The sequence below is a fragment of the Procambarus clarkii genome, chromosome 58, assembly GCF_040958095.1.
Source record: "Procambarus clarkii isolate CNS0578487 chromosome 58, FALCON_Pclarkii_2.0, whole genome shotgun sequence".
In the NCBI taxonomy this organism is placed as follows: Eukaryota; Metazoa; Arthropoda; class Malacostraca; order Decapoda; family Cambaridae; genus Procambarus; species Procambarus clarkii.
In genome coordinates this window covers 17,502,774-17,646,952 of record NC_091207.1, presented here as the reverse complement: position 1 = coordinate 17,646,952, position 144,179 = coordinate 17,502,774, and the positions used below count along the sequence as shown (strand labels likewise).

The following is a 144,179-nucleotide window of genomic DNA, read 5'->3' as shown; positions in this document are numbered from 1 at the left end:
ACCATTCTGGGAGCGTCGACGACCATTCTGGGAGCGTCGATGACCATTCTGAGGCGTCGACGACCATTCTGGGAGCGTCGACGACCATTCTGGGAGCGTCGACGACCATTCTGAGGCGCCGACGACCATTCTGGGGGTACCTACGACCAGTCTCAAAGTCGAGAGCCAATCGGTTCCTCTACAAAATTTAATTTGCAGACGCAGGCAGTCGTGACCAACGAGAAGTGACCTCTTGTAGACCCGACCTGCGGCGCCTTGAGCGCAAGCCACTGCACGGAACAAGGACCTCGAACCAGGACCAGAAAGCATGCAAGAGACTCCCGGCTCACAGCATTGTCTGCTCCAACGACAGCCTCGTGGGCACCCACCATGGCATCATTCTCCAACAGTAATCAAGTTAACATTAAGTGGCTCTGTTGGCAGCATTTGTGGTGACCTGTAGCATTGTGGTGACCTGTAGCATTGTGGTGACCTGTAGCATTATGGTGACCTGTAGCATTGTGGTGACCTGTAGCATTATGGTGACCTGTAGCATTGTGGTGACCTGTAGCATTGTGGTGACCTGTAGCATTATAGTGACCTGTAGCATTATGGTGACCTGTAGCATTGTGGTGAGCTGTAGCATTGTGGTGACCTGTAGCATTATGGTGACCTGTAGCATTGTGGTGACCTGTAGCATTATGGTGACCTGTAGCATTGTGGTGACCTGTAGCATTGTGGTGACCTGTAGCATTATAGTGACCCTGTAGCATTATAGTGACCCCCAACTTTATGGTGGAGGCGCAGCATTAACTAGCAAGCATGCAGCAGCATTACGGGTAAGCAGTGTGGTCATGCTGTAGCGACACGTTGGTGGTGCTGATTATTGATCTATTACCACAGGGAGTTGTGACCGCTCAATACCATCAATTATTCACTAGTTTGGGAGTGGGGCAATGGTGGGGAGGGTGGGGGAGGTGTTGGGGAGGTGTTGGGGAGGGTGAGGTGGTGGGGAGGGTGAGGTGTTGGGGAGGGTGAGGGGGAGGTGTTGGGGAGGGTGGGGGGAGGTGTTGGGGAGGGTGAGGTGTTGGGGAGGGTGAGGTGTTGGGGAGGGTGAGGTGTTGGGGAGGGTGAGGGGAGGTGTTGGGGAGGGTGAGGTGTTGGGGAGGGTGAGGGTAGGTGTTGGGGAGGGTGGGGGGAGGTGTTGGGGAGGGTGAGGTGGTGGGGAGGGTGAGGGTAGGTGTTGGGGAGGGTGGGGGAGGTGTTGGGGAGGGTGGGGGGAGGTGTTGGGGAGGTGTTGGGGAGGGTGAGGTGTTGGGGAGGGTGAGGTGTTGGGGAGGGTGAGGGTAGGTGTTGGGGAGGGTGGGGGGAGGTGTTGGGGAGGTGTTGGGGAGGTGTTGGGGAGGGTGAGGTGGTGGGGAGGGTGAGGTGTTGGGGAGGGTGAGGTGTTGGGGAGGGAGAGGAAAGGTGTTGGGGAGGGTGAGGTGTTGGGGAGGGTGAGGGGAGGTGTTGGGGAGGGTGAGGGGAGGTGTTGGGGAGGGTGAGGGGAGGTGTTGGGGAGGGTGAGGGGAGGTGTTGGGGAGGGTGAGGGGAGGTGTTGGGGAGAGGGAGAGAGCTTGGTGGGAGGGAATATGGAATGTCTCATTGATATCGTTTATGAATAAGTGAGTATCTGAGTGTCTGTGTGAGTGAATACTCGAGTGCGTGAATGAGGGTTTGTTTACGTGAGTAAATATCTGAGGGGGTGAGTAAATATTTGTGGGAGTGCGTATATATATCTGAATAGTGAATATCTCTATGAATAGATGCCAGAGTGACCGAGTACCACCACCACCATCCCCTCATCCACCCTCACCATCACTACCACTAATATTACCACCACCACCATCAACTTCTGTCACCATCAATGCCGTCGCCACAGCCACCACCACCATCACCATCCACGGGGCCCAGAACCAGGCCACACTCGGGGAGCAGTGTCCTCACTGCCAGCAAGGTCAACAAGACGACAGTGACACATGACGCCAGAACAAAGCACGGTAGCACTGAACAAGCAGCAGTGTGCAGGGAACGCACACAGCGAGTCCAAACAGCCTGAGCAGCACCTGAAGTACACACCCGCAGCATAACCACACAGGGAGCAACACACCCCAGCATAAGACCACCGAGTCACCACACTACAGGGAGAAGAAGGAACAACTATAGAGAACGATAAAGAAGTGTGTGTGACGAACTCAACAAGCTAGCCTAGCAGGTCAAGAAGCTAGAAGAATAAGTTGGGGAAGTCACCTCCATGCACAATTTTAAGCCGAAATTCAACCACAAATTTGAACGTCAGGAAATGCACCTTACACTAAAAGGACTAAAAGGTAGTTACTGAGGATACAGAACAACCTCATTCCCCCCCCCCCCCCAGTAACTGTTAGATAAGGCCCGCCCCCACTACCACCCCAACCACAACCACCACTACCACCACAACCACCACAACTATACCGCCAATTCGTACCAATAACCATCAACCTCGATACCTAAACGTGTACGCTTCTGGTTAGACCAAAACTACTTCATATTTAGACGATGAGTCACAACAACGGGGTTAAAGATATAATGACCCAACCACTCACCAGAAGACGAGGAGACGACGACGTTTCGGTCCGTCGTGGACCATTCTCAAGTCGGTGACGAAACGTTGTCGTCTCCTGGGTCGTTTGGTGTTTGGTCTGGTCATCAATTCACATTTGACGGTTGTGAGGTAGTGGGAAGAGGCTGCCTCCAGTACCCATTGTCAGTGGTTATCACTCCACCGTGTACTGGAGTTCGTCAGTGTACTGTGATGTACTAGCTGTGCCCAGTGTACACTGTTCTACTATACTGTACAGTACTGCTCTACGTCGCTACAATCTATTCTTCTTTGGCGAACTGTATCGCACTATTATGTCTACTGTCTACTTGGCATATATGTCTACTGTCTACTTGGCATATATGTCTACTGTCTACTTGGCATATATGTCTACTGTCTACTTGGCATATATGTCTACTGTCTACTTGGCATATATGTCTACTGTCTACTTGGCATATATGTCTACTGTCTACTTGGCATATATGTCTACTGTCTACTTGGCATATATGTCTACTGTCTACTTGGCATATATGTCTACTGTCTACTTGGCATATATGTCTACTGTCTACTTGGCATATATGTCTACTGTCTGCTTGGCATATATGTCTACTGTCTGCTTGGCATATATGTCTACTGTCTACTTGGCATATATGTCTACTGTCTACTTGGCATATATGTCTACTGTCTACTTGGCATATATGTCTACTGTCTACTTGGCATATATGTCTACTGTCTACTTGGCATATATGTCTACTGTCTGCTTGGCATATATGTCTACTGTCTACTTGGCATATATGTCTACTGTCTACTTGGCATATATGTCTACTGTCTACTTGGCATATATGTCTACTGTCTACTTGGCATATATGTCTACTGTCTACTCTGGCGAATCCTCCTGTATTCTGGTAAGAAGGAAGAAAGAAAGAAAGAAAGAAAGAAAGAAAGAAAGAAAGAAAGAAAGAAAGAAAGAAAGAAAGAAAGGAATGAAGGAAGGAAGGAAGGAAGAAAGGAAGTACTAGATTGACTAACATCTGGGTACAGAGTAGGGTGAAGTGGATGAATTGTGACAGAGTGCTATTGTATGGTACTGCCCCCCCCACCTCCCCTCCCTCACTTCTCCCCCCTCACTTCTCCCCCCTCCTCCCCTCACTTCCTCCCCCCCGCCCCCCTCCCTCCATCGTCCCCCCCCTCCCTCCATCGCCCCCCCCCCCGGTCACACCGCCCCCAGCCCCCCCTACACAGGTAGATAATTGACCGCCCAGCTCAGGTATCGACTTCACTCTTGCATAATTGAGTGAGTGAACTCGCCGGTGCTCTCTGGATTATTCCCCGCCTCCACCTTCATTCCTTTCACTCTGACTGCTGGCCGGTTTTTTTTTGTTCACTCTGTGATTTACTTCCTGTTAGACTGGGCGTTCACTCTCTGCTTAGGGTTCACTCTGTGTTCCCATTCTCTGTTTTGAACTTTCACTCAACTGAACTTTGACTGTATTCACTCTTTATTATATCTTTAATACACACGCTGGGTAGCTATGTATATGCTACTGCACTTTGGTGTATTTTGCTATGATTATACACCTTATATTTCACTCTAGTTACATGCTGTATGTTTCACTCTGGGTACATACTATATGTATATATATTTCACTCTAGTTACATGCTGTATGTTTCACTCTGGGTACATACTATATGTATATATATTTCACTCTAGTTACATGCTGTATGTTTCACTCTGGGTACATACTATATGTATATATATTTCACTCTAGTTACATGCTGTATGTTTCACTCTGGGTACATACTATATGTATATATATTTCACTCTAGTTACATGCTGTATGTTTCACTCTGGGTACATACTATATGTATATATATTTCACTCTAGTTACATGCCTGCCTTCTGTTCAACAACGTAATTTACTTCAATTTGACTCTAAGCATTTGAGTTCACACTTATATTACACTTAATTATTCACTCTGGTCACATGTTCTGTGTTTCACTCTGACAACGAATTTTCTTTCAATCTGTTTATTCACTTTTTTCACTCTCTTTGTGTCACTTAGAGTACACATTCGATATAATTTCACTCAGGATTGATATTTTGTTTCACTCGGGTGAGAAATTCGTTTCACTCACACTTGAACTTCGCAATGCACTCAAATATACACCCTTTTTTTTACTCTGCCACACACACGTGTAAGAGTTCACTCCTTGCACTCAACATATATACATACTATCTATATATAACCCTGCATTACACGCACTATTGAGTGTAGCCGCACTAGAAGGTGCTGGTGCACTCTGGCCGTCACTCTAAGCACACGCTGAAACCAGTGTCCCTGGGTGGTGGTGGTGGGGGGGGGAGGTACTCAGAAGTCCCCACTCAGACATTGTCAAGATGTTTTCAAGAAGCACAAGTTGGTGATACGTCACGGGCCACGTCCTTCCCTCACCTGTCTCCTCGGTCACGAGCAGCCAGGCCAGGAGGAGACGAAGAGGAGAAGGAAGAGAAGGAGAAGGAGAAGGAAGAGGAGAAAGAGAATGAGTAGGAGACAGCGCGCGAGGAAGCGCCATGGAGGATCAAACCCCCATAAACAGAGTAGGACCCAAGAAGGAGCCATACAAGCCTTTAGGGAGCACAGTAGAATGATATATATATATATATATATATATATATATATATATATATATATATATATATATATATATATATATATATATATAATCATACTACCATCATAAACAATTTGGCTTCAAATAGGAAAAAAGGGATGAGTGTTTAAGACCAAATAAAATTATTCAGGAGAGAAATTGAGGCGCGGATTCACTTATTGGGATTATAAAAAAGCTCTTCACAAAAAAAAGATTAATTTGGAATTTTAATTAAAAATGTAGGAGGTATATAGAGTAACTCTGGTGCAGTGAACGGCAGCCTTCTCGCCAGAAAGGAAAATTCAAACATTTTGGGTCGTTGTTAGCACTGCGAGAGATTGTTAGCACATAGGAAGTTATCAGCACAGCATGAAGGAATGGAACTAGCATAAACAGGTGTAAGGGGAACCAGCCCCCACAACAACAGGTGTAAGGTGAACCAGCCCCCATAACAACAGGTGTAAGGGGAACCAGCCCCCATAACAACAGGTGTAAGGGGAACCAGCCCCCATAACAACAGGTGTAAGGGGAACCAGCCCCCATAACAACAGGTGTAAGGGGAACCAGCCCCATAACAACAGGTGTAAGGGGAACCAGCCCCACAACAACAGGTGTAAGGTGAACCAGCCCCCATAACAACAGGTGTAAGGGGAACCAGCCCCATAACAACAGGTGTAAGGGGAACCAGCCCCACAACAACAGGTGTAAGGTGAACCAGCCCCCATAACAACAGGTGTAAGGTGAACCAGCCCCCATAACAACAGGTGTAAGGGGAACCAGCCCCATAACAACAGGTGTAAGGGGAACCAGCCCCACAACAACAGGTGTAAGGTGAACCAGCCCCCATAACAACAGGTGTAAGGGGAACCAGCCCCACAACAACAGGTGTAAGGGGAACCAGCCCCACAACAACAGGTGTAAGGGGAACCAGCCCCACAACAACAGGTGTAAGGGGAACCAGCCCCACAACAACAGGTGTAAGGGGAACCAGCCCCACAACAACAGGTGTAAGGTGAACCAGCCCCCATAACAACAGGTAGCCGAGCAGGACTCCGAGGATACGTGAGCAGGTGAAGGACTCGAGGGAAAGACCTCAAGTGATATCTTATCGTCAGAAAACACCTTAAACTTGAAGGTTAAGAGTGTCAGGCATCGCTGGTAACTTTTACCACACGTGACCTAATTGTAAATACCGTTTACTGTGTCAGAGCAAAATTGTAGCACGTGGTTCGTTGTCCATAGGTGTGGTTTTGCAACCCGTTCTCGCACTTTCTTACAGTCAATATTGACTTATTAAATACATGCATAAGTGACATACTAAACATACTAGTTTACCTTGAAAAGCTTCATAGAAAACGCCGACCTTACCTAACCTTCTTAGTATGTTAAGATAAGCATCTTATTGCTTCGTAATTACAATTATTACTTAACCTATTATAGTTATAGGTTAAGTAATAATAGTAATTACGAAGCAATAAGATGCTTATCTTAACATACTAAGAAGGTTAGGTAAGGTCGGTGTTTTCTATGAAGCTTTTCAAAGTAAACTAGTATGTTTAGTATGTCACTTATGCACGAATATAATAAGTCAATATTGACTGTAAGAAAGTGCGAGAACGGGTTGGGTATTGTGTCCACTCTCCCATTCTCATTCTCTCTCTCTCTCTCTCTCCCACAACCTAGTGTTGTTATAATTAACGAAGTCTATACCAATAATGTAATAAACCAGGAGTAAAAGTGAGTATAACTTGAAGTTTAGCTAAACTTCCCATAATAAGAAGTCGGGTTGGCTTGAGGAAACACCAGAGATCATTATATATATTATATATATATATATATATATATATATATATATATATATATATATATATATATATACATACATATATATATATATATATATATATGCCAGCCTTCTCTCCCCCCCCCCACCGATTTGATATCACGATGCGCTATATCTGAACAAGTCTATGGAAAAAAAAACATTTCAGATGTCTTTAAGAAAATCCCATGCTGGTGTCTCCATAAATGGCGATATTTCTTTTAAAGTATTTCACTTGGGCCGACTGGCCTATCACTCCCCGACCCATCGCGAGTCATCTTGCAAAGTTGGGTGAGGCTTGCCCTAAACATCTGTTCTCTCACCTCGGCCACACAGACATATTTTGGGGGGGGGGGGGGTACGGTGGGGGTACCCGGCCCTGTCTGTCTCCCATCTATCCATCTATCCAGGGGTGTGGCGCAGGCTAGGCGACACCAGGGTACACAGTAAACAATATCCACACCTGGCAACACACACCCTCCCTCTGCACTCTGAGTTTCACTTTATTTCGTTCATTTATTGCCACCTGGAATATTATTCGCAACTGTTCATATATCTCACAGTGAACGCCATCTAACTTGTCATTGTATTTCATTACAATACAAACTTATTTCACGAAACCTTTCGTGATAATGACATTATTAACATTATCGTGGTTCTGAATAAATTGTATACGAATGGTTTCGCAACAGACGAAAATTACATAGCAATCAATGGAAGTTTAATTTTCCTTGTTTGCTGCCAACCTTCCCTCCATCCCTCCCTTGCCCCCCCTTCTCTAAGCTCCCTCCACCCCTCCCTTGCCCCCTCTAAGTTCCTTCCACCCCTCCCTTAGGTTCCCTCCACACAAGTAAGGTCCTCCAGTGTGACTCTAGACTTGATTAGTTAGGTTACACAGTGAATATATATATAGTAATCATCACAAATATTTTGACTGATATTAGGTAGCGTAATACGTTGAAGGTCAGGTTAATTCAGTGTTAATTTGGTTCATTCACTGTTTTGCTAATTCTGGTATATATTTAACACAGTCCTGTAGTACAAGCCTCTTCCTGCCTACTCAGGTAATCTCCTAACTATTGTAGGATATTATGTATAACTTCTTTAACAGTTAACCTATCTAGCAATGTTAAAAAAGTACTCAAGATTGTTAAATTTCCCTTTGTTAGTATGTTAATTTTCGATACCTTATAAGCTTGTTAATTATCGATGCCCTTGTTATTGATAATTAAACAGTAATTAACCTAATATTTCTGGGTCAACCAAATATGTCTTATATTACATAACAAATAATAGATGCACATAACACAGATAGATACACATACACATATAGATAGATACACCATAACAAAAAATAGATAATGATAGATACACAAGATATTACACAGCAAATGACACACTTTGAGGTTGATAAGGTGAGTCGCTATATCTGATAGATATTATATAATGACCGACACACACACATATGTCATGGAGACAACCTCAAATATTGACCACAGACGCCTCAGATATTGACCACAGACGCCTGCAAATGCTGCGCCGCTGCTGAAAACCAATCACATAAAGCCTCAAGGAATTCGCACGTTGTTCCGTCTAGCAAGAATCCGATGAGAAGTGCTCCGGTTGGTCACTTAAGGATTGATCGAGCGGCCGGTTGAATAACAACCTTCTCTTATGTTATTTGCAACCATTTGTCTCCATTTTTACGTGGTAAATATTATTTATTGCCATTCGCTATTCAACAATAACAGAAGACAATATTTTTCAATTATTTTGGCCTGTTTGGCTAATTTTTTTTAACTTTCTGGGCCATGACCAAGGAAAATTCCCATACATACCAAGTATTTACATCCTTCATTACATGTATAAAATGTTTCTTTTGTTAAACACAAAATCATTATTGGTTATAAAAATAAATGAGGAAGAGCTATAGAGGTTTGCAGAAGTAGCCAGTATTGCATAGCCTAACCTAACCTAACTCACAATAATTCTACTTATCAAATTTGGACACTTTTTAAGTTGATATTTTCGACATTTTCTCAAGTCTTCAATAATGTCTGAGTCTATATACTTGAAGGAAACCCATCTTAGGGCTGTGCTCGTCCACAATGCCACCACACAAACACGTATCTAATAATTTTAACTTTGCAACTAAAGCTATTTTCACAAATATAAATATACATTATTATGGATTACAGGTTTGTGGATGGTTAGGCCTAGGGTCGATAAGGTTTGATGTTTTAGTTGTGTTGGCAATATTTTGATTTACCAGACGTTTGTGAACAATTTAGGAGCAACGTGTCTTCAAAATTATCCAAACTCATCAGTTTGGATAATTTTGAAGACTTGAGCTTTACTTGAAAAGTGTGTCATTCATCTGTGATCAAAGCACACCTCTCAAAATACTTATCATCAGAGCCAAAAACCTCCTTATAGCACCTAAGCCTAACTATACATTATTTCTTAATACGTAATAATATTTATTTTTATTTGAGAAAATATAGATTTTTGTTCTACATTGTACAATAAAATTTTTATATATGGGCCCTTCGTCCCCAGAAGCGTTACAACGCAATACTAATATTTCTCAGGAAAGCTTGGAGGTATTATTTGCCCATCTTCAACCAAAATGTAAACTAGGAGCTAGGAAAGTAGTGTTGGTGGTCAGTGCCTGTAGTGGTGTGGTCGTGGTGTGGGATGGTACCCTGACCTGTGCCACAGACAGCGTCACAGCCTCTTCCCACCGTAACCAATAGCGCTCCTCGCCTCACTTACCGCTGATTCGTTCAACTTTTATCGAACGGGGCTTTGATCGCTTCCAAAGGGCGAGGTGCACCTCTCTAAATGCTTCACGCAAGTACTGCCATTCTGCAATTACAAATAATGACCCCATCATTATCAACATTAGCCAAATGGTCGTTAATCTAGACACAGCACCCCCCCCCCCCTCCCCCCCAATTTGTCTATGAATGAAATCCACTTGACTCACAACTGATGACGTTCGAACATTTCTCGATCAGTGCTTCGCTGGCGACCTCTGTTGAAACCCAACCCGTCCTCGACTCAAGTCCATTACATCCAGCGGTCAACACCACAGACGCATTCATAAATTTTAACTTGCTGTTCATTCTAAACGGGAATTTTCTCAAGTATAAATTAATATTATAATATATTAGCATATTGTGCATATATAGGCATAGGATAGGTTAGGTTAGGTGTTTAGATTCTGTTGGCGATTATTTGTATTTGTAGTACGTGGGTGAAGCATTTATAGCGTTGTGATTCGAACAAAATTCGTCAGTGAAGCACTTGTTCCGGATATGTTCGAACTTCAGCAGTTGTGAGTCGTGCGTAAACCGCTTTTCATTCATAAACAGGGGGTTTGGCGGGTGCATGGAATCACTTTTGGATCTTTGTTTGGAGGACGGGCTGTGAAACCACAGCTCGTCCTCCAAACAAAGACCCAAAAGTGATTCCATGCACCCGCCAAACCCCCAGGTGTTTATGAATAAAAAAACGGTTTACACACGACTCACAACTGATTTCGTTCGAACACTTCCCGAGCAAGTGCTTCACTGACGAATTTTGTTCGAACCACAACGCTATAAATGCTTCACCCACGTACTACAAATATAAATAATCACCAACACAACTTATACACTTAACCTAACCTACGACTAACTATTCATAGATTATTAATGAATAATAATATTACTTTACATATGAGAACAAACCAATTTTTAATACAATGTTTAAATTGATGACTGTGTCTGGGGAGGACGGCCGCTGCTTGAACGAGCCTGGCCTGAGGACGAGTTGTGCCTACATACACCTAACCTAATTTATCCTAGACCTAACTATACTCAAAATTGTAATATATAATAATAAATTATATTTTACCAAATAAGTACAGTTCAGGTATTAGAAGTATCTATCTATCTATCTATCTATCTACATAAAAAATAATTTATCGAACAATACCGTATGGATAATTAAAAAAGGGGAAGATGCACACACACGCAGAGAGAGAGAGAGAGAGAGAGAGAGAGAGAGAGAGAGAGAGAGAGAGAGAGAGAGAGAGAGAGAGAGAGAGAGATAGAGATAGAGAGAGAGAGAGAGAGATATAGATAGAGATAGAGAGAGAGAGAGAGAGAGAGAGAGAGAGAGAGAGAGAGAGATAGAGAGATAGAGAGAGATAGAGATAGAGATAGAGAGAGAGAGAGATAGAGATAGAGATAGAGATAGAGATAGAGAGAGAGAGAGAGAGAGAGAGAGAGAGAGAGAGAGAGAGAGAGAGATAGAGAGATAGAGAGAGAGATAGAGATAGAGAGAGAGAGATAGAGAGATAGAGATAGAGAGAGAGAGAGAGAGAGAGAGAGAGAGAGAGAGAGAGACACGGCAGGCCTTTTAATAATAAAATAGTTAATAGCAATAATTAGACAATGGGGTTTAACAGGAACACTTAATATAAAATACATAATACCACCTTGTAACAATATACATGGCAGACATTTAAATCCTTGTCATACACAATACTGGGCCCGGGTCCTTGCGTTACCATGGCAACCAGAGCACACAGCTGTAAACAAGTATACTTTATTTGTTTGTTCGTGATTTATGCGTGCCATTTAAATTTTTTCTTTTGTTTAGTACTCATGCACGTGGGAGAACAAGGACATTACCACTGTTGTTGTTGTTGTTTGTTATAATTATCATTGTTAGCATTATTGTGGTTATTAATACCATGATAATTAAGTGCTGTCATTTGTACTTTGTTAATGTTTTAGTTGGAAAATTACATCATGGTGCTCCTGATCAGCCTGTAACATTGCCTTGTCGTAATTGTCATGCTAACACGGTAGTAAACTTTGTAATGTGTAAGCTTGTAAGCTTCTTGACCAGAAAGTTCCACACCTAAACTTTCTGGATTATAAGTGTCGACGACGGGACTTTCACAGTTGCAACTTTCCAATGCAAGATGCCTGGGTCAACACTTTCCTTAAGAAGACGGACAGGTCTACCTGGATAACTGATAAGACAGTGAACTAGGCTACAGACTCCCTGACAGTCAGGAAACAGTCGGTCACTGTAAGATATTAGGCAGGACAATTTTACACATGGGGTTCCCCAGGGAAGAGTCCTGCACTTGTTCCTGTTCCTAATCTATGTCAATTATATATATATATATATATATATATATATATATATATATATATATATATATATATATATATATATATATATATATATATATATATATATATGGTCAATATTGCAGACGACGCCAAACTATAGAGTAACGTATAGAATGTGTAGGACTCTAGTGTTGGAAGATATTGACTAACTCCAAATGACTCCCACACACACTGTCTCCTACCTTCACTGCCTCTTTCTCCTACACTGTCCCCTTCCCCACAATGCCCCCTCCCCACACACTGCCCCCTCCCCACACACTGCCCCCTCCCCACACACTGCCCCCTGCCCCACACACTTCCTCCCCCCCACACACTACCCCATCCCCCAGAGTAAGGTGCGGGGAACGCACTCTTTGTGCTGGTGGCTGACGGAGTGACAGTGCTAGGTAATTCATGGGTGGGTGCAGGCTGCCTCTTATCCCAGGCTGGGAGGGGGGAGGAGGACCTCCAGGCCCTCACCCGCTCACTAAGTTTGGATAAGGGGTGGAGTGGCACTCCACCACCCGGCCCCCACCCCCTCCACCTGGCCCACACCTCCAGGTTGAAGGGTGGGCATCAAAATTTGCTAAAAAATAAATTGAGGTCTCCTTTTCTACCCAGTGTGTGTGTGTGTGTGTGTGTGTGTACTCACCTAGTTGTACTCACCTAGTTGTGTTTGCGGGGGTTGAGCTCTGGCTCTTTGGTCCCGCCTCTCAACCGTCAATCAACAGGTGTACAGATTCCTGAGAAAATGTGTGTGTGTGTGTGTGTGTGTGTGTGTGTGTGTGTGTGTGTGTGTGTGTGTGTGTGTGTGTGTGTGTGTGTGTGTGTGTGTGTGAGAGAAATACCAGCACACGGACGCTCATCAGCAATAAGTGCTTACTAATGAACATAAAAGAGCTTTGGTGTGGACTCATTAACTCAGTGTACGACAATAGAGGTTGACAGCGACAGCAGGTGGGAGGGAGTCTGGGTTACCTGCACCAATTCACCTGTCCACACATTACGACCACAACCTTTATCACAAACACCACCTTAAAAAATAAAATAAATAAATAAATAAACAATATTATATTATATATATATACATATATGTTGTTAAATATGACCTAAAAATTACGAAACGCGTTCAAGCGTCGCGTCAGACTAGAAATAAAAATGAATTTTGGAGAATTGATTTTTCAACTACCATCGACAGTAAAAAGAAACATAAGAAATATTGAGAAAATTCGTGTTAGAATTATTAATCTTACCTTTTCTGTCATATTTAACAACATATGTTTACAAGAAAGACTGCTACCAATATATATATATATATATATATATATATATATATATATATATATATATATATATATATATATATATATATATATATATATATTGTGACGATAATCTCCTTCAAGAGATTGAGCCTGCTCTTCCCTTCATAATTACGTCTTCACAACTATATAAAAGACTATGGAAGAAATGTCCAACAACGACAACAAACACCAGCAAGGCTTGCAAGGGTGAGCAGAAACGTATGCAGCCCGCCACCTGTTCGGACCCAAATCACCAAACTACCCGTTGATCGCTACGGCTCCGCTGATTGGTCGCCGGTCTGGCTGCACCTGCACTCGCCCCCCAATACTACCCGATGTCTGGGGTCGCCCCAACATCAGTCCTCAGAATGTTCCGTGCTTTCGTAGCCAGCACACCTCCCAGCTAGACTCTAGAGTGTACTGAGAGAGGTGGTGGCTTTAAGCCAATATTCCAGCACCTCCCACTTACTGTTGTATTGCACTTCTTATTATTTTGCCTTAACGTAACTTTCATTGTGTCATTTAAGTATTCTTATTATTTTGATTCATTGATTTTATTATACATATTTGTTTGTCCATATTTTCATGTTTTGATTTATTTAACGTAATTAAAATTTCATTGTTAAAGTTTTACTTGTGTTTTGTGTGTCTTCTCCTTACCTTACCACAGACGAAGTTCCAGTTTTTCTATTTTTTTTTATAACTATGTGACGAGGCCATACCCCTAGCATTAAACAGCCAAACACCAACGCGTTACCGTCACAATATATATATATATAATATCCTATCTGGTGGTGATATATATATAATATTCCTATCTGGTGGTGATAGTCTTCAAGGGCTCTATAGTCACATTGACTAATAACTGTCCTATGGCATTCACCTCACCAATAATTACCACCTTAATATTCCAGTGACTTGAAGACCGTTTACAAACAATTATTTTATCAGAATATATATAAAGAGTTAACTGGCCGCTATATCCTGTTGCCTCCTCTACACACAGGTTAATGACTCTTATTATTTCTAACATAATCATCGGCGTAAATTTTATAAACGCTTATACTTAAATAATTTACAAATTACTTGAATGCTTGCAGCCTAATCCAAGTTGATTTGTATTTTTTATGAAAATAGATTATTATCATTATTGCTAATGATATTATTGCTTCGAAAGCAGTTATTTAAGAGAAAAGCAGCAAAACATCAAATATATAATATTAACATATTCCAATATCACATATATATTTGTTTTAAGATATTTTAGCGAGGCTTTCCTCTGGGAAATTTATCCAAACGGTCTAGAGAGCTGAACAAAGTTTTACACTCACCAGTTTACGGAATATTGATATATTACTGAAACTCTTTTACTTAACTTATTTGACGTGTTGCATATTACTGTACACTGATTGTTGCCGGAGCCTATGATTAGCCCCCGCCACGTGTCTCACTGCAACGTAAACTGTGATTACTTTAATGGTTGACAAAATTATACCAAGTTTAATACTGAATAGGTTTGAGTAATTTGTGTAAGTATTTGTTTGGTATCTAGGACAACATTCAACATGGAGACCCCCAACCAACACCTTCCCTCACAGGCAGCAAGCAACCTCCCCCGCCAACACCCCCACCCACCCCATACACTCATGTGCCCCCCAAAAAAGTGTCTTCCCCCCTCCCCACTCCCACCATCACTCCCCCCATTCACTTATGTCCCCCCCAAACAGTGCCCTATCTCCCCTCCTCCCTCCCCCCAACAAACTTTACGAAATTGAGACCAATTTCTCGAGTGGGTGACAGCGCTGCGGCCATAAATACATGAAATTAACTCTTGATTGTGTACAAAAACACACCGGAATACGGGACTCGCCGCGTGCAGCTCTACGCGCCAAATTTGAGCTTCCTCGGCGAATAATTATTTTAGCTGCGATTAAAGTATAAATACCAAATATGCACAAAAACCCGGGAAAACTTGTTGCTTTGGTCTTGGGTGCCACATGAATGCCACGTCAAGATGACGCCTTGAGCATGACAGGTTCCCTGAAGCACGAACCCGAGGCACGACCCCAGGCACGACCTCGAAGCACGACCTCGAAGCACGACCCCGAAGCACGACCCGGATTAAGTGGGGAGAAAGGCTACACGAATATACTTCAATAAATGGAAAATAAATTTAATTGTAAAATAATTGAAATATGATTTGTTATTTTTAAGTGTTCTAAAGAGCATACTTTACTGAAATGAAGCGACCTTTGTAGATATCGTGTAGATCCGTCACAAGGAATATGATAACTTAGGGTATAATTCTAGGGCATGATAATACCAAAGTATAATAACACCATGGGTATGATAACATCGGGCATGATAACAACACGGAACAACACAACACTAAGGTGTGATAACATTAGAGTATGATAACGCCAGGCCAGTATCTCCCCGGGGTATTTACTGAAGTTGCTGACCAAAGTGTGACCACAATAAACGTCTGGGGTTTACAAAGTTGATAACCACAGCCGCTGTTGAGTTAGTGTTGAGTGAGCGGGAAGCCAGAGGTGCCACGCGGGCTTAGATAAAGTGCCGGGGGGTCTTGGATGGCTTTGGAAATAATCGATACGTGGACCTGTGAGGAGACAGTGTCGTGTGTGACCAGGGGGCCGCTGCTCCTTGGATGTTCCAGCGCCCGGCCGGCTACCTGCACCATACCTAATGCTCCAGCGCCCGGCCGGCTACCTGGACCATACCTAATGTTCCAGCGCCCGGCCGGCTACCTGGACCATACCTAATGCTCCAGCGCCCGGCCGGCTACCTGGACCATACCTAATGCTCCAGCGCCCGGCCGGCTACCTGGACCATACCTAATGCTCCAGCGCCCGGCCGGCTACCTGGACCATACCTAATGCTCCAGTGGCTGGCCGGTTACCTGTGAATTTCGACTTGAGAATGGTCCAGGACGGACTGAAACGTCGTCGTCCCTTCACCTTCTAGTGTGTGGTCTGGTCAACATACTTAATGCTCCAGTGGCTGGCCGGTTACCTGTATTTACCTGAGGGCCATTAACACCCTAGTTACCTCGACGAGGGCAAGAAGCCGGCGGCTTGTCGAACGTCCCCCATTTGTCCTGATGATTTTTTAAAGTTGGATTTTAAAGTTCAACAGAGATTTGGCATTTACGGCTTCGGCGGGTAGGCGGTTCCATGGGTTTATAACCTTGTGGGTGTATAAGAATCTCCTGGTTTTCAGTCCTATATTGTGACTTGTTGAGCTTGAAACCGTTGTTCCTTGTTTGTGATATATCTGACCTTTTGAAGAAGTTGCCTGAACAAATATCTTCCAAACTGTTCAGTATTTTAAACGTTTCGATGAGATCAGCCTTGTCATGTCTGGTTTGCAGCGTTGTTAGCCCTGTGGCCCTCAACCTGTCCTGGTATGAGAGTTTGCAGCGTTGTCAGCCCTGTGGCCCTCAACCTGTCCTGGTATGAGAGTTTGCAGCGTTGTCAGCCCTGTGGCCCTCAACCTGTCCTGGTATGAGAGTTTGCAGCGTTGTTAGCCCTGTGGCCCTCAACCTGTCCTGGTATGAGAGTTTGCAGCGTTGTCAGCCCTGTGGCCCTCAACCTGTCCTGGTATGAGAGTTTGCAGCGTTGTCAGCCCTGTGGCCCTCAACCTGTCCTGGTATGAGAGTTTGCAGCGTTGTCAGCCCTGTGGCCCTCAACCTGTCCTGGTATGAGAGTTTGCAGCGTTGTCAGCCCTGTGGCCCTCAACCTGTCCTGGTATGAGAGTTTGCAGCGTTGTCAGCCCTGTGGCCCTCAACCTGTCCTGGTATGAGAGTTTGCAGCGTTGTCAGCCCTGTGGCCCTCAACCTGTCCTGGTATGAGAGTTTGCAGCGTTGTTAGCCCTGTGGCCCTCAACCTGTCCTGGTATGAGAGTTTGCAGCGTTGTTAGCCCTGTGGCCCTCAACCTGTCCTGGTATGAGAATTTACTTAGTTTTGGAATGATTTTTGTTGTCCGGTGTTGCACTCATCTATGCCCTCATGAACAGGGGCTCTCCATGCCTGGTGTCCGGTGTTGCCCTCATCTATGCCCTCATGAACAGGGGCTCTCCATGCCTGGTGTCCGGTGTTGCACTCATCTATGCCCTCATGAACAGGGGCTCTCCGTGCCTGGTGTCCGGTGTTGCACTCATCTATGCCCTCATGAACAGGGGCTCTCCGTGCCTGGATACTATACCCCAAGAGCGCACCAAAGATTTATACAGTTGAATAACTTTCCCTGGATGTTCCTTAATGCTCCAGAGGCCGGCCGGGTCCCTGGATGTTCCTTCATGCTACAGAGGCCCGCCGGGTCCCTCTGGATGTTCCTTAATGCTCCAGAGGCCGGCCGGGTCCCTCTGGATGTTCCTTAATGCTCCAGAGGCCGGCCGGGTCCCTCTGGATGTTCCTTAATGCTCCAGAGGCCGGCCGGGTCCCTGGATGTTCCTTAATGCTCCAGCGGCCGGCCGGGTCCCTGGATGTTCCTTAATGCTCCAGAGGCCGGCCGGGTCCCTGGATGTTCCTTAATGCTCCAGAGGCCGGCCGGGTCCCCTTGGATGTTCCTTAATGCTCCAGAGGCCGGTCGGGTCCCCCTGGATGTTCCTCAATGCTCCAGAGGCCGGCCGGGTCCCCTTGGATGTTCCTTAATGCTCCAGAGGCCGGCCTGGTCCCCCTGGATGTTCCTTAATGCTCCAGAGGCCGGCCTGGTGCCTGGATGCTGGTGGGATGTTGAAAGCGACGTTGCTTACATAACCTGCGCAGTTGTGGAGTTGAGGGTTGACATAAGGAGTGGAAGGGTGTGTTCTACGAACTACTGCCGATACGTACCATGGATGCTGGTCCAACTCTCCTGAATAGTTGAAAAATGTCACCCCTAAATATTTCAAGACTGGCCCGCCATCACAATGGATTAGCGCTCGATAAATCATTAAACCTGACCTCTAGCGAGTCTGGAAAATGCCATGCGATACTACCCCTTCTACTCCCGATAATCCGGCCTCCACTAGCCCCCCTCAGGCCACTTTATTACCAGCACGAGTACATAACACTATAATATGCATTACTTGATATATAAAAGTATGCCTAAACCAACACTTAAGTTTCCATTCTCTTAGTTCCAGGCGCTGAGTCACAGAAAACGGTGTTTAGCGGCCAGACTGTGAAGCGGCGCCAGGCGAGCCCGGAGAGAGCCAGAATGGGCCTCACACACCTATCAACTCACCTGGCATATACCACTCTGCATCACACCCTATCAATCAGAGCCTGATCACAGATGCTTCGTGACATTTAGCTGTGCAGACAATAGCAGCGAAAGAAAGCAAAAAAAGTGGCTGAGGTGACGTAATATGCCTTCGTTCTTCATGAAGATATCCTGTGCCTCAGTCCGGGGCGCCATCATCTGCCCTGTGGACTATATTGGGTTGAGTCTCAGTTCTTGGGTCTCGACTTGTCGTACTTGTGTACATGTTACTGAGAACTGTAGGTTGTAATGTCTACATGTGATGAGCTGGACTCAGTCTGCCACCACTATTTCGCTTCTTAGTGCTGTTCATTTGTTTCATATTCTGATGTTAAAATCTTATCTTTTGTTTTTTTTAGCTCATTTGCGTCTCCTAATTCGTATATCAGACATACGAAATAGTCCGTCATTATCTACCCTGTTTATTCTGAGTATCTTGTATGAGGTGATCATGTCTTTATTTTCTATAACAGTAACGAGATGTTTAGTACCTTTAGTCTTGCGTTATTATTCATATTTTAGTTTTGGGGTAAGTCTAGGGCGTTATGTCTCAAAGTTATTCTGCTACGTTGGTCAGGGCGACCACAGCTGCACGATGGCACTGCATATTTCATAACTGGTCTGACGTATGTGATACAAAAGGTCTTCATCGATTTCTTTTTCCAAGTGTTGTCTAACCTTGCACATGCTGCTGATGATAGGCACCAACAGGCTCAGGAATCTGTATACCAGTTGATTGACAGTTGAGAGGCGGGACCAGAGAGCCAGAGCTCAACCCCCGCAAGCACAACTAGGTGAGTACACACACACACTACTCTAGGGTGTAAGTGAAGGAGTAGCGTGTACAAGGTAATAAGGGAGTGGGCGGGCCCATGATAAGAGTGAGAGAGAGTGATCAGTGTACTGTGGTGCCCTCAGGCGCCCCGCTGGCTCCTTACCACCACTTTTGGCGCCACTGACCACTTTGTTACGTCATTATTACCGTCATGATGTTGGTGACGTGTGTGGCCTTGCCTCACGCTGCTCCAGAGTGTTCCCCTTGTCTACCTTACTGCATGTCTCAAGCTTAAGTGTACCCCTTGTCTACCTTACTGCTTGTCTCAAGCTTAAGTGTACCCCTTGTCTACCTTACTGCATGTCTCAAGCTTAAGTGTACCCCTTGTCTACCTTACTGCATGTCTCAAGCTTAAGTGTACTCCTTGTCTACCTTACTGCATGTCTCAAGCTTAAGTGTTCCCCTTGTCTACCTTACTGCATGTCTCAAGCTTAAGTGTACCCCTTGTCTACCTTACTGCATGTCTCAAGCTTAAGTGTACTCCTTGTCTACCTTACTGCATGTCTCAAGCTTAAGTGTACTCCTTGTCTACCTTACTGCATGTCTCAAGCTTAAGTGTTCCCCTTGTCTACCTTACTGCATGTCTCAAGCTTAAGTGTTCCCCTTGTCTACCTTACTGCATGTCTCAAGCTTAAGTGTTCCCCTTGTCTACCTTACTGCATGTCTCAAGCGTGAGGTGGGGCCGCGGGAGTGTGTGTGGAGTGTCTACATAATACAGAACCAACCTCTCCTGGGAACACTCCACAGTCAACCATGTTTGTACACAACTCACAACGCCTCACTCCGCACACAAGGTGTGGCCAGAGCTACAGTATTGCCCGCACCAATAAAGCAGCCCTCAGCCCTCAGTCTCGCGGGGCTGACCTGATCTGAAAACCATTGGATATGAATAGCGCCCTGCCAGTTTGGCCATATTGGTGCCATATTGGGGCCAAATGTGAGAGAAATCCATGCTGCTGCCTCATGTCGTGGCTCTTGGCACGCAAGAAGCGGTTGTGCCACTTTTGTAAACTGACAGATATTGGGAAGCAATATTGGCGCTGCGTTTTATAATGGTCCATCAGTCTTGTGAGCGTGGCGGGGCTCGTGTACCGTCCAGGACGCTGTTATCCTCTGATAACACCACTGTATAATTTCCCCTTTTTAGGTAAGAAACAATAGCAGCCTTCAGGATAAAATAAGAGGCAAAGCGGTCATTACCTGTCAGTACCGGACTCAAGAGAAGGTAATCCGCCCCAACACCTCTGCCCCCATCGATATATTTAAGATACACTGCGCAAACAGGAAGGCACAGCTCCTGTGCCAGGTAAGTCCACTACGGGCTCACCATAGCCCGTGCTACTTGGAACTTGTTCAGAGTAGCTGAATCTATAACAACAACAACAGCAAACAGGAACACAAGCGCAGCAGCCCTCCCATAGACACATACAAAACACGGTGAATGAGTTTGGGTCGTCATAAGAACTGCCTCGTATGGGCCAGTAGATCTACTGCAGTATATGTCATTCTGGCGTTCTTGTATACGGAACACCTTTTTGTATCTGAAGGTAGAAGGAACAGAGGGTGATCTTGGCCGGGAACGCAGATGACCCAGAAAGATTCGCCCTGACACAGCATTCAGACCAGTGACAGCATTCAGACCAGTGACACAGCATTCAGAGCAGTGACACAGCATTCAGACCAGTGACACAGCATTCAGACCAGTGACACAGCATTCAGACCAGTGACACAGCATTCAGAGCCCTGTACATAGCATTCAGATCCCTGTACACAGCCTTCAGAGCTCTGACATCCCTCAGAGCCCTGAACACAACCCTCAGAGCCCTGTACACATCCCTCAGAGCCCTGAACACAACCCTCTGAGCCCTGAACACATCCCTCAGAGCCCTGAACACAGCCCCCAGAGCCTTGTACACATCCCTCAGAGCCCTGAACACAGCCCTCAGAGCCCTGAACACAGCCCTCAGAGCACCAGTAGTGATCCTTGTGACACCAGTCACAGTTCTCATCAACTACTGAACACAAAGTATACTATATGTTGAGAGCGGTGCTCCCTCACTCATCACACCACTCTTCTGTCCCCGACTGACGCTGCGCCCTAGCATCTATTCCTGCTGTTCACTCTCAATGATTTGTAAAGTGTTTACACCTTTTCAGGGAGGTTAGCCATCTTCCCCTTTCCCGCCTGACTACAGTCACCTTGTCCAGGTTCTCATGACCCAGGTGAGTGTGTGCGCACGCGCGTGTGTGTCGTCTTGATGTGTGGTGGGGGAGGAACGACCAAGATAGACTCACGACTCCACACTAATTCAGATAAATTACACAAATGGTCCGATTACCTGTTAATTCCTGCCTCTTGTTGATTATCTGTTGATTATTCCTGTTGATTATCTGTTGATTATTATCCGTTGATTATTACCTGTTGATGATTTCGAGAGTTCTTCCCTTCCCATAGCCTGGTCTGTGGCCAGCCTTCCTTGGTGATCGTATGCTGTAACCTTCAGTACCACATACACTACGTATGTCAGACTAGTGCTTAAATATGCAGCTCCATTTAATGCAGCTCCATGCAGATTTAGACACCATTTAAGCGGTTGATATAAAAATTACAGAGGAATGCCAAACAAAATAAGGAATAAAAGGGACATGATCACGACATATAATATTGTCCGATAAACTGATAAGAGAAGATATATTAAGGAACGTTTAGAAGGGTAAATTGAAGAAGGAGAAGACATGGGTGAATGACAGCACTGGTGAATGAGAGGTGAGTAAGTTTGGTGAGTCAAAACAGGGGGGGAGATGGAGGCAGCTCAACTACTCGATTTGTTAACAGCAGAATCGCGAGGCTCCACTTTAACTGACCCACAACTGGGGCCCAGGAGCTAAGGCTAGTACACGCACACTCCTTCACACGCACACACATAAACTCTTGATTATCTTGTGTCACCAGTTGATTAACAGTTGGGAAGTGGGACCAAAGAGCCAGAGCTCAAACCCCCCCCCCCCCCCACGCACAACTAGGTGAGTACACCTAGGCTTGTACAGACGCACACGCATGGAAACCCACGCACACACACACACACACACACACACACACACACACACACACACACACACACACACACACACACACACACACACACACACACACACACACACACACACACACACACACACACACACACACACACACAAACACACACACACACACACACACACACACACACACACACACACACACACACACACACATTCATACACATGCGCTTGTATACATAAAACAAAAAAGAACTTTGGTGTATATTAGTATACAAGTCATCAGAAGTTGTATACATCCTCCACCTGTATTACCCGTCGTGGTTCATCACACTGTATTATACTTTACGTCTATTTAACACGTTAATACATGCACAGAACAGTTAATACACAGTGAAGTAATATAACAATTAATACGTATAAAAGTATACTATATAACCACAGCTCGTAAATATAAATAAACAAAATACAAGCACACACAACTGTGTATACATGTATATTAACAAATACATTCATACAACCCATTATACATGACCCACAATATATTATGCTCAGTACCGGGTCACCAGGGCCCCACACTCCCAAACCCCCCCATTTATGCTTCTTCCAGGGCGCAGCCGCGACACGTTGTCATGACAACCAGGTTTGTGTTCGCGTAAATGTCAATCCACAGCAATCTATTATTGATACTTAAAGAATATCAATATCCCTCACTGCTTACTTCACGTTGCCTCTAGCTGCAAGCTTTTTAGCAGCTCACTCTGAGGCGAGAATTGCAGCCTAATGCTAGCGGGACACGAAGACCTGGAGCCCCTGGTCAGTCAATACTCTCTCATCTATGCACAGGTTTTGTGGTCATGGCGTCCTTATATGTGATGGTGTATCATTATGGAAATAAATAAAGAATGATTGAGTTTGTATTCCTGGTACAGCAACGGCGCACTTATTGTCTCAGAATACACATATGATATACATATCTATATATATTCAATAAAAGCAACGCAAGTCAATTTTAACAACAAAATGAATTAATAATAATAATAATAATAATAATAATAATAATAATAATGGAGAAACTTACTACAATGCCCTAGTGATTGAATGAAGGTGAATGAAACACCCAAATATATGTGTATTAAAATGTTTTTTTCGAAAGTAGCCTATAACCTTTCTCAAGTTGCTATATACAGTGTTCTGACACAACACTGTATACACCACTTTGGGAAAGCTTGTACTTTACATCCGAAAATTAGTTTTTAATACACTTACACATATATTGGATCTTTCCTTCACCTTCAATTAAAATAATTATAATAATTTGAGGCGAGATATTTAGATAGAGAGAGAGGAGAGCTTGGGAGAAGCCTCAGACGGCGAGGGACAGTGAATTAGATGGTTCAAATGTTAAGTTATACTAGTCGCCAGGGTTATCATACTACAAAACACCCACATTAGTGTATGATACGTATATGTGGTGTATATCAAATGAAAGAAGAACGTGCACGTCTTGTAAACTACAATTATACTACTATACACATGTATCTCATAAAGTTATGTTGACGTATGTGGGAGAACAGCATTAAACAATGGTCACACAAGTAATGCTGGAGAGAGAGAGAAGGAAACTTTGTTTACCTTTGGTGTACACACCAATATATATTAGTGTTCCACCAGGTTACACACCTGGGCTTTGAAACTGATAGCAAGTGGGCTTTGTGGATGAGAGTTGACGAGTATAGTGTGGGTGAGGGATGCTGCGACGAGAGATACGGTCAACAACACCTAAGATAGCAAGGTGTAGCCAGACCACAGCAACAAGGCGTCATAAGATAGCAAGGTGTATAGCCAGACCACAGCAACAAGGCATCATAAGATAGCAAGGTGTATAGCCAGACCACGGCAACAAGGCGTCATAAGATAGCAAGGTGTAGCCAGACCACAGCAACAAGGCATCATAAGATAGCAAGGTGTATAGCCAGACCACAGCAACAAGGCATCATAAGATAGAAAGGTGTAGCCAGACCACAGCAACAAGGCATCATAAGATAGCAAGGTGTATAGCCAGACCACAGCAACAAGGAATCATAAGATAGCAAGGTGTATAGCCAGACCACAGCAACAAGGCAACATAAGATAGCAAGGTGTAGCCAGACCACAGCAACAAGGCATCATAAGATAGCAAGGTGTATAGCCAGACCACAGCAACAAGGCATCATAAGATAGCAAGGTGTATAGCCAGACCACAGCAACAAGGCATCATAAGATAGCAAGGTGTAGCCAGACCACAGCAACAAGGCATCATAAGATAGCAAGGTGTATAGCCAGACCACAGCAACAAGGCATCATAAGATAGCAAGGTGTATAGCCAGACCACAGCAACAAGGCATCATAAGATAGCAAGGTGTATAGCCAGACCACAGCAACAAGGCATCATAAGATAGCAAGGTGTATAGCCAGACCACAGCAACAAGGCATCATAAGATAGCAAGGTGTATAGCCAGACCACAGCAACAAGGCGTCATAAGATAGCAAGGTGTATAGCCAGACCACAGCAACAAGGCATCATAAGATAGCAAGGTGTATAGCCAGACCACAGCAACAAGGCATCATAAGATAGCAAGGTGTATAGCCAGACCACGGCAACAAGGCGTCATAAGATAGCAAGGTGTATAGCCAGACCACAGCAACAAGGCATCATAAGATAGCAAGGTGTATAGCCAGACCACAGCAACAAGGCATCATAAGATAGCAAGGTGTATAGCCAGACCACAGCAACAAGGCATCATAAGATAGCAAGGTGTATAGCCAGACCACAGCAACAAGGCATCATAAGATAGCAAGGTGTATAGCCAGACCACAGCAACAAGGCGTCATAAGATAGCAAGGTGTATAGCCAGACCACAGCAACAAGGCATCATAAGATAGCAAGGTGTATAGCCAGACCACAGCAACAAGGCATCATAAGATAGCAAGGTGTATAGCCAGACCACGGCAACAAGGCGTCATAAGATAGCAAGGTGTATAGCCAGACCACGGCAACAAGGCGTCATAAGATAGCAAGGTGTAGCCACAGGACAGCAACAAGGAATCATGCTGACGACCTTCATATGCTGATGCCAGGCAATGCTGTGGTGTGAGCATGTTTAACGCACCATCTTATGCCAACAACAACAGCTCTGTTTAACCAGCAAATAGACTTGACCTTCTAACAACAACAACAGCTCTCTTTAACTAACTATACCTGAACTTACAACACGTTATGCTGGCTGCGAAATTTTCTCTAAAAGTCAAATTTTAAAACTGAAAAAGTACAGTAATTGGATTTACTTATGACATAACTCTGAGAGCAGAACAGACAAATGTATGCAGATGTGTAAGTAGTAAGTAATTATCAAAAGAAGGCACCAAACCGGGAAGGCTATATAATGCAGATGTGTAGCTGTTGTTGCAGATGTGCAACTGATGTTGCAGATGTGCAACTGTTGTTTGCAGGTGTACATCTGTAACAGCAGATGTGCAACTGTTGCTGCAGATGTGCAACTGTTGTTTGCAGGTGTACATCTGTAACAGCAGATGTGCAACTGTTGCTGCAGATGTGCATCTGTTGTTATAAAGCTTGACGTAAACCTGATCTAACCCCGACTACTATTTACCTCAATAATTTACTGAAGTAAGTTAAATAGTTGCTGTTATTTCTATTTATTTTTATAATTACTATTTTTATTCTTATTAACAATAATAATAATAATAATAATAATAATAATAATAATAATAATAATAATAATAACAATCATAATATTATTACATATATTTCACAGGCGACTGGTTAAAGTTGACCCTGGAGTCAGGAGGTGCAGTAACTAAGTACTGTGCAGTAACTAAGTCACTGCATAGTTACTGCACAGTATTGCTGGTAAACTTCATTGACTATTGACTATTATTAGCTTTTCATCTATAAGGTTGTTAAATTGTTCAAAATACAGTAACGTTTGGTCGTCCTGCTATCAAAATACCTCCCATAATTTTGCGTATTTTGAGTAGTGAGTGGAAAATGCTTTCTTCATGCAGCGGGAAAAATTGTCTGGCGTGATTCGAAGAGAACAGAACGCTGTTCCAGAAAATGTCGAATATTATCAGTTATGAGTCGTGTGTAAAGTGCTTTTCACTCATAAACAGTGGGCTTAGCGGCCGGAATAATGGGAATTGAGAGTAGTTTAAATGACAGCGGCTGGCTTTACACGCTAGCCTCATTCCAAGACATAAAATTTGTGCGTTGGAGTAAAGGCACATCAGGCTACAGCAGCCCGTCCTCGTGAACAATGGCCAAAATGCTCGCTAATCCGGCCGCCGCCTTCCCTGTTTATGAATGAAAAACAAATAGATAAATACAGGATGTGTGGTTTGAGTAGTGACGTGACGGGAGGACATTCATGGAAGCCCAGCACGCACACGACCGCCAGGGATGTGAGCACACACTTTCCCAGTGTCGCCCATGTAAACAAATGGATCGAACAAGAAGGGGAAATTGAACACACTACCGGTCCCACCTATTAAGTATTGGTAAGTACACACACACACACACACACACACACTCACAATATAAGTATGAGACAGAGCCCAGAAGGCTCAGGAATCTGTACACCAGTTGAGAGGCGGGACCAAAGAGACAAAGCTCAACCCCTGCAAGCACAACTAGGTGAGTACACACACACACACACACACACATTAGGCAGTAATGTGGTGGAGGCTGACTCCATACACAGTTTCAAATGTAGATATAATAGAAAGCCCAGTAGGCTCAGGAATCTGTACTAGTAAATACACACATATGCTTGTAGTACTATGCAGCTCTTCACGGTGAATGGCAAAATAATAATTGCCAGAGGTATAGAAAACAGATATGTGACATTTTGAGGAAGGCAAGACCCACAGACAGATGTCACGGACATAAACTTGGTACAAAGAATCAGAGACATCAACCATAAGACTCATGGAGCACTTAAAAAAATATAGTAATAACCATAATCCTAATAATAATAGAATTATTTGAAAATTTACTATAGTTTGCCTAGATACGTTCTCTTTGAAGCAAATGCTTTACTCGTTTTCTTTCATGCAGTTTGCGGGGTAACTATAGGAATACCTATTGCACTATTTTTAAATTGTAGTATAAAACTTAATTAAGTTGCTTTATAGTCATTACATTTATTAAAATATTTCCTTTTTTTATATGATCAGTTCCTATCATTATATTTAAAGTTTTGCAAAAATTCAGAAAATATTATTAATATCAAAATGTCGTTTGAAAAAAAAATCCTCGTGAGTACGAATTTCTTTCAATTGCAACTTGGAATGAAAACGTTCCGTTTGTACCGGGAAACACTTCAAAACGCACCGTTTGTACCGGGAAGTACTTCAAAACGTACCGTTTGTACCGCGAAATACCTCAAAAAGCACCGTTTGTACCGCGAAATACCTCAAAACGTACCATTTGTACCGGGAAACACTTCAAAACGTACCGTTTGTACCACGAAACACTTCAAAACGCACCGTTTGTACCACGAAGTACATCAAAACGTACCCATAATTTTATTTACCTAAAATAAATAAAGGAACAGTAATATTTTTCCCGCCAGCAGCCATAACCATCCCATTAGGCTGTAGACTTGAGATGAATTCACTTCCCATCAGAGCCACTTAATGAACATTATCCTTCTTGACCTTACTTATCTCCTTCTGAGAAAGATAAGATTATGTGTGGGATCATGTGTAACTAAGATATCACAGTATGATCTTATATGTATAGAATAAATCATATCTGTATTGCTTATCAGGAACAAATTTGAACAAACTTGGTTGCTTGATCGTTAATATTCTTTAATTAGAAATATCTGTCTGATATCCAGATGGTGTTTGAAGTATATTTCATAGATGGCAGCCATTCATATTCTAAAACATTCTAACCATTCTAACACCACCATTCACCAACAATCACCATTCTAACAACATTCATTATTGTTAGAATGTTCCCATTCATAGACTCCTAATCTAGATGATTTCTGCCGTCCGTCTTAATCATTTGAACTTGAAGAAAGTATTCTCTCTACAGCCGCTGATGACTGAGGGTCAACACCCGAATATAATGTACATTCTCTCAAGTGATGTTGTTGAATTAGATTTAGCTACTTAGAACGAAATGTCCATGTAGCACGGGCTATGGTGAGCCCGTAAGGGACCTGGCCCTTTTATACCGTGAGGTAATGACTCTGTTTCAAGTTAGCCAACACATTTGTGTTCTACAGTCTTGGTAAAATCGTTCTGGAGAAGTATCAATGAAATTCACTCCCTGAACAATATGACTAAACGCCAGGCAATTAGAAGTCTTGTGAATATATGTGAGGGAGCGACTCTCTCTACGTTAGTGAGAGCAACGGCCGGAGGCTCGCCTCTTTATCAGCCCGCGGCCTCCTCCTCCTCCACTAATTGCCTGCGTTTTATTTTATCTACAACTATATGGAGAGAGAGAGAGAGAGAGAGAGAGAGAGAGAGAGAGAGAGAGAGAGAGAGAGAGAGAGAGAGAGAGAGAGAGAGAGAGAGAGAGAGAGAGACAGAGACAGAGAGAGACAGACAGAGACAGAGGTAGGTAAAGACTTCGGTCTCTTTCAGCAATATGGCGAGACACAGCACAATGTCTGGATCATATTTCAAGTTAATTAAATCTTCCTTAATACTTTGAGTAAGGAAAACTTTTGTATTTAAGGACGGGGGGAAGGGGAGGGGGAGGGAGGGTTAAAATTCGAATAGAAGAAAATGAAGTTAAGAATAAGGATATGGGATGGGAGGAGGAAAATGAGAAAATAGACAAAATGCGACAGAGAGGGGATAGAGATGAGGGAAGGCTCGAGGTGTGAATGTTCCCTTCGAAATCGCACGTCTAAGGCCTGTTTCCACCTTGAAAACGTTCTTGAAGGTAAAACTGAGCGCGTCACACACCTTCTTATCATTCTCTGACTGTCCTCTCTTTTTCTTAAAGAGAATGATCACTTGAGCAATCGTTGAAATCTTCCTGTTTACATGGCAGTTAAGATTAGTCTCTGGACAAGGATGGTACGTCCTTATGCAGCTTCTCCGTAGCTTTCTACTCCCCTTTCTGGATCCCGTTTCCCAGTCATATTGTCTATTTGAAGTCTAGCATTACTAGTAGCATCGCATTTAATCTAAGGCGTGTTTACAGTCAAGCCTCTGGATGATACTCTTGCACGCTGTGTTTATACTCGTGTGTGTGTGTGTGTGTGTGTGTGTGTGTGTGTGTGTGTGTGTGTGTGTGTGTGTGTGTGTGTGTGTGTGTGTGTGCTCACCTAGTTGTGTTTGCGGGGGGGATGAGCTCTGGCTCATTGGTCTCGCCTCTCAACTGTCAATCAACCGGTGTACAGATTCCTGAGCCTACTGGGCTCTATCATATCTACACTTGAAACTGTGTATGGAGTCAGCCTCCACCACATCACTGCCTAATGCATTCCACCTGTTAACTACTCTGACACTGAAAAAGTTCTTTCTAACTTCCCTGTGACTCATTTGGGTACTCAAGTTTCCACCTGTGTTCCCTTGTGTGTGTGTGTGTGTGTGTGTGTGTGTGTGTGTGTGTGTGTGTGTGTGTGTGTGTGTGTGTGTGTGTGTGTGTGTGTGTGTGTGTGAGAGAGAGAGAGAGCGTACGCGCGCGCACAAAAGCCAAGAAACATAAATATTAATATTCAGTTCTTAATGGATTAATCCCGGAAATGTTATGCGTGGCGCTGTTCACTTTAAGGAGTGAGGAAGACGGACGTAGAGGGGGGGGGAAGGGGGGTGTTACGTATTAGATTTTAAGTCTTTTTAGGAGTTTGCATTTAAGGGACTTAAAGGCGGTATTAAGTGTCTCGTGGAGGCGAGCACCCGAGAAGACTTGTATGTTAGGCTTAAAGGCGAATTGCCACCTCTCTCTCTCTCTCTCTCTCTCTCTCTCTCTCTCTCTCTCTCTCTCTCTCTCACCTTCCCTCACCAGCATATCATCTCTCTCTCTCTCACGTTCCCTCACTGGCATATCAAGTCAGTTTCAAATACAACATTTGCAAAATTGAACAACTTTAATTCCCTTAATGTTTAAAGGTACGGTCGACACTTTTTTAATCGTGGTCTTCGTATCCCTTGTCCTTGTACCCCTGGTACTGGTATCCCTTGTTCTGGCACCCCTGGTTCCCCTGGCACTCTGGACAGTGCCAGGGGTGGTACCTAGTGTGCAGCTAATCCTGGCCTGATGTCTTGCCTCACGGAACTAACAACCCAATAAATTCACTCTGCTCCTCCTCCTCCTTTATATCAGTGAGACAATGCTCTCTCTCTCTCTCTCTCTCTCTCTCTCTCTCTCTCTCTCTCTCTCTCTCTCTCTCTCTCTCTCTCTCTCTCTCCTACGTGACACATTCATTATACAACTCCAACGCTTATTACAAGATATTAAACTCATAACATCACAAATTACATTTTCCTTTGATTTTATGTGTGATGGGGGAGGCATTATTTCCGTGCAGCATAGCGGGGATGTCGAGGCGCTCTGTGGCTGCGACGGGCAAGTCCGAGGTCTCCTTGATGCATGACTCTAATCCCTTGGGCAAGATGTGCTCCTTCCCCGGGGCTCTACACCCTCTCACTCATGCACGCACGCACGCCGAGGTGCAGAGTTAAGGAAGTGCGTGTGGAGGACCCCAGAGCAGCGTGCCACAAAAATACAACAATTGGTTATTTGCGGTGTAAAGAAAACTTAGTTTGAAATCTAATTAAAACGCCGCCAGCGTCTGGGTTTCCGCCTCCGCCCTGATGAGGCCTCCGGACCTGCCACAACCTCTCGGTAAATGTCACAAGATTAATATTTTTAATGAATTTTCAACCTCCTCTTTAATCCTGCTACTCTCTCGCTCACCATCCATTCATCCACACACCAAAACACATCCATCAACCCTTTAACAACATTATTTCTGAAAATATATTACACATACACACACACCCAGGCAGTGATGTGGTGGAGGTAGATCAAACACGGAAATTTGTGAAGAAGGATATTTGGTTAAGTTAATAAAATATGAACAAAAATTAGATGGCAATATATTGTTTGCATTTGTTTGTGAAGGGGTAGTGGTGGGCCTGATAGGCCGGCCCACACAGTTGGCCACAATGCAGGTGGTGGTGGGCCTGATGGGCCGGCCCACACAGGTGGCCACAGTGCAGGTGCAGGTGGTGGGTCTCCTAATGATCTCACCGACAGTAGGCCACAGATTAACACCACTGCAGGAAGCGTATATAACCAAGCACACAGATGGCTACACACACGTGCTGTCTCCTCCTTGGTGTGGCAGCAGCTGGGACCCAGACTGGGGGAGGTACTCGGGGTCCTTCATCACACACACACACGGACACGGGCACACACTCCCCACACGTACCAAACACGAACAACACGTCCCTCTCATTCAATGCGTGCAGACACGAACACGGGCACCACCCCTCATCCGCCGTACTCAGACACAAACAAGAACACTAACATGTGTAAATGTAAAACTCCGTATCATATATATACTGAAGATATAGCTCTGTATTTGTATGTTAGCCACCCTGTGTGTGTATAAGTATATTTCTTGTGTTAATGAGCCCTGCTGGAGATAACCGAGCCATCCCCTGTGTTCGTAAAGTATTAGTATTATACGCTCTACAATATGGTGTAGCATCTGAAGACAATTGTTATAAACTGATTTGAGAATAAGATATACACAGTCCCTCTCCTTCTCTCCGTTACTCTTATTCGCCACTCTCTACCACCCTCCTTCCCTTCCACAGTCCCTCGTCATCCCTCCCTCATGCCTCGTAAGAAACCATCCTGGAGGACTTCAGGACTCGTGTCGCAGAAAGTTGGAATGAAGTAGAGGAAGGCCCGCGTTGTGTTGGAGGACGGCCTCCTCCCTATCTTCTGCCTCTCTCTACTTCTCTTCCTCCCTCCCCTGCCTCCCACCAGCCAGGAGCACCGGTGAGAGCTGTGATTGTGTGGCGGGGATTGTCACAGTCATCACCATCACCACAGGGACCTTGCTGATGAGACCTCGGTACACTGTGAACAGTGAAGTGCGGCGCCACCACCACCACTCTACGGGTCCTACACCTCATATTTCATTTACTTTGAAAATATCATGTGTTGATAGCTTAGTCGATTAAGGCAGTGTCTGGGATGCTCCCGGACGCAGGTTCGAATCCTCGTCACGGCCCTTGTGGATTTACTCATGTGTTGATAGTCTAAATGCCTTCTTAAACAGACTACCTCACTAAGGTAGTACGGCTCTAAACTACCACAATCATACCTTCGATTACTGCTGAGGGTTGAATAGTGACTATTTATACAAACACAGATGCCGCAATAATCGCTTTCTCTGTACCCTTAACTAGCCAATGATAACTAGTCATTAGAGAGCAAACCAGAACTGTGGCGACGCACTTCTCTAAGCCATTGATACTAACAAGCGTACCACCCACTTTGCGTTGGTTCCCTTGTTTCTTCACATAAACCCGAGTCGTCCAAGTCCTTCTCCATATTGTTCTTCTCTCGGATTATACTAATTATACTAAATACAAGTTTGGAAACAAAGTTGTTGATTTAAGGAACAAATTACCGGCTAAAATAATAGACGAGGGATCGCTAGTGTTTCAAGCGAAGGTTAGAGGTATATTATATATATATGTGTAAATTTAGTTGGATATAAATAGGAGCTCCATCCAACACACACACCACAAACACACACACCACACCCACACACACACAAACCCCCCCCCACACACACACACCCACACACACACACACACACACACACACACCCACACCCACACACACACACAACTAGGTGAGTACAACTAGGTGAGAACACACCACCAACGACCCTCTCATTACCCTCAATAACCTTCCTCACAACTTTCTTAATTAGCTGATGCATCTCACGGCAACCTCTCGCCTCCCCACCACAGCACTACACAAAGCCACACTCAACACAGTTGTATTCACAACACCCTCACATTCAACACAACACAGCCACACGCAACACTCTCATAAGTAACCCCCACCAAGACACAGCTGTCTACAAGTAGCAAGGAACAAAGCTTTCTCCATTATATCAATACTTAATACTATCACTCAGCCGCCAACATTACCAGGTCTCATCCCAGCTACACAGGTCGCGACCAACCCCAGCTCATAAAAGCAAGATACACAATGTATCACATTGCAGAAAATGACCTACGCTAATTAAAACACTCTACAAACACGCACAATAGTGTAGATCTTCACAATCTCTCAACTCCATAAAGGAACGTGTCTGGGAACCTATTTATAGATTCATTTACATCCCAGCAAAGCGTGGGACTACAGAGATACCAGAAACAATTATTGAAAAATGTGCCTGAATGGCTTAAGTAAATCTAGTAAATTACATTTTCAGGGCAGTCAATTACGGGACGCCGCTTGTTCCACAGTGTCCTCTGTGTTGTGGGCCCTCAACACCGGACACTCATTGGCTCACTGACTTATGATACCAAATGGTTTTGTATCCCTCGTTATTCTCCTCCCAGAGAGAGAGAGAGAGAGAGAGAGAGAGAGAGAGAGAGAGAGAGAGAGAGAGAGAGAGAGAGAGAGAGAGAGAGAGAGAGAGAGAGAGAGAGAGAGAGAGAGTGAGTTCAGCTTACAGACTTCACCACACTAAACTCCCCCCCTCCCCTGGCGTCCCCTCCACAGACGAGCGCCATACAGGTATACCCAATCAGCAATCAACGCTTAAACAAACCTTCAGGGGAAATTGAAAGTCTACACAGAAGAACAAAGAACCAGTAACACTATATGTTTTCCCAGAAGTGAGGTTGAGAAAATGAATAAATGGCAACTGCTGGGGAGAGCGAGATGTGTGTCAAGGTTCTGTCCTCTGTGACGGAGAGAGAGAGAAGAAGGGGAGAGAGAGAGAGAGGAAGGGAGAAAGAGAGACAAAGTGAGAGAGTGACACTACTAACCCATGTTATCAAAATATTTCGTGAGCGTGCAGATCCTTGCGTGTCCCCCGGGTATTGAGCGAAGCAACCTTCAGGCATCATGGCATTGTTCAGCCCAAGCAACCCGCGAGACCTCAACCCGCGAGACCTCAACCCACGAGACCTCAACCCGCGAGACCTCAACCCGCGAGACCTCAACCCGCGAGACCTCAACCCGCGAGACCTCAACCCACGAGACCTCAACCCGCGAGACCTCAACCCGCGAGACCTCAACCCGCGAGACCTCAACCCACGAGACCTCAACCCGCGAGACCTCAACCCACGAGACCTCAACCCACGAGACCTCAACCAGCGATGAGGGGGGAGGGGGGAAGGAGGGGAAGGGGAAGAATGAAGAGGAGGCATTATTCAGGATCTGGGTCATATATTAACACACTCCACCATGACTTATCACATTATGCATACCATATATTTCCCATCAGTAAAAGCGAATGTATCCCAGGCGTGAAAAGATGGCGGCCAGTTGTACCATGACGTTCCCCCTTGTCGTTGCATCACGTCACGTGACACAACATCACCCAATAAGAAGGGACATTGTGTGCGAGAGCTCGCGTTACCGATTGAATGCTCATTTGACTTGTGATAAGGGTGAAGAGCAGCTATTTGTAACTACGCTCTCCTGGAACCAATTGAGGTTGTTACTCTGATGACGGTTCATGGGTCTATGTTTGATGAAGAGGCTGAATGAAGGTTCAGAAGCTGATCTTAACAAACACCTCATGTGACCCGTGCAGATCCGCGCGCAATTATGGGAATTTGGCTAGGTGTCGAGAGGAGTGATTTTCAAGTTAATAGTTGAGACAGCAAAAGCCTACCGCCACTGTGGAACCAAATCGTCCAGGACGAAAGGGAGACGGGGATGTTGTATAAGCAAGTCTTGATGCTTGGTGAACCAGGAACTACATTATACCTACAGACAAGTAACTATCACAAGAAGGGGGCCAAGAATACCTACAGACCAGTACAAGAAGGGACCAAGCACACACAGACAAGTAATTATCAGCAGAAGGAGGTCAAGTGTATCTACAGACAAATGTTCGAGCCGAAGGAATTGGTGCTGCAATACATGCGAAGGTCAAAACACCGAACAAATTGTAGTGTTAACCTAATTAAGAAGTGGCACCGTGACGATCAGATCAAGATGAAAATCAGAGGAACCATCTCTCTGCCTTCATCAACGGAGACATCTGCCTGCAGGTCCCTGCATTCCAATATGCAATAATGCACCGTTTGCTGCATTTGCAATGTCAAGGAACGCACTTGTCCAACCACCGTAAGTGCAATTAGGTGTACACACACACACACGATAACTGCGCTATGTCTTGGCCATAAATATTTAAATAAGGGATTGTATACACTTCGTCTTAGGAGGCAGAAACCTAAATACATGGGAGCCCTTGAGACACTCTTGGCCTATTAAACATATGTCTCTGTAAACTTTTGTCGAGAAAGCGCAAAATTTGAATGGAAATATTTGCTGATAAATCAAGATCTGATTAATGAACGGTTTTGTGGGGGCCACTATCTGGTGAGGGGTAACAATCTAGTCCCTAGCACAAGCTAGCCTCGGATCTGTTCTCAGACTTAGTCTCAAGAGGCTACTTGACATGCAAGCCCGTCCCATCCAAAATCCTTATCCTGACCCCTTCCCAGCGCTATACAGTCGTAATAGCTTGGCGCTTTCCCTCTGACAATTCCCTTCCCTCCCTCACACGAGGTACTGTTTGTAAAGTTGGTGCAGCTTCAATATCAGGTAGAGACGAAGGCTGCGAACCCGGATCTCAGGTGTGCATATCCTACCCTAAATCCTGGGTGCAAGGGAAGGGTGGACAATACCCACAGGTGGACACGGCGTCCATCACCCACACCGGTATTGAGGGCGGGACGTCTGCCTGCCTGTGTACTAGGCTCTCCCGCCCGGCCCTAATATTATCACTGGACACTGTGCACGATACAGCAGCCTCGTGAAGTAACTAATTTGTGAATCAGGAAAATGTCGCTTTACTTATGACTGGGGACGGAAAGAAGGATAATAACATGAAGCTCGAGGAAGAAGGAGAGATACATTACCATGGCAGCTAGACAAAGCTTTACCAGATATCTAGGATTAAATATACAAGAGAAAACTGGAAACAGGAGGCATGGCGCTGATCATGTAGCCACAAGTTGCTGCACAAACACACGCACGCTAACGACCTCTCTTCAAACAACATGCAATTATTCCTTTGGCCAATACTAGTCTTATTCTGACTTATGACCGTCATGGTTTAACAATTTGTTGATGCATGGCGTGTTCTTCCGAGTGAGGCGGGTCCCATGCGCCCTCCCTCTCTTTCTCTCTATTTATCTGTCTCTGGAAGGTCTGAAGACTTACCGGAAGATCTAAAGATTTACAGGAAAGCCTTGGGAGTTTCTTGGAGGTTAGGAACCATGGTGGAGGAGTGGAGGTTCCCGCAGCTATCTGTCATAGCCAGTAAGTTTTACTACGAGTCACTGAGTTTGGTCCCGTGACCCTTGATCCTTCCAGTCATGCCCACGCCTCCCTCCAGCCTCCACTCCCTCCCTCCCATCTCACACACTACCTCCCTCCCTTCTCACACACTCCCTCCCTCCGTCCCCTCTCACACACTCCGTCACCACACAAAAGTGACATAACAATACGCAATATCCAGCAAAAATATTGCGCCGTCAGGTTATTAGTCCATGAAAACTTTACTAGTGTGTGAAAGTGTGTGTGTGTGTGTGTGTGTGTGTGTGTGTGTGTGTGTGTGTGTGTGTGTGTGTGTGTGTGTGTGTGTGTGTGTGTGTGTGTGTGTGTGTATGTTTACTATCTGTGCCTGTAGGATCAAGCTGTTAGCTCTTGAACCCTTCCTTTCTAACCGTTGGTTGTTTAATGCATTGACACTCAACCTCTTTCCCCTCATCCTATCTGCCACAGCGCCACACCTACGCCAGCTCTGTCACAGTGCCTCATGTAATGGTTATACATTTGAATTAATGAATAATATAATTTATTGTTGTTATTATAGCTTGCCATGGTGACGTTTAAATTAATTGGTAAACTATTTCCAGATATAAAAACAAAGAGAGAGAGAGAGAGAGAGAGAGAGAGAGAGAGAGAGAGAGAGAGAGAGAGAGAGAGAGAGAGAGAGAGAGAGAGAGAGAGAGAGAGAGAGAGAGACTCATATTATTTAGGTCTAGTGAGGCTTGATAATGGAATATATATATATATATATATATATATATATATATATATATATATATATATATATATATATATATATATATATATATATATATATATATATATATATACAAAGAACTGTATCTAGTTTCTCCGTGAAAATACACCGAAAGGTATATGCTTATCCTGGATGTGTATAAACTGAATTTACATTATCCTGGAAAATGTTCAGACATAAAACACACACGTTAGCTGGCCAGTAAAGTGCTGTAGAGGATTAATAACCTCCCGGTGTTGTCAGCCCTCCAACACGGCATCAATCTCATGCGCATACGCTTATATTTTCATATATTTCTGAAATATATTTGAAAATAACGGATGTGCGCCGGAGGCTACTGTGGCGGCCGGATGAAACCACCCGCGGAGTTTGAGATGTATTTATTGCTTATCTCAATAAACATACTTGAACCACCCGCGGACCACAGCTCTTAATAAGCCCAACACCAGACCCAGGGAACACTGTACATCAGAGACGAGTGAAGACAAACGTCAAGGTTCTTCTTGGCTGTCTTAGCAAGTGGCTTTCCCAATATTTAGGTTCAGTACACGAGTGGATGTTTACAGACGGCAGCTGCCACGCATGGTATGATAAACTTTGTGCAGATTCCTTTACTTCTAATGTTCTTATGGTGCTAGCAGATCACCACATACAATTCTAGTGAATTAAGACACACACACACACAACTAAATGTGTTTCGGGTACGGGTGTCGGCAAAACAGTGTTGTTTCAAGTCAGTGTTGCGGCACCTTCTCCCCGCGCTCCCCTTAAATTCATTAAGTTAACACGTGGCCCCGCTCTTCGAAAAAGCCTAGCATTATATTGCAAGTCATCTCCGCTTAATTTCACATTATCAGCCTGTCTATTGCACCGACATGAGCAAAACTCTCAAACTCAGTCTTCCGCATAACTGACTTTCCCCACAACTGAGTTCTTTAGTTTGAAATAAAAAATGAGAACTGCATCAAAATTTCCGTGCAAGGTACAACAGCTCGAGCGGGTTCAATAAGCCCCAACAAAGGTACGATGTCCATCAAGCAGACACCAGGTGCCACTGAATACTCAAATTTCGCAACAACGTATGCAACACTACGGAAAAAATTGGCATCAAGTGTCTGGGATGCGCGGGTGTCTGATGATTGGCCCTCGGCATAAAAGATGAAAATATATCACCTCGCTCATTTGGGCTAATGTGACTGTTAGCAACGATCCCCACACGGCCAGTCGTCGCAGCTTGAAACAGAGGTATTAAAAAATATTGTCTGGCCCATATTTCATTTAGTATTGCTTTACATGCTATTACTTCCGGTTGCAAGCATAATGAAAGCTGTTAATTCGCACTGCTAAAGGGTGCCGCCATTTACTGCCATCACATTAGCGCTTCGACGACTTGCTGGTCCCTTTGGAAATGTAATGTGTAGCCGTGGTGGTCGAGGTCATGGTATATATACCACAGCTGAGGAGGAGACGACTAATACACGGGAGGCGACAAATTCTGCGGATAACGACAGGATCCATAGGGGCAATAGGTTCCACTGGGAGAGTTAGTTTCCAAGAAGGGGGGTTACCGGGTTCACGTTAATGAACTCTTTATCTCCCACAGGGCCCTTAGATATAGGCATTTCGTTTCCTCTAATTTTGACCCATTTTTTATTCCCACCTTATTCTATTTTGATCCCCCTCTTCCCTCTCATTTCCATCCCTCACTTCCACTTCTACTCTTTCCTAATGCTTCACCCTGGTACTTCCATTCTCTTTCCATTCCTACCCGTTCTTACAATGTCAACTTTTATAGCATCAGTCTTTGTCAGATGGCTACGGTGTAGTTGTCAAGAGACGGTTATACATGCTACATTGTGCCAATATTATTCTTAGCTATGTCATTGGTGACTTGTGCTGCTAATCAGTACCTTCACATTGTCATGTTAAGAAATATGAAATATTTTTGTCGCAGGAAATAATAATTTGAGTTTGGTGTTCAGGTGTGCCTAGCCTAACCCAAATATCTGAAGGTTTAAATTTATGCCGCTTGTAATACTGAGCTTTTTAGGGCTATTTATATGTATTTTACTAGTATCACATCTCTTCTCTTTCTACTATTTTCTTAATTCTTATTCTCAGTGTGACCTAATATCTTTACTAATATGAGCAATTGTTAATTAATTTCTTGTTGACATGCTAAAAATTAAAAATTTACACACTCTTTCATAGTAAAGAGGTTTACTAATTTATCTGTGGTGCAAGCCGATAATTTTGTTGTATTCAATATCCTACATTACAAGCATTATTCCACCTGACTTACGGGAAATGTTGGCGGAATACTTGACTGACCGAGTACCTAAGATGGTTGCCAAATGATAGAATTTAAAATATTTTGTGGTAGAGAGCTATTACTAATGTACCGCTAATATTACTCAGAGTTTGCATAAGTAAGACTGAGATACAAGTGACAGTACATAAGACGGTTCGCAAAACATGCTTCACCTTAGCCTACCCAAAGACTTACACACTTACACAGCTTAAGGCAATACAGCCTATCCTAAAGCAATACAGCCTATCCTGAAGCAATACAGCCTATCCTAAACCAATACAACCTATCCTAAAACAATACAACCTATCCTAAAACAATACAACCTATCCTAAGGCAATACAGCCTATCCTAAGGCAATACAGCCTATCCCCAGCTATGTATACAGTGTTTACAATCGCTGGAGATCGTTTGCAACAGATTATTCCTAGGCAGTTTAGGCTTCTGGGAGAACTAATGTATGGGCAATGTATCGTTACCACAGTGTTGAGAGGTGGTGGTTCCCGACCCAGAGAGTGTTATATTGATTCATGCTCCGGTGGGTTACTTCAGGGTTATTAAAGCCTCTCACATTGGTTTATATAATGGGTTTATCCACCTTATATCAGTCAACCGAAGAAAATGACTTCGTACAGTTGAACTGTTAAAAATTATTCCATTGACAAGTATTACCGGCGTTGTGAAAGATGTATATATATCCTCTTCCAATAAATGACTATACAGATGTATTATGCATAACTATCCGATTAGTAAAGGAATATCACTATATTGCATAAGCAGAGTTCATTTTATATGCGTTTGTATCTCAGTCATATACATACATACATACATACCAGTCTACACAATTTGGCCACATTAATAAAAAGGAGAACTGGGTTAATGATACCTGAATGTTGGTAGATCAATCGTCAACGTGGCCTGTAATTATAGGTGACGGGAACTGAGGATGGACGGGTTATAACGCGAGGTGACGCATCCCTTCCTCGTGACGGACGACACCACACTGAGGAAGCACTGACCACGCACCTTGAGGAAGCACTCACCCCGCACCTTGAGGAAGCACTCACCCCGCACCTTGAGGAAGCACTCACCCCGCACCTTGAGGAAGCACTTACCCCGCACCTTGCGGGAGGTAAACAAAAGATCACGTTCGCCACCTAGTGACAACTATCGGAACTACCCGAATTACTCTTTTTAGTATTTATTACGGGGGGAAGTGTTTTGTTATAATAAATTGCTTATTGACCAACTAGTAAGTATACTTTAGTCCTGAACATAGGTATAGGGGCTTAAATAAACTGGGTATATACACCGAGAAGTGAGCCACATTTGTATAAACAACTCTGGTATTATATTTTAGACAAAAATATCCAGCAAAATGTAATACATGAAAGAGTAACTTATTATATACCTATCCATTTCAACTTAGTTACATGGAAAACTTGCAAGCTTTGGTTTATGCGAGTTAATTTCATTAAGGATTTTATAGTTATTACATGGATAATTCTAAATAATATATGAAGGCATACGCTTGGTTAGATTAGGCTCGGTGAGATAATTGCAGCATTGCAATTAGGGTTGCAATTGCAATCTAGGGTTGGTTTACCTAGGTAAGCATCATTAAATTTAGGTAGGCTTGGGTTATATTAGACAAGAGCTCTGTTAAGTATGCTTTATTTCATTATTTTTACAAAAGACTCTGTAGCTGAGTTAGGCTAGGATAAGTTAGGCAAGGTTAGGTTAAGCTGGATTAGATTAGATTATACAGAGAATGTTGCAAAAAGAGGGGGGGGACTGAAACAATTAACACCCCAACACACACACATTAGGTCAGGCTAGCCTAGGATGGGGTAAACATATGATGTTAGTTTCCCTAAACTTTGGTATGCTTTCTGAACATTAAACATTTTGGGCTGACGAAATACCTCTGTAAAACGTTAGCCGAGGCTTCAGCTGGCGTAACTGCCAGTGTAGCCAGAACTCGCCTAGTCTCTCACACAGTGTAGCCAGAACTCTACGAGCTTGAAACCTCTCAGGGTCGGTGGGGTGAGGAGTGTTGGTACCAGTGTGGCGAGACCAGACCTCAACACAACATATCAATCAATCACTTGTTTAATGCCTTCCCAATTTGTTGTCATTGTTTATATTCACAGCGTAATTTAACTTTTTTTAACTGAACTGAACAAGCTGAACTTATTCACTTGTTACAAACTTCTTTGAGTTACAAAAAGCAGAACAAAAAGTTACAAAACTTCTTATTGATGTGTTATTTCGTAGAAGCTTCATTAGTTACTGCTCTAAAATGCTTTTGTAAAGTATTGCGAAATTTAAGATTGTATCAATAAAAATACAAAATAATTGCATTTTAATATTCTGAAAGTTTTTTCTTTAATTTTACACATGAGGAGTTCCTCTGATGTTTTCATTTCAGTCGCAATTTATTTTTTTTATTTTTAATATGCGCACTTTTAATATACAAATATTGGAGAGATAGTCGTCAAGAACTCTACATATTCCTGTGAGATGTCTGTTAACGAGGAGAGTCTCAAACAGGACTCTTACATACAACAGTTTCTGTGAACAGAATACACTTTAAACAATGACCAACTGCTCGTTAGCCAATCCACCAAACCCGCTGTTTATAAACGTAAAACACTTTACACATGTGTCTCACCTAATTATATTCTAGCTTTACTTCAACAGTGATTCACTCTCCTTGTGTATTTCAATCGCCTTAAATGCTTCAACCATGTACTACAAATACAGCTAATTGCCAACAGAACCCAAACGCCTAACCTAGGGCTAAATGTGCACAAAATTATAGTTTATTATAATGTTAATTTATATTTGAGAAAATGTTGCTTTTAATTACACAGAATGTTAAAATCTGTGAAAGCGTCTGTGGGATCGGTCGCAACGTGGACACCCAGACAAAGAATGGGGTCAGAGTGTAAAATTATCGTCAATAAAACCAATACACCTAAATTAGCGTAACCTTGGACTATATACAATAAATCATTTATATATGAAAAAGTATTTATTTGTTTATCATTTATAAATTATTATAACTAAATTATTTATTATTTATTTAAAATTATTATTTATTGCACAATATGGAAATATTAAGAAAATTCGAAGTAGGTCCCGCCACAGGGTTGATGACTTTGGCTTGAGAATGTGGTGAGTCATGCGTATATCACCAACCAGGACCCGAGTCATCAAGCACTTACGAAACCTGTACATCTTACTCAATCACCACTACTTTGTTTACATTTACTAAGCAGTTTATGAGCATCGAAACACTACGAGGATGCAATCGAGGAGTCACAATAACGTGGCTGAAATATGTTGAGCAAAACATACACTAGAAAGTGAAGGGACTTAGACGTTTCGGTCCGTCCTGGACCGAAACGACTCAAGTCCTCAACTGACTTGAGAACGGTCCAGGACGGACCGAAATGTCATCGTCCCTTCACTTTCTAGTGTGTGGTTTGGTCAACTACGAGGTTGTCTGTACCATGGGTTGTGAAGTTTCCAAGCTCGCAAACTGTTTAATAAATGTGAATCCTGACTCAGCTGACTTGCAAACAACGGGAATAAATCCATTCTAAGCAACAACCGTTCCTCCTCGTACGAATTAAATGAATTTTGTAATCATTCACAACGTTGGCAATTATATGTATTTTCAGTATGTGGTGATCGTTGTATTCAGGATAGGCTGTTGCTAACATGTGTATTTTGAGTTAAGTCTAGATCTGTTTGGTGATTCAGAAGAATGTGTGTTAGCAAAGATCTTGTGGCTCTGTGTTTTTCACAGCTCCCGGATGACTGATGAATGTAAACACACCGTTAGTTTTGTTGGTAAGGTCACTGGGGACAGTTTTCAAAGGGGTAAAGTCACTGGTCATTATGAACACTGAGTCATCCTCGTCGTTCGTGTAAACATCGAGGTACGGATCGGGACAGAACTCTGGAAGACGGGTGTAGTAGGAGACGGAGTGCTCCTGGAGGTGACGTGGGGCGCCTTGGTTTCGTTGGTGGTCGTGGCTGCGGGAGTTGTCTTCAGTTGTATGCTGCTGGGAGTAGTCATGGTTGTGGTAGTGGTTGCCACAGGCATCAGTGGTGGGTGGTCTGCCCCTGTCTGTGAAGGTCTGGGTGCTCTGGGTGCGGTAGCGCTTAGCGGTGCTCGCGTCCTGGACACAACCCCAAGAGTGTCTCCTACACAGTACAACAGGTGACGCCGGTGTGGCTCGGCCTCCACCTGCGAGAAAAGAAGGGAGTACTAATGCAAACGAAGATCAATTTCGCATGATTTTACGATGTTCGATTACATTGTGTAACAACTCTTTTCCCTGGTAATATTATTTTATGATATTTCCAGGGAAAATATGCCATCAATATATATATATTTATGTAAAATACTGTACAACTTAGGGAAGCAGCCTTGAAGCTATCAGAAGACTGGCGACTTACGAAACAATGTCACAGCCCTAGATAAGGAGTCGACAGCCGTCTAGTACCTTCAAGGCGTCTTCCCTAAGCTGTCTGAGGTAAATATCAGCGCAATGTTTGAGGAGGACTCTGAGTCATTTTCAATACTGTGCAGGCATGAACAATGAGAAAATAACACTACCCAGGGTCAACAAATGTGCACCATTGTGCTATTGGAATACTGGATTTCCTGACTATTGGACTACTAAACAACTGCATTGTTTGCAATGAACTGATCAATCAGCCTAAGTGCTATGCTTCAGGCCTAAATTCTATCATGCCAACAAGTCTAGCAGAACGTCTCGACCCACTCAACACGCTATGCTGGCTTCCCTGCCCTATAATGAGCAAACTTGCATTAGTTAAGGTTACAGTCAGTATACAAGTGTGTGAAAGTAATGTTATTCAACAGGAGAATAACGTCCGAACCCACCGAGGTAGTGTTTATGGGTCTTGGTGGGACCTGAGTCACCACAGTGGGACGTCGGAGTGTTCTTGGAAGCAGTGCCAGAATCTGTGAAGATCTCCACGACCTCCTTGGCCTGCAGCACCCTGGTGAGAGTGTCCTTGGAGCGTGGTGGTGATGGAGGTGGCGTGGCCAGCTCGTCAACGCCTTCGTCTCCAACACCAAGTTCGATCACGACTGGGACTCCTCGTCGACCAATATTTCCCAAGTCGTCCTCACCTGAAGGGTGTTCAAATACATCTGTCTTTAAAAGTTATTTGTTGTCTACGTCTAAGTGTCTCTCCTTTCCTCCCAACATATACACACAGACTACTACTTTTCAAGTCTTCAATTGGCTGAAAACAACACGTATAGGGAACTATCAAAACTCTACCTCTCAGATTTAAACATGTCTAATCAGTGGGCCATCTGAAGGTCAGGTACGACTAGCCATCACCATGCTCACCTTTGAGAGGCATCTGGTACCGTATCATCTTGAAAGAAGGTCTGGTAGGAAGGGGGAGAGCCACCTTCGTATTGAAAGCCAGCTTGGTGTCCGGAGCCAGCTTGGTGTGAGAGGGTGTGTGGAGGTTTGAGTTTCCCCGACCTGCCACAAGTCGAGAACCGAAGAACGACACCCGCAGCCACCTCCATGTCCGCATCATAAACACCTGGGATGAGTACCAGTGGACACGAGGAAGAGAAATGTAGGGAGGGTGATGTAAGGAAGAAAGAAAATGGGAAGGTAAAGAGCAAAGTTATTATTTAGGAAGGTGAAACTTCCATAGGAGAAGGCGGACATCGAAGGTGTAACCTACTTTCACCAAAACTCTCATCTGGTGCCTAAATTTCAGCCACAAACTACAGAGTAAGTGACCTCTGGGGCGTTGCGTTCCATGAAAGTGATCTCTGGGGCGTTGCGTCCCATGAAAGTGACCTCTGGGGCGTTGCGTCCCATGAAAGTAACCTCTGGGGCGTTACGTCCCATGAAAGTGACCTCTGGAGCATTGCGTCCCAAAGTTCTGAAGTTCAGTTGGATGTGGCCCTCCAGTGTGTCAGGTCTAACATAAAGCTGGGACAAATTATATTAAATTTTCAAATGCTGTTATGGATGCGGTGCATTTATCTAAGACAGAGGTGGAAATATTGGCGGGCATTAGTGGAGAGGATATTTGAAACAACTACACGGACTTAACTGCTAAGGATTGTGTGTGTGTTGGGAGTGGAAAGCTTAAACCTGTCAACAGAGCTGGGACTTTATAATGAAAATATACGCTGTATTACAAATACAATGAACCAATTATGTGTACTTGTTCACAGCAATAGCAGGTGTTTTTGAGATCACAAGAATATGAATAAGTGTTGACTTCCGGATTAGCAGAATGTTAAACTGGGAGATATCAGTTTTGTCATGTAGACAGACATATTAAATGAAGAGATAGAAAAGAAGTATCTTTTCAGAAATATATTAAAATGTAGTGTCAAACCTGGAAAAAAAATAAAAACACAATACTGTAATTTTAAATCAGATTTCAACATTATTCTTTCAGCAGAATGACTGAGCATTAAAAATACAATGTTCATTATTTGGTTTAATTATTTGAATGATAAAGATAAATAAAATTATGGTTATGGTTTATTCATGCAAAACTGAAAGACAAATTACTGAAGAATTTTTTGACAAATAAGAAACCAAACTTGTCACCAAAGTTGTGTAATTGCGTTTTATTTAAAATAAAATTACAAATTACAAATATATAGAGAATGGTGATTGAAGACAATATGTGAGAGTACATGGGAGCCCTCAAGGCTTCCCCAGATGCTACATATCCTCTTCGAGGCCGAGGGTCCCAACCAACACCAGAGGTGGATACCCCTAAAAAAACACAAATGTGCAAAATAAAACTAGAAGGAAATGTTAATGTTGTTTCTAAAGCGAAGTTTAATGAGACTGTTGATGTTGGCGTGAAGATCAAGTGGAGCTGGAGAGGTGTAGTGGGTAAGTTGACACGCCTGGAGGGTAAGATAACAGAAGACTAAGCAACAGTGACAGACAACAAGAGAGTCAATAGGATAACGAGAGAGAGAAAGACAACAAGAGAGTCAATAGGATAACGAGAGAGAGAGACAGACAACAAGAGAGTCAGTAGGATAACGAGAGAGAGAGACAGACAACAAGAGAGTCAGTAGGATAACGAGAGAGAGACAGACAGACAGACGTACCTTCCTACAGATGATATAGACCCAGGGGTCGACGATCTGGTTGAATGAGGTGAGTCTGACAGCTACCAGGTCCTGGTAGTGGTCCTCCCTGGTTGTGTGAGGCCACACCTGGTTGACGAACAGCCGCACCTGAGGGTGACCAGGTGAGTGAGATCCCCTGGGGGCAGCAGGGGGAAGGTAGTGGGGTTCAAGGGAGATAAGGGAAAAGGGGGGAAGAACTAGATACAGGACTTCAGGAAATGGCAACTTATAACAAGAGACATCTACATACAAGACGGACAACATCGCCTGGCGAGAGAGGGGGAGGACGAGTACTCACGTCAATGGGGGTCCAGGAGAGGACGAAGACGACAGTGATGACCACGAGGACGACTACCATCTGCATCTCCAGCTCCCGCTGCCGGGAGGAACGGTGCGGGGCACAGCGGCTGTGGTTGCAGCACCCTCCTCTACACAGCCGCAGGCACAGCAGCGTGGCTGTGGGGGGAAATGTCGTTACCTCATCACTCACATCACAGTCTGTTGAGTCAGCTTGCTGGGGACAGCTGCCACCCATCACAGTCTGTTGGGTCCTCACATTATGACACTGAGCTATTTAATAATAAACAGGACTGCAGGTGATCTTTCACATTAGATTCAAACATTCATTAAAGCTTCAAAACACAAATATTATTTAATTTTAAGAGAGAGAGAGAGAGAGAGAGAGAGAGAGAGAGAGAGAGAGAGAGAGAGAGAGAGAGAGAGAGAGAGAGAGAGAGAGAGAGAGACGGGGGGGGAACAACCACCACAAGAACAACCACCACAAGAACAACCACCACAAGAACAACCACATCAACTACCCAAGCCCCCGCGCTGTGATCTTGAAGCACAAACACATAAAGCACACATTTTCCCTCCATTATCACCAATCACTTTCAAAAACACAAACCCATAAACTTCCCAAATAATTTCGCCAAATCCATTTCCAAGCCACGCAAATAATTGAAATCAGAAATTTATGTTTCAATTAGCCTTCAATTTCGTCTAATCACAGCACAGTTGAAAGTGAATTCTAAGCATGTGAAGCACCTAGTTACTCCAAGGTAGTTCTGTGCTTACTTACCGAGGCAGACGCCGCGATCAACGCTATCCTGCGCTTTATCCAGCAAGGCGACTGCATGGTAAACATTGACATCGTTAGCAAGTTCATTACAGGACTGCAAAGTTCATTTATAAATGTTATTTATCAAGATCGTGTGCTGAGGAAGCAATTACGTCATCATGTGTGATGTCTCTGTTTAATTATTGCCATAATTTACTGGTAGTTAATGTGGTAATTGCACCCCTGAGGAGTTGTTATGCTGTTCAAGGAACATTGTGGTCTTAGGTAGTTACTTTACCTCTTGATGTGGCTGGTAACACAGCTGAGAGAAGTGAGAGTGTGTGAGAGAGAGAGAGAGAGAGAGAGAGAGAGAGAGAGAGAGAGAGAGAGAGAGAGAGAGAGAGAGAGAGAGAGAGAGAGAGAGAGAGAGAGAGAGAGAAAGAGAGAGAGAGAGAAAGAGAGAGAGAGAGAGAGAGAGAGAGAGAGAGAGAGAGAGAGAGAGAGAGAGAGAGAGAGAGAGAGAGAGAGAGAGAGAGAGAGAGAGACAGACAGACAGACAGAGATAGAGAGAGTTACTCACTAATAACAACAACGTTGCAGGTGACCATAACCAGGAGACTGAGGAGAGTGAAGGCGCCGAAGAGGTTGGTATAGAGGCGGTGAAGAAGAGGGTCAGCAGCGGTGACGTGGATGTTGACGTAGCACCACGACCCGGGGTACTGCAGGGCGTACTGGCCCACACCGAACAGTGGCAGGGCGCAGAACACCACCGAGAACACCCACATACACAGCAACACCAGCCTGTGGGTGCAAGCATAGGGACTAATTGACAGCCAGTTATCTACAACTTCACCCACCGACTATGGGTGAACTTGCAGACTTCACTACAACTTAGATAATACAACACTACTTCACTACAACACTACAACTAATGCCTCGCGTACTGATTAAGATTAAGCCAACCGGGGCACGGGCACGAATAGCCCGTAAACCTCGCGTACGAATATTCATTAACAATAAGACAGAAACTGACGTAGAGATACTTGGTCAGGTCCGGATGAGGTGTATTACATGAAGGGTGAAGCACTCACTTGGTCCTGGAGGTGGTGATGTTCTTGTTATAAAAGTACCCGTGTCGGATGCCCAGGAACCTCTCGACAGCCATGGTGGACACCAGCAGATGGGTCACCAGGCTCACCAGCATCATGGAGAACCCGTGTAGGTTACACATTGGCACCTGTCACGGGTATACACAGGTGTTACACACGGCAGAAGACAGTGTTAGGTGTTGTGGTGGTAGCGGGCAGGGGAGGCGGTGGTGTATGTGTAGGGCTGTGAACTGGATCACACACTCCATAAAAAACATTAGTAGCTATGGAGAAATTTACTACAATGCCATAGCGTTTGTAACTAAATTTAAACAATTGTTTTATTAATACACTTACACATAAATTGTGTAACCTAGCACAATTTATGTGCTAGGTTACAGGTTGCTAGGTTAACCTAGCACAATGAAGGTGATCTGCTTCACCTTCATTGTAGTTATCTTAAATAATGATAAAAGACACTCAAATCAAAGAACGTTATCAGCGACCTGATACACAACAGATCCACTGAGGAATCACAGGAATGTTCCTGTAATTGACTCCTCGGTGTTTACCGAAGGCTGACAAAATAATACAATTATCAAGAAAGCTCACTAAGTCAGTATATAGACATGGAAGGGATGTGAGGAAAGGATAGGAGCTGGGATGTGAGGACGGAGGGAAGGAATAGTTCCTAGCCTCTTGGACAGTCGGGGCTCGAACGCTGACCTGAAAGAAGTAAAGTCGTCGCACTACCGAGCAGTTCAAGAGGATGGTTGAGATCACCCCAACAATGTCCCAGAGTAGCCTTCTCAATAGCTGTGGTATAACACTAACACACAAGTCTTCTCTACCCTCTAAACACGAGGCTTTAAAAAACATATAAAATAATACAAGCCGAAAAACGATAGACTATCCAAATTTTCATTTAATGATATAAAAGGACCACTGACAGGTTCCCCCAAAACTAAAGCTGCCGTCTTAGTAAGGAGTCTCGCTTCCTGATTGGTCCCCATCAACTATTCAAACCCTACAAATATTACTCTAAGGCAATTATATAATTATCATCAAAATCTGCAAAGCCGTTCAGGCGGTGTTGCGATAAACTCACATTCACACACTTTATTTATTATTAACATCTTTATTGACAAAATTAATTACAATTTTGCCTAATCTGAGGATTTTGATAGTCTCACACTGAGAGAGATTTAACAGATCCACAGAAGCTAACAGACACACACAAACACTGGTTATATTACACACAGAGATCACACTAACGTGATGCATCAAATGAACAAATCCACAAGGGCCGTGACGAGGATTCGAACCTGCGTCCGGGAGCATCCCAGACACTGCCTCGTAGCTCAATCGTAGCTCAGTCGATTAAGGCAGTGTCTGGGATGCTCCCGGACGCAGGTTCGAATCCTCGTCACGGCCTTTGTGGATTTGTTCACTGGTTATATTTCTGGGACAGAGACCGGACGAAGGAAGACTGACCCCGCCAGCCCAGGTGTGGTGAAGGTAGGCGACCAGCGCCGGGGTGGTGGTGATGATCTTGCCAGCCAGGTCAGTCCAGATGAGGGTGCTCAGCAGCAGGAAGAACACGGTGCGGGAGTGCTGGGGCCGCGTGCTGGTGTACAGGTAGTACAGTGCCCAGATCTGACCTGTGGGGTGGGCACAGGAGCAGCTCAATATTTACCTTGGAGAGAAAATGTTGCACACATGTTAATGTGTACAATATCATATAATGCGGTACACATGAGATGATAATAATAGGTAATTGCACAATGAGAGAGAGAGAGAGAGAGAGAGAGAGAGAGAGAGAGAGAGAGAGAGAGAGAGAGAGAGAGAGAGAGAGAGAGAGAGAGAGAGAGAGAGAGAGAGAGAGAGAGAGAGAGAGAGAGAGAGATGCAAGATGACATAAAGGTTTACAGAGGCACTCATGAAGGCACTCTAGCGACTAGCGCCTCTGAAAAAAAAACTTGGCCTGGAGTCCAGAATATGACTCGAAATACTTTTCCAGGACGGAGAGATGGAGGAGAGAAAAGACATTAGCCATTAGTAAAAAAAGGTGTCGTTAGTGGCGGCAAATAACGTATGAAGTAAGGCCTGAGCACGTTGGCTATCACCCTTGTGAGAAGACTTTGAGGTAACACTCACCTTCGGCCCCTGTGATGGACAGGTGGTCGTGAGGGACAAGACAGTAGCTATACTCACCAACGACTCCACTGAGGGACAGGATAATGGGGGAGACGATAGTTGCCCCTGGCTGGTAGGGGAGATCGGTACAGGACACATTGCCCTCACACGTCACAGTGAGTATGGTGTCTGTCATCGCCACACATCCATCCATCCGGCTCCACCAGCTATGGTATAGGGGGGACCAGGTCTCCTCCCTGATAACTTATACAGGGGGGGATGGGAGGTGGGGGCAACCCTCACTAATACCCACCACCCCCATCACCCACACACTCCACTCCTGAGGTCAACATCCTGCAGGTGTGTGAAGGCGGCGGAGGCTGGTGCCTGTGGTGAGAAATCAAATGTTTAGCGGGTGGTAGTATAGCTAATGTTTAGTAATTACTAAGCAGCTCTTGTCTGCCCATGTGAGGCAGCTCATATTATTATCCATCTGGTAGCAATACAACGAAATACAAACGTTGATTCCTCTATTCTAACCCATTAAAGTGTATCAAATACAGACGAGGTTTATGTGTGTCTTACGAGGTGGCCAAAAGTATCGTTGATCAACAGAGGCGTTCGTGAACACTTGGATTATCTAACAACACACTCTCCAGGACGCCGAAATCTGAATCACGAAGGAAAAATGTTCGTTTGTCAGAAATGCTGGTTTTTTCAATGATAAATTCCTTGCAGGTTTATGAAATAAATGAGAGAAAGAGAGATAGAGTGTGTGTGTGTGTGTGTGTGTGTGTGTGTGTGTGTGTGTGTGTGTAATTACCTAAGTGTAGTTACAGGATGAGAGCTACGCTCGTGGTGTCCCGTCTTCCCAGCACTCTTTGTCACATAACGCTTTGAAACTACTGACGGTCTTGGCCTCCACCACCTTCTCACCTAACTTGTTCCAACCGTCTACCACTCTGCGAAAGTGAATTTTCTTATATTTCTTCGGCATCTGTGTTTAGCTAGTTTGTGTGTGTGTGTGTGTGTGTGTGTGTGTGTGTGTGTGTGTGTGTGTGTGTGTGTGTGTGTGTGTGTGTGTACTAGGGGAACGTGTTTGGAAAGCTCATCCCCAGCTTCAGATAATCCCCCAGAAGGGTGAGGGAAAGCTCTCAGTCCCTGGAAAAAGGCATTGAACTCTATCCATATCACGAACTTTCTTGGCTCTAAAATTATGCCAATATTGAGCACTCCGCTCTATGGTGTTTATACCAGCCCCGTCCTCCTAAGGTTTCTCAATGTCAAGAAAATGGTCAATTTAAAATGTCCTCTCCTAACCCACCAGAGGACCCAAAACAGAAAACGGGAGAGTACGTCACTTTCACTAGCAGCTTTCATTTTCTATGTCGACAATTTTTGGCCTTATGAAACACATACGAGCGAAATGCGACGTTCTTTGCAGGACAGGTTGTATATATATACACCCAAGTATACACACCACTTTCCGGTGTGTATAATCCGAATGTATATCTAGGATATACAACTTTATACGGACCAAACGAATTCTTGCTGCTTGGTCAGTAAGTTGAAGCCTAATTACTCTTCCAAGCTTGGCAGGCCTGAAGCGAACCACTAAATTAAATTTCATTTCCATCCTATCATCCCAGAAGGTGATAATATCATAATATCACTATCATATCAGGCTATCATCCCAGGCTATCAAACCAGACCATCATCCCAGGCTATCATACCAGACTATCATCACAGGCTATTATACCAGGCGATCATTCCAGGCTATCATAAGAGGTTATCATCACAGGCTACAATACTAGGCTATCATACCAGGCTATCACAAATGAAAAGTTATTTGCTGATAAGTTGATATTGCCACCGTGGCTGCTATCCTCCGCCCCTCACGGTAACCCCGGTCAAGAGAAGCGTTAAGCCAGCTTGAGTATACAGTACCTGGAAGGGATATTAAGAACAAAATAGAAGATGGGATATGAGGACGGCGTGAAAGAAGAGTGGCTAACTATTTGGACCATCGGGAATCGAACGCCGACCCTGCATAAACTATAGATATACCGACCAGTCAGAGATGACGGACTCGCACCATTAACATCCTAAGTACATTATCTGCTCTTCAGTACTCTGAGAGAGACTTAAATCCCTCCAGCGCGCCGCCTCTACGAAATGCATCAGTTCCCTTGAGCCTTTGGATATTATTTTGACAATAAACGTTTTCTGTCATTCTTTGCATTATCATGATCTTGCTTTGGCAGATCACCGTGCAAGACAACCTCTCTACATCTCCCAGGATCACACTGTATCCCCGACGATCCCCACGCCTCTAATGGCCTCCGATATTGCTGCCCGCCACGGTGGAAAGGTTGGCGCAGGAAACTATGTGTGGGTGTGAAACATGTGTGGTTGTGAAACCATGTGTGGGTGTGAAACATGTGTGGGTGTGAAACATATGTGGTTGTGAAACATGTGTGGGTGTGAAACATGTGTGGGTGTGAAACATGTGTGGGTGTGAAACATGTGTGGGTGTGAAACATGTGTGGGTGTGAAACATGTGTGGGTGTGAAACATGTGTGGGTGTGAAACATGTGTGGGTGTGAAACATGTGTCGGTATGAAACAATATAAATGGGTAAACTTTTGGGGTCAACACAGGCACCAAAGGATAACTCCAATGTAGTTGTTTCTAAACTAAAGGAGAATTTAAGATCCGTACCTCAATTAATAAACTATCGCTCTCCAAGGAAAATAAGCAGTTCAAAATACCACTCCATCTTCCATGAACGACCGGGCCGCGAAACGAACCAACATTTGTGTTTGAAAATTGAATTCGTAAACGATTCCAGGGTCCCTCACTTCTTACAGTAAAGCTGCAGATGCCAGCTAATGTTTCCTCGGCTGACATTACTTGTGTGAAATGACACGAAGCTGCTGGAGGAAAATAGGAGTGTGATAGTGAGTGGAAAGCGATAGAGAGAGAGGAGAGAAAACTGTTTGTTTACCATTACTGTGTGTGTGTGTTCTCAGGGCGAGCTTTAGCTCCTGGGCCTTCATCTTAGCACGATCGTTCCACTTACTCACTGTACTAAAGTGTTTCCTTAAATCACTCGGGCTCATTAGCTTCCACCTGTGTCCTCTCGTTCTATGCTTCATTTTTATTCGCTTTTGCAATGCCTCAAAAATCTTGTATGTCGTAATCATGTCCAGTCTTCAACTTATGTTCCTCTACCGTTTGCTTTACACTGTTTGTAGCTACGGGATGAGTGATGTGCTTGTCGTGTCCTGCCTCGTCAGGAGTCATCAATACAACTGATGACTTGTGAGGTGTTATCACTCAACCTACTGAAGTATCCCACCCTCCACATGTATGGCTAGGGAGGTAATACATCCTGGTATCCCTGCTTTACTTTCCTCTGTAGTTTACACCTACTACCTTTACTTCTCATAATTTCTCATTTAAAATACTCTTTCCTGCCTGTGTGCTGCTGCATATTAGTATGTTGTGATCATTTCTCATCTTTGTCTTGTTTTCCAATATGGAAATAATTATTGTAATTGTCATTATTGGGTACAGGCAGCCTGTACATGGGCTTATCCAGAGTCTTCTAGGTCAGCTACTGACCCTCTACAGGATGCAACCCACAACAGTTGCCTAATTCTCGGGTACCTGTTTCGCTGCAAGGTGAACACAGATAAAACGAAATGTGCCCAACCGTTTCTGTCCAGCACGGGGATTAACCCCAGGTCCCTCGAGTGTGAGCCGTGGACGAAGACCACTGGGCTACAGGACCCAGGATCTTGAATCTGTCAACGTAGCTCACGTTTCTTAGTTCTTAAATTCAGTTTGTTACATGGTTTTTGTCTTTTGTGTTCTCTTGTTGTGCAGTTGTTCATCATGTTTTTCTACTTTGATTCTTCAAGTCACTCGTTTCTGTCATGTAGTGTTCCCTGTTGTTCTCCCTGGTGTATGTTGTGTACATAACTCAGAAGTGTTGTATTGTCTTAAGAATGAGTTGGCGTGAGATGTTTGGCCAGGCAGGAGGCACGCAGGTGTCTCCTCGTGCACCACAACCATCTTTGTGCTCCAGGAAGAGTGCCATTTGTCCTCCGCGGGGCACTGTGGGTCAGGGCGGGGGGAACAAGCGGTGTCAGTTGCTCTGTACAAAGTGTGCCAACCTTGGGCTGACCTTGTTCGCTCCCCCATAGTCTTGAACCACCACCTTGCAACATTTCCTCCCTCCCTCCCTACACCATTTTGACTCTCCTTGCATCATCCCATCCCTGCAACATTACTCTATGCGTCATAAGCCCTCCTAGCGCCATAAATGCCTCACGGCTCCAGTTGGCTTGAGAAGTGTCTCCCACACAGAGACCAGCATCATCATCTTCCGGCTAAATCGTTCAAAACTTTAGCTGTTGTAACCAACTTTCTCCCCGACTTCGTTGTGGTCTCGCGGCCCATCTTGGAGAGTGACCAGGGTTCTGGTGCCCTGGATGCTGCTGGATCAATGTTCAAGAGGGACACTGTCCACGGCTGTGCAAAACGGAGGAACATTATCCGAGGCAGTGAAAAATGTCTGAACGTTGTCTAGGAATTGGTAGAAACGAGAGAACATTGTCCAGAGCTGTGTGAAAACGGCAAAACAGTGTCCTGGAAAATTACAAGTTGGAACAATGTCTTAAAATGTTGTAATACAGTGAAACAATGTAATAAATTTGGAAGATGGAACAATGCACAGGAGTAGTGTAAGATGGTGGAACAATGACCAATAGTTGCGGAATGGTAACCCAAACTCAACAGTGGGAAGGTGGAACAATGCTCAAGTGTATGTATGTGTGTGAAAAAGAAGTGCATATCCACAAGTGTGGCATTACAGTAGAACAATGAGCAGAAGCGTACAAAAGGTCTGGAATATATAATTTTGTACCATCATTATGGAACAATGTCTTGTAATGAGTCCGAACTGAGAAACATTCAGCTAGTGATTGGGTCCCGGACCACAAGCTGTAACTCCAGTATAATTAAATACATAAAACTCCTGTAATATGACTACTTAAGCCGCGGCGATGATCAGAGTCAGAGCCGTGGAACGAGCTATCAGCCGTTCTCGCAAATAGTTGCTTCATACCATCAACAATAACTGATAAAAATGTTTGTATTTACTTTCTGAGCCTCTTTGAATCCGCATTCCGGGTGACGAACGCTACGCATCGCCGACCAGATGTAAACACGCTTAGAAACCCGGTCGGGGTCTTGAGAGAGCAAAGCTGTTTGCCAATTATCACTTCTTTTTGACCGTGAATGGCATTTACCGAGACGCTGTGACAACTTGGTCCTTTCTGGAGAAAGAATGTGGCTTTCCTTCTCTCGTGTCACCTTCTTGACAACTTCCGGGAACTCCATCGTGTTTGGGCAAAAGTTGTGGTAGTTGGAGATGAGGCGGGGTGATGGTGAGCAGGGTGATGGTGTTGGGGATGATGGTGCAAGGGTGATGGAGACGAGGGTGATGGTGGTAGTGTTAATGGTGATGACAATGGTGGTGGTGCTGGAGGTAGAGGTTCAGGTGGCGGTAATGACAGTAATTGCGATGGTAGTGGTTGTGGAGGTGGTGTTGGGCCGTAATAATAATAATGCTGGTGATGACAGAAGCGATTTAAGTGGTGGTTGTTGTGGTGATGGAAGCCATGGCAGTGGTTTTGGTCGTTATGACAATTAATCCTCATCTAATTCTCTTCCAGTCTCCTTCCTTCCGCTTGGGGGCTGTCGACCACAGGAAGGTCTCCACTTGGGGGCTGTCGACCACAGGAAGGTCTCCACTTGGGGGCTGTCGACCACAGGAAGGTCTCCACTTGGGGGCTGTCGACCACAGGAAGGTCTCCACTTGGGGGCTATCGACCACAGGAAGGTCTCCACTTGGGGGCTGTCGACCACAGGAAGGTCTCCACTTGGGGGCTGTCGACCACAGGAAGGTCTCCACTTGGGGGCTGTCGACCACAGGAAGGTCTCCACTTGGGGGCTGTCGACCACAGGAAGGTCTCCACTTGGGGGCTGTCGACCACAGGAAGGTCTCCACTTGGGGGCTGTCGACCACAGGAAGGTCTCCACTTGGGGGCTGTCGACCACAGGAAGGTCTCCACTTGGGGGCTGTCGACCACAGGAAGGTCTCCACTTGGGGGCTATCGACCACAGGAAGGTCTCCACTTGGGGGCTGTCGACCACAGGAAGGTCTCCACTTGGGGGCTGTCGACCACAGGAAGGTCTCCACTTGGGGGCTGTCGACCACAGGAAGGTCTCCACTTGGGGGCTGTCGACCACAGGAAGGTCTCCACTTGGGGAGAATTACTTGGTTGGGGAGAAAGTGCAAAACTTTGACTATTAGGAAAGTGAATTAAACAAAAAATGTTCTTAACGGAATGGATACTGGCAAGGTTACAGAGAGAGAGAGAGAGAGAGAGAGAGAGAGAGAGAGAGAGAGAGAGAGAGAGAGAGAGAGAGAGAGAGAGAGAGAGAGAGAGAGAGAGAGAGAGAGAGACAGAGATAGAGACGGGGGTGGAAGAGATCATTATTTCTTTTAATAAACACGGTTGAATTTTGGTAATTAACAAATAATAAAAATGTTAATTAAATTAAATTGAATGTTAAAGGGCAGATATAAAGGTTAATTATTAATTTTGTTGAGCCGTTTTTGTTGAGACGATTCGGTTCTGGCTGTTTTAACACGACTGTGGAGTACCAGTGGTACAGGAGTACCAGTGGTACAGGAGTACCAGTGGTACAGGAGTACCAGTGGTACAGGAGTACCAGTGGTACAGGAGTACCAGTGGTACAGGAGTACCAGTGGTACAGGAGTACCAATGTGGTAGAGACCAACGAAGCCAGGATGGTTCTTCAGAGCTTGAGCCAGTAATAACAAATGAGACCATGAGACTGGCACTCAAACCAGCGTACACACACAGCCAGTATTACCACACCTGAGCTAAAGCAGACGAGCAAGCGGTGACGGTCGAGTAGGGGTGGATAGGGAGGGACGCTGGACAGGGAGAGGAGGTGGAGAGGGAGGGTGGATAGTGGCTATCGAAGGGGAGGGGGGTGTCAGGTGTCGAAAGGAGAGAACACACTCCATTAGCGTGATGGCAACGTTTTCTATTTGATGTTGGTGAGGACGGTGGCCGTGACGGACAGTTGGGACAGGTGCCCGCCACCTGGGCCTCCCGTCCAGCCGTCACCTGGGCCTCCCTGGTAATTACAGTCCCGTTAATCTTGATGGTGAAAGTCATCATGACGGCCACTGCCCAACTATAGTGGCAGTGGTGGCTGTGAAAGTGATTATCATTGATAGTGACGATAATAATAATGAGAGCATTAGACCCAGTGACAGTGATGATAATGAGCGATAGATAGACTGACACATACACACGCACGGCGCCGACTCTTCCAAATTCCGCCAGCTTGTGGAAAAGCAATTTCCAGCCAGAACTGGAATAGTAGGGCCAATAATCCTGATATCTTACAGTTTCCAAACCACCTAACTATTCCATTTAATAGTTGTTTGATATATTGTTGATATATAGTGACAAAAACGTAATTACTTTCAAGTTCTCATTTATTCATAGATGAAAGTGGTCCGTCCTGTTAATTTATATTTAATAAAATACCGGTTTTGGTTTCCCAGAACTTTACTAGTGATGAATGCGTGTCTGGGTTGAGCCACAGCTTGGACGAACAAAGGGGTGAAGAATGTCGATACCTGTGGCGTAGAAATCTGGACCCGGCTCCCGTGAAGCAACAGGCACAGCTGGGGAGTCACCCAGCGGGGTTGTTGATGGGACAATTAACCCTTCCGGCAACCATACTTGCCCTAGCTGTATCCGGCCCCAAACACACATTCATCAGTATTAACGTACTGGGGATTTGGGGGCATTTGTTGTGGAACCGACGTTCTCATCTTCACAAGCTGCCCTCAACTGACCTCCGGATCAGCAAAGCATGTAAGACCCCCCCTTCCCTTGCCACAACAAGCCAGTACTTGGGGAAGGGAAGGAGAGGGGATGGGGGAAAGGGAGGGGAAGGGAGAGTTTGGGGGCGGCATTATGAAGCTATTACCGTCATGATGGGCGTGGTCTCTCAAGGGGGCGTGGTTCAAGAAGACTGTAGCAATATTTCAGTGAATCAGGAAGCAGCGAGTGTTTTATTATAGGGGCAGGGGGGGGAGGAGGGCTAGAGTAACAGACAAGAGGGGGAAGGTAGCCTGGAATACTAGACTATCCTTTTCCCTTCAGTCATTAACAGAGGAGTACATATATAGCGCTTTACAATACACAAAATATAAACAGACATCCTTATTTTTTTAAGGCGTCTCTTTCAAACTTGATTCTATATAGTTATTTTTTATTTAGAATATTTGTAAGGAAGCAAATTTTCCACCGTTCGTGTTATTTTTTTGGAGGTGGTGGAGGTGGTGGTGAGCGGGGGGGGGGGATAAACGGCTTCCCAGCATTTCGGTCTGGGTAAGTTCATTATGCCTAATGAGGACTTTCCTCGTTATTTTACGTCCCATGATATTCTTGATTCTCTCATTTATTCATAATTTAACTTTCGTATGATCAACAGTGTCATTTAAATTGTTTATTTTTCCTTCTCTTTAACTTCCTACAGCATGGGAGTCATGAGTAAACACTGCATTTGTTATGACTCATCAGTCTAATTTTGATGAGTTCAATAACAAACGGATCCTCCTTGTGTATCCATTCAATGAGTTCGTCTGCTTTGTTGGTAATGCTGTCTGAGTTTTTGTGTACATTATTACATAACACTACCATTTGAGTATTCTCGCTCTCAAGCTCCGCTGTCATCAGTCTCCCAAGTGTAAAATGTTTATAATAGAAGTATTCAATTGGATTTGGGACCGGATGTGTACTCACAACCCACCTAGTTGTGCTTGTGGGGATTGCACTTCGGCTCTTTGGTCCCGCCTCTCAACTGTTAATCTACTGGTGTAAAGACAGCTGACTACTGGTGTTAATTAATGTCAATGTGTGTGTGTGTGTGTGTGTGTGTGTGTGTGTGTGTGTGTGTGTGTGTGTGTGTGTGTGTGTGTGTGTGTGTGTGTGTGTGTGTGTGTACTCAATTGTGTCTGCACAGTTGAGCATCTGCCCCTGTCTTTCGACCATCAGCAGTTCAATGCAATGACAATTTTCATTAGTTTTTCTTATCGTGTATATATATATATATATATATATATATATATATATATATATATATATATATATATATATATATATATATATATATATATATATATATATATATATTTATAACTTGTGTTCCAGTAATATGCGACTTAAACTGAAAACTTCCTTCCGACGTTTTCGTAATTTCATGTTTCCAGTTACTAATTATGTCGCCTCATTCCACTATTTCTTACTTTAAACATGGCTTCTAAACTTTGTCAATTCCTCTAAATATCATTTACGGCGTTATCATGTCTGCCCAATTTATTCTGAATGCATGATAGAACTGATGAGTTGGCCAAGACTTTTGCTCGTAAAGAGGGAATTGACTGCCAATTTGGATTGCCTTTGAGCAGCCTGAGGGCAGCAATATCCCAGGAACATCAACTAAATTTCGGAGACTTGAGGCAAAGTGAAATTCACACCAGTTACTCCATCTATCATCATTCTATTATGCAGGAAGAACCGCACGTCTATGGGTCATCCAATAGGGTTAGCAGACTTTTAGATGTTACCACTGCTAGGCTTAGGCTCGGCTACAAGTACCTCTGGGAATTTGTAACATCTGCTGATGTAGATTTGACTAAATGTAAACTGTCAGCAGAACTATTCGCATACTTTGAGTCATTATATAATGGAATGTGAAAAAATCGCGGAATTTAGAGACAACATCATCAACAGTGTCCAAGAAATGTGTAAGTACTTCATTCATAATGATGTGCTGCCCGAAATCTTAGCGAAGTATCCAAAATTTGCTTACTCTAGGTAATGCATGCACATGACTGTAAAGCTGCCGCCCAGTTGGGTGGGTGTGGAGCAAGACTAGTAACTGTGTGACTCACCATAGATGTAAAGTGCCTTGTATAGTGACTGTTGTGAGCCTCTTGTTGATCACTTGTGACACAAAAGATTATTGATGTGTGTATTTGTGTGGGTGATTAAATATGTATGTGTATGTATACATGTATACGTATATATATATATATATATATATATATATATATATATATATATATATATATATATATATATATATATATATATGTACATGTATGAGAATGTGTACATGTATATATAACATTAATAATTTTGTAACTAGCGTCAAAAAATTGTTATTTGCTTAGCTAAACGAACTAGAGGGTTCAGTTCCTGAACCGATTATATGCCTCTGTAATCCTTTACACCACCGACCACGGGATGGGTATGGGGTGCATAATAAAGAAAGAAATTGAATTGAATTCCTTCAGTGTAGCGAAGTCCAGCTCCCTCAGCCTTTCTTCACAGCTCAGTCCCCTTACATCTGAGACAACCCTTTTTTTGGCATATATTTATGCCTTTTCTAATTTTCTTTCGTGTTTCTTTAGGAAGGGGTTCCATGCCGGGGCAGCATACTCAGAAAAGGTCACACCCAGGATGTATACAGCGCTCGGAAGGGATCTTTATCCAAGTTGCTGAAGGATAACCGGACAATTGCCAGTATGGCATGTGCTGCCCTCGATATCCTGCTGATGTATGCCTCTGGTGATAGATCTTGACTTATGTTCGCTTCTAAGTTTTTCTCTTTTTCAAGAGTGGGAAGTTGTGGGAGGGTGTGTTTGGGAGAGCGTGCGCGCGCGCCCATGTTCGCTGAATTACACTCTTGCCAACAACGTGCGAGAAAATTGTTAATTAAATGGTAATAACGCAACGAGCAAGGACCGTTTTTCGTGTTGGCAACGTTGGCTGCTGGAGCCCGTGTGTGTGTGTGTGTGTGTGTGTGTGTGTGTTTCCTCACCAATATTTGTGAAGCGTGTGCGTGTGTACTGCCCTAGGCGTACTTGCAAGGAAATGTAATTCTTGTTTTTTGCACACGGATCATCATAAATTTGTTATATAGTGAGAGAAGGAACAAAGCCAGGAGGAAGATTTATAAGGCGGGGGGGAGAGAGAGAGAGAGAGAGAGAGAGAGAGAGAGAGAGAGAGAGAGAGAGAGAGAGAGAGAGAGAGAGAGAGAGAGAGAGAGAGAGAGAGAGAGAGAGAGAGAGAGAGAGAGAGAGAAGAGAGAGAGAGAGAGAGAGAGAGAGAGAGAGAGAGAGAGAGAGAGAGAGAGAGAGAGAGAGAGAGAGAGAGAGAGAGAGAGAGAGAGAGAGAGAGAGAGAGAGAGAAAACGGAGCCTCATTTTGTAGCCTCGTGTAGATACACGAGGCTACACATTGTTCTACTACCAGAGGCAACACACTATTCTACTACCAGAGGCTACTCTGCTCTTCTACCAAAGGCTACACATTGTTCTACTACCAGAGGATAAGCAATGCATTGAGAACGTGGAGAAATTAATGGAGAAATTAACCTCCTGTGCAGAGCACTTGGATTTGCATCATTCAGCGCTTGTATAGTTGATGCTGCCATCAATATACTTGCCAAGTCCCGTCGCTTCACATTTCTCAGGCAGTAATGTTCCAAACAATTTGTATTAAGTTGAATATACATATTGAAATAAACTCACATTTTCTATGCGAACAACATGCTGACCAGTCCACGTCTCTGAAGAATTTCCACCTCTTTTGTTATGCGAGTTCATCCCCCTTTCTTCTGTTATTATATCCCTGTGTTATGAGACCGTTTATAATGTATGTTCTGCTTTGTTTCTATTTCTTCTCTATTTGTAATTCATACTGTACGTGGCCAATTCATACTGATTGGTGTGTTTATGTTCTTGCATGAGTGTGTTCTTGTACATTCGCAGTTATTATTATTAATGTATAAGAGAGAGAGAGAGAGAGAGAGAGAGAGAGAGAGAGAGAGAGAGAGAGAGAGAGAGAGAGAGAGAGAGAGAGAGAGAGAGAGAGAGAGAGAGAGAGAGAGAGAGAGAGAGAGAGAGAGAGAGAGAGAGAGAGAGAGAGAGAGAGAGAGAGAGAGAGAGAGAGAGAGAGAGAGAGAGAGAGAGAGAGAGAGAGAGAGAGAGAGAGAGAGGGGGGAGCAAAGAATCACAAACAACAAAATATATACAGACTTATATACTGGTGACCCAAAACCTGATTAAATTACACACCTAAAACCGACACACACACACACACACACGCGATTCTCAAGGGAATCGACAGGGTTGATAAAGACAGGCTATTTAACACAAGGGGCACACGCACTAGGGAACACAGGTGGAAACTGAGTGCCCAAATGAGCCACAGAGATATTAGAAAGAACTTTTTTAGTGTCAGAGTGGTTGACAAATGGAATGCATCAGGAAGTAATGTGGTGGAGGCTGACTCCATACACAGTTTCAAGTGTAGATATGATAGAGCCCAATAGGCTCAGGAACCTGTACACCTGTTGATTGACGGTTGAGAGGCGGAACCAAAGAGCCAGAGCTCAACCCCCGCAAGCACAACTAGGTGAGTACAACTAGGTGAGTACACACACACACACACACACACACACACACACACACACACACACACACACCTCGAGCGGAGAACGGAGGAAGACAAGGGAAGAGTTGGTAAATATATTTTGAGAGAGTGGGAGAAGTTAAGATATAAATTTTAGGAACAAATGGAGTTGGGAGGGAGAGAAGGAGCAAACCCGGGAGGGAGATGTATGGTGGTGAAAATGAGCGAATAGTGAATATGGTAGACAAAGTAACAAAGTAGAAGAAAGCTGGGAGGGAGAGAGAGAGAGTGAGAGAGAGAGAGAGAGAGAGAGAGAGAGAGAGAGAGAGAGAGAGAGAGAGAGAGAGAGAGAGAGAGAGAGAGAGAGAGAGAGAGAGAGAGAGAGAGACAGAGACAGAGAGAGAATCTGTGTGTACATTCGCTTATTTGTACTCTCCTATTATTTGCGCCTGCAGGATCGAGCGTTAGCTCTTGGATCCCGGCGGTCTTTTGTGTGTGTGCGTGTACTCACCTATATGTGCTTGCAGGATCGAGCATTGACTCTTGGATCCCGCCTTTCTAGCTATCGGTTGTTTACAGCAATGACTCCTGTCCCATTTCCCTATCATACCTAGTTTTAAAAGTATGAATAGTATTTGCTTCCACAACCTGTTCCCCAAGTGCATTCCATTTTTCTACTACTCTCACGCTAAAAGAAAACTTCCTAACATCTCTGTGACTCATCTGAGTTTCCAGTTTCCACCCATGTCCCCTCGTTCTGTTATTATTACGTGTGAACATTTCATCTATTTCCACTTTGTCAATTCCCCTGAGTATTTTATATGTCCCTATCATATCTCCTCTCTCCCTTCTTTTCTCTAGTGTCGTAAGGTTCAGTTCCTTCAGCCGCTCTTCATATCCCATCCCTCGTAACTCTGGGACAAGCCTCGTCGCAAGCCTCTGAACCTTCTCTAGTTTCTTTATGTGTTTCTTCAGGTGGGGGCTCCATGATGGCGCGGCATACTCTAAGACGGGTCTCACGTAGGCAGTGTAAAGCGCCCTAAAAGCTTCCTCATTTAGGTTTCTGAATGAAGTTCTAATTTTCGCCAGTGTAGAGTACGCTGTTGTCGTTGTGTGTATATGTGTGTGTGTGTGTGTGTGTGTGTGTGTGTGTGTGTGTGTGTGTGTGTGTGTGTGTGTGTGTGTGTGTGTGTGTGTGTGTGTGTGTGCGTGTGTGTGCGTGTGTGTGCGTGTGTGTGTATGTGTGTGTGGTGTGTGTATGTGTGTATGTGTGTATGTGTGTATGTGTGTGTGTGTGTGTGTGTGTGTGTGTGTGTGTGTGTGTGTGTGTGTGTGTGTGTGTGTGTGTGTGTGTGTGTGTGTGTGTGTGTGTGTCTGAGCGTGTGTGTGTGTGTACGCGTGTGCGTGATAAATTTATGACCCGTCTTTGTACATATACTGTGACCAAACTACCGGAGGAGCAGAGTGCGCACCTCACGCCATATATCAGCAGAGGCTGATCCTCCTGGCTGTTGCTGGGCCAGTGGGAACACCCTACTCCCACCCTCCCTCAAACTTTTTTTGTATATCTTTAGTTAATAAAATATAATATATACATAAATTTACAAGGCAATACATACTACATTACATATACAGTAGTATAATTCTCAGTCAACAAGTGTTTCATATTATCACAGAACATGAACTTTAAACCCGTAAATGTTATACTTATTTGTCTTTAAATGATTTACAATTTTAGAGATTATATTTACATTAATTTACAGGGGAAATTATTACATTTATATATATTTTATATATAATTCTCAGTAAACGAATTTTCCATATCATCACTGAGCATGAATTAAGCGAATTACCATAGAGGACAATGTTGAGGGACATTGAATACCAGGGAAAACTTGGTAAATAAGCTAAAGACAAACCGAGACCTCTGGAGACATAATATTACTAATATATAAACTGCTTGACGAAATATATTAACAATCTAAAACAAAATAGACAGTACACATTTTTTTAGGACAGATTTACCCAAGAAAGAGATCTCAGACGCCTCCAGGTGCCGTCACCTAAGTAAATTATATTCTGAAAACGGTTGTGAAGTTTTAATAATATAATAAGTTTTCGTGGATCTCAGTTATTACATTTTATAGTGAGAATAACGAGGCTGCGACAATTAATCCTACCGAGACATACTCAATGAAAGATAAAACTTCACATACTCCTGGACCCTTACCAAGTAGCCTCACTTTGAGTATTAATGTTACCGAAATTAATATTCTATTGTAAATCAGTAATTTATCATAAAATATACACAAATTATGTAACCTCTGCGTCCCTGTACGTGAGTCAGTGACCGCTACATATTTACTTACCATACACGTTGAAGGAAGCCTCTTATATGGAGTAGAGAAGTCTTCAGTAACTTCAAGAAGTTGACACAGTCCCGCAGGAATACTCCCAATATTCCCCAACTGCTGGAGTAATAATTACGCTCTTCCAATATTTATGTATATAATTTCAACTGAACAAATATTAACAAGTTGTTTTGTTTTATAAAATACATAATCATAGATTTTTGAATCCTTAACAACCGTAGCTTTTCACTGCGGACGTTTTTTTTGCAAAAGTATTAAAAGTTTCGTGTATGGAAGATAAATAAAACGTCACGCCGAATGTTCAATTGAAGTAAACTCACAGATATTTTCAAACCTGAATGAAATATAATTTTTAATGACGAGACACTACTTTAAACCCTTGTGCGTGCACGTGAGCGTTGGAATGGCAAGCGAGTCGAGCATCCTCACTCCAAGACGGCCGCGGCCCGACTGAGGTCTGGGTCAGGGTTGCCAGATCTAAATTGCTGAAAGTAGCGAACTGACGACCTAAAAGTAGCGAGCTGACGGCCTAAAAGTAGCGAGCTGACGGCCTAAAAGTAGCGAACTGATGGCCTAAAAGTAGCGAGCTGACGGCCTAAAAGTAGCGAGCTGACGGTCTAAAAGTAGTGAACTGACGGCCTAAAAGTAGCGAGCTGACGGCCTAAAAGTAGCGAACTGATGGCCTAAAAGTAGCGAGCTGACGGCCTAAAAGTAGCGAGCTGACGGCCTAAAAGTAGCGAGCTGACGGCCTAAAAGTAGCGAGCTGACGGCCTAAAAGTAGTGAACTGACGGCCTAAAAGTAGCGAGCTGACGGCCTAAAAGTAGCGAGCTGACGGCCTAAAAGTAGCGAGCTGACGGACTAAAAGTAGCGAGCTGACGGCCTAAAAGTAGCGAACTGATGGCCTAAAAGTAGCGAGCTGACGGCCTAAAAGTAGCGAGCTGACGGTCTAAAAGTAGTGAACTGACGGCCTAAAAGTAGCGAACTTGTAATAAGAGTAGCCCAATTTTTTTTTAGTGAATGATAAGGGTTTCAAAGTAATATATTTTGATATAAAGAGTACACTACACGATGTTAATTGTTTTATTAATATTATATCTGCACATACACACACACACATTATACATACATATATATATATATATATATATATATATATATATATATATATATATATACTGTATATTGATTTTTTGCCGCCAGAGGTGGATAGTTTATTAAGCATCCCCTATTCAATCAGTGAGTGGTAGTTTGTTGTGAACCCCGACCAGTCGTGTAAGCGGTATCCTGATCCCTTCCGAGTGCTATATAGTCGTAATGGCTTGGCGCTTTCACTTGATATTTCCCCCCCCCCTGAATAATATTACGAGAACAGTATTTACGGGCTATTCATGCCCGTGCCACCTCTTGGGTGGCTTAATCTTCATCAATGGAGAGTAGTACGTCCTAACCAGACGTTATATGATGATATCCTGAACAGTTGATAAATAAAAGTAATTGCGGAACTCCAGTTATCTAATACTTATCATAAATGGTATAAAACCTTATCATAAGATTTGTAGATCAGTGTTTAAAGGTAATTCGGAAGTAATAATAATACAGCTGATGCCATCTGTCGGCAGAAGAGAACACTATCAACTGGCTGGTCAATAATGGCCATAAGATACAGCTTACGCCATCTGTTGACATCAAATTACACTTATAACAAATTACCCCACAAAATACAACTAGCGCCATCTCTTTTTTTTCCAACGCACTATAAATAGCCAAACAGCAACCCATAAGGCGGGTTGTTGTGCTCGGGTAGGAGGTTCCAAGCTCCGCCCACAAGTGGTATGGGGTGAATAATAAATGGCATATCATTGGTAGATATTCTTTGTTGACATTCACACAACAGCCAATCACAGGACGTTATCAGCTAAAGGCTCCATCCACTTAATAAATCATCTTTATTCAGCACACCATCCTTGCTTATGACATTCTGCTTCAACTTTAATCTACCTAAAAAATGAAATGTTAAGTATTTAAAAGTATTAATATAGTGATAATTAAATACTGCAGGATGTAACAGGTGTTACAGAAACACTTTGCTGGCTACCTAATTTGAGACGTTATTATTGGGGGGTTGCCTTGACACAAATAATGATACACTGCTCTGCCCTCTTATTCGAGTAAATTATTCAGTTAGATGGAGATTTCTGTCAGGTGCAAACCAGAAATTGTTGTTCTTTTTCACAACAACCTTGTTGTTGTTCACAAGGACCTATTTCTTAGTATAAATTTTATTCATAAAAGAGTGTTGGTATTCCCCGCAACAGCCAATCACAGGAAGGTATTTCTGGAAGCTCGGCCTCCTTATGGACTCAGCACATCGCTCTAGCTCATGGCTCTCTGTTTCATCTCTTGTATATACAAACTATGACTTTTTTCGATTACTGTTATAATTAATAATATGAGATATAAAAGTTTTTACACAAAATGGCTAAATTCTGCCATTAAATGGACTTTGTCTGGTATACATACAAACATACACCAATTTATTACCATTCATCCATTATTAATTTAAAATGTAATGTATACTGTCTAGTTTTTTTCCTCTCTCCATTACTTGGTGCAATATTTGAAAGTTGTCTATTTATTTATCGATCTATCTATTATCTTGTATTTATATTTACAAGTTTCTGTGCTTGGAAGAAAACTCTGCATTAAATTGGAACTTTTTTTTAATAATATTATTAAGTATTAATTAATATTTACAATTATTATTAATTACAATCATTTATAGCTTAGTTACTTTCATGTAACTCGCAATCGTACATTCTTAACATTAATAGCCCAAATTAGCACATCTTGCTTTTAAATTAGCCCAAAAAGTAGCAAGTAGCGAAATTAAAAATTTGGGAGCGCGGGGCTCTCAAAAGTAGCCCAATTCGCTATTTGTAGCCCAATCTGGCAACACTGGTCTGGGTCACCAGATTGGCCAGACGAGTCCCGCCTCTCGCTCGCCGTCCACCAATCAGGGGGCGGCTGGCCCCTGAGTACCCCCTGATCCCTCTTGTGCTGACCAGAGAGGTATTGGACTCCATCAGTCATAGTCATACTAGGATATCGGGCCTGGAATATATATTCCTAAAAGTGTTCCCTGCGTCTGGTGTTATACACACACAGAAAGATAACTTTAGCCTTGGAGTAAGTACACTTTCTGAGTGGTCAAGAAGCTACTGTGGTGGTCTTCCGTGATTGTTAGGCCTTAGGCCCAACACCAAGCCAAATATGATGCACTTGATGGGACTTAACAAAAATATATAAACTACCTCATAAGACGTTTCCACCACTTCCAAAATATGTAAGTAGATTGGTATATATATGTAAATTGGGTTGGAAAAGGCTATGTGGAGGTAAAAATTATGTAAATATATATTTGTGATGAATTCAATTGACTTCTGGCGGTGTGTAAAATATCTGGATATCACAAACCACTCATATCAATGTGACGGGCGAATCACAACGTGTTTGAGACTGATTGGCATCACGTTCATTAGGGTTACCACGTGAAATCCTTTCTATAATTTGTAATTGCGTAAGTTTGAGTGAAATTTTGAGTAAAGTGAGTAACTATGCCACAAGCTCTGTACCACACTGAAGACATGCCAACATTTTCCATAAAATTCAATATATTAGAAAAACGAAATAAAAAGCCAAATCAGAAGAGTAAAAGGAAATTGTCGATGAAGAACACCTTCAAACTACCAGATACACAAGTGGGACCTCAGCCACCAACCCGTCCGGCCAACCACAAACGAACCAATGAACCAGACTAATAGTGAGAAATAAATCAGCCAGCCATCTAAAAATCAAAATCAAAGAATCACCCTGACTGCCTGTCACCAGACACAAATTATTTTTAAAGTAGAAAGTCAGCCAACCCACTAGAAAGGCAACCAGCTTGCAAGAGAGTCGACAAGGCTATCAAAAAGCGATCCAAAAAGCCTATCAGGAAGCCAGAAAGCCATGCAGGCAGCCAGAAAGCCATGCAGGCAGCCAGCAAGCCATCCAGCCAGACAAAAAAGCCAGAAAGTCAGAGAACCCGGCAACCAGTCAGCCACACGTCTTTAAGGATCTCTTATCGCGCATATGAAAAATCGAGGTGGAATGTATGTGTGTGTGTGTGTGTGTGTGTGTGTGTGTGTGTGTGTGTGTGTGTGTGTGTGTGTGTGTGTGTGTGTGTGTGTGTGTGTGTGTGTGTGTGTGTGTGTATGTGTAGGTGTGTATGTGTAGGTGTGTATGTGTAGGTGTGTATGTGTAGGTGTGTGTGTGTGTGTGTGTGTGTGTGTAAACAAAGACTCCATGAGCGAGCTGTGTGTGTTGACGGGTGTTATGTTCAGAGTTCAGACTTGCTAGGACTGACAGCACCTGCTAGGAGTTTTAACATAGGTTTTAAAACAAGCCAATCAGAGTATCACTCTTATTATGTCTGCATTACTACCACATGCTATCCTGAAAAGGTGATGATATAGTGTGAGCTCGTCAGTTTGGATAGAAATAGATATCACTGAAATGGTGTCGAGAACGGAAGCATCAGTTGGGTTAGATATGTGTTTGCTCAGGATGGACTTCATTGAAATGCAGTCACCACGCCAGCTGTGGTCGGGCTCTACAAGAGTGGGTTAGAGGCGTAACCAAATCACATCGGAAACCCGGGCAAAATGTAGAAGCCTATCCTCCAGACGTCCCCCCCCCCCCCCCAAACAGACACACACTAGAGACACTAAGATACCTTAACATTCAAATTAATTTATCTCGATATAACGAGGCCTTGATTTAAAAATTTGTTTTTGAAATGTTGAAAATTGTATGGCCACTATATATATAGCCTATTTAACCACTGCTTCTAAGCATGATAATATGCGACTAATTGGTTAGTTGCTGCCAAGTTCAGTCCCGCGCTCACAGTCACCACAACCACATCACAATTTTTAGCAACAGAATCGTCGGATTGTGTGTTGACAACCATTGCTATACAACCTCCAGAACGTGTTCACAACCTTCACTATACCTCAATAAATTTAACAATACAACAATAGCAGAATGCAATTATATAAGTGTCTTCATTAAGCTAATTATCACATGAAGCTCACTAGAGATAATGCAGCTCCAGTCTGAGAATAATTATAATCAAACAGTGCTTTATTGAGGGTGACAGCACGCAACTGTAGTGAGCCTGGTCTCTGTCTGGCTGTCTGTCTCTGTCTCTCTCTCTCTTTCTCTCTCTCTCTCTCTCTCTCTCTCTCTCTCTCTCTCTCTCTCTCTCTCTCTCTCTCTCTCTCTCTCTCTCTCTCTCTCTCTCTCTCTCTCTCTCTCTCTCTCTGTCTCTCTCTCTCTCATTTCTTAAAAAGGAAATACACTTAATACTTCCCTGAGACCACACTCGTGAAATATTTACTTGGCGGATTTAAAAATGTTCATAGTCTTTCATTTGAAGGAGTGCACTAACTCTCCCTCTCACCATTTGTTATGGCGGATTTATGGCTGCCTCTTTGTGTGTGTGTGAGAGAGAAAGAGAGATGGAGATATAAAGAGAGAGAAAGAAAGAGAGAGAGGGAGGGAGGGGGGGGAAAGAGACCTGAAACCGAGACAATGCACACCTTCCTCTACCAACTAACACAACAACTTTGTTCCCGGGAATTCAGGTCAAATGAACCACCTGTGGTCCACCCTGGGCCTGGACCACAGTCTAAACAAACAAACAAGAACACATGTGATCACACCCAGACAAACAAACAAACTCCCTGATGAACAAACAAGCGCTCAAAAGTAATTTTTTACCAAATGCAAAACGTCATCCAGTTAGCAATCACACAGACACGGTGATGACAGCTTTGACAGCATGACAAATGGATTTGACTGCGGTGCGGTTGGAACATGGACTCATTAACTTCTATCCCACACGCTGGTGAGTAACTGCCACTGAGAGAGAAACAAAAACAGAGATAGAGAGAGAGGCAAAGACAAAGAGAGATACAACGACACAGAGGAATAATAATACTCTGGCCAGATGAGGAATACATCTGGCAGTCTCCGTGGTGTAGTGGTAAGACACTCGCCTGGCGTTCCGCGAGCGCTATGTCATGGGTTCGTATCCTGGCCGGGGAGGATTTACTGGGCGCAATTCCTTAACTGTAGCCTCTGTTTAACGCAACAGTAAAATGTGTACTTGGATGAAAAAACGATTCTTCGCGGCAGGGGATCGTATTCCAGGGACCATAGGATTAAGGACTTGCCCGAAACGCTACGCGTACTAGTGGCTGTACATGAATGTATGTATGTAACTCACCTTAATTTCACTCAGGTCTGCCTCAGGTTGTCCGTTGTTTTCAGGAGTGAAGTTGTGTTGGAGGGGTGAGGCCCGGCGTGTGGCTGGCCTCCTCACCCTGGGCGGCGTGTGGCTGGCCTCCTCACCCTGGGCGGCGTGTGGCTGGCCTCCTCACCCTGGGCGGCGTGTGGCTGGCCTCCTCACCCTGGGCGGCGTGTGGCTGGCCTCCTCACCCTGGGCGGCGTGTGGCTGGCCTCCTCACCCTGGGCGGCGTGTGGCTGGCCTCCTCACCCTGGGCGGCGTGTGGCTGGCCTCCTCACCCTGGGCGGCGTGTGGCTGGCCTCCTCACCCTGGGCGGCGTGTGGCTGGCCTCCTCACCCTGGGCGGCGTGTGGCTGGCCTCCTCACCCTGGGCGGCGTGTGGCTGGCCTCCTCACCCTGGCCGGTGTGTGGCTAGCCTCCTCACCCTGGCCGGCGTGTGGCTGGCCGCCTCACCCTGGCGACTGAGGCTCTGGGCTGCTCTTGTAGTATCCACCTCCCCCATACTCACCTTTCCTTACATTATTATTCCTTGTTATTTGTTTATTCATCTTCATTCATCTCTTTCTGACATTTGTATGTTTATTTACTGAGGTCACGTAGGCGGAGAGAGAGAGAGATATAGGGTGTAAAATACAATGTCCTGAATACGTCTTTATTGTGAGTCAGAAAGTAGCATCCAGACTTGGCAATATATTTCACGTTAACATTCATGGCAAAACTCAGAGATAATATATTTTAGCACACACGTATTATCCTATAACCTGTAATTTTACGTATACTCTTAATTGCATGTTAATGTATGCATTAAATACTGCAATTTCACAACATTTGTTGACAAGGAGCCTCGTCACTGGGAGATCTACTTAGCTTAAGCATTCACTGTGTGGTGAATTCACAGGCGTTAACAGGATCTTAAGAGTCATACCAAAATAATTAGCTTTACTATGTGTAGCTTTCAAACCTTCTGTTGTAACGTAAACTGTGGCCGAAAAGACAGTATCGGGCTTCAAAATTTCATAGACAAGTTAAGGAAAATTTCAGAATAATGTTCGCTTCACAAGTCGAAGGGTCTTTAATAGGCATTCATCAGTCTCAGGAGACTATGGTGTTGCGCTCTGGTTGTCGGTTTGGAGTGGCCTCTCCACTCCAAACCGTAGGAGGTTGATACGGGGGGGAAGCTGTTACCCATGCAGCAAGGCCCCTTTATCAACTAGACAAACCAGACTCAGCCTCGAAAAAGCGAGCCAAGTACGGCCATCTGAGGTGTTGGATTGTGTATGGGCTTTCCCCATGCAGGCTCGTGGCCACAGTGAAGTGGGGATTGTTTAGTACACAAAAAACAATTAAGGAAGTAAGAGTCACGTCTCTACGTGGAATGATTTATTTGTTAGGAGCTGAGATTGAGGAGGACTGAGGTATTTAGAGACTGACAAGGAAGAGTCGTGGTGTCGTTGCTGTTTCTCAATAGCGGATCCACTGTTGTCAGCCCCAAATGAACATTGTTCATTGGTTATACAAATGTGTTAAAAGGACTGGAAGAGTGAGATAACTTCGGGAATACACAGAAGACCTTCTATAAGCCGTCAGCGTTGGTAGATACCTCTGGATGGTTCGACATATTAGGCAGCTTGTACAGGAACTTGTAGTGTCGTTGATACAAAAACAAAAAAAGGAAACTGAAGAACTTAGTTGATTTTATTCCGTTTTGTAAGTACACGAAACGTAAGGTAACAAACCCCTTGGAATCCAGCTCAAGGTTGGACATTACAAGTGGCCCTTCATGTGTCCAGGTACTGTACTAAGCTCCCACAATACGGGACGTTCATGAGAGCACAGCTGTCATACTCGACACTGGCATAGTCACTTGTCATGAAGGTGTCGAGTCTAGGAACTTGCAGGACTCTACCAGACTTGAATGTGTCCAGCCACCCAGACGGATAAGAACATAATTTCCCCCAATAAACATAACAGTGATGGGTATAGACATCCCACAGCAAAGATGAGTGTCTTGTGTGTTGGTGAACACGGTTAATGAAAAGCCAGGGAGTTATCTGGCTGAATCAGGACTCCTTGTTATCCCTCGCTGCCTGTGGCTGATAGCACCGTTAACACTGATCGCTTTTAGCTGTAGCTAAGATGGCTTTGTGAACCTGAACAAAATGTTCCCAGTAACTTGGCCACATCACACCAAGCCACATCCCTGATGCGCCGATGTAAACATTACAAGGAAATTTACGTTTAGTCAACAAACTAAAGCAGAGGTTTTATACAGTTTTCAGCCACTTTGTTTTGTTGTATATAATGTGAACTCTGACACATACACACACACACACATGAGAGCCGCCGTCATTAAACACACAGATATTATAATTAAAACATTTAAAATACTAACTATAATCACATGTAAAAGTGCCATTATGGTATTTGGTAATCACTGACTTAAAATAAAATGAGAAGCATTACAAAAATAAACATACGCTGTATATGACTAGAATACAGAGTTACAAACATTGCTTCATACCTAACAACACCTTGTTGGATGAAGACAACCCACGCTGTACTCTTTGTACCCATGTTGTGTCCCGGTGCTCAACTACACCACGCCCTAACTACCCATCATCATAACCTTAACTACCCCCTCCCCCCTCCTGTCATCCTAACCATAACCCCCTCCCCCCCTCAGGCACTCATGCCTGGCACCGGCTCCATGTTATCACTGGTCTTTGGCACCAGGCTCATACCAATACGTACATAAAGCTGTGTATAATGGGTGTATATAGACATACTGCCAGGCGTCACCATACTGCCAGGCGCCTCGTCAATGCGCTAATTTGGCTTCCAGGTGTCCAAATACCGGAGATGGAGCTTGGGACACCGGAGGCGGAGGTTGGGACACCGGAGGCGGAGCTTGTGGCACCGGAGGAGGAGCTTGGGGACACCGGAGGCGGAGCTTGTGGCACCGAAGGAGGAGCTTGGGACACCGGAGGCGGAGGTTGGGACACCGGAGGCAGAGCTTGTGGCACCGGAGGAGGAGCTTGGGACACCGGAGGAGCCTGTGGCACCGGAGGCGGAGCTTGGGACACCGGAGGAGGAGCTTGGGACATCGGAGGCGGAGCTTGGGACACCGGAGGAGGAGCTTGGGACATCGGAGGCGGAGCTTGGGACATCGGAGGCGGAGCTTGTGGCACCGGAGGCGGAGCTTGTGGCACCGGAGGAGGAGCTTGGGACATCGGAGGCGGAGCTTGGGACACCGGAGGCGGAGCCTGGGACATCGGAGGCGGAGCTTGGGACATCGGAGGCGGAGCTTGTGGCACCGGAGGCGGAGCTTGTGGCACCGGAGGAGGAGCTTGGGACACCGGAGGCGGAGCTTGTGGCACCGGAGGATGAGCTTGGGACATCGGAGGCGGAGCTTGTGGCACCGGAGGCGGAGCTTGTGGCACCGGAGGAGGAGCTTGGGACACCGGAGGCGGAGCTTGTGGCACCGGAGGATGAGCTTGGGACATCGGAGGCGGAGCTTGTGGCACCGGAGGCGGAGCTTGTGGCACCGGAGGAGGAGCTTGGGACATCGGAGGCGGAGCTTGGGACACCGGAGGCGGAGCCTGGGACACCGAAGAACCTCGATAGTTCTTTCTACTACCCGTCCTCTCGCCTGACATCATATTTTCTTACGGAATCTACGAAACCGCTAAAAATACGACCTATTAACAAAAAAAAAAAAAAAAACGTAATATTAACGTTGTCTGTGGAGCAGCCTCGATAGATTACTAGGGTTCGTAGTTTGTGGTTGGATAAAGTAGTTGTACTCTGTAAGGTTGGCAGACAGATGGGAGCCAGCGTGGACGCCCCAGAGCCCACAACCTCAACACACCCGCGCCCTGCATGAGGCTACCACTCACCCCAAGCTATATATGCTGTGGTCACACCAAGAGATTCTAACTATACTCCAATATATTTATAGATTCTAAACCTTATTTGTTACATTGCACAGAAAATACTGGGAAAAATACGGCATACTGTATTATTATACATCAATTGTTCCCCGCGCTGACCACGACACAATCATCATTGTACACTAAACCAAACTTCGACTTCCATTAGATTGGCAGTAACGTGCCTTTACAATGATAATTACATAATTATTACGTGCCTTTACAATTAATATATTATATAATATATTAAATATATATTTAATATATTATATAATTTCACGCATTATCAATATTTAATCTTAAGGTATAGTTTGTGATAAACTTGATAAATGCATCCTTAGAATACTCAAGTACTTAATCCTTGACTTCCATTCCTTGTATTCCTGGGATTTCAATAATTCTTGTGGGCAGGAAAGAGATAATCATAGTTATCAGTTCCTCCGAGAACACCAGAGAACTCTGAGGGTCTCGAGGCAATCTACGTCCCTTAAGATGCACTAGAGTCAGAGTCCATTTGTGAGCGTTCTCAAAATGGAGAGAGCACTTAGACCCTTGCGTCCCTTGCCTTGGTGTATGGGGGAGGGGGAAGGGAAGGGTAGGTAATGGAGTCTGGTAAGGTGCAGTCCTTGACTGATGTCTGTGAGGGAGGAATATCTGAGGCAGACTGTAGGTTGCCGCTGACGGAGAGGCCCTGCATCTTGGGGACTGACGAGGGTTCCTGCATGAAGTCGTCCGTCAGGTAGTGGTGAAGCGAGAGAGTCTGCGTACTCTGCGTCCGGTACTGCGGCCAAGCAGGCTGTTCACTCCTGCAGCTCCACGAGTTGCTCCTCAGCACGCCGTTTCCCACGTCGTTACCTGCAGGAGAGAGAGAGAGATCTGATCAGCCGTCACCTCCGACTCTCTCCAGCAGTCGCAGAGAAATTTCCCCTAATAGTTCCCTTCCAGCAGACTAATACGTCAGGTGAAGACAGCACACCACAAGTGCTGATAGTCTCTGACTGGTGGTGAAATCTGCCTATAGGAAGAAAATACAAACCCCTTCTCAGAGTGTTTTTGTTTCTGTATTTGTTCCTTTTTATCAGTAAACACAGAGGAGAGGCAGAGTTAAGGTGTAGCTGAGAAGAATGCTGGTAGGGAATAGTATAGTACATTATTTACATGTAAATATAAACATTAAACTCATCTCTGAATTGAAAACATATTTACACACGTTCCCTCTCTTATGTTGCAGTACACATGGGAGCAACGGGGACACAGCTCTCGCTGGTGTTGTCTCGTCTGTGCAACACTGTAAATATTGTGCTTGTGGGAGAGCGTGTGGTGTGGTACTGTCTTGCCTCTCACCATAATACTCACTATATATTACACTGCCTTTTTAATAAAGATGTATATATATATATATAGGCATTCATCAGTGTCAGGAGACTACGGAGTTGCGCTCTGGTTGTCATTCTGGAGTGGCCTCTCCAGGGCGCAAAGCTAGGGTAGATTGATACGGGAGGAAAGCTGTTACCCATGCAGCAAAGCCCCCCTCCCCCACTCTCCACGGCGCCGAAAGTCTCCAATGGAAAGGGCAAACGCCAATACAATTGGTTCCAACGCCGTCGCAATTAGTAATTGTTAAAATAAGTCATATTGTCAGAATGCCTTACCTTGGATGGCTAGGAATGGTGACGCAGCGTGATCCTGCGTGGTTGGGGAGGACGCAACGCGATGCACCGGCCGTGAGATAACCTGCAGGACTCCCTTAGTGTCTCCGTTCTCCAGGATGTCGTAGCCATGATTGGTGTCCCGCGAGGTCCCCGGGGCCTCCCTGCCGCCGCCACCCGCCACCCTATACTGCTCGCTGGTGAAGAGTGGGATAGGGATGACCACGGAGAGACTCTTGGCCAGGGAATGTTGCAGCGTGGTGGCCTTCCGTCCGTGCAGGGGGATGTCAGGGCTCAAGGAGTGTCTCCCGGGGCTCTCGATGAGGGGGACCTCCACTCCTGAGAAGGACCCGGTGCCAGAGTCGCTGTAGTAGGACCGCTGGAGGGATGGGACTCTGGTGGTCTTGGTGGGGTGGAGTCTGGAGGTACCTTCTTCCTCCACCTGCTCACCACTCCCTGCAGGAACGTGAGTTAATGATGACCTCATGCGGCGGGGATTTATATATTGTTGAGAGAGAGAGAGAGAGAGAGAGAGAGAGAGAGAGAGAGAGAGAGAGAGAGAGAGAGAGAGAGAGAGAGAGAGAGAGAGAGAGAGAGAGAGAGAGAGAGTAGAGAGAGAGAGTAGAGAGAGATAGTAGAGAAAGAGAGTAGAGAAAGAGAGTAGAGAGAGAGAGTAGAGAGAGAGTAATGGATAAAGAGTAAAGAATGTAGAGTAAATTAGTTTATTTTCTGCAACAGACATGAGACTTCAGTTAAAATGTCAGCCAACATATACACTTCCGTGAACTCTTCATGATAAGATCAAGAGAGCTGTCCCAATACATAGCGTATTATTGACCAATCAGCATCAGCAGGGGACTGTTTCAGTGATTCAAGTTACATCACATATACTACAAAATATACACAGAAAATCGTGTGTAGAAAGAGAGGGGGAGACTTACCTTTCCTGAGTGATGGCTGGTCATCCCTGGGGGGACTATGGTTGCGGGAGAGCTTACGGGCCTGGAGGAAGGAGGCGAAGTTGAAGGATGCAGAGTTCCTCTCCCCAAACCTCTTGGACCACCCGCGGCCCACTAGGGCCAGACGACAGCACTTCCACACGCGTGACCTGAAGACCTGCGAGAGAGAGAGAGGGTGAGTCAGGGAGGCCCAGTGTTCTCAACACATGAAGAGAAACATTTAAATGTATTGACTTGAAATATATGCTCTAAATACATGCAATGGGGAGGCACTGGAAGCTATATTTGTTGTTATTCCCCCTTCTTCACTCCCTCATTACTCCTCTTCTTTTTTCATATCCCCTCATCCTTCTTCTTCACTGTAACCCAACCAATGCCCCAAACCACCAGAATGGGAGCGGGCTAAAACGGAATAAAGTCTAAACATCCAGTACACCAATGCTGATGGACTGTCAAGTAAAGCAGATGAACCTAAGGACAGGATTGATGTAATAGCAATAGTGGAGACTAAAATACCTGGAATGACCACTAATGCATTATTTAAAAGAAAAGATCAGGGAACACACAGGAATAAACTCGTGTAAAGGTTAGGAATGTTATTGCTTCTCAAAAGAAAGCAAACTTTTCAATTCATTAATTAAAAGGCAACAACTATGTCTTTTTATTAATGTAGTACAATGACTTCATCATTAGACTCATTTAAATGAAATAAAAGTGGTGTGGCCAAATTGTAAAACACACCAGAGAACCTCACCACATGACAAAGACAAGAATACAAATGTATGAGAAGTTGCTAGCAATGGAAGACATCATTCATGGTCTAACTGACTAGGGAATAATAAACTTGGGAGGAAGGAAGGTGGTGAGGAAAGACATGGAGAGCGAAGCTGACAGACTTCCCTAAAAACATATTCCCTCCTTAACACATGTCAAGGAGGAAGCCAGGGAAAGAGGAAGCAAGGTCAGACACACAGTCTTTGCACACACTGATGTGAAGATCGATAACAACCAATATTATAGTCTATCAACATGTAGTGCTGATAGAGAGGCAATACAGAGTTACGTCTGGCTAGCGAGCAATACAATCATAAAATAATCAGCTCACAAAAGTCCTTAAGAAAATGTTATGGAAAATGTCGGAAAACTCAAGATATAAAACCCACAAGACCGGAAACACAGAACAAAATGAAATAACGTGTATAACAGAGCGAAGAACGAGTAGATATATGTTCCTAATATACGTCAACGATCTGAGAGAAGAATTCGGCTCCTTCATATGAATACTTTCTGACGATATGAAACTAAAAATATAAATTCGAACAATAGGAACTATGACACACTGAAAAATACACCAGAAACTCCAGTCGAGATATAAATAATGGCTATTGGACTTTATCTCAGACAAATGCAAGGTTACAAGAATGGGAAGAGCACATGTATAGAGTCTCACACTCACCACTCGACAGATGATGTACACCCAAGGGTCAACGATCTGGTTGATGGAAGCCAAGCGAACGGCGATCAGCTCGTGGATGTGATCTTTTGTATTCAGGTGGGGCTTCCACAGCTGGTTGGACACGATGATAATCTGCAATGGTGGTAGTAGTAGTAGTAGTAGTAGTAGTAGGTGAGGTGAGGCCTCCACAGCTGGTAGGATGGTCATACAGGATAATATTCAGCACTAGAGGGTAAGAGGCCCAGAGTGCGGTGAATAAGACTCCGTTGAGAAAAACAAAGACTTGGAAATATAGGCAATGTCGGACCTTTCATCAATACTAGATAAGCCAGGGCTGTTTCCTGTACATTGGTAGCATTAGTTAGGTGGGGTGTTTGGGTTCGTACCCTCCTCGTTAGTATGTTACGTTGGATTTTGTTCTTTTGTGGCAAATCAAGCAACGGATTTCGATAGTTAGAGTGGAGGGTAAGTGGGGGACTCTAAGAACACTTGTGCAAACAAAATAGTTACTACCCAAAGCTTGTATTGAAATCAAGTCCAATCTGATACACTACGCAGCCTTTCACTCACGTCCAAGGGACACACTAGCAAAGACAGGGACTCACGTCCAAGGGACACACTAGAGAAGACAGGGACTCACGTCCAAGGGAGACACTAGAGAAGACAGGGACTCGCGTCCAAGGGAGACACTAGAGAAGACAGGGACTCACGTCCAAGGGAGACACTAGAGAAGACAGGGACTCACGTCCAGGGGCGCCCACGACGTAACGAAGACGCAGGTGATCACCACCAACAGCACCACCATCTGCAGCTCGTGATCACTGTGCTTCCTGGAGCGGTGGGGCTGACACAGTCTGGCCGGCAGCTGGCGAGACAGCCTCATCCTCAGCAGTGTTCCTGCACAGGTCAGTATATACACCTCAGGTCAGTACACCTCAGGTCAGTACACTACACGTCAGTACACCACAACTCACCACCTCTCTCCCTTACAATATGCACGTCCATTATATTTACCCTCATACAACTTCAGGTGCTTAAATATCATTTTTCAAGTGAATTTATTTTCAGGTGAACAAATATATTCCAGGTAAACAAATATATTTTCAAGTGAACAAATATATTTTAAGGTGGAACAAATCTACTTGGAGTGTGTGTGTCATTATTTTCAGTTTGCGAGCCAGTAATACAAATCTTTATCCTAAAAAAAAAATATATTAAAACTAGGTTACAAAAATGTATCTATATAGTCATACTGGCTTAGCGTTTCTTCCTGTTAATTATCTTAAATTTTACAAATATTTACGTGTAAACAAGAGTATATTTACTGTCCACCACAGGGTGATATATCTCTGTGTATATATATATATATATATATATATATATATATATATATATATATATATATATACACACCTCCGGCAGGAGGAAGGGAATTATTAGGGGGAAAGCGCCAAACCATTACGACTATATAGCACTTGGAAGGGGTCATGATAAGGATTTGGGATGGGACGGAGGGAAGGAATGGTGCCCAACCACTTGACCGGACCTCCTGCAGGAGTATAATATATATATACCCTTACCAACGACGACGACGTTGCAGGAGACAATGATGAGGAGGTTGGTGATGTTGATGACCCCGAGGGCGATGGTGTAGAGGCGGTGACGGAGGGGCGTGGAGTCCGGACACAGGTGAATGTTGGCGAAGCACCAGGTGCCTGGGTACTGCAGGTACAGCTCCCCCACGTCGAAGAGCGGCAGCAGACTGAACACCATGCACGACCCCCAGATGCAGATCATCAGATACCTGCGAGCGTCCGCCCGGGACATGGTCAGATAAGATGGTAAAAAATATGATGAAAATATAACGGATAAAAGATATTTTAGTCTCGTTCAGGGTTACAAGAGATCTAGAAAATGTATTTGTTTTTGTTTGTCCTGCTTTGTTTCCTCTTCAACTACCTCTTCCTGCTTGTGGTGGTGATGGTGGTTGTGGCGGTGGTGGTGGTGGTTGTGGTTGTGGTGGTGGTGGTGGTTGTGGTGGTTGTGGTGGTGGTTGTGGTGGTGGTTGCTGTTGTTAGGGTTAGCCACAGTGTTAATTTCCCGCCGCAGCAACACTTACTCAAACACGCCCGGCGCCCCATTCACTAAATTGACCAATCAAACGCTGCCATCACGTCTCTACCCCTTGCTCGCTCGCTTTCTCTCTCTCACCCTTACATGTCTACCCCCTACTTCCCCCATTTTGTCATTATGTCCAGAGAGTGTGAAGAGAGAAGCTGAGAATGTGACGGGTAGGAGGAGACAGACTGCCCAGTGGACACAATATCCAAGAGAGGCGTCGGTTCGACGCTAAATCAACGTCAACAACACCAATTCAACGTTGATGACGTCGATTTGGCATCGAACCGTCGCCGCTCTTGGATATTGTGTCCACTGGGTGATAAAAGAAAGGGTGAGAGGAGAAAAATAATTGTATGGTTGAGAGAGGGTGTGGTAGCACACGGCGTAGGGTTTCATCGTTAACAAGGTCACCCTATCTTGCAACACTGGTCGTGTTGCAAGGTAAGTTGCACTACCTATACAAGAGTGTAAGTGCCCTGGTTAAGGATGCTTGTCCACAGCCTGGACACACACCTGACCCCTACACGTGACCTTCGTCTGTTGGTTCCGGATCTACCACTTTCCGGGACATGAATATTCATACGATAATGTCCATTGGAGTACGACGACAGGTATCCCTAGGGTACAGTAGCTCCTGCCTGGAGTAAGATAACTTCCAACCGGTGGGCACAATATCCAAGAGTGGCTTTGGCTCAACTTAGAATCAACTTTAATTCAACTTTGATGACGTTAATTCGGTGGCGAATTGGCGTTGGTCTTGTATATTATGCCTCCTGGGCAGTGGAGTACGATAACTATCCATGGAGTACGAGGGACAATGGTAATACGGAGGTGAAGTAAGTAGTCTGTGCCCATTAGTTATATTTGGCACATGTTGGTATGACTGTATATCCGGTCCTCTCTTCGTTAACTTCGTTATTTTATAAAACGGGGTTTTTGTAAGTTTACGAAGCTCTATATTTACCCACGTGCATTCCTGCGAGAAACAACTCATTCCACTCTTGTGTTGTTTGACAATACATGAAACATTCAAAACGAACAAAACATTGAAAAATCCCTGTTTAACATATTCAAAATTGTCGAGGTTTGAGCGATATGTTAAATACCGTTCAAAGAAGTGCACATATTAAATTGTAATTAATCTAATAATTTAAAGAATGATTATCATTCTCATGATTAACATAATTAACACCTTTGGAGGAGCCAATTATCTCCCCAGACAGGTTTAAGTGTACGTATATGCTAGGCTGAGACATGCCGTGGCGTGCCTCGTCGAGTCATTATAAGGCCAGACAACCATTAGGAGAAGCGTGTAGTTAGTGTATAATTGGGCAATTGGCTCTGGGGTAATGGAGTGGTGTTCTACCTTCCTGCCATCTCCCTGGGCTTCTATTGCCCCATAAAGTCCTCAGTACCTTCATGCATGAACTTTAACATCAATTAAATCTTGGTGTATATAAACAGAGAGATGTACCAATCTTTTCGGCGTATATACACTGAAAGTATATTCTAATTCTGGACTATGTTTTTGGCAAAATTATACTTGCTGGTTGGTCAGTAATCTATGTTGGTAGCCTCGTGAAATTGATAGGCTTTAAGCCCAACACAAATCCAAGCCTAAATCTGGATAAAATGGGATTAATTAACTGCTAGGATGAAAACTGGATTATAATAATTCCAACAATCATTGGGTAGATGTTTATGTTAAATGAATCACTTGGAAACAGCTTATATAACGTCGTTTTCCCCCCTGTAATATATGCAATATAATTCCTAGAGCTACCCCAGTGAGCCATAAAGGGTGATAGAAAACGGAGAGACACGCAGCATGAGGGTGAGGTGCTGGAGGAATACATATCCTCATGATATGTATTCCCTATGTAGGGATATGTATAAATACATATCCCTACACACGGATACCGTCTGTATCCTGCTCTGACTGAACCTTATCATTGTTTCATTTACTTAATCTTCTCATTGTTTCAGTCTCCCCTTCTCAAAATCGTAAAATACAATTATATACAGTAATTTATAATAATAATTCATTATGTAGAGAGGGACAAGAAGCCAGAGTGTATTCATACACGGTAGACTTATATACCAAGGTATATAAGTCTTCCCCCCAAGGCCAAATTACTGACCCCGCCCAGGATGCCAACCCCCCAACAAGCTGACTAACCCCTGAGTACCTACGCACTGCTAGGTGAACAGACACATTAGGTGAAAGGAAATGTGCCCAACCATTTCCGTCCCGCCCGGAATTTCGAACCCAGAATTCTTGATTGTGCGTCGAGAACGAACCCGACTGTACTACCAGAACACCTGATGCCTCTGTTCACCTAGCAATACAGTGGCACCCGGGAGCCAGACAACCGTTGTTGTGTCACTGGCCCAACTGGACCTCGATAACCTAAAAAAAGGAGACCATTATCAACACCGTAGAAAGGATAAGTTAGTTAAGAAACACGGTATGATAATAAACCTACTGAGCGGCCTATTTGAAGCTGTCCGCGCCACTCAGCCAGGTTAAGCATTAAAGGGTGTGGCCAGCAACAGGATGGTGAGCAACAGGTACAGTGTTCTTGGTTAGCTTACCCTAAGTGTTTAAAGAAAACTAAAGATCATGCGAGGACTAACCATAATTATTTGCAAACGTCTTTACATCTTAAGAATCATGTTAGTGCTTTCTCAAAAGTAATTAAAGGACACACCGAAGCGCCCCATAGATTGTACCAAACAGAGCGCCCCATAGATTGTACCAAACAGAGCGCCCCATAGATTGTACCAAACAGAGCGCCCCATAGATTGTACCCAACAGAGCGCCCCATAGATTGTACCAACACAGCGCCCCATAGATTGTTCCAAGACAGCGCCCCAAAGATTGTACCAACACAGCGCCCCAAAGATTGTACCAACACAGCGCCCCAAAGATTGTACCAACACAGCGCCCCAAAGATTGTACCAACACAGCGCCCCAAAGATTGTACCAACACAGCGCCCCAAAGATTGTGCCAACACAGCGCCCCAAAGATTGTACCAACAGAGCGCCCCATAGATTGTACCAACACAGCGCCCCATAGATTGTACCAACACAGCGCCCCATAGATTGTTCCAAGACAGCGCCCCAAAGATTGTGCCAACACAGCGCCCCAAAGATTGTACCAACAGAGCGCCCCATAGATTGTACCAACACAGCGCCCCATAGATTGTACCAACACAGCGCCCCAAAGATTGTACCAACACAGCGCCCCAAAGATTGTACCAACACAGCGCCCCAAAGATTGTACCAACACAGCGCCCCAAAGATTGTACCAACACAGCGCCCCAAAGATTGTACCTACACAGCACCCCAAAGATTGTACCAACACAGCGCCCCAAAGATTGTACCAACAGAGCGCCCCATAGATTGTACCAACACAGCGCCCCATAGATTGTACCAACACAGAGCCCCAGGGAAGATATACAAAGCGCTTCACTGGCCAGAATACAACATAATCGCAACAGTTAGATTAGATAAGAGTTAATTACTCAGATGATTCTTGAATTGCTGGCGATAACGGCTTGGCGCGGCTGTTAAGGTCCGCATTCCTGCCACGCCGGCAACACTGGCATGCAACTGTGCAAGCAGAATGAGGTAGGTGGAACATGAGGGCCAGGGGGGGTGTGTGAGAGGTGTGTGACGGGTGTGTGACGGGTGTGTGAGAGGTGTGTGTGAGAGGTGCTGCTCCAAATCAACACAGATCTGGAGCACAACAAACCTTACCAATATGTAAACAAGGTCAGAGTATAGAAACTGCATAGAGTCCAAAACAAACCTGAACTACAACCAAACCTCCCTGACCAAAACAGAGTACTTGAGTCTAGGCAACTAACACCATACACAACAGTGTGTAAGGCATGACCAGCTACACACACACACACACCTCCACATCCTATACAGAACTCTATACAACTCTAAAATTAAAGATTTGTCCCTAAGAGACCCTGAAATCCCGCTATAAATAGTCGTCAACACCAGCATTGACTGCAGCCTCCAGGCACCCACACACAGAGCAAGATGGATTACCTTACAAGACGTTACGACACGCCCCAAAGATGCTAGTAACCACGCCTCGTTAGTGACCACGCGAGAGACGACAAAGAATGGGATCCACGACTCTAAGATAACCCGTAGAGGAAAATAAAATAACAAAATAATAATTGAAAATGTAAATAAAACTGATAAACCTACAGAAGGCCAGCAACACTAGGGAAGAAGAACAAGAGGTGCCTGGAGTGCCAGAGCCAGGCACTGTACTGCCCCAAGCCTACCCTCCAAACCACTGCGATAACACACCACCCAACTAGCTAACCACCACACACCATAACACCGTCACAAACATACACAGCACCACTGCCACCTTCTCTGCTACACTAGTTCACTGTGTTCAACATGAACTCATGCATTATACATGGATACATGCGCTTGTGATTATCCACATGTTGGCTCTGTATATCTCACTGCACACTTGTGTTATGTATCTCGCTCACGTGTCCCATGGCGGCCCGGTCTCCACTTTTGCTAAACGACTAAAAGTTTAGACATTTCAACTGGTTTTCCCTTCACCCAGACCTTTCGCGGGCACACACACACACACACACACACACACACACACACACACACACACACACACACACACACACACACACACACACACACACACACACACACGATACTGCGGGGGAACTGACAAGGTGGACAAGGACAGAGAAACTAGGACAAGAAAGCACAGGTGGAAGCTGGAAACACAAATGAGGGGAAGAAGTGTAAGAAAACACTTGTACACTGACCCGGTGATCAACACTGGAATGCACTGAAGCACGCAATCCAATGCGTCCTTCAGTGAAGTTTTAGAATCCAACATCATCCACAAATATAAAGATAGATTCGAGAATGAATTCAAATGTTAGGATAGTTAATTATAGCACAAATGGTACAACAAAGATAGTCTATGGGGGCGGAGGCCCAGCGCTTTACGCCTCATAAAAAGGTGAACCTCATACCCTAACAGACTTTGATAGATCAAAGGTGCTATGTACACAAACACCTAATGACACAGTCTCAGGAAGTCAGTGAAACCACCAAAAACGTGTTCAAACACAGGCGGAGACAACATATCCCCCTACAAGAGTCTGTTGCACCCCTCTGCATCCCCTTCTTGCAAGGAAAAGATGCAGTACAGGGGAAACTGCATACATAAAATGCACCCGAGATAGTTGTAAAGTAGTCAACTCACCGAGGTGCGGAGTCCCACCAGGTGATTAATAATTCAGAGGCGGGGCCCAGAAGCCGAAGCTTGCTAAAAGTTTTGGCAGTGATAAAGTGGGGGAGGAAGTGGAGAGGTGATGGGCGGCCACTTGAGCTCAACGAGCGAGTTGATGACTGTATCGACACCTTCATCAAGCACCATCAACGCCGCCTCCTCTGACCTCCTGCCAATTTATCTGCCAATTAATGTGTCATCCCCTGAGAGGCGCTGTTATAATTGGTTGTTCTTACTTTGTTACTTATTCTTGGAAGTTGGCGCTGGTAGTGTTGAATGGTGTATGTTAGCTCCGGTATGTGGTATGTGGAGGTAGTATGTGGTGGTGGTATGTACAGGTAGTATAGTGGTATATGGTAAGTGGTGGAGGTAGTAAGTGATGCCAGTATGTTGTAGTATCTGTGACAGGGTAAGTGCTGATGTTTATTGTGATGATATATTAGTATATTTTGGTAGCAGTCTTTCTTTTAAACATATTTCGTTGAAAACGACAAAGGTTTAGATTCGATCCTGGCACGAATCTTCTCGATAGTCCTTATGTTTTTCTTCACTGAAGCACGAAGATGAAAAATTAACTCCCCAAAGTTCATTTTTACTTTTTACTGGGAAACGCCTAGTAATGAGTTTCGTAAGGTTACTCCTCACATTTTCAAAGACAAATATCTACCGTGCTTGGCACCTGGTTATATCCTCTTATGGTGAGGTGGTTAGGGGACATATAGATGAATGACATTACACGGGGGATATTGATAAGGTATTAAAAGTATCAACATAGAGTGTGACGTGTTGGCAGCTTAGATTCTCCTGGCTGCTTCCGTTCCTGTTGCAGGGTCATTCAGTCCTGCTTCTGCGTTGGCCCGGGGTCATGAAGTGGGTATAGAGTGTAACTGTGTGTTAGCTGCTTGTTGATTACTAGTCTAGATTTCTTGATGTGCAACGTCTCACTGATGTCTAATCTTCTATTGTCAATGTATCTATCAATTATTTCAGAGTTGCTCGTTAAAATATCTCTGGTGATCGTCTGGTTGTGTGTGGCGACTGGAAAGTTTAATTTTTCAATTAACAAATCCACAAGGGCCATGTATATTAATTTTTCAAGTTCCTGCTTCTGTGAAAAAAAACATAAGAAATATCGAGAAGATTCGTGCCAGTGTGTGTGCGCATGCGCGCCCTGTGGTTATAATGTTTCGCAATTTCAACATTGTCTTTTGTCCAGGCCTTGTACATTGTTAATCATATCTCAACTGTAGCGTCTTTCCTCCAGCAGTGTTGTTGAACGCCTCACACCACACCACTCAAGCAGCAGTCCACCTCGGCCCATCACATCCCATCTTTCATGGTCATAACATCACAACTACCAAGCCAATCCTTTTCCCTCTTTTATTATGATGTAACAATTCCCGGCGGATGAGAGGTTTGTGATGTGGACGATTTCGTGGGAGGCGGCCAGCGTGTACCGACCTCCGGGTGTGGTATGGCCGAGTTATAACTTGGTATATACCATATACGATCCCCTGGAAGAACTTGGAATGTGTAGAGGTGCTCAGAGCACCATAGACACTCCAGTGGTGAAACGTAACGCACCAGGAGTGTATATGGGGAGGGGGGGGGGGGGTGGCTGGCACTCCCGTTCTCGGTGTATATACTGCATACTAACAGCGAAATTATACACTGCAACTAGTATATTATCCAGACACCGAACACAGTTGTTGCCCCAACAACATTTCCAGTGTTATTCGAAGGAAGAGTTTAGCTGCTGGACAAAGTGTTAGACTACATACCTCCGGACACCGAGGCTTGTTGACATCTCCCTGCATGATACTGTCGTGTTACTTTGTGGAAACAGTGTGTAATAGACAGGGGCGAGTAGTTAATGGAGGAGTTTCGTGTCATGACTAAAAGATTGCGGAAACGACCGTCCGATGAAAACTTTAATGAACTAACAGAAACAAAGACACAGTTCCTGAAAGGTAGACATTTGACACAGAGGGGACACACGAGGAGACGTCCATATATGCAACCAAGAGAGCAACAGCTCGGCTATGTCACAGTGGCCAGGATATGCCCAGGACACTGACGTATCTGTTAGGTTTCTCCCAGCTCCACTGTCCAGCACTCCACACGTCAACTTTGTGAAGTAGAAAACATGTATTCTCTTGCAGACGAAGAGTCACAATAACGTGGCTGAAATATGTTGACCAAACCACACACTAGAAAGTGAAGGGATGAGGACGTTTCGGTCCGTCCTGGACCACTCTCAAGTCAATTATGTGCCTTGGATAACATCCTCGCTGTCTCCCGTCCTCGACTTCCTCCTCCTGTGTTGGCCTCCTTAATGATGTCCAGGAGGTGTTATATGCCAGCCCGTCCTCCTAACACAACGTCGCATTTCGAAGTATACAGTATCCAAGGCCGAAAATAGTATGCATGTTCTTGCGTACTACAAAAAAGTAGCGGATCGCGAAAGTGACACACTGTCCCGTTTTCTGTTTTGGGTCCTGTGGTAGGTTAGGATAAGGGGGCACTTAAATACGACAGTTTCTTGACGTTGGGGAAACCTTAGGAGGACGGGCTAGTGTGGCACAGACGAGTTATATACTTTCACAGGTCTGGTGCTCTCTTTTGATGATTACGTGTTCTTCATAATTCCTTCACTCAACATGCACTCAACATGCAACAAGTCCACACCACTCTCCTCCACACCCAGTACACACACCACTCTCCTCCACACTCAGTACACACACATACACACACTCACCCCACCTCGACACTCAGTACACACACACCACTGTCCTCCACACTCAGTACACACACATACACACTCTCACCCCACCTCTACACACACACACACAGGTAGCGTGCCTCATCAGACTAATGTATGGGCTACACGCTTCCCTGAAATGTGTGCCAATTACTTTTTGGCACTGTCAACGTCATCGTCTGGGCGTCGTCACGTTTGGGCAAGGTTACCTGTGGTGTGTTTTGTTATACATTTGAAAAAATGTGATTTATCTGTAAAGTGTTACACATGTGTTTATATCTTTACAAACACCGTGGAAATGAACAAATATTGACACTGAAGATTGTGACTTCCGGTTGTGCGTGTATCGGGATGATAATGTATCATTTACGCGCATAATATTCGTTAATTTAACAACAGTTAATTTAAGTTTAATCCCAATCATTCCTCCTCAAGTCACTTCTAATTGCTTCTTATTTTATCGCTTATTTACAAAAATATCAAACACAGTGACGGTAAAATCGTATCAAAATTGCTAGGATGGACACCAGCAGTGGTGCCAGATTGGGCTACAAATAGCGAATTGGGCTACTTTTGAGAGCCTCGCGCTCCCAAATTTTTAATTTCGCTACTTGCTACTTTTTGGGCTAATTTAAAAGCAAGATGTGCTAATTTGGGCTATTAATGTTATGAATGTACGATTGCGAGTTACATGAAAGTAACTAAGCTATAAATAATTGTAATTAATAATAATTGTAAATATTAATTAATACTAAATAATATTATTTAATAAATTAGTCCCAATTCAATGCAGAGTTTTCTTCCAAGCACAGAAACTTGTAAATATAAATACAAGATAATAGATCGATAAATAAATAGAAACTTTCAAATATTGCACCAAGTAATGGCAAGAGGAAAAAAAATAGACAGTATACATTACATTTGAAATTAATAATGGATGAATGGTAATAAATTGGTGTATGTTTGTATGTATACCAGACAAAGTCCATTTAATGGCAGAATTTAGCCATTTTATGTAAAAACTTTTATATCTCATATTATTAATTATAACAGTAATCGAAAAAAGTCATAGTTTGTATATACAAGAGATGAAACAGCGAGCCATGAGCTAGAGCGATGTACTGAGTCCATAAGGAGGCCGAGCTTCCAGAAATACCTTCCTGTGATTGGCTGTTGCGGGGAATACCAACACTCTTTTATGAATAAAATTTAAACTAAGAAATAGGTCCTTGTGAACAACAACAAGGTTGTTGTGAAAAAGAACAACAATTTCTGTTTTGCACCTGACAGAAATCTCCATCTAACTGAATAATTTACTCGAATAAGAGGGCAGAGCAGTGTATCATTATTTGTGTCAAGGCAACCCCCAATAATAACGTCTCAAATTAGGTAGCCAGCCCATTTTTATATAACATCTTTTATATCCTACAATATTTAATTATCACTTTATTAACACTTTAAATAATTAACACTTCACTTTTTTGGGTAAATTAAAGTTAAAGCAGAATTCCATAAGCAGGACTGGTGGGCTGAACTAAGATGATTTACTTAGTGGATGGAGCCTTTAGCTGATCCCTTCCTGTGATTGGCTGTTGTGTGAATGTCAACAAAGAGTTTCTACCAATGATATGCCATTTATTATGCACCCCATATCTTGTGGGCGGAGCTTGGAACCTCCTACCCGAGCACGACAACCCGCCTTATGGGTTGCTGTTTGGCTATTTATAGTGCGTTGGAAAAGCAACAGATGTCGTTAGTTGTATTTTGTGGGGTAATTTGTTATAAGTGTAATTTGATGCCAACAGATGGCGTAAGCTGTATCTTATGGCCATTATTGACCAGCCAGTTGATAGTGTTTACAAACAGAGATGCTAGCCATTCAAAAGGCTTTGGAACATGCTCTTGCTGAACACCGGCAACATGTTATCATCCATACAGATTCGAGAACCGCCATTGAAACCTTGCAACAAGAACACATATGTGATAACATCCATCTGATCACAAATGTCTTGTCATTCATGCACACACTCAAACGACAAGGCCGACGGGTACTTATCAACTGGGTGCCAAGTCATGTGGGACTATTAGGTAATGACATTGCAGACGAAGCTGCAAAACTTGCTACTAAGAGGGGAAATGTAGACATTTACATACCACAGAGTCTATCCCAGATGAAGAAAGTAATTCGAAACAGAGCAATGCGAATGATGTACAGTGACCACAGCAGTTGCAACATCAGGATCTGCGGGTTGGTACAAGAATTCAACCAACTACGAACCACTTAGTTTGATGAAAGGGGGCAGTAGAACAACAGAAGTGCACTTACCTCGCATCAGGCTTGGATACCCATGTGCATGGGAAATAGGCTTACAGGTTCCGGAGGATGAGAGGAAATGTCAACACTGTGGAGGATTGCCCGACAGACCACTGGAACATTATCTAACACAGTGCACAGTTACAAACAGTTCAGGACAGAACACGAAACAATGGATATAAATTGGATAAGTTTAGATTTAGGAAAGACTTGGGTAAATACTGGTTCAGTAACAGGGTTGTTGATTTGTGGAACCAATTGCCGCGTAACATTGTGGAGGTGGGGTCCCTCGATTGTTTCAAGCACGGGTTGGACAAGTATATGAGTGGGATTGGGTGGTTATAGAATAGGAGCTGCCTCGTATGGGCCAATAGGCCTTCTGCAGTTACCTTTGTTCTTATGTTCTTATGTTAAACCCGTTCAGATTTCACCTTAGATTCAACAGAGCAGAGGAAGTTGTTAAACACATATGGCAAAATCTTACTGAAGCGACCATACGAGTCATGAATACTCATCCTCCGCCCAAGTAAAACAGAAACAAGCATCACTTAGTGGGCCAGCCAGAGGCTTAGGGCCCGTGCAGGATTATCCCTGCTAAAAAGAAGAAAAAACAAAAAAAAAGTTGATAGTGTTCTCTTCTGCCGACAGATGGCATGAGCTGTATTATTATTACTTCCGAATTCCCTTTAAACACTGATCTACAAATCTTATGATAAGGTTTTATACCATTTATGATAAGTATTAGATAACTGGAGTTCCGCAATTACTTTTATTTATCAACTGTTCAGGATATCATCATATAACGTCTGGTTAGGACGTACTGCTCTCGATTGATGAAGATTAAGCCACCCAAGAGGTGGCACGGGCATGAATAGCCCGTAAATACTGTTCTCGTAATATTATTCAGGGGGGGTGGGGGAAATATCAAGTGAAAGCGCCAAGCCATTACGACTATATAGCACTCGGAAGGGATCAGGATACCGCTTACACAACTGGTCGGGGTTCACAACAAACTACCACTCACTGATTGAATAGGGGATGCTTAATAAACTATCCACCTCTGACGGCAAAAAATCAATATATATATATATATATATATATATATATATATATATATATATATATATATATATATATATATATATATATATAGATAGATAGATAGATATATATATAATAAATTTAATTATTTAATTAAATTTAAAATTGCGGAGAGAGAGAGAGAGAGAGAGAGAGAGAGAGAGAGAGAGAGAGAGAGAGAGAGAGAGAGAGAGAGAGAGAGAGAGAGAGAGAGAGAGAGAGAGACAAACAACCCATCCGACCTACATAGCGAGAATCATCCAATTTAGCGAGTCGCCCTTATCCAGCGGCCGCTGATGACCTGATCGTAATGACCCTCAAGACCCGGGGTCATCACTCTCTGCTCGGGTCAGGCCCGCCGCAGCTCCCCCCCCCCACACCCCCACCCCACGGCCACACGTGGGTTAACACCTAGAAGAACCAGTAAATGATTGTTGGAACAACACCATTAATAACAGACAGCAAGAAGGACTATGTACGACCACATGCTATATATATATATATATATATATATATATATATATATATATATATATATATATATATATATATATATATATATATATATATGACAATGTCAGACCACGGAGGAAAAATGAAACAGGAAATTTCCCTAAGTACTTTCGTATATTAAATACATCTTCAGAAGGTCCTTCTGAAGATGTATTTAATATACGAAAGTACTTAAGGAAATTTCCTGTTTCATTTTTCCTCCGTGGTCTGACATTGTCACATTCTTAATCACGTGTTTATTTTCGTGATATACACACACACACATATATATATATATATATATATATATATATATATATATATATATATATATATATATATATATATATATATATATATATATATATATATAAACCTTGAAAGCATGTATAAGAGAACTGGTTCCTAGTCTACTAGAGGCTGATATACCGACGAGTCCTATAAAAACCTATAATAACACAATAACAAACTACGTAAGTGGTCAGACAAATGGCTTCTGGAATTCAGTCCCAATAAGTGCAGTTATGAGACTCTGTAAGGAAGATCGAAGAGAAGAGGCGCAGAATAGTTTGAAGGGGAGACTGGTAGAAACCTCGGGAAGGGAAAAAGACCTGTGTAAGACCAACACTTGAATATAGAGCTCCTGAATGGAACATTCACCGTGTGAAAACAAACGTTGAGAGGTTGACAACGAGCCCGTTACCAGAAACCCGACATATGAACTATGAGGGCATTAAAAGTTCTGAAACTACAATCTCTGGAGATCGAGAGAAGAACAATAGAAGATATGATTAGAAAGTGTAAAATATGAGACATAAAATAGACAACAATAGACCGTTCCAGGAATAGAGGAGCGGAACTAGAGGAAGAACTAAGAGAGTCAATAGAGTCACAGGGGGGTGTGGGAACATGTGTGCGCAGTGGCGACAAACACAATTCACAGATTCAAGACATGAAAAAATCTTAGAAAATGAGAAGTAAAACTGCGCCAAACACTCAACTGTCAAGGAGGTAAACACACACACACACACAGATGAACCCTTAAATATGCTATTAAACCCTTAACGACAAACATATTACGAAAAAAAAGGAACAGCTTTTCCTATCCACAAGTTCTGCCCAGCCAATATTTTATTCGTTTAGGAAAAATCTAAAGAGGCCAAAATTAATTGAACAACATCGTCGGTTGACAGAACTAAATTACGAGGTAAATTCCCGCCAAAAAGGGGTGAGGCGAGGTGATAAAATCACGTGTCATTGTTTACAAACTGGCAGACAGGCTCCGCCCATCCTGTGACGTCATGATATTAACATTTGCCCGTAGGATAGCATACGTTTTGTTGACATCAGTTAACTCTACGGAAGATAGCATTATACTCCACTCTCTTGTGCTCTGTGTTTCGATATAATATAATGTCTTATAATGAAGCATTTTGAGGACTATGTTCATATAGAACATAGAGATATATATATATTCTATATATATATCTCAATGACTCATTTAAACTGAGTCATTGTACAGCTAGCCTATGGGAGTACTAAATTATCTCATTCAGTCCAACGAGTTAGTTTTCTTGGCCATTATTAAATATAAGTATTAGTGCAAAGTTTTAAATATTGTCCTAGACTATACTACACACAGAAATCACAATAGTCGTGGCACAGTCGATTAAGACGTGTCTCGGACGTAGGTTCGAATCCTCATCACGGCCCTTGTGGATTTGTTCAATTGTTCCAGACTTTGTTGTGGGTAGTCCCAACAGCTCCACTCACTCAGCTCCACAAGTTTACAACATCATGGCCATTATAACAGTAGGGGATATTTGATGATAATTTAGTTGGTTGAATAGTAACTAGTTGACTGAAAATCTAGACTAAGTCTCTGATTGTTTCCGTGTCTGTCTGTCACACGCACAACACACACACACACACACACACACACACACACACACACTCACCTACAGCGTGAAGGGGTGACGTTGCGACTGTAGAAGTATCCCTGACAGATGCCCAGGAACCTCTCGATGGCCATGGTGGAGACGGTGAAGTGTGTGAGCAGACTGAAGAGCACCATAGTGAAGCCGTGGTAGTCACACATCGCCTTCTGAAGCAGACAACCACACTCACAAACTTCAGCACATATTTATATATCTTAAAACCCAACCACACGCATCTGAAATGTAAGTGACGGAGTTTGGGGTCCTTCCTGGACCCTTATGAACTCCAGGACGGGAGTTCTTTTCTTCTGATTGATTGATTGATTGATTGATTGATGAAAATTAAGCCACCCTAAAGGTGGCACGGGCATGAATAGCCCGTAAGTGGTGGCCTTTTTGAGTCATTATCAGTATCATTAGCTGATACTGGAGATCTGTGGAGACGCAACTGCACCCTGCGTGACGGGAGATATCTCCCCCGTGTTTTCCCTGTCCTTAAGCTTGCAGAAATACTCTCATCACGGCCCGTAAGCGAGCATAACCCCCCCCCCCCCCCCGACCCCTAAGCGAGCATAAAACACTTCCGTTTGATACGAGCCTAAAATCTTGATACGCCTCCTAAGCAGGCACTTACCAATTGATCCAACCCTAAGTGAACATAAAACACTTAACCTGACCTCCTAAACGGGCATAAATCACCAAGTAAGCGAGCATAAATCACTTACAAGTTCAAGTTCATGTTTATCGAGACAAGAAAAAAAATACATCCCAAAGGGATTGAGTAGCTTAGGCTATGTCTACATGGTAGAAAACACTTACCCCGCCCACCCAGCGACCAACAGCGTAGGAGATGATAGCGAGAGGCGTCGTGAGCATCTTGCCCAGGAAGTCTGTCCAGATGAGCGTGCAGAGGAAGACATAGAACACTGTGCGGGCGTTGTGTCGCCTGGCGCTGCTGCCGTAGAGGTAACACAGAGCCCACACCTGTCCTGTGAGGGGAGGAGCAGGGAGGGGAGAGGGGAAGACTTTAGTAATACTGTGACGACAGGAATATTAACAGACGGTCAGAGACGGTGAGAGGTATATACGGGCTCACCATAGCCCGTGCTACATGGACACTTCGTCCTGAGTAGCTAAACCTTTAACAACAACAACAAGACGGTGAGAATGAAGATGCAGGTCGGTATGTTTGCTAGTAAATCTTTCCTCAGCTATGTCAAATACTAAGTGAAGTATACATTTTACATTGATATAACGTGTATTGTCGCATTATGCATGGTTAAAATAATGGAATTAAACTGTTGAGAGATAAAATTGTAGACCAACACACTGTATGATGAATACTGAGCAAAATATTATGTAAAGGAGAGAGAGAGAGAGAGAGAGAGAGAGAGAGAGAGAGAGAGAGAGAGAGAGAGAGAGAGAGAGAGAGAGAGAGAGAGAGAGAGAGAGAGAGAGAGAGGAGAGAGAGAGAGAGAGAGAGAGAGAGAGAGAGAGAGAGAGAGAGAGAGAGAGAGAGAGAGAGAGAGAGAGAGAGAGAGAGAGAGAGAGAGAGAGAGAGAGAGAGTAAAAATAAGAAACACAATGTCCCAGACAGAAAAATAATGTAAACAAGACAAATATAACAAAGGATGTGGAAAGAGAGACAGATAAGAGAAGTAGAGATACGCACCTGTCACTCCTGTCATGCTCAGGAGTATGGGGGACAGTATGGTTGCTCCGGGGTTATTTTCAGTGCAGTTTATACCTCCACTACACGTCATGTTGGAACATGTGGGAGCCATGAGGGACTGTGCCGTTGGCTCCATGATCCCTGGGACCTCGGTGGTGGGGGTGGACAGCATCGCAAGGGCGCAGGACGCTTTGGGATTCTCGCTACTGGTTCTGTCCTCCGCTAACTCGCTACTGGTGGCAGCTGATGGGTTTCTGTCCTCCGCTAACTCGCTACTGGTGGCAGCTGATGGGTTTCTGTCCTCCGCTAACTCGCTACTGGTGGCAGCTGATGGGTTTCTGTCCTCCGCTAACTCGCTACTGGTGGCAGTTGATGGGTTTCTATCCTCCGCTAACTCGCTACTGGTGGCAGTTGATGGGTTTCTGTCCTCCGCTAACTCGCTACTGGTGGCAGCTGATAAGTCTCTGTCCTCCGCTAACGAGTTTCTAACGTTTTCGAGTTGGGTTTCTTTGCTTTAGGTCTGTATTTTGGTTAATAGATACTACTAATGGATTTTAGAGTTACATAGTTTGGTTTCCAGTGATTGTTGTCGATTGCGAAAAAGTAATTAGAATGTTGGCGCTTTTCCTATATTTACAGTTAATTCCAGAATCTCAGTTTTTTCAGAGATCTATGGTGCTTTCCAGTATACAATTCGTTTTTATATTGATTGTATTTCCAGTTAAGTTTGTCATTCGCTAATTACCTCTGTGTCTATGGTATTTTTGTAAAGATTTCTGACGGTTTCTGTTGAATTCTATGGTATTATATATGGGCAAAAGCATTCTCTGTTCCGCACTTTCTCTTGTAATGGACAAGTGACTTCCATTGTGGTATAGGCTTAACCTTGTCTACCGAGTTCTAGCGTTATCTATTGAGCTCTAGTGTTATCTATTGAGCTCTAGCTTTATCTATTGAGCTCTAGCTTTATCTATTGAGCTCTAGCTTTATCTATTAAGCTCTAGCGTTATTTATTAAGCTCTAGCGTTATTTATTAAGCTCTAGCGTTATCTATTGAGCACTAGCGTTATATATTGATCTCTAGCGTTATCTATTGAGCTCTAGCGTTATCTAATGAGCTCCACCACACTATATAAATAACTCTAGCATTATTTATTGAATGTAGGAACTTCTTTTCGACTATGAAGCCTCTGAATATCTGTAGTGCTACAATCACATTAAGTATTTTGTCTGGGTTCTCTTTGTTTTCTACCTAATTCAGAGTTGTGGTGAGTGCTACTTGCTGCTGCTGCTGGCGGCGTCGTCTCTCACACTTCAGTCAATGATGATTGCTTTTCCAGGTCGTCGTGTTCTCCTTCATGACGTCGGCATTCCTAGAAGTGTAAATAAGTGTGAGATAGTTGTCAACATTTGTGGCAGCCGTAAATTGATTTATTATTGTACACACACACACACACACACACACACACACACACACACACACACACACACACACACGTCACACTGTAATATCTTTTTCTACATCTCCCATAATGTTCTCCCGCTAATCTCTCTCCCTCATATGTAAGTTGGATAAAGGTGGGTGATGATGATAGTCATGGTGATGATAAGTGATGTCACTATGGCGATATGTTCACTCACAGTATGATTGACGGTTGATGAATGCTAATCTTTTTGTTTGAGGAGTTGTTCACTCGAGACAGTTAAGCAAGTCCCAGCTGTGTCTGGGTACAAGTGACAGGATGAACAACGGGTTTTCTTCCTATTGGGGAGTGTTGTACATGCTGCTATGGCGGTGTGTCCACTCACAGGATGAGTGGCGCTGCCCAATACTGTCACTATGGCGGTGTGTCCACTCACAGGATGAGTGGCGCTGCCCAATAAACTCGCCCCTCGGCCCAAATTAAAATGTTAAATTCTGGTAAATTTATAAATATTTAATATACGGTCCCGCCTGCTCCATCTTAATATTTGCATATGATGACAGAGACAAACACACAGGCACAGTCGTTCGTGTGGCTTTATTAACAAACGCTACACTCAAATCCGGATTAGGTTTCAAGGCATCAGTACTCGCACTTAAGAACGTGACAGTGAAATATTACTGGAGGGAGAGAGTAGTGGGGGAGGGAGGAGGGGTAGTGAGGGAGGAAGGGGGTAGATACTAGAGGGGAGAGGGAGAAGAACGTTGGTGTTTTCTGAAGGGATGGGACGGGGTTGAGAGGACAGTGAGACAGTAAGACAGGAGAGACAGGAGTACCTGGAGGCGAGGTGGGACGTTTTGGACACATCGAAACCACATTAATTCTTAGCTTTCAGCGCTAAATAATAAACCTGGGGACACTAGCCACAAAGACCACTGCATATACCGTCAACACTGACGGGATAACCCTGGTGTTTCTCCTAGTGCATCAACACCTCGGCCCACTGCAACACACACCAGCGTGTGTGTTAACCATGCAAAGATTGCACACTACTTCAAGATCTGCAGAAGATATTCAGCGGACTAATACACGTTCTTCAAGTTCAAGTTCAAGTATGTTTATTGAGACAAGCAAAAAAATACATCTCAAAGGGATAGAGTAGCTTAGGCTATTTCAACCCCCCCCCCCTACACGTTCTTCAACGCAGAGAAGTGCTGATTAGTGCCCCAAGGGAAGGTGTTAGACAACCCCTCCTGGGTGTACAGGGGGAAGAAGAGGGGGGAGGGGGTGAAAAGTGGTGGCAAGACGATAGTGTGAACTTAAGTGGAGGACAAAAACCAGTGTTGAGTGTTCAAGTGGTTGTGTCTGCAGCACTTGTTGCTCACTTGCCCTTCACCTTCTCCCATTCCACTTACTAGTAATGTCCTTATTATTTTGATCAACACTTTTGCTGTTTCTCCTTCGTTACTATTCACTATTTTCTTCTCCAAACTCCTCACACTTTGTTAGGATTTGTTTAATCTATTAAAAAATATTTCATCTTACAAATTACATATATAATACATACATACATACGTACGTACATGCATATACATAAATACATACATACATAAATACATACATACATACATACACACATATCAATTATTGTACAAAAACCTCTTCCTCTTCCTCGGAGGAGGGGAGGGGGGGTGTCGACGATACAGCAAACATTTCCTTCTCTGTAATTCTCTTTGTTACCAACAGTTCACAAATGAATTACCGTCAGACAATAATATATTATTTAAAAAACAATTACGTAAGGCAGAAGCCCAGAGCAAATATTGATAGCCGTCAACACAGGCTGGAGTGACTGTATGGCAGCCTTGACAGTACAGGCTGGGGTGAGAGGCAGCCTTGACAGTACAGGCTGGGGTGACAGACAGCCTTGACAGTATTACATGTGGGTTCTAACGATATTTTTAGCCTGCTCGGTATAATGACTTCTTAGTGTCCCAGAGCCTTGACCTCGTGTGACATCTCGTCGTGGTTGTTTCCTGACAAACTGCTCTACAGCCACACTGCCTAAGCGGTTCCTCCTGATAATAATGCCTTACCGTTAATGATGTTTGCCTCCAGGACCCGACAGCAGCGGCGGCAAGGTGTAAGTCAGGTCCATTACATGCAGGCGAAAGCACTGAGCCTGTTCCCTGGTAGCAGAGAGGTCGTCGTCCTCAGGATAAGAGAGACATGAGCAGCACTCCACCAAGGGAAGCATGGAGGCGGGCTGCACATCTCTCTTGCCATCAGAGAAGAGATGGCCATCAGAAGCTTGTGGTGGCCATCAGCTATGAAGATGAGTGAAGAAAACGGTGCCCAAACACTTGGACCATCGAGGATCGAGCTCGGACCGTACAAGAAGTGATGCGAACACTGTATAGACCTTGAGGTGACTACAAGGAGACATTCTCGAGACAAGACGGGAGATGTGACGACGACTGAGGTGCCTCACTGAAGGTCAGTAACGGAGAGCACAGCAACTATAGTCTGACGGAGACAGTATACCTTGGCGTATATATGACGGTAGTGAGAGGTCCGGTGGTGGTGTATTACTGCCTCTCAGGTAGGCAAGAGAGAGAGAGAGAGAGAGAGAGAGAGAGAGAGAGAGAGAGAGAGAGAGAGAGAGAGAGAGAGAGAGAGAGAGAGAGAGAGAGAGAAAGAGAGAGAAAGAGAGAGAAAGAGAGAGAGAGAGAGAGAGAGAAAGAGAGAGAGAGAGAGAGAGAGAGAGAGAGAGAGAGAGAGAGAGAGAGAGAGAGAGAGAGAGAGAGAGAGAGAGAGAGAGAGAGAGAGAGAGAGAGAGAGAGAGACGAAGAAACATTTTTGTATAACATCTACAACCTGCAAACATCATTATAGCCTTTATTACAACCGTTGTGGTGTTGGAAGAGAGAGCTCATCACCACACTCGTCAGCACACAGATGCAGCTCCTGGCACTCTACAACACACACTTCCAGTTATGAAGGCCACCAATGTTACCTTTGTTCTCCCCAGGCTACACACGCTCCTAACTCACCTTTGTGCTTCAAGCATTTTGTCTTCTTACGTGTCACTAAACACCCATTATATATGTGTATGCCTGAAACAAGCTGGAATAACCCACAACTGTCTTAAGAACACGCATGAGCATGCACTAGGGATTGATGAAAAACTGTGCCAGCATTGCACCACGAGTGTCGCCGGGGATTGGTTAGTCATGGAGCTAACCAGTCCTTATAGACTATCGCTGGAGATGTGGTAACGGTACTCTACTCCAGGGGTGGTTTTGGGCGGCGGGGGTTTGAACCTCAATTGAGTCACAGAGTTCTTGAGTAATATATATATATATATATATATATATATATATATATATATATATATATATATATATATATATATATATATATATATATATATATATATATATATATATATATATATATATATATATATATATATATATATATATATATATATATATATATATATATATATATATATATATATATATATATATATATATATATATATATATATATATATATATATATATATATATATATATATATATATATATATATATATATATATATATATATATATATATATATATATATATATATATATATATATATATATATATATATATATATATATATATATATATATATATATATATATATATATATATATATATATATATATAATTTGGGCATGTGAGTGTGGGCTAGGTCGGGGCAGTGTGTGCGGGGACTGACCTGTGCCACAGGCTGCACGAGGTTCCCCTGCACACCAGCGGTGGCCTTGTGGGCAATGGTGTCATCAACATATTTTCAAACTCTTTACTTGTTGCAAGACAATTTATAGAGAGAGACAAGCAGTCCTTGAACGACCCGATTTGCTTTTTTCATTGCTTTTTCTTGTTCTCCAGTGACTTAATTGTGACAGGTGTGTGAGGAAGTCAGGCGTGTGATTCATAGCGATATTTGACTTTGATCGAGAAGTAAAACAAGAGCTTTTGACGAAGACTTGAGTATGATCAGAGAACTAGTTCACTACTTCTAAACTTCATCTTGAGGTCAAGAGTCAACCCGAAATGTCAAAGTTGGTAACAACTTGACAAAAGGGATTGAAACCCTCCCACTTACAGACTTAAACCTACTTGAGAGAATCAAGCGAACAACCTCAGAAGTCCATCTTCATTCCCTGTTCTTGGAACTATAAAACATTAAGTATTTTTTAAATTGTCTTGAAAGGCCCAATGCGCGTTAATCTTGCCGCCAAACCCGCTGTTTATGCAACCCGTCCTCGACTCAAGTCCATTACATCCAGCGGTCGACCCCACAGACGCATTCATAAATTTTAACATGCTGTTCATTCAAAACGGGAATTTTCTCAAGTATAAATTAATATTATAATATATTAGCATATTGTGCATATATAGGCATAGGTTAGGTTAGGTTAGGTGTTTAGGTTCTGTTGGCGATTATTTGTATTTGTAGTACGTGGGTGAAGCATTTATAGCGTTATGATTCGAACAAAATTCGTCAGTGAAACACTTGTTACGGATATGTTCGAACGTCAGCAGTTGTGAGTCGTGTGTAAACCGCTTTTCATTCATAAACAGGGGGTTTGGCGGGTGCATGGAATCACTTTTGGATCTTTGTTTGGAGGACGGGCTGGTTTATGAATAAAAACGGTTTACACACGACTCACTACTGATCACGTTCGAACACCTCTCGAACAGTGCTTCGCTGCCGGCTTCTGTTCCAATCGCAACTTCGAAAATGCTTCACTCACGTACTACAAATACAAATACTCGCCCACAGAAGCTACACACCTAACCAACGCCTAACTATACACAGAGCTTTAATATATAATGATGTTAATATATAACGAGAGCCGTATAGTTGTTCGGAGAGGGAGATATGAACGCTTCTGAATGTTGACAACGTGAGGTTTGAAGACGTGTGACTGTTTTGAACAGAGGTTTAGTAGGTCTGTCTTCGTCAGGAACTTTACCATTCTGGGGCCAGATTCACGAAGCAGTTACGCAAGCACTTACGAACCTGTACACCCTTTCTCAATCTTTGGCAGCTTTGTTTACAATTATTAAACAGTTAATGAGCTCCGAAGCACCAGGAGGCTGTTTATAACAATAACAACAGTTGATTGGCAAGATTTCATACTTGTAAACTGTTTAATAAATGTAACCAAAGGCGTCAAAGATTGAGGAAAGATGTACACGTTCGTAAGTGCTTGCGTAACTGCTTCGTGAATCTGGCCCCTGGGCAGTAACTCTATATAACCTCCACAACTTTGTTTACAATCTGTAGTCTTCTGTTCTTCACAAGTAGATTAGTGTAGTGTAGCAGAGTTACTCCATACGAAAGTTGTGTGACAGCTTAGCTACTCATATTACCAATATTTCCAAATATAGTTATGTAACTAGAGCTTAAGTGGCCCCATTCCATGCTGTTACGAAGTGATGAGTTTAACAAAGACATAGTTAATTCTCAGACGCCATTAACAGGAGCGCTTACTAACAACCACGTCCTCACTAGCCTTCCCTTGCAGTTATGTTGTATCCAATTTAGGTTATATTGTTGTATGCGTCAAAATGAAAACAATTATCTCCGAGTGGCCTATCCATATAATTCCTGTTGTCGGGGACAGGAAGACTGTATACATATATACTTTAGGCTTGTATCCAGGTCCCCCATGGTCGAACTATTTACTGCAAGATGAACAGACACATGAGGTGAAAGGAAACGTATCTAACAATTTTTTTTCCCTGTCGGGAATCGAACCCGAGATTTCGGACTGTCAGTCGAGAACGAAGCCAAGGCGGTACTTGTCGACGTAATTATGAGTTCCTTGTTACAGAGGACAGTAACTCATTCTCAGTTGATATTAACGATAGGGTTGGAGTGACAAGTCATGCGTGCATGTACTAGTGCGTGCACGCGCACACACACACACAAGAAGCAGCCCGTAGGAGCTGTCTAACTCCCATGCATCTATTTACTGCTAGGTGACAGGGACATCAGAGTGAAAGAAACTCTGCCCATTTGTTTCCGCCTCCATCGGGAATCGAACCCGAGCTACAGGATTACGAGTCCCGCGCGCTGTTCACTCAGCTATCAGACCCCCCCTGTGCGTGTTAGGTCGAGTGTGTATGAGGTAGTGTGTGTGAAGGCGTGTGAGTGCGCGTGAGAGCGTGCGAGAGGGAGATGGTGTGATAGCATATTTTGAGAGGAAGTGTGCGGGTTATGGCGGGAGAGTCAGCGTGCAAGGATATGTGTGTGTGCGCACGTACGTGTGCCACCAGGGCCCACTGTGTACTCGCCTTAGTTGTGCTTGCGGGGGTTGAGCTCTGGCTCTTTGGTCCGGCCTCTCAACAGTCATTCAACTGATATACCGATTCCTGAGCCTACTGGGCTCTGTCATATCTACATTTGAAACTGTGTATGGAGTCAGCCTCCACCACATCACTTCCAAGTGTATTCCATTTACTAACTACTCACTTAAAAAGTTCTTTCTAATGTCCCTGTGGCTCATTTGGGTACTCAGTTTCCACCTGTGTCCCCTTGTTCGTGTACCACCCGTGTTAAATAATCCATCCTTGTCAAATCTGTCAATTCCCCTGAAAAATTTTGTGGTGATCATGTCTCCCCTTACTCTTCAGTCTTCCAGTGTCGTGAGGTGCATTTGACACAGCCTTTCCTCGTAACTCATGATTCTTAGTTCTGGGACTAGTCTAGTGGCATACCTCTGAACTTTTTCCAGCTTCGTCTTGTGCTTGAGCTTGATACGGGCTCCATGCTGGGGGCCGCATACTCCAGGATTGGTCTTACGTATGTGGTATACAAGGTTCTGAAGGCTTCCTTACACAGGTTCCTGAAGGCTGTTCTGGGGCGCGCATGTGTGAGAAAGAGCGAGAGTGTGTGTGAGAGTGTGAGGAGTGGGTGAGAGTGTGAGGAGTGGGTGAGAGTGTGAGAGTGTGTAAGTGTGTGAGAGTGTGTGCGTGGTGGACTTACCGGGAGCCGTGTGGTCAAGACGGGGCACAACACAACTCCTCAGGACGGACGCCAGCCACTCACTGCCCCAGGACGCCCCTCACTCGCTCCCTCACAACCCTCCCCTCTTCCGCGCATTTCCCCTCCACCCTGACCTCACCCACTCCAACCCTCACCCCTGCTCTACCCCCTCCCCCCCCCACCACCATGAACTCATAACCCCCTCCTATCCTCCCTCACTCCACCATCCCCCCCTCACAATCAGCCCCACCACCCGGGAGCCTTCTGCTCCCCCCCCCCTCACATATCCCCTAAGGCTTCCCCTCACCTGCCCTACACAACACCCCTCCACCCTTCTCTCACACCTCGCTACCTTAAGGATCTTCTTCGTAAAGATCTTTTAAACGCTCCACGCCAAGTACTGTTAATTGACCCCTCTTGCTACTGTTACTGCTATGGATTATTCAGTGATAATTGGTGTGTGTGTGTGTGTGTGTGTGTGTGTGTGTGTGTGTGTGTGTGTGTGTGTGTGTGTGTGTGTGTGTGTGTGTGTCTGTGTGTGTGTCTGTGTGTGTGTGTGTCTGTGTGTGTGTGTGTGTGTGTTCTCCTATATATGTGCTGTTAGGGTCAAAGGTCAGCTCCTAAGGCCTATTTATCGTCAGCCTGTCCTCTTGATTAGCCACAACTTACAAAGTACAGGGGGTCCTAAAACACACCAACCTAAGCAACCCACCTAACCTAAGCAACCTACTCATAAAAAACGTGGGTATTTGTGAGCTGAAACCTTTTTTTTCACAGTACTCCTTTATTTTGTACGCAGGGGGGACCATAGCGTACACAATGACACGTATTGTACAAAAAAAAGTATTGTATGTCGTTATCATGTCTCCCTTGTACCTCCTCTTCACCACTGTTGTAAGGTTCAGTTCCCAGAGCCTCAGCTCAGAAGACGAGTCTTGCTGCATGAAACATTATGCAGCTGGGATTGCAAACTGGAGATTAAGTTTCAGTTTAGTTGTGCATAGTACTCAGATGGCGTCTTTGTTCATGTTGCTCAAGGCTATGTGAATTATTAAAGTTCTTGATTATGCACTCCATACCCATCCCTTGAGGGGGTGGGGGGTGGAAAGTGTTACAGTAGCACATAATTGGTTATCGTTCAGCTAGTCAAGTGACGATCGTTTGAAGCTAGTTACACAATTGTTAATGTTATATATACATGTACATATGTATACAATCATTTACACATACATATACACATCGATAATCTTTTTATAACACAAGTGATTCAACAAGAGGCTCACAACAGTCCCTATACAAAGCACTTTACATCTATGGTGGGTCACACAGTTACTAGTCTTGCTCACATACACCCAACTGGGCGGCAGCTTTACAGTCATGTGCTCCACACCCACCCAACTGGGCGGCAGCTTTACAGTCATGTGCTCCACACCCACCCAACTGGGCGGCAGCTTTACAGTCATGTGCTCCACACCCACCCAACTGGGCGGCAGCTTTACAGTCATGTGCTCCACACCCACCCAACTGGGCGGCAGCTTTACAGTCATGTGCTCCACACCCACCCAACTGGGCGGTAGCTTTACAGTCATGAGCTCCACACCCACCCAACTGGGCGGCAGCTTTACAGTCATGTGCTCCACACCCACCCAACTGGGCGGCAGCTTTACAGTCATGTGCTCCACACCCACCCAACTGGGCGGCAGCTTTACAGTCATGTGCAGGCTGCACCTACATTAAACAAATTTTAGATATTTCGCTGAGATTCCCGGCAGTACATCATCATTAATGAAGTACTTGCACATTTCTTGGACTCCATTGATTGTGTTATCTCTGAATTCCGCGATTTTTTTCACATTCCATTATACATAATGAGGTAAAGCATGCGAATAGTTCTGGTGAGAGAGTTTAAACGCTGGCAAGGTTGACACGAGGCTTCCACGTTATTTTGGTATTGTGTTTCATGGGTGTTACTCTCGCGGGGTTTAACACAAGATATTTCTCCTTGTCAGATACAGGACTTCGTCTCCCATAACTGTACTGTTATGTAGGTCTTCTTATTTATGTTCCTAGACGCATGACTTTGCATGTGTCTGGATTAAAGTTTATTAGCCATTTTTCAGACAACCCTTAGAGTGTCTAGTTCACTTTACATTATATTAATAACCCTTTTTTAAGTTCTATTAGTTCTGCATTAACAGGTCGTTTGTGTAAATTAGGAAGGCAAAGGGTACTGGTACCTACCCTTGGGGGACTTCACCATTCCTTCCCTCCATCCCATCCCAAATCTTTATCCTGATCCCTTCCAAGTGCTATACAGTCGTAATAGCTTGGCGCATTCCCCTGATAATCCCCTCCCTCCCTTTACTCACTATCTCCCCTCATAATTCCCTGACCTTCTGGCATTTCCGTTTTCAGTACGTTAGTCTTCCGACTCCAGTAAGTTACTCATTGAAAGGTGGAGTTGTTACTCCACCTTTCAATGAGTATTTGGCTGGTGCCACCAGGCCCACAAGTCTCCCACCAACGTCTTCCAGAGACCAGAGTTGAGACCAGTTCCTCTTAACATTTCCGGACGTAGATCAGGACGCGTCTCTCCCACCTGTGTTCACACCAGAAACTATCAAGCGTTCCCAATAATGTTCGCGTTTTATTGAATGAATTCAAGAAGTAAATGTTCGCGCACAGCTCCGCGTCAACGATATATGAAATTGGTTCCTTTATAATCAACACAAAATGGGACTGTTTTATACATATACATCAAAACTTGACATTTTACATTTGTTCTAAAAAAAGGTGCTGTTGGACCTAAACCCAGACAAATGCAACGTTATTCCTTAAGAGGAATATGTCCTCTGTACCCGTCTTTTTATTCCTTAGGCGGAATGAGAAGACAGGCACAGAGGAACATATTGAAGGGAGATCAATGCATTAGGAAAGGAGAGCTGGGTGGCAGTAGACCAATCAGGAATAAGTCGCCAAACGTCATCTTTTCTGAGCAGCGTTTCGTGACCTTACAGAAACCTGGACAATGGAGAAACCTTCTCATTATGAGCGCTATATAAAACCTCCGTGAGAACCACTCTTGAATATGCAGCCCCGTCATGGAACCATCCATAAAAAAACATAAAATATAATTAAACAAATTGATATTATATACAACAAAGTTCGTTTCTTAGCTAAAGACATTAAGGTGGGCGGAAAGACTGAGGGAACTGGACCACACCACACAGGATGAGAGGAACAGGAGGGAATATGATAACGACATACAAGATTTTAGGAAACAGTTATGAAAATTAAAAAAACTTAGATAAGTCACATATATCAGAACGAGCTTTTTAAATGTGGATGTTATAAGTGGAATGGTTGAAGCTAACTCAATTCACAGTTATAGCCTGAAAGATATTAGAAAGAAGTTCCTGTGTCAGGATAGTTAAGAGATGGAATGCACTGGGCAGTGATGTGGTGGAGGCTGACTCCATACACAGCTTCAAACGTAGATACGATAGAGCCCAACACAGGAACTTGTACACCACTTGACTGATAACTGAAAGGCGGGACCAAAGAGCCGAAGCTCAACTACCGCAAGCCAAACTAAGTACAACTAGGTGAGTGTACACACACATCCTGCAGGAACAAACAGGTGAGCACACACACACACACATCAACCTTTTCGTGAGGTAACCTCACCCCAGGAGCGGGATGAGGGCGTGGCTTTTTAGCTCACTCATAATATTATTGGAATTGGCAACACGAGACTTTCATGATGGCCAGACCCGCGACAGACCTGCTATCACCATCATGGTGACCAACGCCGCTGTGCATCTCTGCTATAACACTAATGGTTGCCAGACAGGTGATAAACCTCTGCCATCAATGTCAGGATTACTAGGCTCCTAGACACACCATTGCCATAATTTTCATGGTGACCTGAATTGCGAAAAAAAACTCTTGGCATAAATCTCCGTCCTCCTCAGGGTTTCCGAACGTCAAAAAAACGGTCGTACTAAAGTGCCCTATACTAACCTACCAGAGGATCCAAAAATGAAAATGGGACAGTATATCAATTTCGCGAGCTGCTTCCACTTTCTAGTACGACAATTTTTGGCCTTATGTAAAGTATGCGTCAAAATGCGACGCTCTATTAGGAGGCCGAGTTGGTCAGTAATGGCTAACGCAGTGACAACTGTTAATTCCACTACTATAATAATAATAATAATAATAATAATAATAATAATAATAATATTAATAATACAAATATTATCCCTAAAATATTTTTTGCCATTTATTTATATTAATATTTGTATTAGTAAGCTATTGTGGTGGCCTTAGAACCTTAGGCTAGGCTCGTCCAAGTGGCAACCAATCCCTCAGACACATTAATCAACTATAACGTGATGCGTATTCAAAATTAGCATTTTTGCAAATAAAGGGTAATGCTACTATATACTAGAATGAGTTGAACAGTTAGGCCTATTAGGTTAGGTGAATAGGTTCTGTTGGCCATTATTGGTATTTGCAGCACGTGGGTGAAGCATCTAGTGAGGTGGGATTCGAACCCAGGACGTGGACGAAGCATTATTCGGGATAACTACATACGTCATCAGTTGTGAGTCGTGTGTAAAGGGTTTACATTCATAAACAGGTTTAGCGGCTGGTTTAACGAGCATTTGGCTTTTGTTGATTAAGAAAGGTTGTAACCTTAATAACCCTCCTGCGGATAATAGGATTTAGCCTGACTGCAGTCCAAAGGAGAGTAAATGTAAGCATTTCCCCTTATTATATAAGGTAATCTATTCCAAACCTGTTCAGTAATATTGACCAGACCACACACTAGAAGGTGAAGGGACGACGACGTTTCGGTCCGTCCTGGACCATTCTCAAGTCGAGTTGTGTGTTGGTCAACATACTTTAGCCACGTTATTGTGACTCATCGCCTGTTCAGTAATTGACTTTGTCAATAGTAATCATTATAGTATAAAACATTTGACTGACAGAATTCATATCCATCAGCAGATCACTAACTTCCACCGACACATTCCACAACTGCTACATATTAACAATACATTCTACATAGAGGTCTAACACTTCAGATGGCACAACACTAGTAACATGTTCCAACGGATACAGCTAAATACATCATTAAATTAGGCTGGAATAGGCTATGCTAGTTTAGGGAGGATTAGGTTAGGTTTTTGCTAGCTAGGCTGCGTATAAATCAGCAGAAAATTTGTTTCGGAGCATTTTGTGAATGAAATGATAACTAAGTATCAACGTTTATAATTAAATAATTTACAGTGTAATTTCCTCTGGATGACTGCCAAAATCATCATGATCATCAATATAAACTTTGCGTGTTGCTAGCACGTCTCTTCAGGCGCTCTTGCTATAGTCTAAATATACCCCCACTACAGACGGCGTAATGGGCGTAGATAGGTGGTCGTGGGCGTGGTCCTGGCTCCGCCCACCATCACGCTAACCTCTCACGTGTAAACCTTTCATTAACGCTAAATTAAACAACTTTTTTATGCTCCGCCTTGTAATGGGTAGTTTAGTGACTCACCTAATACACCGGATTGATTATTTGATTATTATAATTATCATCGTTATTTTGGTATTCCGCAGAGAGAGAGAGAGAGAGAGAGAGAGAGAGAGAGAGAGAGAGAGAGAGAGAGAGAGAGAGAGAGAGAGAGAGAGAGAGAGAGAGAGAGAGAGAGAGAAAGAGAGCTCCCAGAGAACAAAGAGACAGAAAAGAACATTCAACCAATTCTCCCCTTTCCTCCCCTATTCGCCCCTGCCCCTGCCCCCCTCCTTCACGCCTGATAAAAGCAGTGTCCACTCTCACGAGAGCCATGAAACGGAATTCTCTGCCGCCACTTCTAAAGGGATGTCTTGTGCGAGCCTTCAAGTGAGTATACGCGAGAATACGCACGTGGCGTCCATGTGTGCGTATATCTTGTATACAAGCACTTGTCCTTAGTGTGTAGCGTATTTTTAAAGACACGTGAGTGGCATATACGAGGCTCGAGTGACACATGGGCTGGTTGTAGCCCGTGTCAGCGAGGACGAGTCCTTCACAGTCATACACCAGCCCGTTCTCTAACAAAGCATTTGTAGTAACTATGTGATGGAAAGTACCAATATGTAGTGATGGATCACCAAGAAGTTGACTTTTTGTAATATTCAATTGGACAAAACTATGATAACCGCATAAAACCTAACCTAATTCTCCTAGCAATCCTAGACTTAATACATACTATCTTAGGGCTAATTCTTATATATAAGAACTATACTAGGCTTAGGAATATATACGTTTTGCTTTTAGCTTTATCTTTTCCAACTATACAATTAATGGTGCAAAAAATGAATTATTGGAGATCCATCACTACATATAATAACTATTTAGTCAAAAGTGCCAATAAGTACTTTTATTTCAGGATGGGCTGGCTACACCATGGGTGCCTCATTCTGAGGTTCCAGTTCTGTCTAATATAGCCTTATAGCTGTGGATGGAGGTGGCTTCTGCAACTTCTTCCGTCACTACATTCCACCTGTTAACCGCCCTCAGGTGATTACTCACACGAATACCAAAGATGAGAAGCCTATTTGAATACGTTAATTAAGAGAAGCCGATCTAAGACCCCTAAAGATACAGAAGGGATATGATTACAACATACAAGATAATGAGGGAATAGACAGAAGTGACAATGCCAGCCTCTTTAGATTGAGAGAAACCATGACAAGAGATCGTCGGTGTATCTCACACTACAAGATAGTTTGTCACATTTATCTCATCAGATACTCACACTATATTTGTTAACTGTTCAGACTTCCTCACTCTTCAAGTGACTTGGTTTACCAAGCGCTTCGCTCAGTCTTACTCATCAAGGACTCGTTCAGTCTTAGTCATCAAGAATAGCCATAACGTGAGCGCGGAAGAGACAGAGCAAGGAAGATGGAGCCTCAACTTCCTGACAAACCGAACCCAGAGAGTAATAGTCAACTGTCAAATAATTTTTTTTTATCTTTATTTAAGAAAATACAATATAAATCATATATACATAAGTTTTACAAGGCAATACTACATTATAATTCTCATTGAACAAGTGTTTCATTATCACAGAACATGATCTTTAAAACCCCTGAATGTTATACTTATTTTTCTTTAAATGATTTACAAAAAATGGAGATTATATTTACATTAATTTACAGGGGAAATTATTACATTTATATATATTTTATATAATTCTCAGTAAACAAATTTTCCATATCAACAACTGTCAAATAAATAGCCAGCATGACCAAACCGGCCTCTCAATAGCACGTCTCATTATGTACATTATGGTCCCCCCATAAGAAAAGTAGCGGCTCACAAATATCCACGTTTTCTATCCATCGGTAGATTACGTTAGATGAGTAGCTTGGGTTTGTACGTGTATCATTACGTTAGCACCTTGTACTATGTACGTTGTGGTACCAGAGAGCGGGCTGTATGAACACCTGTATTCTCGGGTATAGGCAGCCACTGTACTTACCCCATCAACACTCACAAACACCACAATCTCTCAAACAATCCGGTAAAAATTATTAATTTCTAGCAACTATTTCGTCAAACGAAGAAAAATAGGCTGCTACATTTAAAAATAAGTTTTACGCTACTGGATTACCCCGACATCCTTAAAATTAAATACAGCCTGAAGAACTTGACCTGTCCAGGTAAAATAAGCAATCCTAGGTATAATATACATTATGCTAAATTAGTACAAATATGTGCTATACTAGGCCTAGGAAAGTTTAAATTTGATTTTTGTATTTTCGTAGCCTCTAGAAAATTAATAGTACGAAAAATTAACACTGTTGGCTACAAAAATCCATTTTTGTACGTTGGGCCAAATAATCAGTATAAGTACAGTACTGTGTGGTTTGGTCAACATATTTCAGCTACGTCATTGTTACTCTTCGTCTGCATATAGGCCAGACCATACACTAGAAGGTGAAGGGACGACGACGTTTCGGTCCGTCCTGGACCATTCTTAAGTCAACTCAATCGACTTGAGAACGATCCAGGACGGACCGAAACGTCGTCGTCCCTTCACCTTCTAGTGTGTGGTCTGGTCAAATTACTTTAGCCACGTTATTGTGACTCATCGCCTGCAGATGTAAACAAAGGCTCCTAGCAGGCCAAACTACAAGAATATGACGTTCAACGGACAGACAATACCAGCACTTGTACTATGGACAAAAAAAAATGAAGACCAGGCGATATAGCAGCAGAAGTGGCCACCAAACCCAGGTCAATAGGCTGCCAAAAACAATCTCACGCTCAAAACATATTCAACTCAATACGGTAAAATTGTTTTATATTTTAGTTGGATAATAATATCTTTAAACAAAGTAAATGGTGAGTCAATCAGAACAATTCTGTCTATTTTCCGTGTTATTTTTTTAAAAACATGTATGACGTGAATCGTGTTTTTGTTCACGGATACCGCACGCCTTTTCAATATCTTTTTTGTTTTATTTTACACAACTTCTCGTCTCTAAACTCCGTTCTTCTCCTAATGTAAGTGCCAATCATTCGTCAACACTGCCTCAAGTGGTCTGTCAAGTATTTTTGTACGACATAATATTTCATGTTCTTTTATTGAACATGATAGTTTAGCGTTATCTCACCTGTTATTGAAGTCCTGTCACGTCTCAAGGACGGGCCCCTTCCCTTCTCCTTATCTGTCTTCTACATCTACTTGACTTAATATTTCACACCTAGTCTCTGACCATGTCTTATTAAACACCATGAAAACGCTCAAACATGTTTTCTTAATTTTCTCTATATTTACTTCTTATATTATAATATAATATAAACAAAATCAAAAGGAAGGGGGTGGTAGGAGAAAAGCACACAGAATATATATATATATATATATATATATATATATATATATATATATATATATATATATATATATATATATATATATATATATATATATACACACGCTTCTCTGACAGGCTGACAGAGAAGTATACTGACTGACAGGCTGGCTGACAGAGATTGACAGACTAATGCTGAGAGTTCATAACCTGGCACAACGATATATTAGGACGGGATTGACAGCCAGTCAGTCTAGCCCAGTTAACCTAACTATAGGTAACCGCGCTATGCAGTTCACAGTCATATATCACCGTAATATCCAAGCAACTGTGCAGAACGAGGCGTCTACCTGATAACAAACAGTAACGCATCGTGAGGCGTGACGGGAGGGGAGAAACATGCCTAAATCTCCACTCTCGTAATATTTAGGATATTAGGAAAAGGGAAAGTGCATATTAGCAGCTGTGTGGCTGCTCTGGAGGGAATATAGGGCGACTATGAAGACGGTGAAGATCCTCCAGCTCATAACTATGATGCCGGATATGGCAGCCAGATCCTATCGTGCGGGAGACGCACGACATCTGCTCGCTTGGTACGATATGGCCGCTGCCGGAGGTACGATGATAGGGTCAGAGGATGGTGATAAGGGAAAGGTCATATACAATTGTATGTTTACTCCCGGCATTTGTTTCTGCCTACAGTAATGTTTGTGTTTGTTTACATTTGTCTTTGTGTGTACAGTCTCCTTGCTGTACGTGCGGGGGGGGGGGGGGGGTCGAGCTTCAGCGCTTGGACTCCTATCAATCAGAAATCAAGTGGTATATAAGCACACCGGGGGCTCTATACACCTCCACTACGGGCTCACCATAGCCCGTGCTACTTGGAACTTTTTGTTCCAGGTAGCGAATCTTAAACAACAATGGGGGCTCTATTATTAAACTTAAGCAACTTAAACTACAGGTTAAGTTGTGTGTGGAGTCTTTATTCCATGTATTTAATAATCTGGCACTATCATTATCCCGTTTTCCAATTGCACTGGTCGGTACAGTGACGGACTCGCTTCTTGCAGGGTCGACGTTCTTCAGATTTTTGAAGACAGTGTTTATGTTATCTAAGACAATGGCTTCAAGACTCTCTTGCTGCTACTCGTGTCCTCGTCTGAAACTGTTTATTTAAATTACTTCTTCTCTGTTAAACCCATTCCATTTATTTTCCTTATTCAATAAAAGTATTTCTGACATTCCTTTGACATATCTACTCCCTTGTTTATATATGTATGAGTCTGTGTACATGTATATATAACAGTAATAATTGTGTAACTAGCGTCAAAAGATTGTTATTTGATAAGCTAAACGAACTAGAGGGTTCAGTTCCTGAACCGGTTATGTGCCTCTGTAACCCTTTACACCACCGCCCACGGAATGGGTATGGGGTGCACAATAAAAAAAGAGATTGAATTGAAAAATTGAATTGTTTACAACCATACCCTTCCTTAGGCTGAACTTGTTTGTAACGTTCACCGCGTCATTTACGTTAAGAATCTTATATGTCGTTATCATGTCTTCTCAGTTTTATATTCAAGAGAAACATTCTTATCTAATAGAGTACTAACCAATCAGGGAAGAGTAGTCAAGTTTCTGTGGATCTCTTCCCATGTTGGAATCTGTGGAAATGAACGAGCAGATATGCTGGCTGCTGAAGGCTCTGAAGGAGACCATATTGAATACTTCATACCAAGACTATTCAATAAATTAGAGGTATTATCAGACAACATCACCGTGACAAGGTAACTGAGGAAAGGGGGATAGAAGCACAAACCAGTGAATCTATACGATGGTACAACATGGTTGCAGCTGGCAATCCTAATCATTATGGACGAAGAGGAGGTGGACGCGGGAGGGAATCTGTAATAGCAAGAATCTGTCTTGGATACAAATATCCATGGAGATTCGGAATGGAAACAGCAGTTGAGCAGAGGAGTTGCAGAATCTGTGGTGAGAATGATGGACGCCGCCTTGACCACTACGTGAGAGAATGTGAACACCTGAGAGACATTAGAAATATGTGTAAAATAACAAACCCCCACATTGTTTGAGTTAGGAAAATACTATTTGTCAAACATGACAGATGTTAATCTTCTTATTTGAGGAGCTGTTCATTTGAGACAGTTAAGCAAGTCCCAGTTGTGTCTGGGTACAAGTGACAGGATGAACAACCCAGTGGGTTTTCTTCCTATTGAGTGTTGTACATGCTGCTATGGCGGTGTGTCCACTCACGGGATGAGTGACGCTGCCCAATAAACTCGTCCCTCGGGGCAAAATTAAAAATTCAATTAAATTCTTCTGTTCTGTGCCCGTTAACCGTTCATCTATTACTGTGTGTTTTCAACAACGCTTCGTTGCCTCGCAACATTGCACGTTGCTTTATGGCTCGTTATTCTCCTACCATGTCTGCGTGTCCTCCTACCTACCATGTCTGCGTGTCCTACCATGCTTCAACCCGCTCAGTGGATCCTCAGTTTCCTGCATAGTTGTAATGTTTGTTTTATTCTTCACGTCTGCCTCAAGGTGCTCCGTGTGTGTGTGTGTGTACTCACTTAGTTGTGCTTGCGGGGGTTGAGCTCTGGCTCTTTGGTCCCGCCTCTCTACTGTCAATCAACTGGTGTACAGATTCCTGAGCCTACTGGGCTCTATCATAACTACATTTGAAACTGTGTATGGAGTCAGCCTCCACCACATCACTGCCTAATGCATTCCATATACTAACTACTCTGACACTGAAAAAATTCTTTCTAACGTCTCTGTGGCTCATCTGGGTACTAAGTTTCCAAATGTGTCCCCCTTTGTTCGTGTCCCACCCGTGCTGAAGAGTTTGTCTTTGTCCACCCTGTCAATTCCCCTGAGAATTTTGTTGGTGGTTATCATGTCTTCCCCTTACTCTTCTGTTTTCCAGGGACGTGAGGTTCAGCTCCTTTAGCCTTTCCTCGTAGCTCATACCTCTTAGTTCCGGGAGGAGTCTGGTGGGTATACCGCTGAATCTTCTCTAACTTTGTCTTGTGTTTAACTAGATATGGACTCCAGGCTGGAGCTGCATATTCCAGGATTAGTCTGGCTGTGTGTTTGTGTGTGTGTGTGTGTGTGTGTGTGTGTGTGTGTGTGTGTGTGTGTGTGTGTGTGTGTGTGTGTGTGTGTGTGTGTGTGTGTGTGTGTGTGTGTGTGTGTGTGTGTGTTTTGTGTGTGTGTACATGCGCGCGCGCCTGTATATATGTGCATATTACATTCCCCCTCACATGGGATGTTGTTTCCTGTTAGGGGTCATCGCGGTCCCCATTTGCAACATTTTCAACATTATATTTTCTGTGCCAACGGCAGACCTTCACCAGGATGTAACCCACAACTGTCTAACGCCCAGACATTCAATTACTGCCTGCAGGAACCGGTGCATCAGGTATAAGGAAACGTGCCCAAACGTCTCGTCCACACCGGTAATAGAAGCCCACGACCTTTTGTCTGTGAGCCTAATGTGCTGGCCGGTTATTTTTCCTCTGTATCTTGCACGTCGTGATCATCTCTCATCTCCATTTACCCCCCTCTCCTGGTTATAGCGCATTTGACGTTTTTAACCCATAAAAGAACTCATATTTTTCTCTTATCAGCAATCATTTTATGGACCTTAAATGAATTATCTTTTAACGATCTTTTCCTACAACCATTAACCCTTAAATTACTGATTTATACTGGGGGGGGGTAAATGTTGTTTGTAATCACAGCAATTAAAAGCTCATAAGTAAATAGATTTGAATGAAGGACATCATTCAGACTATTATGGTCAGCAGTTTGCAGTAACCCGTTCGCGACTGAGCATACCAGTCACAAATTATGTATATTACGGGGGTAAGAACCGAGTTCTTATATATACCGTATTAGGTAACGACTGTTCAAGGGGGGGGGGTAAAGGGGTATGGGGGGGTAGGGGGTAGGGGCGAAGAGACGCACCGACCTGATTGCCCAGTAATTATGAGCCGCAAAATTTGTGTGTTATACTAAATAGGATACATACATAGCAGCTGTGAAGGATGTATAAATATACATATATGTTGTATATACATACAACACGTTGCGGCGTGCAACCGGTAATGTTAGGCTTAGGATATGTTTGTTGAGGCCTAGCATAGGACGCGTTCTTCTCTACGGGTTTTTCGCTTTGTTTGCTGTGGGACCAGCTTTAAATTTCGTGAAATGTAAATATATTTACATTTCGTAAATGTAAATATGAAAAGAAAAACATGCAAACAGTCACTGCACTGATGTATGGTCGAACAGCGGGGCTCAAAGAGCTGATGTTCGACCAAGTGAGCACAACTAGGTGAACACAACTAGGTAAGTGGACACACACACACACACACACACACACACACACACACACACACACACACACACACACACACACACACACACACACACACACACACACACACACAGACAACTTGAGAGTTTGAGGATCATAAACAATTGTACCGAATTAAGACCTTGACGGTTCTTATCACACACACAAAGCAATGTTTTGAGAAGAAACACGAATGAATAACGTCAAATGCATTAAAGTTGTGATGATCGGAAAGGCGGGGCTTATGAGCTCGACCCTGCAAAGTCACCTACGTCAGCACACCCACGCCTCAAGAAGTGTAAATTGCTCGACCAATGGAAAAAACATTGAAAATTGTGTATACAGAGAATGAACTGCCCCCGGTTCACACCCTGTGTGTGTGTGTGTGTGTGCATTCACCTAGTGTTTGCGGGGGTTGAGCTTTGCTCTTTCGGCCCGCCTCTCAACTGTCAGTCAACTGTTTACTAACTACTTTTTTTTCACACCACACACACACACACACACACACACACACACACACACACACACCAGGAAGCAGCCCGTGACAGCCGACTAACTCCCAGGTACCTATTTACTGCTAGGTAACAGGGGCATTCAGTGTGTGTGTGTGTGAGACTAGGTCTGCCCACAGTGTCACAACACTATGGCTGCCGCTGAAGTACAGTACCCGATGGGGGGCAACAACTTGCTTACAAATGCAGTCGTAAATTAATGATGAAATTTAATGTCGATAAACGTCTGTAATTGGAGGAGGGAAGGTGAGGTAATTGGTCCCTTGATGAATATAAACTGTTTCACGACGTTTTCAAGATAATAAAACTTGTACAACGATCTTGGGAGTGATTATTAGTGACAAATCATCACCAGCAGAACTTATAAATTGTTGGGCAGGGTCCTGTTCCACCCGTTCCCTTGTCCCGCCCACTCCCCTGTTCCACCCGTTTCCCTGAATTATCCTCAAAAGGCAATATTCCACAGAAACGAGTTCCCGCCTCAAGCAAGGAACAAAGATAACTGCCTAAGTCACGCCTAGAGCAAGGAACAAGGAAAAAAATTTCAAGTCACACCTAGAGCAAGGAATAAGGAACAAGGAAAATTTTTTTCAAGTCACACCTAGAGCAACTAATAAGGAACAAGGAAAATTTTGTTCAAGTCACGCCTACAGCAAGGAACAAGGAAAACTTTCGTTACCGGACGACACTTTTCGTACAGGGCGAAACAAGGTTAAATAATTCACGATCATAAAAAAAAACATACATGTGTGTTTCCACACGTATGTTCCACATATATAAAAAAAATAGTGTGTAAAATTCCGCAGATTTTATCTGCGGAATTCATGTCTTCTTTAAGTTATTTCGTGAGTTGCTCAAGAGAGCTGTCGACCTTGTGAAGAACTCTGCAGCGTGAGATGTCTTATGTCGTCCAAGACATTTACCAGCTCCTCGGACCCTGGCATTATACCATCTTCTTCCTCAACTTATAATGCCCATATATTATACTTGATCTTTACTGACCACACTTCCTGGAGTATACATCTCCCTGGACATTATGCAGCTCAGGTTTGGCCACCGTCCTACAGCAGTAATATAAATTTAACTTGAACTTATTTAGAGAAGAATGAGAAACTTATTCCTGGGAATTGAAAACTTCCCCTTTGAACACATACTAAAAAAAATTAATTGACATTCTCTATAAAAGCGAAGATTCTTGGGTGACATGACTGAAATATACAAATTAATGAATAGGCATAAAAAGGCGGATATTATTTAGGTGTTAAATATATCTACACAAAATAAAACACGAATTAATATCTACAAACTATACAAATTGAGTTTCAGGAAAGACCTGGGTAAATACTGGTTTGGAAACAAGGTTGTATATAGACCAAATTACCGGGTAACATAACAGACTCCAAGAGTAAATTCTTGGAGCAGAGCGATAGAATCGAACCCGGGTCTTGCGTCACCCCATGCCTTAGATTTTCTCCTAGATAATACATTACTGCGAAATCCATGTACAGTATAGACGAGGACTCCCTGGGTTGTTCCCTGCGCAGTTAAGACATATATCTTAATATATATGTCATATCTTAATATATAAACTCATCCATATATATATGGATTAGTTTGGATGGGATATATATAGCCTCGCGTGGGTCAATAGCCCTTCTGCAGTGTCCCTTATTCTTATGTTCAAATTTATTGTAGAGATTTTTTCTTGTAGAGACCCGATATCTCCCGTAGAGACGGAGAGGTTCACAAGAATATCAGGTATTCTTTGGGCTTAGGATACCTGTAAGGGTTACCCGATCAACTTCCGGTACACTGTGGCTCCTGCGTCACTCCGCCTTACTGTACACTTATCTTAGATAGTTATCTAATTGTCTTCCAGGTCGTGACGTCCTTATCTTACACAGTCTTCCGGTGTTCATATCTTACACAGTTTACACTTCATATATTATACGGTTTTCAGCAGTCATATGTTACACAATCTTCATATGTTCATATCTTGTACAACATTTCTGGGGAACCTGACAGGGAAAATTTGTAAAAATACCAGGACAAATACCGACTGTTCGGACATTTGTACACATTATGGAATACTGAAATCCCCCCCAAAATACACGTTTACTATCCCTAGAACACACCAGGACCTTATAAAAGATGCAACCAATAGACCAACAAATTATCCTAGCCTCTCCCACCAAATATAAGCAACAGTAGCCTCAATATACACACTCTTAGGTCTAATATAGTAAATATATGTTACTATGCCTAGGAGAGGTAAGATTGTTTCTCGGATCATCTAATAAATCATTGGTGTTAATGGTGGGTGTTTTGGGTGTAAGAGTGGAGATGTTATAGATGTACTGGAATGGTACTAGGCGCCATGAGCTGTGGAGGAGAGTGTGTCGGGGAAGTGAGTCAGTTGTAGCTCATCCACTCACTCCACACTCACAACACACTGCCTTCAACCCCTAAGGAAACACTACAGGATAGACTGGAGTGAGTCACTATTTGCTGGTGCCTCTAGCTGCATCAGTTATGAACCCATCCCTGCCCTTGTGTGGCAGTGCACAATAGAAAGTTGTTTTCACATATCCATACATTAAAACATTGATTGTAACCATGATACATATGTACTTCCGCCTACAGTTTAAACCTATTGTCTTATGTATGACCCTCTGTCCTGCGTGACAGTGAATACCAGCATTATTCTCACTTTAATAAGACTTAATCGAAATCCTCAGATTAGGCAAAATTGTAATTAATTTTGTCAATAAAGATGTTAATAATAAATAATAATCTACTCCACTCGCTGTTCTCTTCTAGACCTTCTTACGGAAGGTTGAGCTTCAGCTCCTCAGTCGCGTCTTTCGACCTGCACTTAACTGGTGTACTGGTTACGGAACCCATTTGGCTCAGTCATCACTGAAGCTGTGCATGATTATGTCTACATATGTGTGTGTGTGTATGTATATGTATGTGTATAAAGTATATGTGGAAGCTGATCAGAATTACATTTCACCTTTGTAATTGCACATTAATGACACTATGTAAAAGACACATCGAACACTTTATGTAGGGCATACGTAAATCTGTCTATCTATGTATTTACGTATGTAGCTTAGCCCAGCATTTTAAAAGCACTACAATCACCTTCTGTGGTCGATTGTTCAATAAATCCCTGAACTATATGTTTAACAAATCTCTAACCCTGTCCATGGAGGACAGAAAAAAATGTATATATGCTGGTAAGCATTGTAAATGTGTGGCCACGTCTGTGGTAGAAAATAATAAATTAAAAAAACTACTCACACGTCCAGGATAATTCTATTGAATCACTACGTTGATTCTGAGAAATTTCTTTATAATATAGTTGTGGTTAAACTGAATATACTTAATTATTTTGAACTGTCCCTGTGCCCTTCCACGAGTATTTTCTACGTGGTGAACATGTCTTTCCTATTTCTTCTTCCCCAGTAGAGGTTTTAATTCCTCAGTATTTTTTCGTAGCTCATACGTCGTCAGCTCACAACCGAGGGACCCGGGTTCAATTCTCGAGCAGGATAGAGACGGTTGGGCAGGTTTCCTTACATCTGATGGCTCTGATTACCTAGCATCAAATACATACCTGCGATTTACCCAATTGTTAGCCTGTGTACTTAAAATATCTCGATTAAATGCCTTAAAAATAAAAACTTAACTTCCAGTGATTTCACACAACTGAACATTGTTATGCATTTTATTACAAGTACTGTTATCAGTAATATATATAAAACATTATTCACAACTCTTACTGTATTAACACGAATATTATACATAAAGTATTAGACGTTATACAACAGTCTCAGCTGATGTAGCACAATAATGCTCGCTGAGTGACCAGAACAGCTGATGTGCATAATTATAACGCTCTCTGAGTGGGTCGGGTGGCGAATGTCAACACGTCAAACGGAAAAAAACAAACAGTATTAAAAAAAAGTTTGTATAGTTTGTATCCTGTAGGTGGGTTTTATTTTTATTTTTTGTGGAAGTGGAAGAGGTTTGACTGGAGGGAAGGGGGAGAGGTAGTGGTTTGAAAGTGGAGAGCGGAAGTGGGACTAGGGGATTGTTGGGAAAATTAAACATGGTAAGAGTGACCACAGGTCATTCCTCTCATGGGAATAAGGTAAAGGGGGCAGTAACTAAGATACAGTTAGAGAGAGAACTACTAGATTTCACCGCGTAACAAGAGCAAAATCCATTGCCGGGGCATGATGATGCTAGTTCAACAGTGCAGCCTAGTGGTCGCCGCGCCACCAAGCCCTCCAACACTTCCCAAGTGACAGGATGAACAACCCAGCGGGTTTTCTTCCTATTGGGGAGTGTTGTACATGCTGCTATGGCGGTGTGTCCACTCACAAGATGAGTGGCGCTGCCCAATAAACTCGCCCCTCGGGGCAAAATTTAAATTTAAAATTTAAAAAATTTAACTTCCCTCTCGCCATCTGACAACCGTTTAATAATAAATGAACTAAACTAACTGTGAAGTTCTTTTGCCTCGTCAGACGCGTCCGAACCTGGACAATCCCACATAACCTATCATAATGTAGAGATGAAGAGGTATACAAGAATATCGGGGAATTAATGGAAGTTGATCAGTAAGGGAGAACATTCCAAACATGTATACACGAGGTTCAATGGCCAATGCCATCCACAAATATGTATAAGACAAGCAGAGAAACTACGCGAGAATGATGCAACATTCAAGGCTGAAGAAGTAAAAACAAAACAAAAATATAAATGAGTTTTTGGTCCATTTTAGTCAGGGCCTCTTTATATTCAACCACTTCCACTCATTTATGTCTAGGAAACTTTTGAATGAGGTGTGTGGTGTTCTGGGGAGTAGAAGGGTGATTCTGAATCTTCCTGGACTGCAGAACGTTCCACTGTTATACACAGGACGATACTGCACTAACCTGAGAAACAAGCTTCAGCAGCTGGAAGCTTGTCCAACTGAATGATATAATAGCTATCCAAAAGGAGGGCAAGATGCGGTAATGAGACATATCGCAACTGATGACATTACAAAACGGTGTACCGCGAGGGTCAGTCTTAAGACATACTCTATGTCAGTGGCATAACTAGAGATGCAGGATCCTCCGCGTTATTATTTTCGACGATAAAAACTGATGAGATGAATCAGAACAGAAGAGGACTGACTGCAGAGTGCTCCAGGTGAACGCAGACGACCTATACAGAGATAGTCTGGGAAATGGATGCTGGACGTCAACCCGAGCAAATGTATAGTGAAAAGAGGAACGAGGAGATAACGGACACGGTACAAGATGATGGGAACTCAAATGCTTCAGTCGGATAATATAATGTCTCTGTGGGAGTAGACATAACCAAAAGCCTGTGACGGGAGGCAACCATTAAGAGATCAACATCAGCGGGGTATGAAAAGCTGGCCAACATTCCTGGAGCCTTCGGACGCTTGGACATGGAACAGGACTGAGCTGTGAGGAAAGGCTGAGGGAACTGAACCTCTCCACGCTGAAGAAGACAAGGGCAAGACGCTACATGATCAAGACACAAGAATTAAGGAAACCACAGAAGGCCTATTGGTCCATACTAGGCAGTCCCTATTAATATTCATATAAACACCCATATATGTCTAACTTATATTGAAACAATCCATGGACATAACATCGTAGAGTGTTGAAGGTACTGACATTATGCACAGAGACATTAGAAAGAACTTTTTAAGTGTCAGGGAAGTTAACAAATGGAATGCGTTAGGAAGTGATGTGCTAGAGGCTGACTCTATACACAGTTTCAAATGTAGATATGATACAAATCAATAGGCTCAGGAACTTGCACACCAGTTTATTGACAGTTGAGAGGAGGGACCAAAGAGCCGAAGCTCAACCACCGCAAATACAATTAGGTGAGCACACACAAAAAATACAGGCAAATAAAATCACTTCCATCCCATAAAACTGAACCATACAATCAGAAAAGTTAGATAGCCAGTCTCTCTCTCTCTCTCCCTCCCTCTCTCTCTCTCTCTCTCTCTCTCTCCCCCGTCTCTCTCTCTCTCTCTCTCTCTCTCTCTCTCTCTCTCTCTCTCTCTCTCTCTCTCTCTCTCTCTCTCTCTCTCTCTCTCTCTCTCTCTCTCTCTCTCCCCCCCCCCGTCTCTCTCTCTCTCTCTCTCTCTCTCTCTCTCTCTCTCTCTCTCTCTCTCAACCTATCTTTACGAGTGAATCAAGGCTGCCGGCTAGCTGCATCTGACCTAACATTGAAACTCGCCCTTATCTTACACAAACAATATTCGTGTTGGAGCTTCGTGCTGTGATTGGTTGCTCTCAGGCGTCATCTGTTCAAAATCAAATATGACTGGTGGGTGTTCCCTTTCCACTTACTAATTAAAATTTTGATAGAAGGCTAGAAAATCAGTCGAATCACGGTAATGGTGAAATGGTAGTGATTGTGGTGATGGATTGTGGTCATCGGAAGGTGATGATGGGTGTGTTATTGATGACGGTAGTGTTGGTGGTTGAGGTGTTGATGGTGGTTGTGGTGTTGGTGGTGGTTGTGGTGGCTTTTATGGTAGTCAAACAGTAGTGGCGGTAACGACTGAAGTCGTGATGGCTGTTTTATTTATAAAAGTAATATTATTATTAGTAATGGTAATGTCTTCTCACGGACATACTACCATAGGATAAAAACCCACACTTGGGTATATGTAAAATTTATGTAAGGAATTTACACCAAGGAACTGTAAATTACAGATGTTACAGATGTGTAAGTTCCTTACATAAATTTCACATATACACAGGTGTGGGTTTTTATCTAACATTATTATTATTATTAGCAATAGTTGTATTTGCATTAATAATAATAGTAATAATAATAATAATTAAAACAAACAAACACAAAAGTGCCATAGATCCAGACTGTTAAAACACACAAAAGATGTGCGTAGTTTACAGAGTACACAAAAGATAGGTGTAACACCTGCCGTCTCTAGAACACCTGCCCTTGAACCTAACCACCCAACCATGATGTACCACCCGAGACCACCAGACTGCTGCTGTTGTTCCCTGTACCACCATCACAGCTCCCACAGTCGTTTCATCCAAAATATGGACAATTATGTCACTCATTTTACCAATTGGTTGACAACCCAAACAACCACTTCAACATGGTCACTCAGACGGTGACAGAGACACCACTATACTCACTATTGCACAATAGTTCACTATTTTCTGGTTTACGGATGCTAACAAATAGCAGTTAAAAGGCGACCTTGTAGAACTTAGGAGGTGGTCAGCCTTGGACAGACTCGACCTATAAGGAATACAGTCACATGAATTAATCACGTGACTGTATTGTGACAGTGACAGTATGACAGTGCTAGGTCACATGAATTAATCATGTGACCTGGCACTGTACCCTGAGTGTTGGTACAGTCTGGCGCACACCAGCCCGTTCACACCAGTTGTCATGGCACTAAAATGGCATATTAAATTGCCCGAACCTAACCTACCCGAATAGAAAACGTGACAGCCCGTCAATTTCTGCGAGTCGCTATGATTTATAGTACATCATGTTTTGACCGGTGGGGATTTGGGCGTCCGAATACGATGGACTGTTCGAGAGAACAGGAGTCTCTGAAAGGAAGTTGTACTTGGTGGCGCTGCCTTTTGAAGAAAGACATCCTGGTGTGAATTATCTGGAGTGTAGTGGAAGACTCTTGAAGATGACTCTCCTCTTAATCCTCTCAATCTTTTCCCTTTCCACCCCCACTTCTCCTCCTCCCTATCCACCCCCAGTTGCCCTTCTTCCCTTCCTTCTACTCTCCCACTTACCATTATTCTCTCCTGCTCCTTCTCCACCCTCCCACATCGGCATCCTTGACAATTTACGACTCTCCTTAATCCTTGACTGGATATTCCCGGGATAACTTTACCCACAGCCAACTGTGTGGCTTCCTTCATCTGCTGGGGGACCTCCGCCTCTCTCTCTCTCTCTCTCTCTCTCTCTCTCTCTCTCTCTCTCTCTCTCTCTCTCTCTCTCTCTCTCTCTCTCTAACGTTATGTTATTTAATGAGAACCTACTATTGTCTAACTACTAATACCTTAGTTATGGAAACTGGGAATGGTTAGGATATTTACGCCATGTGTGTAGGGGAGGGAGGGAGGAGGTAGGTAGAGTCTTAGGAAGGGAAAGGGGTCAAGACTAGGGGTTGAGGGAGGGGCAGAGCGAGGGAGAGAGGGGTTGAGGGAGGGGCAGAGCGAGGGAGAGAGGGGTTGAGGGAGGGGTGAGGGAAATGGATCGTAAACGCCTCATGCCATAAACACTGAAACTAATATAATAAATATAGATAATTTTTATAGCTTGAGAACGTAAACATGTAATCAAGCGTATTCAAGCTGCACTTGTGTACCAACTACCCGGGCACTTGTGTACCAACTACCCGGGCACCTGTGTACCAACTACCCGGGCACCTGTGTACTAACTACCCGGGCACCTGTGTACCAACTACCCGGGCACCTGTGTACCAACTACCCGGGCACCTGTGTACCAACTACCCGGGCACCTGTGTACCAACTACCCGGGCACCTGTGTACCAACTACCCGGGCACCTGTGTACTAACTACCCGGGCACCTGTGTACCAACTACCCGGGCACCTGTGTATTAACTACCCGGGCACCTGTGTACCAACTACCCGGGCACCTGTGTACCAACTACCCGGGCACCTGTGTACCAACTACCCGGGCACCTGTGTACCAACTACCCGGGCACCTGTGTACCAACTACCCGGGCACCTGTGTACCAACTACCCGGGCACCTGTGTACCAACTACCCGGGCACCTGTGTACCAACTACCCGGGCACTTGTGTACCAGCTACCCGGGCACCTGTGTACCAGCTACCCGGGCACCTACGTACCCACTACCCAGGCACCTATGTACCCACTACCCGGGCACCTACGTACCCACTACCCGGGCACCTACGTACCCACTACCCGGGCACCTACGTACCCACTACCCGGGCACCTACGTACCCACTACCCAAGCACCTACGTACCCACTACCCAGGCACCTACGTACCCACTACCCAGGCACCTACGTACCCACTACCCAAGCACCTACGTACCCACTACCCAAGCACCTACGTACCCACTACCCAGGCACCTACGTACCCACTACCCAGGCACCTACGTACCCACTACCCAGGCACCTACGTACCCACTACCCAGGCACCTACGTACCCACTACCCAGGCACCTACGTACCCACTACCCAAGCACCTACGTACCCACTACCCAGGCACCTACGTACCCACTACCCAGGCACCTACGTACCCACTACCCAGGCACCTACGTACCCACTACCCAGGCACCTACGTACCCACTACCCAGGCACCTACGTACCCACTACCCAGGCACCTACGTACCCACTACCCAAGCACCTACGTACCCACTACCCAGGCACCTACGTACCCACTACCCAGGCACCTACGTACCCACTACCCAGGCACCTACGTACCCACTACCCAGGCACCTACGTACCCACTACCCAGGCACCTACGTACCCACTACCCAAGCACCTACGTACCCACAACTATCCATGACATATGTATTAGGGTCAACCCACCTCCCAGTGCCCCGTGATTTATGGTCAATATCACGACTGATAATGTTTGAGGTCTGGACGTGGTTGTGATCCGCGGTCAGACTCCTGGCGCCCCCTGGCGCCCCCTGGCGCCCCCTGACGCCCCCTGGCGCCCCCTGGCGCCCCCTGACGCCCCCTGGCGCCCCCTGACGCCCCCTGGCGCCCCCTGACGCCCCCTGGCGCCCCCTGTCGTTCCAGGCACCTGTATTACTGGTGCCTGGACGGCCCTGCAGGCTCCCTATAGTCATAAATATATCCATTATATTCTTCTTTTATTATTATTAGTGTTGTTACCACCGTCTAACCAGCAGTGTCTGGCCTTGTGGTAGAACGGAATTTCCCCGTTTCCCCTTGATACCATCCTTGGCCTTTTGGTAGGAGAGGACTCCCCTCCTGCCCATAATGACCCTGGCCTACTGGTAGAGGCGCAACACAACCTGTGAATGAAGTCTTGTTGTGTGTGACGTCATCAGGGGGCGTATAAATACGTCCCATTCATGAGTGATCAGAAGAACACAAATGCGTAACTACAGCGAGTGTTTTCCCCATAACAAAACCTATCGTGTGAATGACGCATTGTCTGTCACTGTGATGTCATCTCGTGTTTACGTTTCATATTGATGGTTTGAGTCACCATTAATTATTTCGTGTAGGATTTGTCAATATCCTGAGTGAGTAATGGTTTTCCCACGGGGGAACCGCTATGAATGGACGCTTATAGTAGCGATGACAAGGGTAAACACGCCCCCTCTCGTCATTGGCAAAGTTTTTAAACATAATTGTACTTTTTTCCCCCCCTTCGAGTGATGAACTTGAGGCAAAACACACACACACTTAACCTTCAACGCGGCACACTTTGCAAAACAAACAGAACAAGTGCCAAAATGATGGCGTGAATTCGAGTGCTTCCACAAGATACTCTACCAGGGACGCACTTCATATGCAAATGTTGTTTATACGAATGTTGGGTGCTGTGGTTAGCAGCTGAGGGGAGCTGTGAACCAACTTGTGTATTACTGACCAGGCGGGGTCAAGCACTGGCATGGGACACCTCTCTCACCCTCCCCCCACACACACACCTGACCCCAGACAACACACGGGGACTACTGACCCCCACACTTGACCCCAGACAACACACGGGGACCACTGACCCCCACACTTGACCCCACACAACACACGGGGACTACTGACCCCCACACTTGACCCCACACAACACACGGGTACCACTGACCCCCACACTTGACCCCACACAACACACGGGTACCACTGACCCCCACACAACACACGGTGATCACTGACCCCCACACTTGACCCCACACAACACACGGTGATCACTGACCCCCACACTTGACCCCACACAACACACGGTGATCACTGACCCCCACACTTGACCCCACACAACACACGGGGATCTTAATGCTCCTCATAGCGGTACTATTCAAACGCGGCCAAAAGTTCCAAGTCATCTCTACAAACAAATGCTGCGCGTAAAAAAAAAAAAAAAGCTATACGCTGTGCGTAATTAATCTACCTGAATTTACCCGAGGTCCGGCCCCATCCCTCTTGAGCTTCTTCGGGAACAGGAAGCTGGCGGCTTGTCAAAGGTAGCCCCTTGTACCTACAACTGTAACATGTTCCTATGTAGATTTTATAAATAATTTTTTTTAGTATTATTATTACTGTAAGATCATCAGCATACCTCTAGGGACTTTGGACCTTTTCGTATACTGCCGGAATACAATGAACCCACTACTGCTGGTAGTCGTCGGCTCGCCCTGTAGAACCTTCTACACATTCCCCCACCCCCACCCACCCCAACACACACAGACAAGGCAAGTGTCTAACACCCTCTAATACTCCTGGGTGGGCAATAAAAACAACAGGAACCAGACACCCGTTCACAAGGGCACAAAATAAAAAGCCTTATAAAGCTTCGTCAGACTTGAGTTCCAATGCCTGGATGCCCAATTACGATCGCGTCTCATGCATTTATTCCGCCATGTTAGCTCCCAGTTACACACAACACGTTTAAAGCCTGTTTAATGTTCCACTTTTCGAAGGTCAACATTGGGACTCGTGCACGGGCAATGAGAGTTCTGGACGCTTCAGCGAGTTCATGACACGTTCAGGGTGTTCAGAAAACTTTCAACGATATTATAAAACAGCCTGAGAGTTCGGGAAGCGTTTAGAGAGTTTACAAATCTTGTATGGAGTGCAGAAAATTTTCAGGGAGTTCAGAAAACGTTAAGGGGAGTTTAAATGAAGTAGACCACTGTGCTACAGGGCCCACTGATGTAGTATTCGACACCCAAGACACAAAGTTGCAAAATAACTTGTTATATCGAAGCTGACAAAGATGCGGACGGTCTTCAGGAGCCTAGACAGGAGCCGTCAGAATGCTGCACACGACCATACAAGACCTAGCAAAGCACTACAGTCACCTTCTGCGGTTGATTGTTCAATAAATCACTGAACTATTTGTTTAACAGATCTCTAACCCTGTCCATGGAGGATAAAATAAAATGTATATATGCTGGTTAGCATTGTAAATGTGCGGCCACGTCTGTGGTAGAAAAAAATTACGTTTTAGTACCCCTTATTTTGCATGTTGTGGCAAGTCAAGATAACGGATTGGACTGAAATATGAGAAACAGCTTCTCCAGGAAGTACAGAAACACATAATTCCCGTTGTCCGGGGCAGTAGGCCTACACTAAGCTAACCCAGGTCCTCCCCAAGGCCAACTACTGACCTGCTTAAGGTTCCAATCCTGAATCTATTCAGGATTCAGGGTATCTATTTACTGCAAGGTGAACAGAGGCTCCTGGTGAAAGGAAACGTGCCCAACCATTTCTGTTCCACCAGAGGATAGAACCCAGGATCTCTATTGAAAATCGAGGACGCAGACCACTATATTACAGGAACGGTAGTGACAGTGAAATGAAACTCTATAAACCATCTTCAAAATATGACAAGAATCGTCACAATACACAATATAGTGCATGAAACAACAGTAATCTTGTACTCCTGGGCTCAGGAGCTAAAGCTCTACCGTGCAAGACGTTTAACTAAATACACTAAGTACTCGAGGCACTCACTGACCCAAGTAGTCGGTAGCAACAAACTATTGACAACTTCAAACCTATATCAAGGATGAGAAACTATTGTTTTGTTTTTAAATCGACGAAAAAAATGTATAAATTATGATAATGATGATGATGACAAGACCATTTGGTTATGTTAATGACAAGAGTCATAATGATGACGTTAGTAACAGTGGCCTAACCAACAAGCAAGATGAGTTTTCGGCTGTCGATGGACACCCACCACATAAAAACTGGTTTGGCAGGTGAGGTCTCCCTACGCCTACTTCTCGCGCCATCTGGCGTTCGCCTCGCCTTACGCCTTATGTTGGGCAGCACATACAACAGTTTCACAATACAGCACAATGCATTGCACAACAATAAATCACTTCACTATACAATAAAACTACAACACAAACCAATATATAATGAATTAAATCACAAAACATGACAACACAGCACAACATAATACAACACAGCACACCTAATTTATTTATATATTAGCAATTGATGTAACTATCTCAAAACATGACAACGCAGCACAGCATAATACAACACAGCAGAACATAACAACACAACACAACTGATTTATTTTAGCAATTTATGTAACTATCTCAAAATTGTTGTAATTTACTAAGCTAAACGAATTTTGGGGGTTCGGTTCCTGAGCCCATTATGTGGCTCTGCATCATTTCCATTAACGCTCACAAGAGAGGCAGTCAAATCGTGCACAAACGCTTTTGATAAAGCTTATTTTCTAATTGTCAAACCGTATATCGTTAGATTAGGCTGCGTTACCTTAGGCTTGGCTGTTTGGTTGGGGGGAATGCATGATCAACAAACTAAGCTCGATACACTGCAATTAAATAATACAACTGAACTTGATGCAGATAAAGCATAAAATTACGTGCACAATATATAGGAAACGTGTTACCAAGGTAATGTTATTTCCACTACTGGTAGGCAACTCTGCATCACAATTGGCTCAACATTTGATTATTGTTGTTTTTTAGATTCAGCTGCTCGAAACGCAAGTTCAGAGCAGCACGGGCTATGGTGAGCCCGTAGTGGACTTACCTGGCACAGGACCGGGGCTGTAACTGAAAACATTTGATTCATCATCGTCGAATATATAAAATTCCGTCGTGCGGGTGTGCGAGCGCTCGCTTACCTCGACCCAAGGCCTCCACAACACAACCGGTTCACAGAGTCGTCAATTAAACAACCTCCAGAATGTGGCAAATCCGAAAGGGTTGTGATTGCATCCTAATATAAACATGTTATCATTATATCGACAGAAGTTTAAACTAACTTGAGCATAAATTGATTTTAGTAGTGTTACAGAGATGTGACTAAATAGTGATGAACCGTTTTTGGCGCGTATATAGCGTTTACATTTGTTGACTGGAATATATTGCGTTGTACAGCCTACTCTACAATATCGTCTCTGTGGAGAGTTAATTTATAAACACCGACTATTGTATTTTAATAATCTTGTTAAGACACTGACCTGATCCTTCGTGTTGACTGCTTCCTGCTGGGGTCACTGGCAGAGATATTAGTGGTGATGGGTATATGTGTAGGCTCTTCGCAATGTCACATATCATGCTCTCTCTCTCTCTTCCACTCCCTCCATACTGCTTTACCAAGTTACTAGCATTTTCTTCAAAGTACACCTGGCACATATCAAGCAGTTTGTGATTGTAAAGTTCATTGTCAGGGTCGAGTTGAGGTGACAAACGTTATCTGGCGTATGTTTATCACAGTTCCACCTGTCTTGCTCTCCACCAACCCCCCGCCTTTTACAAGCACCAACACTGCACTGAAACCAGACTTGTAGTGTTATAATGGTAACTACATGTTACCTGGACCAGCTACGGTACACCGGTGCTTCCCTGTAAACAAATGTCTACGTTCCAGGACTAAGAACTAGGCTCCAGTGCTGAATGTCTGCGAGTGTCAGAGGCTAAGAGGCGCCTTAACTACGCTACACGTGTCGTCTGAGTGGCACAAGACAGGTTGTGTTGGCTCGTGGTGATGAGGGAAGAGAGGAGTGAGTGTGGGGAGAGCGAGGGAGAGGCGTAGGGGAAGGGAGGGTAAGGTAAGGAGTCCAAGTCAGCTTCAGGCAGCGACTGCCAGCGATAGGTGCGTACGCTGCGGAATGCGGACTGGTACTGACTCGGGGGCGCTGAGCAGTCTCCCTTGTTGCTGCTGCTGCATGGCGGCGCTCTACGCTTCTTCTTCTTAATGCTGTTGCTTGCTTCTTGGGGGGTAGTGATGCCATGTTTGTCGCTCGTGGTGGTTTTGCTTGCAGGTGGTGCCAGTCATGCTACTATGCTTGATATGGGTTTGGCTTCTTGATGGTGATGTTTTTGTTTGCTGGTGGTGCTGCCTCACTTGGTGGTGCTGCACCTTAATGTTTTTGATGATGCTGCCTCGCTTGTTAGTGTTGCTATTGCCTCACTTGCTGCTAGTGGTATATATATAAAAGTTCAGCTGGTACCTGGCTCTATCAGTTACAGCCCTGCTCCTGTGTTAGGTAAGTCTACTACGGGCTCACCATAGACCGTACTACTTGGAACTTTTTGTTCCCAGTAGCTGAATCTAAAACAACAACAACGATACTTGACCTGTTCATGTCTCTTCGCCTATTGTTAGTGGTGGAGGTGCTGCTGCTGCCCAGCTGGTAAGCCGGAGTTTCTGAAGAAGAACAGGCACGCCTCTGATGGTGATCTCTCGTCTGGATCATTGCTCATTCAATGCAGGTGAGATATCCCATCTAAGGTAATAACAATATATACAGATAGCGTCTACTGCTCGCACAGTCAACAAACCCATCCAAGGCGCTAAGATTGCCACAGAACGCTCACTTTGTAGGGGTGATCTACCTTCTCCACTCACAGTCCAGGTTACCGAGTTTGATCCCGGGCGGGATAGAAGTGACTGGACATTTCTCCTTTCGCCTAATGCCTCTTTTCATCTAGCAGCAAATAAGTATCCAAGGAGTTAGGCAACTGTTATGGGTTGCATCCTGGAGAAGGTCAGTAGTTCCATCATGTGGGGGGGATAAGGGGGGGGGAGATTGATCTCAATACAAGTATGAGTACAGGCTTCCTGTCATACAAAGCATACAATATTCATTGGTATTATTCAAAAGCCAGGTCCTAATGTCTAAATATCATGCACAGTAACGTGAGACAGGGTAGAGGACCCGTACTACACCCGGGGAGCAGCAGGGGCCTTATGGGCTCACCATAGCCCGTGCTACTTGGAACTTTATGTTCTCAGTAGCTAAATCTAAAACAACAACGACAGCAGGGGGCCTCGAACCAACAGTCACACAACGCTGTGTCAATACCAACCCGCAGCCCTCCGACATTACGTAGATACTCTTAACAAATTTTCTTCATTGAGAAAGTGGACATTGAAATACCTGACGATGCAGCGTCGTCAACGCTACTTATCTACTAGTAGCTACTTATCATGTTATAATTTGTTGCTTCATTGTCTGATGTTGGCTTTTATACCCGCCTTGTTACGATGGTTTCATCGTAACATTGATGAAACCATATATAATCAAAATACATATGCAAGATTTCTAATTCATGAGATTTACTTTATTATTAGCTAAATGCGTTCATTGAATTTAAGTTTATTCTATAATAAAGCGAGGCAAATTGAACAGTATAATTGAACTTCACAGGGTGAGTATTAGATGCACAACAAACCACCGCCACACAGGGTGAGTATGGGGTGCACAACATACTACCGCTCACAGGGTGAGTATGGGGTGCACAACAAACCACCGCTCACAGGATGAGTAGTAGTAGTAGTCGCCATCCAATAGTGTGCACAATAAATCATAGCAGCTTTGGTGCCGGCAACAATCATCAATCAAAGGGATCGCAACAAAAATCCAAGTATACTATTTTTATACAACAATAATATATTTACGTTAATTTCAATAATTGTAAAGATTTCAGTCAACATTTTGCCATATAAAACCATGTTGAAAATAAGCTAGTTTGTTTGTTCGGCGTCGGCTGGACCGCACCCAGTGACACTGAAGATAAAAGCCAGGTGTTCCACCTGGTTATGCAAAGTATTTTGTGTCATACCCAGATTTAATGGTCACAGATTTAACAAAACTCTGGCAAGCGTTTGCTTGTCGGATCAGCGGTGGTAGGCTACTGAGGACCCTCTCCAAATGTTATACGCGTTCGAGAGTCCTCTTGAAGTGAGGCTTCGGCCAGACATTTCCCATGTGCAGCTGAAAATTAAACTGAGTTCAGGTAGAACTCATTAGAAATATGAATTGCACCTTGACAAAAATCATGACAGGCAACGTGTTCTTTATGAAGTCACGCAAGAAACTTTCCATAAAGAGGAGCACCGGAAAATGTTGTAAGATAAATGCGAGTAGGCTATTGGAGGCCACAAAGTTTAGTGCTTACAATAACTACTTTCAACACCGAGGTAATTCCCAGCACCACCACCACCACCACAGGCATCACCACCACCACCACCACAGGCATCACCACCACCACCACCACAGGCATCACCACCACGGCAACCATCACCACCACCACCGCTACACCCACAGGACACAGAAGGCGGCGTCAAGCCCCCCCATACACACCCACAACATTACATGGTTGTGTTAATACAAAAAGACGAAGGAGGAAAAGACAAAGATAAAAAACGTCAACTGTATATTCCACAATTTAGTCTAAGTCGAAAATCTACTAAAATTAAAAAACTAAAAAAAAGTTTTCGAATATATCCGAAAACAAGTGTAAATCAAAGATATAATTTTGGAAAAGATACTTTTGATAAATATTTCCGTTCAAAAGTCTTCTAGGAATTTCCACCAAGTACTCCAAAGAATATTCATTAAATTGCTTCACTGGGAACTTCCCGAACATCTGCTGAAGACTTAATAAGTGATTAATAAGAAAAATAAAAAGTAAACATGATGCTGGACATCGTGAAGGAATACGCCCTCTATCCGGACGTGGTTGAAGAATTTATGCTCACCATGTGGGACCTTCCCGTCGAACTGCTGCAGTTACATTAAATATATTCATTGCAATATTTCAAAAGAATATGCTTCTCCAGGGTTACTTTTCATATGTGGCCAATACCCTTCGATAAATATTTCGTGGATGTCTTTATATTATTAGTATATTTCGTAGTTGTGATTGCGGCTCTTATCGTAAATATCGCCAAAAGAATCTACAGGTATCTTTAATTATTTTATTATTTTAGACATTTCTCAGCAACAGCATTTGGGGCAGTGCTTCACGACCAACGTATTATGAAACAATTACACAAGGAGAAGATCATACGGTAGATGCTTAAGTTACTTAATAGCAGACTACGCAAGACTAATTTTAAAAAGTTTTGGTAATCTGAGGTGCTCACCCTACCGGAGTATAGTTATAAAAGCCTCGTCAAGCATATAATAGGCTGCATCTTATGGATCCTATTTTTTTAACTGTTTTTGGTTGCATACATATATGTTAATTTTCTAGTTTTTAGAGAACTGAGAACTGACGTGATGTATTTCGGGTAATTTCTTAACGTGCTGTTCATTATAGGGGCATTTACCAGCGTCGGGAAGACGGTGTGCTCCAGCTTGATAGTATATATGGTCTCCACTTTTGGCCAGAGGATGGCCTTTTTTACCCTTTGGTTGAATTTTTATCAGGCTTTTTTTTATATGGTTGAAAATTATTTCTAAGTATTTTCGTAATATGAGTGTTTCGAGAAGAGAGTAATTAATCTGCTAAATAGGGCTGCAAAAAGTACAGTAAGAAAAACTTTTAAAATAATTAGGACCGTGATGTAATACGCGGATCAAGTCCGATACTAAACAGGATTAGCATTATAACATGCTGCTTTTAGCAGAATGATGTATAAGAAGTTAATGGAATACCTAAGAAAAATATTTTTGGGTATATTTGATAACATTAATTTGTGTAAGGAAGGTGTACCCAGTCCGTACGACGAGTGCGTAACGCTGTTCCAGATCGCTATACAATACTGTTCGGCAGTGTTCTTTCCCACCTTCTGCAGCTCCACCATAGGGGCCATTGAGAACTTCTTTTGCGGCATGGTCAATTTCTCCGTTACGTTCATTTGCGAATTTCCAAAATAATTTCATGAAATGCTAGACGAGATAGAAGAGGCACTCTTGGATCTCGGGGCAGATCTTGTTCACGAAGTAACTGAGGATTTTGAGATTACCATCAACATAACTCAACATTTTAACAATACTCTCACCAGCTCAACTTCCTCCGAGGATTTTAAAGGCTAAGTCGTCAGACACATGAAGGGTTTCTTGCCCAGTGAAGATGTGCCTTTATATTTCTACAGCATCTTCAGCACACTATTGATCATCTATATTGTAATTTTGTCATTTACGGACACCTATCGATTTGCAACAAACGATTCATTCATTAATACATGTGTAGGGACAAGAGACTTTTACGAGCAAGAAGAACTGCGGGTGGACAGAGGGCTTGAAAGTATCCTTCCCTTGACATCATTTGACTATCAACTTGTCACTGCTTCGTTTTATTCCTATCCATTAACGCTTTAAGAGTGGACGCTTAATTTCGTTAAAGTGTACTGGTTCGCGATTCTTGCTACTATCATAACCGTAATATTTTCCATTATGAATAAGGCCGTTATAGTAGCTGAGGAGACATTAGGCAACTTTAGCACCACCTTAGATGAAAGCACGCGCGGCAAAGAGGTAAATAGCATATTTAAAGTGAGTTTGCCTGGATGTGGAATATTTCCAGATCTATTAAAATAAGGCTTCGAAAATATGCAGTCGTTTTAGCTGGACGATGATGAGGAGGAGGAGAAGATTGAGGAAGCAGAATGCATCGTTTCTCTCACTCCGGTGCCAGAGAGCATCATGAATGCCATGTACTATAGTCTCTGTTTATATATCGTATTTAAAACTATTGAAATTATTTATTAACAAATACAACCACTTTTCCTGGCCTGGTTCCTTCCCCACAGGAAGATTCCTCGCGCCCTAGACCTCATTGAACGAATACGTGACCATAGAGGAAACAACCTTCCTACATTTGCAAAATCTAAAAAGGTTTTCTACGATAAATAAAAAGACAATCGTTCATGGTTTTCGAAAAAGTTCGACTATTTTAAAGAAATAATATTAAAGGTGCTTTTCATTTAGAGTTCTTATTGTACATTTTGCTTCAGGCCGATGGATTATGCAAATGCGGTGACGTGCTTTCAACCCAGCTGCAGTGAATGTATTTGTTTTTCTTGCCTATAAATTATACAAGAGGAGCGAGGGGGTATATGCTTCTCCTGTGGCTTTATAATGCTCGCGGACAGTTCATCTGGAAAGCGTTTGCAACCAGAACCAGTTCACATGTTAATGGAAGATGACGAAGAGGAAGACGACAAATGGGGCAATAAAAATGAATTATTTATACCGAGATCACTTTGTTTATCATGCCGGGAAACCAAGATTTAAGATAGGAATGAAACTTATTGTAATTTTTGTCTCCGGGATCAAATCTTAAACGAGTTTGAGCTTTAAGATTACACTTGATGGGGCCCCTTGAAGATCCCTGAGCTAAGTCTTCGCAGTTTAGAAAGTTGGGTGTGGTGACAAGGACCTGCCGGAAACGCTATATGCGCGCCTTTGTAACCAACATATGATGATTGAAGCCGCTGAAAGGTTGTGTCTTGTGTAGTGAAGATGGTTACGGTGACGAAGACAGTGTGTGTAGTGAAGATACTATAGAGAGAGATACCTGAATTTGGCCGAGGGGCCACCCTCGAGTAAATTCAGGGAAACCATGGAACCACCTTCCCGACGAAGTCGTAAATGTCAAACAATGCTCGATAAAATCACTAGGGGGCAAATTAGGGGACATTTGACAAGGCGCCGGCTTCCTATCCTCACTAAGAGATAGTAACCCCTCTGGTAAATTCAGGTAAATCTTAGCTAATTAAATAATCCTGAAATCTCTGTGGCGTAGTGGTAAAAAGCGCGCGCACGGCTCTTCGCCAGCGCTTTGACCTGCCGGCCGGGCGACAATCCTTAACTGTTCATCCAGCAGGGAATAGGCTGTTTGGCCTATTTGGCGGGCCGTATTCCAGGGGAAAAATTAGGATTAAGGACTTATTCGAAACCCTATGCATGCTAGTGACTTTACAAGAATTCACAAGAATCTACTTTACAAGAAAGAAGAACTATTTTTTTATATATAAATAAAAAAAAAATACGCTGACGAATAATCTTGTGTGCGATGAGACTTGTATCTGGCATAATTAAAATATTAACTTAATTCGTTTTAGACAATATATGATATTCAGATCTATAAATTACTTTAGAAAGGCCTATAATGCATATAAATATTAATTTACACACGCCTGGCGCTATACGCTAGGAATTTCAATATGGCGTTCAAATGATTTTAGGCAGAGGGTCTCTGGGTCGGTTGAACGCTTCCGGGTTTCGCCCTGACCCCGCCAGTCGTCAGGAAGCAGCGGTGGTGTGAGTATGTCGCTCCCGTGTAGGTAAGGCTGATAATTTTTTTTCGGTATCTGAACAGTTGGGAGATACGAATGAATATATAGTCTACCTCCACCTACAATGCTTAATGCATTATACATTTGTTCGATATTATAACATTGAATTTTTGTAATGTTTCCGTGTTTTTTTTCATCCGGGTTGTGTAGTATTTAAATGTTTGTATTCCACTAATGCTAAATAGTAGAATACACTTCAGCAGTGTTAAACCACCCCGTCGCCAGGCTAGGCTAGTTAACGCGGCGGTCGACCCCTGCCTCCACCTCCCAAGACGCATTTATTATCGACTTTCATATATTTAGTATTAAAATAGTTTTTATCGTGTATAAATTAATTTTATATTCTATGTTTAATTAGGCGTATAGTAGGTTCGGTATTTAGGTTCTGTTGGCAATTATTTGCACTTGAAGTATGTGGAGGGTGAAGCATTTACAGTTGCTTGTCCTCAGGCCAGGCTCGCCTACGCCGCCGCCCAACTCAACGCCGCATTCGTCAATTTCATTGCGCTGCGCATTCAGAATTATTCTCGCGTATAAGGTAATATTATTTCATAATTTTAATAGTTTAAAAACTAAGTTTAGTGACAAGCGACAGTCCAGTGTACTGCAATAGTTAAACAACTTCCTAACAGGAAGGAACGGGGACACCCCTCCAGGAACTGAATTTACCTGAGGGCCACTAACGCTAGTGGCCTCGATGAGGACAGTAAGCCGGCGGCTTGTCAAAGGTCCCCCCATTTGCCCTGATAATCTTTTCCATCAGAGCTTTGGCGTTTACGGTTTCGGCGGGTAAGCGGTTCCACAGGTTTACAACCTTATGAGTAAAAAAGCATCTCCTGTTTCCTGTCCAACATTCTGGCTTGTTGAGTTTGAACCCGTTGCTCCTTGCTCGTGTAACATCTGACCTTTTGAAGACAATGTCCTGATCGACATCTTCCAAATTGTTTAGAATTTTAAAGGTTTCTATGAAGTCCGCCCTGTAAAGCCTGGTTTGCAGTGTTAGCCCTCAACAGTTTTTGATACGAGAGATGACTAAGCTCTTGTATGATTTGTGTCGTAAGACATAGCTCCATAGCTCTGGTAAGACATGGCTCTAGAGCAGCCATGTCTTTCAGAATATGAGGTCTCCATGCCTGGATGCAGTAATTCGTGTGGGGGCGCACCAGAAACTTATACAATTGAAGGTCTACTTTCTTTTCCTAGAAGGTAAAGATACGAATGATTATTCCCAGGGTTTGGTTTGCATTTTTACTGCCGCTCCCACTTGTACAACTATCAGTGATTGGTGGATTCTGACTCCAAGATAATGTTGAGGATTTGGTAGTTGTGTTGTGTATTGTTAAGCCTCACGTGATGGATTCTGACTCCAAGGTTCTTTTCTTCATCTATCTGATGAAAGATAGTGCTGTCAATTGAGTAGTTGTGACGTGGATTGTTATGCCCACATGCAAGTTCTTGCATTTATCGACATTAAAAAGTCATCTGACCATTTGTGGAGTTCATGAAGATCTCTTTGTAAGGTTTCAATATGACTTTCACTTCCCACTTTACATCAGATCTTAGTGTCATCTGCAAATTTGTTGCGGTTTGTAATATTCTCATCTATATCATTGATGTATACAACAAAAAGCGTTGGCTTCAAAATGGACCCTTTGCCACCCCACTTAGCACACTGGTGAGGGGTTGGATGAAATATTTGCTTGCTAGGCTTGCTTTTTTTTTTTTTTGCTATTATACAACTGGTCGGGGTCCGGTTAAACAACTGGTCGGGCTCCGGTTAAATAACTGGTCGGGCTCCGGGGGGT

At 43.6% G+C, this 144,179-nt stretch overlaps 3 protein-coding genes across 5 annotated transcripts; all 3 read right to left on the bottom strand.

Moving 5' to 3' along the window:
• Nucleotides 1–42,006: 42,006 nt before the first annotated feature.
• On the bottom strand, nucleotides 42,007–67,224 carry LOC123768040 (prostaglandin E2 receptor EP4 subtype). The gene is made up of 10 exons (XM_069306576.1): nucleotides 66,784–67,224; nucleotides 51,889–52,197; nucleotides 51,169–51,335; nucleotides 49,678–49,823; nucleotides 49,167–49,387; nucleotides 47,825–47,982; nucleotides 47,506–47,634; nucleotides 45,749–45,953; nucleotides 45,271–45,522; nucleotides 42,007–44,607 (listed from the first exon to the last, which is right to left on the bottom strand). The coding sequence occupies exons 2-10, from the start codon at nucleotides 52,022–52,024 to the stop codon at nucleotides 44,129–44,131; spliced, it is 1,893 nt and encodes a 630-aa protein (XP_069162677.1). The 5' UTR covers nucleotides 52,025–52,197; nucleotides 66,784–67,224; the 3' UTR covers nucleotides 42,007–44,128.
• Nucleotides 67,225–75,933: 8,709 nt separating this feature from the next.
• LOC123767991 (uncharacterized) lies at nucleotides 75,934–76,797 on the bottom strand. Its single transcript, XM_045758245.1, has one exon. It carries the CDS (start codon nucleotides 76,795–76,797, stop codon nucleotides 75,934–75,936), a length of 864 nt encoding a protein of 287 aa, XP_045614201.1.
• Nucleotides 76,798–77,611: 814 nt separating this feature from the next.
• On the bottom strand, nucleotides 77,612–135,979 carry LOC123767932 (prostaglandin E2 receptor EP4 subtype). Of its 3 annotated transcripts, none has more exons than XM_045758105.2 (10): nucleotides 135,302–135,979; nucleotides 98,812–100,184; nucleotides 97,959–98,128; nucleotides 97,161–97,306; nucleotides 82,712–82,935; nucleotides 81,877–82,028; nucleotides 81,132–81,263; nucleotides 79,658–79,832; nucleotides 78,720–79,172; nucleotides 77,612–77,922 (listed from the first exon to the last, which is right to left on the bottom strand). In XM_045758105.2, the coding sequence occupies exons 2-10, from the start codon at nucleotides 98,981–98,983 to the stop codon at nucleotides 77,612–77,614; spliced, it is 1,935 nt and encodes a 644-aa protein (XP_045614061.1). In that variant the 5' UTR covers nucleotides 98,984–100,184; nucleotides 135,302–135,979. The 3 variants fall into 3 exon arrangements, with proteins under 3 accessions (XP_045614061.1, XP_045614064.1, XP_045614065.1); XM_045758108.2 differs by lacking the exon at nucleotides 135,302–135,979 and adding an exon at nucleotides 107,292–107,346; XM_045758109.2 differs by lacking the exon at nucleotides 135,302–135,979 and adding an exon at nucleotides 102,332–102,720.
• Between the last annotated feature and the right edge of the window lie 8,200 nt (nucleotides 135,980–144,179).

Bases quoted from the DNA above. Each gene is read 5' to 3' on its own strand.
- LOC123768040 (XM_069306576.1), bottom strand. From the start codon at position 52,024: ATGGATGGATGTGTGGCGATGACAGACACCATACTCACTGTGACGTGT. The intron at 49,388-49,677 runs GTGAGTGCTTCA...TTGCACCCACAG, and splicing joins ATCACCACCTCCAGGACCAA to GCTGGTGTTGCTGTGTATGT. The intron at 44,608-45,270 runs GTGGGTTCGGAC...CTTTTCTCGCAG, and splicing joins GACCCATAAACACTACCTCG to GTGGAGGCCGAGCCACACCG.
- LOC123767991 (XM_045758245.1), bottom strand. From the start codon at position 76,797: ATGATGTCAGGCGAGAGGACGGGTAGTAGAAAGAACTATCGAGGTTCT.
- LOC123767932 (XM_045758105.2), bottom strand. From the start codon at position 98,983: ATGCTGTCCACCCCCACCACCGAGGTCCCAGGGATCATGGAGCCAACG. The intron at 98,129-98,811 runs GTGCGTATCTCT...CTCCCCTCACAG, and splicing joins GAGCATGACAGGAGTGACAG to GACAGGTGTGGGCTCTGTGT. The intron at 77,923-78,719 runs GTAAGGCATTCT...TCTCTCCTGCAG, and splicing joins ACCATTCCTAGCCATCCAAG to GTAACGACGTGGGAAACGGC.